This window comes from Trachurus japonicus, chromosome 18, assembly GCF_045865225.1.
Source record: "Trachurus japonicus isolate A0001 chromosome 18, Traja_1.0".
NCBI lineage: Eukaryota > Metazoa > Chordata > Actinopteri > Carangiformes > Carangidae > Trachurus > Trachurus japonicus.
In genome coordinates this window covers 18,074,233-18,181,168 of record NC_140924.1, presented here as the reverse complement: position 1 = coordinate 18,181,168, position 106,936 = coordinate 18,074,233, and the positions used below count along the sequence as shown (strand labels likewise).

Genomic DNA, 106,936 nt, shown 5'->3' with positions numbered 1-106,936 from the left:
TAAAAGTAAAATATTTACTTATGTGTCTTGGTAGAGAGAAGGATGGAAATCAGAAGTATTAAAGCTTGAAAAGGACCATTATTTTTAAAGAGAGCCCAGTTTTGGAGTGTTAAATTGAGCAGTTAAAGTAGTACATCATATCATATCAGTGTTGTAGCTTTTACTACCAAAGTCAGTACAAACATTTACACATAAACTAAAAGCACAGCCACACACACACACATCTCCTGAAATATAGCTTCTATACATAGATGGAGCATTATTGACTCAGTTATTGACCGTTCACCGAGGCCGCGGTGCAGAGGGTCGATTTCAGACTTTAACTGTGGCTTCAAGGTCGGACACTTTATCAACTGGGGCTCACAAACAAACAGCCCATAGCATGGCCTTTTTATTTTTACCCAGGAAACTTCTATGTAATCCATATTTCTCCATTGTTCTGAGAGGAAGTTTGTTGTCTCTGTTTCTTCCTGCTCTCGATGCACATTGTCCTCGATTGTTTTGCTGTTTTTGTCTGCCCTCCAACACACAGCAGAGCAGAATACTTTGTCCTTTGATAGTACAGGGAGGTAAAAGGTTGCTTTGGCCACCGTGCACAACAAAGTAAAAAACACACGCAAGGTTTTCAATCTCATTACTCTTGGTGGTTGTTGACGCCATCAAAAGAAACTAGTGGCAGTAGTCAAAGGATCAGAGGGAGTAGTGCAGTGATGAAGGATTTAAGAATGTGAAATGGTTGGTTTAAGCCTAAACTTACTGAAGCATAGCCTACTGTTCTGGGCCTAAATCTACTGAATTTTTCTGAGTAGCCATGGCAGTTGGTGTTCACAATGGTGGGTCAATGAAAAAACGACCAATTTGTTGGTTATTGTTTTATTTTGGTTGGAGGACTTGATTTGTTTTTGTTTTTTGACCAATTTGGGCCTTGCCCAGTTTAAAGGGACTACGAGGACCTTTGGAGAGCGAAGTGTTTTCATACATTTCCCATGAGCCTCCGCGCATGGTGAAATTCTCAAAGTCGGAGGTTCAAAGACGATCAGATACCGTCGTAGTTCCAACCAAACAATGCCCGATCCAGCTGAGTTATTCCCATGACCCGCCGGGCAGCATCCGGGAAACCGAAACTAGGAAATGCTGGGCGAGTCGACCACTAAATAATAATATCAAAATAACTTTAAAGACAAAACGATAGGCTATATTTATCGAAAAGACATCCGTGGGTTAATTAAGAAAATTACCACATTATAGGTTGTTTTGGTTGGAGGACCAACTTGGGCCTTGACCAGTAAATGAAGCCATCGGAGGCTGTTGAGTCTCAGCTATTCAAAGGGGTAACAACAAGCCAAAGTGGATGGGAAGCACTGGGGTCATGCCAATGAATGCCAATAGGTTAGGATAGTTATTTAAAAAACAAACTACTTTCAGCTCTGGACCAAATCTGGCCCCCCACCAACATAAGTCTCCCAGCTGTCAGATATCGGCCAATCTCGGGCCTAATAAGTTGAGCCATATCAATTTCATCTTGCCATCTGTATGTTGGAACCATCTTGTGGAATCGCTTACCCAGGACTCTTAAGTCTGTTAGAGAAAGGTTTAAAAAGGAACTGAAAAAAATCAGACACCAATCATAGTTAATTTACTGTAAACTCTTGGACTACTGTGGTTAGTGATAGGCCTATTGTTTGTAGGGACCACAATGGAAATAAGCCCTGTGGCTTTATTGTGTTATGCCGGCTTCTGTTTTAACTGTGCAGAAATGTATCATGTTTTATAAGTGTCAAATAAAATCAATCAGTCAATCTGACAGTTCGACATAGTTTTTCTCAATGAAATTAATTTGCTCCAGAAAATGTCCCCAGAGGACCAGAGGGCCCCTACATGGACCCAGTTTTTTTTTTTTTAGTGCACACACGTTATAGTCCGATTAAAACTCATTATTACCCTTTTTAAACCATTTTACCGTTTACTTCTGTTATTTATTTTTCTGTAATTTTCCGAACTGCCCATAAATCCACCCCAGTGCCCTCCCTGTCAAAGTAATGGAGTCTTTAGTGCCGCCCAAGGGGGCAGTTGTCGGTCAGAGAAGTGAAGCTCACTTCCGCGTTCAAAAAACTGCAATCCCCTCGAATTCCTCTGGGGGCTGGTGTCAGAAGGGAGCATTCCCCATAGACCCCCATGTTAAAATCGCCAACTTTACATCCTCAGTAAACATGTTAAAAGCCTGGTGTCAGAACGTTTTTTCGTCTCAATCGATAGTTTCTACCCCCGCACACACTCTGAGGGGGGTGAATTTTTTTTTAACTCTACCGTTTTACTGTTATTAGGTTAAAATTCTGGCCAATTAGGGCGCGGAAACGTTGAGTGACAGGTCCGAGCAGCTCCGTGGACAGCTGCTTCGAGGCCAGTGGGCGGGTTCTCGGCCGGCCAATCCAACATGGCGCTGTTCAGGCCGCCATATTTGAGTCACAAAAAACGACTCCCCAAAACCAATGGGTGACGTCACGGACGCTACGTCCATTCTTTTTACAGTCTATGGTGCCGCCCAGTGAGTCCTGGAGCTCGGAGGGACCATAGAGACTAGCTGCTGCTGCTGCTGCTGCTGCTGCCTGGCTGGCTGGCTCAGCTGCATACACACATAGCGGACAACCAAGCAGCAGGAGGAGGCTGAGATGCCACAGAGACGTCTTTTCCGTCGACAAAACATCGACTCTAACTGCATCCGCGTTTAAACGGCGACACACCATGATGTAAGTAAGAAAACGGGTTTGTTTTAATTACAAAGATTTTCCTCATTTTTCTTTTTCTAATCGACCGTTGAGCCGTTAACGTCGACAGTGAACCCGGCCGTTGGCTGGTCTGGACCGTCGGTTAACGTTAACCGGAATGAACTCAATGCCTTCAAACGCTTCTGTCAACAATATAAAAACATTAAATGGAAACATAAGATACACATTTAATCCATAAAGTGTCGGCTAAAGGAAGATGGTGTGTAATATTTCAGTAAATGGCACTGGTGGTGGTTCAGTTCCAGAAAATGTCCCGTGATGTAAAAGAAAACCAACGGGCATCCAGATCATAGTCGGGCCCCGGCTTTTGGTTTTCGGTTGCATTTAAAAAAAAAGGCTTTTATTTTATTGCACTCTGATATCTAATTAACACGTTCAGTTGTTGTGTGTGTGTGTTTTTTTCTTACACAGACAGACAGACAGGTAGCTGAGCTGGTGATGTCATCTTCGTTAGCTATGTGTCTGGCAATGAAGTGGGCTAGGAAATAGACGGAGCCCCCCACCCCACACACACACACACACACACACACACACACACACACACACACACACACACACACAGAGCTCCGTTATGTTGTAGTATGGCTTTGTTTTCAGTCAGTAGGTGCAGCTACTGCAGCTTCACAGGAGGAAGCTACTAATGCTACAGCATTTGGTAGTGGGCTAATGTGTGTTTTTTAATATGATGTAACTGGCTTTAGCCGTGAACACAGTGTATTAAAGCTTGATAATAAGAATGGATGAAAGCACAGAGACTGAAATGCTGCTGTTTTTGTCCTGTTAGATAAGTGACCATGAATGAATGTGAATATGAGCAGTGAGTTAGTTAAAAACCACCACACAGGCCACTAATATTTAAAGCTGCAGGCAGGCAGTCTAAGCTCCAGTCAGCTGCTATAGCTTATTCTTATTTGATTAATCATCTATTGCAGATTAATAACAACAAAAAAGTCGTTATTATTCATTTCATTTCAAAGAAGCAGGATGAAGAGAAGTAATAAAACCTGCTTCTTTCTTAAAACAAACAACAAAAACAACGCTTACATCAGATGAAATGTCATTATAATGAACTGGTTTACAGCCAACAATATGCAAATCAAAAACCCATTACTATTCTTTTTTTTATTACATGTTTTTATATAATTTCCATGTTTCTTTTTAGCTTACATCCTCTTAAACTTAAAAAACAATTGTACAGCTGCTTTCTTTGACAAATTTGCAGGTAAAAGTCCACTTTTTGCTCTGTGCTGAGCATGCACAGCTGATGTTTATTTGCTAGTTTAAAGATTATAACACAAGATAAAAAGGACAACAGGGATCTTTAAGATTTTTTAATGTGTTTATTTAATGATTTCTCATTCATCCTGCTTCACAGCAGTGTTAAAATGAATATATTTGCACTTTAGACTCTTGGTTGGACAGAACAAGTAATTTGAAGATGGCACTGTGGGTTTTGTTTTTTTCCATTTCCAAAAATAGAAAGTAATCATGGTAGTCAGACAGTCCCAGCCTCCTTATCAGTTTATTCCAGCTGCCCAGCACCAAGTCCTGAACAGGTACATGTTGTCTTGTTCTGTGCTGCGCCGTCTGATTAATAAAAAGCCAATCACTTCCCTGTTTTTTTTTTTCAGTGAAACGTTTCAAGCCGCTGAGCTGAATACCAAATTGCCTTCCACTATCAAGAGATAGCCAGTCTGCAGGATGCAGACCCAGGAGGAATGACAACGTCTCTTCCCCCTCACCGACATTTGGAGAAAATGCACCGGACCGTTGGATATGTTTTTGTGGTCCTGGTGTCCCTTATCACCTCTCGCACCGCCGGGGCCTTATCGGTGGACACGGATGGAAACCACACGCAAACCGGCGACAACGTGACAGACGGCGGATACGTCCCAGTTGTGTTCACGAAAGTGAGCCAGATAATTGCCCGGGAGGGGAGCTGCGCGCTGATTGATTGCAATGTCACCGGAGAGCCGGTCCCCAGAGTTCAGTGGTTCAACTCCCATGGCGACCGTCTGGACACGGAGTCGACTGGTGAGTCAGATTGAGTTGTTACTTTAAACCCTCGTCTCCTCTTTGTCACTCAATTATCATTGCATTAGCAGAAAAGGTGTCAGGAGGGTTGTACACTACGGAGAAGACGACAACTGGGTATTGAGGTTATTTCAGTTAGTCAGTAGTCATCGCTGTCACACTGTGTTACACGCTACAGGGTTTCTACACGGCAAACGCAACACTGCTCCTCTTCTAAGAATGATATCTGATCTCAGAGGAGCGTGTAAAAGTTTAACAACGTTAGTGGAGCTGACCCAACTTTTCCACTGTGTTGATGCACGTCTGATGACTGTGATTAACCAGGTTAAAAATACACCTGCTGATTCTGATTGTTGGCCCCCCCCCCCCAGCCAGCTCAGTGGGGATCAACGTGGTTCACAAACTGTAATTTAAAAGATCACCAGTCAGCTGGGAGACAGCTTTAATACATAGGTGGGTACACTGTATAAAAATAGCTTCCTCTCATGAGAGGGCATGACAAAATACACGTGTACACGCTCACTACATTTGTAAAAACACAGAATGTGTTTGGAGATATTGGCAAGGCGAGGCAGCTTTATTTATGTTGCCCATTTCATACCATAAAATGGGCTTTACATAAAAACAAAACATTTAACAGTAAGAATTGGAAACCTGGAAACCATGGACCCAATTTTTCACCAACAAGGGAGGAAATCACAGAATGGGGAGGGGGCAGCAAGACGATGACGACACGCCAAAGCGACTTTGTTGATAGCTTGTCGATCCAACATGGCAGCAGACGCTTTCCCTTTCGATGCAGCGTTAGAAAGTGTTTTAAGTAGTTTAGACCGTAAGTTTATTTTGAAAAAAGAGCAACGTTTTCCTGATCGGATTTCTGTCGCTCTACATACGTCATCGGGTATGATTGATACGATTAGCTACAAGCTACGTACAGACGCATTTGATAGACATTCATAGCGCCCAATAAACAGCTCTGGGCTTTCGTAAACCACGCCTCAAATACGAAAAAATGAACAGATGGTGGTCTGGTGCTAGCCAGGCTAAGGAAGAATTGGAAACGGGAAAAAAACAAAACATAAAAACATACCATTTAAGTAAAAATCAGAAACACTGGTAACACTTTATAACAAGTACACACTATTAAGCATTAAATACTGAATTCATCATTTATAACACATGAATACTGTACTCATTAGTATGTAGTTTATAAATATAGTTAAAAATGTTTTACTCATCATTGATAAGCACTAACTACTATTATTAATTTATTATAAAGTGTTACCAAAACATTAAACATACAATTAAAAGCAAGAAAAAGGAATAAAAGAAAATACAGAAAAAGATACACTAACTGTGATGTGAATGTGTCTGTTAATGGATGAAACATCCAGGCAGGTGAGGTTCAGAGAGCGCTGCTGTGACATGATTTGACAGTGGGAAACAAACCTCCGGTGGATCCTGATGCTTTGATGCGCACAAAGACAGTGGCGGTGCGTGGGCTCACATGGAAAACAACAGACACAGGTGGTTTAAAGCTCTTCACACGCACCACTGGTGAAGGGGTTCCCCTCCGTTAGAGAGGAGGCTGAAAGCAACCACAGCACAGGAAGTGTTGAAGTGACATCTGTCTCTTAAAATAAGAAATAAATAAAATAGATGTTAAAGCAGCAGCTGCACAGGCTCGGTATGATTATATCACAGTGTGAAGGCAGAGACCAGAGCTTATTAACTGGTGTCAGGTCAGGTCCTGAAATACCGTCTGCTGCTCCGGTGTGAGGAGCTCCCATCTGATCTCAAGGAAAACCAAGATCACCATCATCATCAGCAGCAGCAGCAGCAACGGCGTCCGACTGAGTGGACCCAAGGCCTCTGGGACGGTGGATAATGGTCGACCACGCTCATGGCAAACAAAAAAGGGAAGAGTGACGAGACGAGACAGGAAGTGAGGACGTCGTCGTGTTTCACTATGACAAACCACAGACGGTTGGTTTCTGAATGTTTTAATCAAAAATGAAACTCGACTTGTGGCCACACGGCGCAGGGACGGACGTCTTTGTGTTGCACGTTTTTTTGTTTTTCTTCTGGCAGCAGTGGTTGTTTCCTCGCCGTGATATAGCGAACGCTTCCCAGTAAAGACTCAGGAAGCAGGAAGTTGTTTTGTTTTGTTTTCCTGATAATTTCCATTCAGGCCGAGCCTCCATACGACGACTCCCCTCAGAAGGAATGCAGCAGAGGGAGGGAGGGAGGGATGGGGGATGGGGGGAGCAGCGATGCGTTGTTGTGCTGCGCTGCCTCTCCTGAGGCGACCTGTTGAAACCTGCCGCCAGACGGAGGAAAGGCAGCAGCGATGTCGTTGTTGTTGTAGATATTATTACGACCACAAACCCAGAGCGCCGTCTGCACCGTCACTGAGCTGCTCCCCCCCGGGTCACACAGGGATATAATTAGAGACTGAAAGACTTCCACCCACAGCAGAGTCTCTAACCCTCTGACCAGGCTGTAACATTAACTTTTTACCTCATCGGCCATTGGCTAGTGAGTTGACCTCAAAAATTTACCGGCCAAACATATTTTAAAAAAATGAAAAAATCTTGCCTTGTTTGACTAAAAGTGATTGCCTTGTGTTTTTAGTAAATCCAACTTTTTAAAACATTTAAAAAGCTGCACATCCTGGAGGGTTAAAATGGAGGCTGAAAACCACAGGACGTGTGTGTTCTGTCCTGAAACGTGTGTTTCTCTTCTATAAAACACATTCTACATCTCGGAGGCGACGTCTTTCCACATACGACCTTCCGTCTCCTTTCAGACGGGGCCGAGCTCCGTGGGAAACAGTTAAAGAGAGAGACAAAACCTGAGTTTTCATCGCCAGTCAGCTGTTGCTATGTGGCAGATTTAGGCGTGTTCACCCGCTGCTGGCAGTTTTTTTCAAAGGCAGTTTATATTTAGCGGGATGATGAGCAACAAACCCTGACAAGATGGACAGAACAAAACCCTGACGGTTCACATCAGGGTTTTGTTCATCCTGTTGCATCCCTGTAGGGGCTGGCTAGAGAAATAAACTCTGTGGCAAAGGAACTACAGTTCAAAATGTTCCATTGGCCACTGGCGGCTGTGTGTTTTTGTTTTACACGTCAAACTCTTTTTTTGGGTGTTAATTTTACACCCTGCCTCTGACCCGCTCTGTTTCGTAGTTTCTTTAGTTTCTTGCCCGTAGTATCGGGGCAGATCATCAGTGGCATCACATGATCTGGTGGTGGAGGTGAAATTAGAAACCTGCTCCTCACATGAAAAGGCGGATGGAGGCAGGACGCTGCTCTTCCTGACGGCTCCTTCACCTCCTCCAGCGTGGGAAGACGACCCTCGCTCCACAGAGGCCGGTCTGGTCTGGTCCAGTCCAGACTTCAGAAGACAGATTTAGAGACGCCCTCTCAGGGCTCCAGACTGCCCCTAACTGGGGGCAAGTACATTTTCCATCTACTTGGCTGCGCATGTGCAACCAGTAACTTTGACGGGTTTTTTTTTTGGTGAAACACGGAAGGGAAGAATCTGTTGCCCGTCATTACAGGTGGCAGGTCAATGTGCGTGAGGATCATGAATGAAAAGGAAATGTGAAGAATTTGCTTTGCAAGTCGATTTTTGCTTTGCAAGTCGATTTTTGGTGTTCACCCCTAAATTTTCTGCTTACGCTGCTCCTAAACATTTAAAGTTAGGGCGCCACTGTGCTCCTAGGAAACAATGTTGGTCCTGAGCCCTGAACTTCTGTGATATCCAGCTGCACTCACACACAACGCAGATAGTTGCAGCTAAATCACATGGACTGACCCTTTAAAACAGGTTTTTTTTAATGCTTGTTTATCTTTGCCCACTTCAGCATGTAAATATCTGGTTGTTGTTTAGAGTAGGGATTCAAACCTGCACCTGTTTCAACATGGAAACCACTGCACAGGTTGCTGCTGCTGCTGCTGCTGCTCAGTGTTGCTTTTACAGCCCCAGCAGCTGGTTTATCTAAAGATCAAACACACGTCGCTCATCACCAACAGGAACAGGCCTGATACTGAACTGTTTATTGATCTACTTATTGAATTTTACATAATAAAAAAACAATGGTTCTCCATACAATAGTAATCACAGATAGAAATCCAACAGTAATAGTTAAAAGCCAAAGAAAAGCAAACAAAAAAGATAAAGGTTGATACAGTAAAGGAAGAGAGAAATGTATAAATGAATAGATAAAATAAATAAATAATAACAATAGTAATACTAATAAAGATCAATGAAGAAGCACAAATTTCTTCTTCATTTCTGCTTAAAAATTGATTTATAAATATGAACCAAATGTGCCCTTGAGTTTCCAGCAGATGTGAGAGTGAGTTCCTGTCAGAGAGCAGCGAACATCAGCAGAGAGACGGTGGCTCAGATGCATTAAGAGGATTTAAACTCTGACTTTAGAGACTGAGTCACTTAGTGGGCGATGAATAATCACGTTGTTGAAAGCAGGTCGGAGGGAACGAGTCCTGGTTTCCTTCAGCACCAGGTTCATGTTCATAGATCTGTTGTAGCGACGGCTCGATGGTAGATTGTCTTGGTACGATTATTGTCAAGAGAAATAAATTACGGTATTAACAATTATTATACCGTACATTCATTAATTTCACAACACTATGAACGTGGAAAAATCGAATAAAGTCAAAATATAATTACATTAGTACTTATATACACCAAATATTTTAAGTATCTATTAATATAGGACCAGTTATTAATAATATTTGAAATATTTTAGTGGGTGTTTGTCATCTAAACCAAATATTTATGTTTATTTTAACCGTTTTTTGTTTTGTTTTTTATTACAAATGACACGTTAACATTTAAATTCAATGTTAGATTTGTTTTTCGTTCCGTTTGAGTTGCGCTGATCTGCCGACTCGGTTCTGACATGATCTTTTTTGGAAAGTGACGGTCCCAGCCTGGTCAGATGCGTACATGAACTGATGAAGCCTCTTGGATGAGAGGTGAAACGTCTTCCTAGACAAATAACTAAGTCCAGTTGCTTTCGATTTAAAGCTGGCCTGTGGAGTTTATACATATAAAACAATGTCCGTTACATTGCAGCCACTGCCAAACGACTTATTAGGATGATCATTGAACGCATCTCCACCACACAACAGTCCCTGGTTTACCCAGGAGCGCAATTGCCTCTGAGGAGCGACTTTCCCGCGCTGTCGCACAGGGAATTACGTTTGCATTACGCATGCAACGCAACACGTTCGGATTTGACGTAGAGTTTAGCGCTGGTAAACAGAAGAGAAGAAGAACATGTTATCTTATTTTTGTCTAGTCTGATATGCACAGCCGGTGGAAGCACTGACACTGCAGCCACCGGAGCGGAGGAGACCCGACGGCGGATTTTCTCTGTCTGACAGTGTGCGGGACTATTTTTCACCCAGCCCCCCCCCCAAAAATGTAGGCCTATGTATAAAAATATGAAAATAAATTGCGTGTAGGCCTAGATATCGTTTAGGGATTTTTTACTAAACGTTTACAGTTTCATTCCATGTAAACGTTTACACGTGTATAAGGTCACACCCCTAAATAAATGCCAAAGCTGGATGACCACAACTTTTTTTTCTCTTCCTACTTCGCCAGTCACCTGGTTGCCTGGTTACCTACACTTACCATTCGGAGAGGGAGGGAGGGAAGGGGGGGGTTACAACGTCATCGAACGGCGCAGGCTGACTGTTGCAGTAGCCTACTCGAAAAAAAACACGGCTGATGGCTCGTAATGAGCAAAACTCCACAGGGCAGCTTTAACCTCCTTTGAAAGACGGTATTGAAGAACGTTTAAGACTAATTGTGGCGTTTAATCCCGCCGTTAATTGTGCAAACAAGTAATCGTGACATCACTGATCTGTTGTTGTCGTTGTCGTTGTCTCCGTCTCAGCAGGGGGGAAGTGGTGGCTGCTGGACGGCGGCGTCCTCAACATCACCAGCATCGAGTTCGCCGACCGCGGGAAGTACACCTGCATGGCGTCCAACGTGCACGGCAGCTCCAACTGCACGGTGACGCTGCGGGTCGTCTTCACCAACGGCGACATGGGCGTGTACTACATGGTGGTGTGCCTGGTCACCTTCACCATCATCATGGCGCTCAACGTCACGCGCCTCTGCATGATGAGCAGCCACCTGAAGAAGACGGAGAAAGCCATCAACGAGTTCTTCCGCACCGAGGGCGCCGAGAAGCTGCAGAAGGCGTTCGAGATCGCCAAGCGCATCCCCATCATCACCTCGGCCAAGACGCTGGAGCTCGCCAAGGTCACGCAGTTCAAGACCATGGAGTTCGCCCGCTACATCGAGGAGCTGGCGCGCAGCATCCCGCTGCCGCCGCTCATCATGAACTGCCGCACCTTCATGGAGGAGATCCTGGAGGTGGTCGGCGTGGAGGAGATGAGGCACACGTTCCTCCGCCAGGCGCCCGACGGCCGCGGCGGCGTGGTGGTGGCGGGCCGGGTGGCGTCCATCGGGGCGCGAGACGTCTTCTCCATGCTGCAGGAGCGGGAGCGGGAGCGGGAGCACGGCCGCGAGCGGGAGCGCAGCGAGTCGCCCGCCGCCGACTCCGACAACTCCTCGGTGCAGGAGCAGCCGCAGCACATCGCCATCCAGGTGTCGGTGCACCCGCCGCTCGCCGCCGGGGATTACTGCGCCATCGAGGCTCCGCCGCAGCCGGACGCCGCCCCCTCCTCGCCGCCGCCCGCCACCCCTCCCCCGCCGCCGCTGGAGCCTCCGCAGCAGGAGGAGGAGCAGCCCGAGGCGGAGGCAGAGGGCGAGCCGGGCGCCGCAGAGGAAGCTGCTGTTGCTGTTGCTGTGGCGACGGCGGCGACGGTGGTGGCGGCGGCGGCGGCGGAGGAGGACGAACCCGCGGCAGATCAGACGGCGCCCTGCCAGGTGATTTACGAGAGCCATGTGTGACGAAACAAACGAACCCCCTGGGAGGAGCGATCGTTTTATCCTGCTATGCATTTTCACTTGAAGACGAGGAAAAAAAAAAAGAAGGTCCACAAACATTTTTAATTTCACATTTTTAAGAAACTAAATTTTAATTTTATTTATCGTCTCTGAACCGAACGATGAACGAGCTCCTCAGACTTTTCATCGGCCGTCGTTTCTGCTGAGAACGAAACCGTCGGGTTTTAGACACTTGAGCGTTTTTCTCACTCTGGTCTTTTCATGCTTGAATGTACATGAGAGGGGTAATCAATATTATGATGATAATTATTATTATTATTATTATTAATGTAATAAGCAATGATTTGTAAAGGGACACGACCTGTGTTGAGATTTTCATAGCTCAGACTTTTATTTAAAGTCTTGAGGGGTTGATTTTAGTTTTTTTTCTTTTTGGTTTTTAGTTTCTTACAGTGCTAATTTTTACGACTAACTCCAGAAATCTGCCTCAAGCTGCTCCTCATGTTGTTTCTTCCTCCTTAAAGGGATAGTTCAACTTTTTGGCAAATTGGCCCATTGCCATAATCCCTATAGTCATAGCAGTAGGTTTGTTACCTTTAATTGTTGGTGCAAGCTACTTTTAGAACGGCGGAGCAGAGCGGCGAGCTGCTCAGAGCTACGCTACGGAGGCTAATGGGATTTCTTGGTTTCCCTCATCAAACTCATGAAATACACAATCCAACAACTCCACAACGCTCTGGTGGACAAGTTGTGACCTGCACATTCACCACGCTATGAGATAATAACACAACGTTACCAGACGGAGTTGTTTTAGAGGTAAATGCAGAGACTGTTTGCTGAAAAACTGGCAACGTGCATCAGCGGTGAATTTACCTCTAAAACAACTCTGTCTCGTAACGTTCTGTTATTATCTCATAGCGTGATGAATGTGCAGGTCACAACTTGTCCATCAGAGCGTTTTGGAGTTGTTGGATTGTGTATTTGATGAGTTTGATGAGGGAAACCAAGAAATCCCATTAACCTCCGTAGCGTAGCTCTGAGCAGCTCACGGCTCTGCTCCGTCTTTCTAAAAACAGCTTGCACCGACAATTAAAGGTAACGAACCTACTGCTATGACTATAGGGATTATGGCAATGGACCAATTTGCCAAAAATGTTGAACTATCCCTTTAAACCACGACAGCTCAGCTTCCTTCATCATCTTGCTCGAGACAACGTCACGTCGTCACATCCGGCTGCTGTCGCCACGTTCGCTCCGCGTTAACAGATGCATGCTGGACTTAAAAACACACAACACGAGGTTGGTCCCAGTTCCATGATTGTAACACGGCCGACTGTATTTCTATAAACGATGACATGTAATCGCCAGGGAAACCTTGAGTGTAGCGTCTGTTCCCTGACACACACAGATTATGTTTCCTTTGAAATGTTTTTAAAAAGTATTATTATTATACTCTTTATCCATCGTGGTGTGATTTTTCTGTTTCCCGGCTTAGCTTCAGTAGTTTTTAGGAAAAAAGTCTCTCGTCTTCTCTCGCCTCGGTGGAGGAGGAGCTTCTTCTCCTCCTTCCTCCTTCCTCCTCCTCCTCCTCCTCCCTCATGATGTGCTGTTACAGTTTTCTAAAATAAAATAAAATAAAATTGGACGTCGTCTTGCTCCTGCAGAGGCTTTACTTTACTGTACGGTTGGTTGCATTTCTGCTGCATGTTGAGAGTTGGACGGTGACGGATGGAGACGTTTCGACGTCTTTCTCTCTGGGACTAAAAGAAAAAAAAAAAAAAAAAGGAACTCGTTTTCTCTTCTTTGCTTGGCTAACGGTCCGGTCTGTGGCGGCGATGGAGTTCAACTGGACTCTGTTCTTTTACTGGTGCTCTTGAGATGCCTCTTTTTGTAGTGGAATAAATGGAAGTGCTGTGTACAAAAAACAAAAAAATAAGAAAAAAGTTTCCAAAGTTTGGTCCCTTGTGTCTTTTTTTCTCCAATCATCACTTTTATCTGACTCCAAAAAGAAAAATTATCCATTCATCCATTTTCAAATTATGATTTTGAAAAAAAAAGTTATGATAATCAATTAATCTGATGAAATTCTTTGTTTATACAACTTTTTTTTTTTTTGCAGTGATCCCCCAAATACAGTTTAAAGGGATAGTTCAACATTTTGGCAAATCGGCCCATTGCCATAATCCCTATAGTTTTAGCATTAGGTTCGTTACCTTTAATTGTCGGTGCAAGCTATTTTTAGAACGGTGGAGCAGAGCCGCAAGCTGCTCAGAGTATTTGCCAAAATGTTGAACTATCCCTTTAAACACTTGTGACAGAAATGTGTGTTGGCGGCTGAAGAATTTAAATTTTAAAGTTGTACAATAAATACCTTTTCTTATTCAAGTGTAAACTCTTGGAAATGTTAAGAAAATGAATGAAAATAACCAGAAAAAGGGCAAAAAGCCTCTAATACCTTTTCACCAGCCCCCTGTCAGGGCTGCAACATTATAAATACTAATTTAAAAACAAAATGCAGGACTTTTTTTTGGTAATTTTTTTATCCGAAGTTGGACAGAAACCTGTGATTATTGGCCCCAAAGCTGAAAACACGACACGCAGGTTATAAAAAGAAGAAGGAGCGAGACGAGACGAACCGTGTGCAACTTGAATCTTTTTGTCTTTTTAATTTAAAACAAAATTTTAATCTTTACATATTTTGTTTTAAATGTACAATCAAACAATCATACATAAAATTCTTCATAATAATGCACAACTCTATCGACACTACCCATAAATTAAAAAAAAGAAACAAAAAAAAGAAAACAAAAAACCAAAAAAAAAAGAAAAAAAAAAGGAGAAAACATCGAGATCAGTATGAAACACAATGTTAGGCAACAACCACTGGTTTAACAAAGACGATGCTCTGCTCCCTGTCGACCCACAGCAACGGAAAGACGTACACAGGATGAATCCCACCTCCCTCACACACACACACACACACACTCTCACTCACTCTCAAACACACACACACACACACTCTTCTGCCGTCACTCTACAGGTTAAGGTGCTGCCGTCTGCTCATCGCTTCATTTCCCTTCATTGTTTTTAGTGGAAAAGGATCAAACATGCTCTGAGGACACAGTGGGGACGTCGTGGGAGGAAGCAGGTGTTTCTTCTCAGGTGTGAAAGGCCCAAAGACCTTTTTTTGTTTTGTTTTTTTATTTATTTATTTATTATGTTTTTATTTTGCCAGGCACTTGGCAGACAAAGCGAGATCATCGGACAAGCGAGACTGAGCGCACAACCTGCTGTAAGAAAAATCAAATAACATTGAAAAGAAAAAAAAAAAAAAAAAAAAGCAGAGGCAGCCAGATGTTTGTGTTTGATCTCACAGGAAATGAACCAGTTATTTATTTATTTATTTTTTGAGCTCGCTGGTTTGTTCTTGACCTTTGAACGAGCAGCTGATAAAACAAATCTCACTTATTCTGCAGAGCCAAACAGCCGCTGCCAATGATGTTTTTTAAAAAGTCCATGTGGTGAAAAAGCAAAAATCTAACACAAAGAAACATGTTAGTGGAGATTATTAGTTTATCAATTATATTTCATTAAACTAAAATTCACATAATGCTTATATGACCTTGTGATAGTTGTGAGAACTTACGGACAATCGTGTTTAACCTACATCTGTGTCACGTTCAGGTTCGTAGGTCAAATTATTATATTTTTTTTATGCTGAAACTGTTAAAGGATTCATTATTCAAGTATTTTTAAAGCAGCAAATGTTCCAGCTTCTAAAATTTAAAGTTGTTAGTTTTAGTTTGATTGAAATGTTAATATTTTTGGTTTAATATGTCACGTTGAGTTAGATTTAGATTTGATTAATAGGGGAAAAAAAGACGAAAAGTTGATTTAAAACTGTGTAAAAGTGTAAATTGAATTCCTGGTTTTGTTTGATTTCCTGTTTCTTAAAGTTAAATATCAACTTTTATTTAGATATCTGTTGAATTTCCACCTGTCGGTCACACTTTGATGTGAAGTCAACACAACTGTTACCAAATACTATTTAAACAAAGTGAGATGTGGACAACGAGCCGGAGAGACAAAACTTTTCTCTTTACATTATGAAATGTTTTTATTTTTTTATTTTAGTGTTTTTGTTGAAGTGAAAACCTTTGTTGTGTGAAGATTCAGGAGTTGAAAGAAAAATAAATCGGTGCTTTGAGAGAAGCTTTCACTTTGTAGTGAGGGATAAATTATATTCATGATTTATGTTTTTGAAAATACAAGATGTTATTTCGCAAAGAGCAAACAGAAGAAAAGAAAAGAAAAGAAAGAAAAGAAAAGTCGTCGCTCCGTCTTTCAACAGATTCTCCTAAAACAAGTGCAGATTTCCAGTTTTGTTTTTGCTTCAAGCCGTAAAAAGATCATCGATTATAGCGAGATTGATCGTTTAAAAGTCGTAACAAGAGTAATAGTTTGAGATGAAAAAGGAAACGTGTTGTTTTTTTTTCTTTCCTCCTCTTTTGTTTCTCCTCTCTCTCTCTCTCTCTCTTTACGTAAACACTCAGCCCGCCTTCACTTTGAATGGACAGGACGTTCACACACACACTCGCACACACACACACAGCTCAAGCTGGCTCAGAAATGATGGACACACACACACACACACACACACACACACACACACACTCGTGCTTGTTAAAGCCGTCTCATTTAGACCGAACGTCCTCTCAGTTCCCATGGTAACCTGGCTGGAATGTAGTGGAGACACACACACACACACACACACACACACACACACACTTTTAGTTCACAGGTAAACGATGCATCTTCTGGAGGACGGACAGCTGTGTGTGTGTGCGTGCGTGTAAGCGTGTGTGTGTGTACCTGTGTGTTTGCGTGCGTGTGTTTGTTTGTTTTTTCCCGCAGGTTTCAAGGTCCCTCATCGCATCCCATCATCAGCGGTTCATTCTGACCTTTGTGTGTGTGTGTGTGTGTGTGTGCAGAGACAGCATGCAGGTGCAGAAGTGTTGTTTTCTTGTGAGTGTGTGCGTGTAAAAAGTGCATTCCTTGTGTGTGTGTGTGTGTGTGTGTGTGTGTGTGTGTGTGTGTGTGTGTGTGTGTGTGTGTGTGTGTGTGTGTGTGTGTGTCTTCAGCCCGTCACCTCCTTGTGTCCTCAGCAGCCTGAATAGTGATAATAATAATAATAAGAATAACTACAACAACAACAACAGCAACAACAACAACATCAGAGTCTGGTCTGGGCCCGTCGTCGTCGTCGTGGTGGTCGTTATCGTCGTCGTCGTCATGGTTTCAGTCCATCGATCCGTCGGTGTGAGGTTCAGGGGCTACGAAGCTGGAAACTAAACAGAAAAACAACAGGATCCAACGGGGGGTCAGAGGTCAGAGGTCGTCAAGGAGCCGCACCTCCTCCTCCTCCACCTCCACCACCTCCTCTTCATCACTGTCTCCTCCTCCTCCTCCTCCTCCTCCTCCTCCTCCTCCTCCCCAGCCGTCCTGGAAGGAGCGGATCAGTTGAACATGATGGACTCGGGATCTAGGTCTGCCATTTGAGCCATGTGACGGAGGATGTCTTTTTTTGTGATAATACCAAGAAGCCGCCTGCAGGGGGAGACAAAGAGAGGAGGAGAGAGAGGGAGAGAGAGAAAGAGAAGAGGGAGGAGAAGAAAAGAGGGTTAGATGAGTGAGGAGACGCTGGTGTTTCTGTGGTGAGGGAGAGAAAACAACATCGTGTTTTTGTTGGCGATCGGAGAGGAGCACAAGATTTGAATTTGATCCATTTTAGGTTTAATAGGACGACGGAGTATTAGGGCCACAGGGAGAAAAACTTTTTTTTTTCACAGACGTCGAGAATAAAGTCATAATATTACAAGAATAAAGTCATAGTTTTACGAGAATAAAGTCATAATGAGAATAAAGTTATAATATTATGAGAAAAAGTCATAATCTTACAAGAAAAAAGTCATAATATAACGAGAATAAAGTCATATTAAGAGAATAAAGTCATAATATTATGAGGAAAAAAGTAATAATTGTACAAGAAAAGGTCGTAATTTTATGAGGAAAAAAAGTCATAATATCAAGAGAATAAAGTGGCAATTTTATGAGAAAAAAGCAGCCACCTGGTTCTCTCTGGGGAATAGATGCATTTATTGCATCAATTCAAAAGATTAAGTATCTCCTTGTTTGTGAAACCTTGAACCTTGAACCTGAAGTACAACAAAATGCTCCATGGTCTAATTTTAACAACTTAACTCCTCTAAAACAACAGGTTAAAATATTATGACTTTATTCTCATAAAACTATGACTTAATTCTCGTAATATTATGACTTTATTCTTGAAGTGTGAAAATGTTTTTCTCAATGTGGCCCTAATACTCGGGCGTCGTATAATAGTTATGAATTAGGGGGGAAAAAATAAAAATCAATGAGCCAACAAAAACATGAGTCCCTGGGGAAGCAAAAGTCAGCAGCAGGTGAGGAGGAAGAGGAGGAGAACTAAGAGATGGGAGCAGGTCCCAGGTTTGGTTTTATGTTTTCAGTCTGAGAGGAAGAACAAACTGGATCGTACTGCAGAGAGGAGAGGATGAGGAGAAGAGTTAAAGCCTCTGAGGAGGAGGAGGAGAAGAGGAAGAAGAAGAAGAAGAAGAAGAAGGGGAGGAGGATGAGGAGACATGTCCCCGTCTCTGTCTGACAACTAAGTTTTGTTTTTCAGCTCAGTTCATCACTGGTCATCTATCTATCTATCTATCTATCTATCTATCTATCTATCTATCTATCTATCTATCTATCTATCTATCTATCTATCTATCTATCTATCTATCTATCTATCTATCTATCTATCTATCTATCTATCTATCTATCTATCTATCTATCTATCTATCCATCTATCCATCCATCTATCTATCTATCTATCCATCTATCCATCTATCTATCTATCTATCTATCTATCTATCCATCTACCTAGTTTAATAGAAAATAATAATATAAATTGGGCTGTTAAAATGGTGTAAGTGTTTAGCACCAGACTGCAAATGAGTCGACTCTTTAACTTCAGCGTCTGTGGGAACTGATTTTGTTTATGGAAGCAGCTTCAAGCCGACGTCTGAACAAGTGAAGAAGCTTTTAATTAAATCCACGACGGCCTCTCGGCTGCTGTGTGTTAAATCCAGACCGTCTCAACAAACAAATTCATGCTAATGAGTCTAATTAAACCTGGTTTTACACCTTGAGCACTAAACTAACGACATTAAGACACCGTTGTGTTTTTGCAGCGTGACGCCAGCAGAGGGCGACGTCACGGGACAATCTGTGACTGAACTGTTTCCTCCTCATCATCCTCTCCTCTCCTACTTCCATTTTAACATTTTTACCTTTTTACCAAGTCATGACTCGCAACATGTTTGTAAATTTTCAGTCAGTCTTGTTTTGTTTTAAGCTGAACCAAGAGCTGCTAATTCTTAAAAAAGGTTTTGATTTCACAGCTGCTTCAACACGAGATCTGACTCTGCTGCTCTGGCACTGAGGTGTGATGACTGGAGGTCTGAGAGAGAAGCACCTGAAGACTGGAAAACAGCTGAAAATAAGTGAAGTGTGAGCAGAAGAAGGTTTTTTTCAAGAGAGCTACAGGAGAAGCAGAGCTGGGTCCAAAAGCTTTTTGTTTTGGTTTCAGAGACTTGAGCTGCTGATTGAAACATTTTGGACCGAGGTCTGAGAGGAGCTGTGGTGGCGGAGGGACTGGAGCTACAGCTACAGCTACAGCTACAGCTACAGCTACAGCTACAGCTACAGCTACAGCAGCAGGAGGAGGAGGAGGAGGAGGAGGAGGAGGAGGAGGAGGAGCATGAAACACTGGTGAGACGTCACACGATGGATCAGACACAAGTTTCCCAAGAGACGCTGTGACACTTGGGACGCCCGGTCCAGATCGCAGGGCGTCAGAGGAAGTGAAGACGGTGTTTCCTCTGAGTCAGCAGCGTCCACTACAGATTCACTCACTGGGAACTGACCAGGATGTTTTTTTTTTAAAGTTTTGATTGTTATCTAGTTATAAACTACAACAAATAAAGTGTTGCACACTCTCATACACCAATACAATAGTTTATAGTCTATTCTTGTAAATAACTGTGTATACACATAACTATACAGAATGTCTCTCTCTCTTTTTGCTTGTTTTTTATATATCGTTTTTATATTTCTATATTTGCATTTATTTTATTTTTTATGTTACAATGCTACTACAACTATCAAATAAACAGTCTTTTGTGTTAAAGAGTTGGACAATAAAGCTGAGTGAGGACGGTGCAGTGAAACTACTCCGGATCGACAGTGAACCTGCAGCAGGTCGTCCAGGCTGAAGCTGTAAAAGCTGAAGCTTTCCTACATTTCAATGACTCAGTAACGACGAATAGACGAATAACTAAAGTGTGTCCAAGCTAATTTCTGTCAGTAGAACATGATATAACATAGAAGAATACATAATAAATTATTGATCGTGTCATGGGTCGGCTGTACAGTGTGGGAATAAAGGTTGAGTATAATTCATACAAACTGTCAAATCAATACTATTTATCACTCTTGGACTTGGACACACTTTAAATACTAAATCCTTCCTGAGGGAGTGACAGTGTTGAGTTGGTTTCTGTGGGTCCTAACCCAGAGTTCACAGCGTTGTAACATTAAAACATCTCGTTATTATGGTTATCAAAGGTCAACGGGAAAAAAATAATAATGAGAAAGAAATATTTTGAAATTATTTTTGAAAATAAGCTCAGCAACAGCCATAAAAAACTAAAAATAACAAAATATAAAAACGGTGGAAATAAAACAGGCAGCAAAGGAGCAAAGCCTGACTGTCGCACCACAAGTATAAACTAAGATCGGTCCTATTATGATAAAGTACAGATCTGAATTCGTCAGATCTGATCCGATGTTGTTTGATTACAAACAGGAAGTGAGGAAGCTCTAAAACCAACAACTGTATGCACGTTTTAGAGCCGCCATTTTGATAAAAGGTGCCTGAAAAGAGTTGAATTATTGATGAAGCAGAGATTGACCTCGTGGTTTCCTCTTTGTTTTGTTATCTGTGATCTGACAGGACTCAGTGGCCTCAGAGGAAACACCGCGGTGGGGTTAGTAACTACGTCATCGACTGGGCTACGACCAGTCAACACAACAACGTCACGTCACGCCACCACAGCGCTCTACAACTACAACTACAACTACAACTACAACTACAGGATGAGGGGGATTATGGGAATGAATCGTATCACTACAGAGGATCTCCCTCCCCTTTAATGACAAATATATTCCACCCTTTAAAATAAAAAAACATGAAAAACAACAGTGATCCGCTTTCCCAAGGCGGCTAGCTACTCGCCAAGTGGTTGTTAAGGCGACGGGTCAGATGTCGTCAATCTGTGGAGACCCAGGTGCGAAACGATGCGGTTGAGAAGAGGGGAGGGGGGTTTAAAAAACAAAAAAACAAAAAACAAAAAGCAGTCGTTAATGAAGACAGAAACAAACTGGGGGCGGGTGAATGTTTTCAAAATGAAATGACCAACAGACAAGAGCAAAGCATCATGGGTACATGACGGGAAGACATGCTGAGGATGAGGAGCTACGGCTACGGCTACGTGTCTGGTGTTTACAATGTGAAATCTGATCTGAGAACAGCTAAACTCTAGAGATGCATGACGGTACGTTAACGTGTCATGAGCAGAGCGACAGCGCCACTGAGGGAGCGACGGAGCTCGTTTCAGACATGTGACTTGCATGTCTCAAGCATGGGCTTCTTCCACCTGAGTTTAATCTGTGGCGTCACACGATCTTCACACAACGTTTTTAAAAAGCTCTGGGTGTAAATCACTCTTTTTTAAAAGCTGTAAATATATATCACTTCAGATTGATCTTGATTTGCGTTTTGTTATTTACCAGGTGTCACTCTTGCACTCTTGCGTGTGTTTGAGTCTGTTTGTTTTGATTTAGGATTAAAATATGTAATAAAAAACTCTTTTTGAGGCTGTAAATAAACCATGAAAAATGTAAATTAGTGGGTGTGCGTAATTTGATTGTGAAAAATATCTAAAAAAAAAAAAATGTGACTGATTATCTACAGTATGAGCTGTGGTGCTTCCTGTGAACACGTGCCTGGTTTTGTTACATATAAAAGTTAATATATAACAACACTGATAGAAACAAAATGTATTTTTTTAACACAGCTATGATGGCCAGGCTTTTACTGAGTCACTATTTCTTTACTTCATTTCACAACCTCAACATTTCACATTAAAAGTCACAACAGATGTTAAAAAATTAAGACTGTTTTATAATCTATTTGCTCACAGTATTATTATATTAATACTTTTTTTCCTTCTTCTTTTTACTTTTTTCCGTGACAAAAATATACATTTTTTTAGTGTTTCTACAGTTTTTCCCCAAGTTAAGTTTTTTTTTTTTTTTTACAACTAAACTGTTTGGATTAAATCATTAGCTTTTTTATGCTTTACTTCTTTTCACCAAATTTGGCTTAAAAGTTCAGCTTCAAGGTTAATTTTAAACCTTTCGTTGGTTGAAACCTAAATGAGGAATTATTGCAGTGATCCTAAAAAGCATTAAAGACACTTATTTTAAATCTCTATGGGCTTATTTAAGCTGCTCTATCCTTCTTATTAATGTTATGGAAATCTCTGCCGGCATGTTTACATAACGACGCACATGTCTGAAAGGAGCTCTGCAGTGATGTGTGTGACAGTTCCCTTTGAGGTCCAACGTTACAGGACCCATTAAAAACAATAGAGGAGCTTTTTTTTCTACACGATGTCTCTTAATGTGCAGCAGCAGCAGCAGCAGCAGCAGCAGCAGCAGCAGCGGTGAAGATGGAGGTGGGTGAACGACTCTGTGCAGATGTTTTATCTACGATGAACGACTTCATTAGAGGTGAATCCATCCACACCAACCAAACCAAACCAACCAACCAACCAACCAACCCACGACCAACAGAGTGCAAACAGTCAGAAAGGAAGGGAACAGGGAGCTTTGTGTTTGTTTTACAGCCGGGAACTGTCAACAGCCTTTTCACACCAAGTTTCATGCATCCCTCCTAAGAGGCGGAGCCTAGAGAGACAGGTGTGAAAGAGTGGGAGGGGTTACATGTGTGGGGTGGGGCTTAGTCACCAGGGGCTCCGTGTGCTGCTTGAGCTCCTCCAGATGCTCTAATATATTCTTCTTTGTGATGATGCCCAACACAATCCTGAAACACACACCCGTTACTCGGTAAACTGCCCAAAAACAAAAACGACAAACAAACAAAGAAAAAAACAAAAAAACAACAACAAACAAGGAGAAACAGAGAGAGAACAAACAGCGGCAACACAAAACATACACAACAGGGTGTAAACTTAAAATATCAAACAGGTAACTCAGTGTTAACTAAAAAAATAGAGCTCAAGATTACACAATTCAATCAACACAAAACAACAAAACTAAAACATTAAAGCTTCTTAATAATATTAAAGAATCAAACGTCTAAACAAAATGAAGACGTTCTATATTTTTCTAGATATCAACAAATTAAATGAAAAGACCAAAATTAATCACCTCTTTAATCTCTGACCACAGATCCATACTGAGACGTATTCTTGTTTATCATAGAGCTCTGTTTAAATCAATCATCATTATAAACACCTGCACTGTGCATTTATTTTATTTCAAGATGATCCCATGTTTTTTGATCAATTTTCACTGAGGCACCAAATGTATATTAATTTAAAACAGTCCCCAACTAAGTCACTGTAGGAGAAAAATATGCGTTAGGGTCTGATAATAATCTGGTAATAACTTAGCCTGAAATAAAGAAAATAGATTCAAAGACTGAATTTCACTGACACTGTAGAGAAGCTTTGAAGTACAGTACAGAAGGGGAAACTAATGTAAATTATTCAAATGTCTTTTTTGTTTTGATTATAATCAGAAAAACATCAGCTTTTCTTTTAAGATATAATTCAAAACTAGATTTAAATAAAACCAAACCGCAGTAACAGCTGATCTGTAATATAAACTATCCTGTAATTCCTGAGTCTCACCAGCAGGTGGCTCTCTGAAAAACACAAGTCTGTTCAAAACAAGAAAGATAAAAAAAAGAAAAAGCTAAATACTGGACCGACCGCCTGACAGAGATCATCAAACTGATCACAAGATATCTGTCATGTATTTCCACTAATTGTATGTTAAATAATAAACAAAGCCTGACGCTGTTGTGAATTAAAACGGGGGAATCCCTCCAACGACTGCTCTTCTCCTGACGTGATACCTTTGTTATGTGGTTGCCGTTAGTTTCAGCAGCTCGGTCTCCTCTAGAGAGGAGACGTGTGTTATTATTGCTCAGGAGGAGGAAGAGGAGGAGGAGGAGGAGGAGGACAGTGGCAGCGCAGCGTATCGTTAGGCCAGGCCATGCACATCATCATCATCATCATCACACAGTAGATCCAGAGATCTGAGCCCATGCAACACCAGCGCAGTGTGTACATGTGTCTGTGCCATGTGTGTCGACGGCAACGACGCCACAAAACAAGAGAAAAAAAAAAAGACGAAGGAGGATTCACCCTCTTTTTTTTCTTTTTTTTCCTTCTCCTCTCTGGCTCGCCGTCTTTTTAATTCCCACGCTCCTGGTCTCCTACTTACCCGTTGTGAGTGACGAGGCACTGGCGCAGCCCGAGCTTCCTGAAGATGTCCACCACGATCTCCATGGGCGTGTGGTCGGTGACGGTGAAGGGGCTCATGTCCAGGATGGAGCGGAGCTTGAGGGGCCGCGGGCTGTCGGCCGGCAGCGTGGGCGCGTGCTGCGTGAAGTAAACCCTGGAGTTCAACATGATGCCCTCCTGCTTACGACGGGCGTTTTCTACAGGAGACGGGGACAAGGAGACAAATAAGACGCCGGTCAGGGATATATATCCAGAGTGGATTTATTTATTTATTTTTAATCATTAGTATTAGTTCATTTTATTTTATTCTCCTTCTCTCTAAATTTGTGTAATATAATTGTTACTGTTTTCTATTTATCATTATTTTATCTTATCATATATATTTTAAAATGTATAGGCATGTATTTATACTGTTTTCTTATATTCTTGATTTTAAGTGTTAAAGGGATAGTTCAACATCTTGGCAAATTGGCCCATTGCCATAATCCCTATAGTTTTAGGAGTAGGTTCGTTACCTTTAATTGTTGGTGCAAGCTATTTTTAGAACGGCGGAGCAGAGCTGCGAGCTGCTCAGAGCTACGCTACGGAGGCTAATGGGATTTCTTGGTTTCCCCCATCAAACTCATCAAATACACAATCCAACAACTTGTATTGGACTCGGAGTTGTTTTCGAATCAAATACAGAGACTGCTTGCCGAAAAAGCCCCCGACGGGAACGCGTATCAGCGGTTTTGCATGAATTTACCTCGAAAACAACTCTGTCTGGTAACGTTGTGTTATTATCTCATAGCGTGGTGAATGTGCAGGTCACAACTTGTCCTCAAGAGCGTTTTGGAGTTGTTGGATTGTGTATTTGATGAGTTTGATGAGGGAAACCAAGAAATCCCATGAGCCTCCGTAGCTCTGAGCAGCTTGCAGCTCTGCTCCGCCATTCTAAAAATAGCTTGCACCGACAATTAAAGGTAAGGAACCTACTGCTGTGACTATAGGGATTATGGCAATGGGCCAATTTGCCAAAATGTTGAACTATCCCTTTAAAGTAACGTGCCCGACACCGGTGATGTTGTTACCTATGGCGATAGTGATGTCCCTCCTCAGAGCGAAGCCCACCAGCCTCTGCGACTCCTTGGACACGATGACAGGGAAACCATTATAACTGGTCTCGTTGATGACGGCCTGCAGCTCCTCCACCGTCAGGTCGTCCTGCGTCAGCACCGCTAACGGGGGGTCGCTGCGCCGCGGCCGCATCACCTCCCTCGCCAACGTGGTGTGCGTGAACTCCTCCTTGGCGTCCAGGAAGGGGTAGCCGTTCAGACGGATGTGGGACTCGTAGATCCCCTCGCGGCCGAACGCGTCGCCCACCCACTTGCTGGTCATGACGGCGGCCATGAGGGGGACGATGTACTCCAGCCCGCCCGTCAGCTCGAAGACGATGACGACCAGGGAGACGGTCATACGGGTCACGCCGCCTGCACGGGGAGGAGGGTGAGACAGTGGTCATCAGTGACACGATTTAACAAACAAAGCCTTCAAATAAACTGGGGACGAACCAAGTCCTGAGTTTTATCGAATATCGAATCCACTGTTTAAGATTCGTCTGAACCGAACCGGATACCGAATACCGAATCCTACATCATCGGCCCATACAGTAAACACATTATAAATGCAGTTAATGTCTTTGGACATATCGAAGATCTGCTTTGTTTTTTGATTTTGCTTAGTCTTATTGTGTCTATGTTGTGTAGGTATCTGCCTTAAATTGGGACTACGGACGAAATTTAGCATTTGTGCTAAATCCGGTGCATTTATATTGATGTTTAATGCAGCAATGTTGATTAATGTGCATAGTCCCAATACAATAAATTAATATACTGATAATAATATAAGAAATATAATAATATAAGAAATGAAATGAAATAACAGCTGTTTGTTGGTTTAAAATTACCAAGATAGCGGTTCTGACTTCCGTTAGCCAGTCTATGGTGTTTTCCATTATATGTTAGCATCAAGCTAGCAGACTTTATATTTCGTATGTGGTAATGACAGTGATGCTGGCTGTGCTGAGAGGGATTTGAGCGTTGTCGTTCAGGGAGAGCAGAATATCGCTCATAAACCTTCATGTAATCGTTGCGGCAAGCGTAGGCTTTGGTTCGGTTGATGTTCTGAGGTTCGACAGAAACTGAACGCTTGGCCAAATTTTAAAATGAAACTGATCCTGGATTCGGTTCACCCATAAACTGACATCTTGATTCAATACGATCTGCTGACTCACCAAGACACGCCGCAGCCCCGACCATGGCGTACAGCCCCGGAGTGATGCAGTCGGCGCCGACCTCGCACCACTCTTTGAACAGGAACCAGTCGTGGTGGTAATAGGCCAGCTGCTCCACGGCGATGCCCACGATTCGCCCTGCGATCGCCCCGATGGCCATGCTGGGGATGAACAAGCCCGACGGCACCTGAGGAGGAGAAACAACAGGAAGTCGTTTTACGGTTTGATCAAGGACGTGATGTGAGAACCGACTGAACTGGGAACACCGTTGATTGTATACAAAGCAGAAGTATTTTGTTTTAGTTTCACAAGATGTCAGTCACAGAATTGGGATTCGTTAACAGTTGAGGAGAAAAGTTGTTCAAATGTTATTCAATTTAAGAGGGTATTCAAGAAAAGGTGGGGATTTATATAGAAACATGTTGTGATGGAAGGTATTGGTTGTGGATTTTATTTATTTAATTTTTTTTCTTTGTATATTGTTGGCTGTAAATTGTCATTTCATCTGAGGAGCAGGAGCATTATAAATTTTCTTCATCCTGGTCCTTTCTTAAAGGGATAGTTGGCCCATTGCAATAATCCCTATAGTTTTAGGAGTATGTTCGTTACCTTTAATTGTCGGTGCAAGATATTTTTAGAACGGCGGATATTATTCCATAGCATGGTGAATGTGCAGGTCACAACTTGTCCATGAGAGCGTTTTGGAGTTGTTGGATTGTGTATTTGATGAGTTTGATGAGGGAAACCAAGAAATCCCATGAGCCTCCGTAGCGTAGCTCTGAACAACTCGCGGCTCTGCTCCGCTGTTCTAAAAATAGCTTGCACCAACAATTAAAGGTAACGAACCTACTGCTATGACTATAGGGATTATGGCAATGGGCCAATTTGCCAAAACGTTGAACTATCCCTTTAAAACAAATGATAAAATGAAATGAAATGATAAAACATCCGCCCTGTTTGGAGGAAACGTCACCTTCAGTCCGAACGTGAATATGGTCATGATGATTTTGAAGATCAGCGCCAGGCAGAGCTGCCACATGGCGGCGTAGACGCCGGGCCCGGCCGGCCGGTTGGGGTTGTCGGTGAACGCCTTGCTGCCGTTCATCTGGCTGCGGTACTGGCAGAGCTGCGACGACTCGAGCGGCCCGCAGTCGGTGAACAGCTCCTTGATCAGCTCGCTGGTGTTCTGACGGGTGTACGGGTTCGGGAAGGCGACCACGGCCGTGATGGCGGCCACGAAGATCACCTCCAACACCGGGTACTTCCCTGGAGACGGAGGAAAACAAGGCTTTTACCAAGATGTTGTGGATCTAGTTGTCGTCTTACACATCACACATCCTGATCTGGAGTTTTTACCGAAGCGCGTTGACTTGCGCCGCCGACACCAGGCGATGTTGGCCCGGATGAAGAAGGCTCCCCAGAGACCGCCGAAGACCCCCAGCAGGATGAACGGGATGAGCTCGAACAGGTACCAGGGCGTGTGGTACTCAACGTAGAACAGCACCAGCCGGCTGTTTCCGAAGGGGTTGATGGAGCGCAGCACGAAGGCGGCCACGAGGGCGGCGAAGAAGGAGCGCCACAGCGTCTTGAGAGGGAAGTAGTAGCTCACCTGGAGGAGAGAGAGGAGAGGTTACAACGTCAGCGGTGGAAGAGTTAACACACTAAGGATGTCACAATTACTGGTTTTCACAATGAATCGTGATATTAAACACAATTAATTAATCGTAAAGCTTCCTAAACACGTCACTTTCCAAAATAGATTTTGTCTGAACGTGCAACTTTGTTTTCGTTCCGTTCGCGCTGCAGAACAGAGACGTGGCCGGGTGGTAAAACAGTTTGCCAGCCTGTAAGACATGCTAGAAAAAGCAGCAGCTGAAATATATCTAATACACATCACCACCTGCAGGAAACCCACCCGTCTTTGTGCACCAAACTAAATACTGGGTTACATTACGTTAATGTCAATTTACCCAATGTAACACTGACTTTAAATGTTAGCATGTCATTTGTGATTTTAAAAAAAAGATTAAGATAACCTAATGGCTTGAATATTTCAAACATTTCCCCTGGAGGATTAGTAATTGGTCCTTTATTAATAGATACTTCAAATATTTTGTGTATATAATTAGTAATAGTAACGTAATTATATCTTGACTAAATTTGATTTTACACATTCATAGTGTTGCGAAATTAATTAATGCATAATAATCTAAATATTTTGATTATTTCTCTGACAATAATCGTACCAAGAAAATCTATAATTGTGACGTCCCTACTATACACTAAGCAGAAGGTTGCGACTACTGCATCAAGACATTTCCTGTACCTCCTCCAAGCTGAAGAGAACTCCTCCTATCGGGGCTCCAAAAGCCACCGACACCCCAGCTGCCGACGCCGCTGAGAGAACCTGGGAGGACAAAACAAACGCACTTCAGCTGATGTGACGGCTTCTTAACTGTGCTCACAAACAACTACATTCACTCTGAAACACAAGATAAGATAAGATAATCCGTTATTTGTCCCACAGTGGGGAAATTTATGGGGTTGCAGCAGCAGACAACAGAAAAGAAATGTTTAGGACAGATAATAAATGGCAGAATAGCAGTAAAAAGAAAGCAGATATATAAAAAATATATAAATATCTTCTCATTTGAACCCTGTTTAGTGCTGCAGGGAGCACGGACTTAGCGATAACACACTCGTACGTAGTCAGACATCAGGAGTTCCCTCTCACCTCTCGTTTCTTGGCCTCGTTCTTGCTGTACTTGGGGAAGAGGTAGGAGAAGATGTTCCCACAGCAGCAGGCCACGTGGACCAGGGGGCCCTCCTTCCCCAGGCTGAGGCCGGACGCCACGGCCAGCACCAGAGTGATGGTTTTGATCATCAAGGTCCACTTGCCCAGGTAGCCCCGGATGATGAACCCACTCAGGATGGTCTTGATCTGCACAGTGAAAAGGAGCGGGTGAAGACACAGGAGATTAAAAGGAGAGAAAACGATGCTTTTACTCGACAAAAGAGCAGGATAACGACGTCCGACAAAGATTTCAGCCTGAGGTTGAGCCAGGATATCTTTTTTTTTCAATCCTTTTGAGTAAAATTTCCTCAGCTTTTGCTTCTGTTTCATCTCTGTCGGATTATTATTTTACTTTATTCCTTTTCCTGCCAACAGGTTCAAAGTCACCGCCGCCGACTACACACTTTCCCCAGCAGCACGGTCCTAGTTTTCTTGTTCCCACAGCAACAAAAAGGAAACGATTTTCAAAGCTCAAAACCGCTTTTTTCCAACAGTGCGGTCGAAACCTGTCCGATCTCTGCGCTGCCCCACTGAATTAACAATTTTAAGCCACTTCCAGGGGCATTAAAGGGGGAAAAGCTACGAGCGTGAATGACAAAAACAGAAAAAAGAGGAAGAAAAAGTGCAGATAACCAATAAGATCACTGTCAAAGCGAGTCGGGGGCAGCTGCAGAGATTTCATGCTCTGGTTCTGACACCCACAGCAAATCAATGCAAGAACCGAGGGATAAAACAGAAAATCAATCGTCCACAGAAATCCCACACACACACTCCCTCACTTTACTCACCCTGAAAGAGAAAGAGAAAGAGAAAGAGAGAGACGCTCAAGTACGAAAAGAGAAGCTGACTGACCTCATACAGTAAATTTAAATGATTGGTATCAAATCTTTTACATTTATAGGTTCAAAACTATCCTATAACTAATCCAATAGGTAGAAATGACTTCCTCATGTCTGATTTGACGGATTTTTCCACAAGAACTTCAATGCATCACCAAGAGGAGGTTTTTCAAAATGGACCGTGTGAGAAATGTGGCTGCTAGAAAGTTTCAACAGCACTTTTGTAGATTCAGATTCAGATTCAGATTCTTCATTTCTCATTCTACATGTTAAAAACACAGAGAATGAAAAGTGTTTCACAGGACCAGTAAAGGAAAGATAAAGATAAAAAGAAAAGAGAAGACAATAAATATCCTAAGAACCAATATTAGGAACTAAAAACCTATATAATAAATAAATAAATAAATAAATAAGCATCTGTTGTGCTCCTTTCTCCTCACCTCAGGGATCCCCGAGCCGCAGGCGTACGGAGCGAACACCTTCACCAGGCAGACGGCCAGGAAGGCGAAGGACAGAGCCCAGTAGATGTACATGAAGTAGTTCATGATGTACGAGCCCGGACCCTGCAGAGAGGAACCGTCAATGACTTGAAACTCACATGCACCAAATATCCTATTGTATATAAACTATATTGTGGCCTAATGGTGGAGATTTAAATTTGTTTCTCCTACATCTTCATTTTCTGTAACAAAGCTGCTCCTGCTACATTTATCACTGCATTCAGGTTATTAAAGTAGGGAAAAGTTTTGGGGGTTACTGTGTCATGAAGCATCAGCCTGTGTAGTTCATATCTTAATATGATTCATTATTTATTGACTCCTTGCACTTTATGTGTTTTTTAACTTTTTTAAATGTTCTTTTTGTTGTATATGCCTGTGTGATGACAATAAACTAAACTAAACTAAAACTTGTATAAGAAGGGAAAATACAAATAAAGGTCTGGTTCTCTCTGAAGTATGAACTTGTCTTTTGAAGCGACAGAGAGACGCTGCTGTGTTAGTCTACCTCGGCCTGCCCCAGTATTAGCTCAGCCCAGCTCTTCCACTGGGGACACTTGTCCCGCTCAGCAAAGGTGGTCTCATTGGACGTCCAGCAGCACTGCTCGTGGTTGAACCACATGGCGCTCAGACACACGCCCTCCTTCAGGTCGTTCATCCAATCAGCAGCAATGTCAATAAGGCCAGCCAAAGCACCTGGCAGGAGGAGGAAGAAGAGGAGGAGGAGGAAGGAAAAGAGGGGGCGAAGAGGTGAAGGCAGGTGAGAGGAAGAAAAAAAAAAGAGAAAAAGGTGTTTTGTGCCAGTTAGCTCGCTAGTTGCGCTACCAGATTCCTACAAGCTTGTTACCAGTAGCCACGGTTACATGTGCATTGTTTTACAATCTGATTATAATCATTCTGATTATATGGACGCAAAATAAACTGATCCGATTAAAACTCGCCTGTACATGCATCAAGTAATTAATCAGAATAAATTCACTGTGACATGTGCAGTGAAGTTTTGCCGGTCAAAATTGTTGAAAACTTCCGTAAACAAGCGCCCCTCTCCCCGTGTTCCTGTTGCCTCCTCTGATCAAATCCACACGATGTGATCCAGTGGATCTTTATCATGTGCTGCAAACGTTACTCTTGTTTCTAGTTTTCTCTTTAGTGAAGCTGCAGCTACAACAGTTTATATTCTCCTGAGAGCTATGGGAGGGGGTCGACCGCAGCAGGACCCTCTCATAACAGCAACGGTCCATTAAAAAATAACAAGAAAACCAACATGAGCCAGTGGATGAAGGTCAGACTACTTTGATCAGATAAACCGTTGACATGGATCATGATCCAAAAATCGACTGGAATAAACCACCCATTTTGATCAGAAAGAAATTTCTGAATGAGCCTGGGCAGATTATAATTTTTTCAATCGACGTGTTTACATGACACAGTTTTATTCGGATCAGCATTTATTACTATTTTATTCAGTTTAATTGTGTCCATGTAAACAAGGCTAGTGTCACGGACAGCGTCCGGGAAGCCGAAACTAGGAAATGCTGGCCGAGTCGACCACTAAATAATAATATTAAAATAACGATAAACACGAAACTATATATTTATCGAAAATGGATCCATTAACAAGTGGGTAACGTAGATTCATCCACATTATTGTGAGACTCTTTTATAACCAAAAGCAAACTCCTCGTTGTCCCTTTAATAATTTTCCTTTCATCTGAATCCTTCTCCTAAACCTTAGCACCTTCCTCACGGCCAAACAACAGGGAAACCGACAGCCACGCTCCATAAATATTTACCTGAATAAACAAATCACTACAGCGTTATTCTTTACAGGAAATCTCCACATCGGAGGGCAGCAACGTCTCAGGATACATAACATTACTACATGTTAAAAAAATCAGTGTGATGGTCTGAGCTACGATAAATCCTTCATTTCACATTTTAGGCCAGTGTGTTCCAGGTCAGTCGAGTCTTTATCGGCCGAGTTACAGACTCATTTAGGCAGAAAAATGTCGGTCCGTATGTCAGATCGTTTTATGATTTGGATAAAAGCAGAGGAACATTATGAACCCATTTCTCATTTGTTTTCCTTCAGAGAAGCTAAAAAAACGAGGCAAATTTACTTTGACTCGCTGCTTCTGACTGGGTGATACAAAGACTGGTTGGATTTCTTCCTCATGCTTGTCAGGAAAAAAGAAAAAATATATAAATAATGTGTGAGATTTGAAGGGTTACAGGTCTCGGCCGGGTCATGTTGTGTTTTTATGAGAAGTGGGTGAAAGAGAGCGAAAGACAGAAGAGACGAGCTGGAAGACGGAGCGTGGGCTGCCTGAGGCGAAGCATGTGAGAGTCACCAGCGGAGACGGAGACAACAGTTGTGTGTCTGTGTGTTTGTACAGCATGTGTGTGTCTGTCTGTGTGTGTGTGTGCGTGTGTGTGTGTGTGTGTGTGTGTGTGTGTGTGTTACCTGAGGCCAAGCCGGTTAACGTCACCACCAGCCACCCAGACCAGGCATCGTACAGGCTCTTTGTGAATTCCCATGCCGACTCCTTTTTCTTAGCATTTATCTGAAAACACACGAGGGGGGAAAAAATATTATAAGGTTGAGTTTCTTTTGCTGGCGATGATTCAAGTAAGTCAAAGGTTTGTAGCCGCGAAGTCCTTCAGAGATCTGCTCGTGTGGCACGGTTTCAACTGTTGCTTCAATAAAATGTTGATTACACTGTTTGCTTTGCTTTTGTATGGACGGCAGCTAAGAACGGGTTATAAAAACAATGTTTGTCCAGGTATTCAAACATTATTCAAATTCCCAGAGTTATCGTTTCCAGGAGCGCTCATTGCACTAAAACTCATTGAGTAAATGTTTGGATAGAGGTGTTGACCGAGACAGGTGAATCAGTGACGCGCAGGTGTGGTGCAGGAAGCCGGTAGTTTATTGTGTGTCACCTTTCATGTGTTTCATTCATGATCAAATTCCTACGCTGATTAACACACGACTACATTTTATTCTACGGATCGCTGCCAGTTCTTCATGTAATTATTTGAGCAGCATTGCACAACATGTGTTACAAGATACTGGATATACTCTACTGACAAATAAAAGGAAGTGCAGTGCAAGATGTGTGACGTTAAAGGGATAGTTCAAGATTTTGGCAAACTGGTCCATTGCCATAATCACTATAGTTTTAGGAGTAGGTGCGTTACCTTTATTTGTCGGTGCAAAGCTATTTTTAGAGCAGTGGAGCAGAGCCGCGAGCTGCTCAGAGCTACGCTACGGAGGCTAATGGAATTTCTTGGTTTCCCTCATCAAACTCATCAAATACACAATTTAACAACTCCAAAACGCTCTGGTGGACAAGTTGTGACCTGCACATTCACCAACGTTACCAGACAGAGTTGTTTTCGAGGTAAATGCAGAAACTGCTTGATCAAAAACTGCCCCCGACGGGAACGCACATCAGCGGTTTTGCATGAATTTACCCGACTGGAAACACTGACTGTTTATCTTTTCTGACAGTAAAATCATATGTATGCATAGATACAGTTTGTGAGTAATCCAGTACTCATTCATAAGTTAACAAGAGTACTTTAATATCGAAATGACTGAAATTCGTTCTTCATTTCTACCATTAAAAGACAAAAATCAATCTTTCTGTCGGTACTCTGAGCTTCTTCTATCAGCTGTGAAGCCACAGAGGCTGAAACTTGCTGATCTAACAGACTTGGTTCTTCTTTTGTTGGACCCAAACAAACTGTTGCTGCAGGAAACATGCGACATTTCACTTCCTGTGCTGTGGAGAACTTTTCGCTGACGCCAGTTGATGCGAGAGCTTAATGACCTGGAAATAAGCCAGGTCACATAAATACCTCTGATGTTTAGTCACGAGACAACTCTGACATGTTTCAAACAAAGTGTGTCTTGTGTCCCCTGTCTGATTGGACAGTAGCGGTGCCAAAAATAATGGTTTCAAAGATGCATTGAGATCCTTAATGGGACAATTCTGAATCGATGCAGTTTTGTCACATAATCGTTTTTCAAATTCAAATAATTCATTCAAGTGTGAAGACAGTGATTTATTTTATATTAAAGCACAATGCCAAGATTTATGTTTTGTTTTTGAGAAATGAACAACTGCACCTTTAAGTACGCTTTTCTTTTTCTTTGTGTGTTCAGACTCCAAGGAAGCTGCTGTATTGTGGAAATGCATTTAAATTATATTTTCTATTTTATTTCATGTAATAAAAAATGTTATCTTATGTATCTGACTATTTTTGTCAAATAATGAAACAGCCATATGTGGCAATGCACACCACTATTGGACAGGTGTGTGAAAGTATAAAACAGTCTATGACGGCCAATCAGAATGGGGCTCCTCACCTTCCTGTGTCTCTCGCGGTCCTTGCACTTCTCGCGGACCCAGTCGATGGTGTGGAAGTCGTCGTAGGTCCCCACACCCGGTATGGGCTCCTCTAGGAAGTCCAACAGGTGTGTGGTGCTGCTGGGAGCCCCGCCCCCGTTAGACATGGCGTAGTTAGACCCTGAGGAGGAGAAACACACAGAAAGCCTTAAATCAATATCGTAGAAAACGGTTAAGAGGGATATATACAAGAAGTTAAGTAGTAGAAGTCCAAAAAGGCTAAATATAAAGATGTGATGTCGTTGTTTTGGCCGTGCTGCTCTGCTCCGCTGTTACAAATGATCCTGAGAAACAAAAAGATCCATCTCTGCTCTGCCTCCTGCTGCTGGCTGCACATCGAGCTACATCGTCCCCATCAGAAACACTGCAGAGCCTCACCGCACATTCACCACGGAGATCTAACGAAAACCCCAACCCTTCAGAAACAACAACACAGCCGCGCTGACAGAAACCTGCGAGGCCTCTAGTCCGTCATCTCATCTGGAACGAAAAAAATAAAGCGCCACGGCAGAGGAGGTTTTATGTGAACTGCTGACACATCTGAATGAGCAAACTGTGCTGAAACACCTGGAGGAAATTCACATTTTGCTCTCCCTGCTGGTCTGAGACGCAGCTCGCTGTGTGTGGGAGGATGTCTCCATCTACGCAGATCATATTTTATATTGTGTATTTTGAAAACCCAGCAATCGTCCGCTTCTACTAGGGCTGGGTTTAAAATAGAGATTTTCGGATTCATATTGATCTTTATTAAAAAGATCCGATAGCACTGCAGTGTTGCACCAACCATGTTTCCATTCACTTGTCGATCGAATTATCTGAAGATCAATAAAAATATTAATGCGAATAATGCCGGTTCAAGTGTGTTTTCCATATAAGACCGTTAAATCGAATAAAAAGCCGTGCGCAATGTCACGTCATATGCTGATGCGATCATATTGGTGTATTAGATTGTTTTCTTGCAATTTACTTCTGGAGTGGGTCATGTTAAAGGGATATTTCAACATTTTGGCAAACTAGCCAATACTATAGTTTTAGCAGTAGGTTCGTTACCTTTAATTGTCAGTGCAATCTGTTTTTAGAACGGCGGAGCAGAGCCACGAGCTGCTCAGAGCTAAGCTACGGAGGCTCATGGATGTTGAACTATCCCTTTAAATAAATGTGCATCAATGTAACTGATTTTGAGTCAATTTAATGTAAACATTAATATTTTTTAATAAAACACCAGGTTAGAGAGTTCCATCTTTGTACAATTTGCAACAATAGTTTTGTGGAAATCTCTTCCATAACCAAGCAAATTGGTAATAAAACTGAAATCTCTCTAAATGAATCAATATCGAATCAGGACCTAGTGAATCGGAATCAAATCAATTCAGTAAATCAGTAGTGATACCCAGCCCTAGCTTAGATGCTCTCTGTGCACAAACCAGACCCGTTACATCTCGAAAACGAGGTAAATGACATTTTAATTCTATTTAAACCCTTTAGCAGAGGCCTTGATGTGGCTTTCTCTTGGAGCCACATCTTGGATGTCTGGCGGTCTCATTAGTGCTGGTCTAATTGTTTTGGCTAAGGACAACAGGATTGCTTATAGGCTCTGACACAACAATGTATACAGTCAGCTCTCAATGACTTCAACATGACTGGGATTAGTGACACCACTTATCAACAATTAAACATGAGAAAAGAAAAACCAAAACAGAGTCAACATTGTCCGATGCCTTTAAATAGATGGGGACAGTGACTTTGCCGATAACAAAGACGGGGCTTATCAACATCGTTCATTACGTCTGATGTGTTCTGGCTGGATGCACAGATTCAATATGGCTGAATCACATCTGCACACACACACACACGCACAGAGCGGGAAAAAGCAGCCTAGAGGTTTATTCTCTCTGAGTCTTATCTGGAAAAAACATCACAAGAGTTACATGGCTGTTTTGTGGTAGTCGGCTGATGTGGCTGCATGACAAGGAAATTACTTACATGCAGTGATACGCTGTACTTCTCAACAATAAAACGTTTAAGTATGATGGGCCATTTCATAAGCTTTAAAATGCACTGTCACATGTTTTATCTGGCACAGAGTGCATTTGATAGATTAGGGAGAACCCGTCGATGGAAATGTCGTGAAATTGTCCGAGAGGCCGAGGCTCAGCTTCCTACGCGTGATGACAAATATGTGCGACTTCTTCATCTGCAACACAAAAGCGGCACTGTGTGTGAGACGATGACAAAAGGGGAGACACAGAGCAACAGTTGTAGCTTCTGTTCAAGCGTTCAAGGGGGCAAAGTGGAAAATATTTGCTGCTCGCTTCAAATACTGACACAACTCAAGTACAGCTTGTTTGTCTCGTCTCTGTACTGTACATTCACCAATATCATAGTCATCTAAACGCAGGTGTTATGTGCGGGGCTTCCCCCCAAATAGTCCACCAAGTGCTAGTCGACCAAGAACTCATTAGTTGACCTAAATTTCATTGGTTGATTGGTCGCAGAAAAAAAACCCACAACAACAACAACATTTGGAGCCGTGTCTTGTCAAAATTAAGTCAAAATCTATATGACTGAACTGTTTATGAAAGGTTAGAAGGCTTTTAATTTGAAGGGCCAGTTACAGGAAGTCCTGACACTCACTCAGTCAGTTTTTTTGTTGTTGTTTTATTTACACGGCAGGTCCCGGCAATATTGCGATTGTTAGACAGTTAACTACTGTATTACTATCATGTCAGGCAAGAAATCTAAAATCTGGGATCATTTTGAGATATTATTACTGCTTTGTATTTCTCTGTAATGTAGCAAACTGTTAACAATATTACTTGCTATCTCAGCCATGGAATTCAAACTGTCTTGTTGTTCCCCAACGTATATCATTATCTGCGACGATTAGTCGACTAATGACGAGAACTGGTCGCCCAAGAAAAGGTTTGGTCGGGGGCAGGCCTAGTAATGTGTGTGTTTGTTAATGTTGATAACAGCAGTGCTAAATCAAGCAGCAAACACAAAGTATGTAAAGTGAAGACAATTATGAAGAACCAAAAGTGAGACTCCCATCTTTACATCAGAAATAAACATGTTTACGGCCTGGTAGTGGTACTATGACTGGCTGATTTCCACCTCCATTACAACTGTGCAGGGAATCCCTCCTCCTGGTGCTGCCAAGGCGGCGTTGGCAGAGCAGCCCACTGAGCTTCACATCTGCTCTTCAAAAATGTCACTGAGGCTACAACGTCCATCTTTATTGACACGCTATGGTAAAATTACAGTCAGGGACGACTTCTATGAATTCGAGTCCAAGTGAAAAAGCATCTCAGTTTATGTAATTTGGCTCATTTCGTCCCTATGCTGACAAATTAGCACAGAGCAAGAGAAATAACCGTTTTATGGAGTAAATTCAAAACAAGTAGCCTAGTGTTTTACCAACAGTTTTCTGATTGATTGGCACAGTAACGCTGGACATTGTCCAGGTTTTCGATGCCTGAATCAGAGATACTAGTTTCTTGATCCTCAAGTAACTCATTCTTTTTTCCTCAGACTTCGTAGCATTGAGGTTAGGCCATGTGTTGACAATCCATCCACATGTTTATTAGCCTCCTTGAATGTAGATCATTTTCTATATGTTGGGATCTGTGATGATCCAAAACAAAGGTGCCTCAGCATTGTTTACGACTATGCGCAGAAGTCCACCATACATTTTTCCTTCATGTTTTTTTTTTTTTTTTAATCTTCTGAGGATAACTACAGCAGGATACCATCAAACAATATCTCGTTTATGGCCATTAACCCTTTAAAGTAAACATTGACATCAAAAAATCCCAGACATGGTTCGACCTAAGGCTATAAAACAGATGGTAAGGTGGAATTGAGACATCTGAAAGTCCAGAAGGAGTGTAAATTAGAAGCTGCTTTGTATCAAACCATATACATCTCAATTTAGAATAAAGCCTTTACACGCTTGCAAAAATGTCCTCCTCTGTAACTGAGACATGAGCGGAGGATAAAAACCCGCTTCCCAAAGACGTCTCGCATTATGAATGTGGGCCATGACAGCGGCTTTGAAAGCTCGGCTTATTAGCTCATATCGCTGCCTTTGATGTTCGCTGCGACGTAAGAGAGGAGAAAATGAGACGAAAACCCTTTGGTGGGAATTTCTGTAAGAAGCAAGAGACAAGTCGGGTGCAGTTTTCATCTGACCAGCCGATACATGTCCTGCCCAGGTCGGAGGAAGGAAACTGAGAGTAAAAGCTACGACGATTTTGACTGTTGTTGTTGTGGAGTCAGCAGCAGTGAGGGACTGAGGCTTGGCAGCGAGACTGATACTATCTGTCTCCATTTTGATTTCAGTGATGGCTAAGGTCTGGATGTTTGGGACGCACAGGTTTGGGATGATGACGATGATGATGACTCAGTTGTTGACTCAATAACAATAGGGGTCTGATATGGAAGTCTAGGTTTTTGCAAAGCAGCTGAGGTACACTTATCTGGACCAATCAGAAAACAACTATAAAAACAATCATGAGTAGTAGTAGAGACTTTGTAACTCCATCTGATTTAAAAGAGCTTTGACCTTCACCAATTATTCCACATCCCAAACCAGGACTTGACTAAAAACCAGGATACATGTGAACATACTCATGGTTGCATAATTTCCTATTTTGCCAGAACTTTTATTCCATGTTGGACAATTATCTGTGGGCTGTTGGCTTTAGATTGTAATGTGAGAGGCTCCCATTTATTTTTAATGCTGACCAAGCTAGCCATTATACAAGCTGTCAGGGGCTAATGTGGTGCAAATACAGCATCCTGGGTGACTGTCAGTTTACTGCTGGGGGGAAATGTTACGTAGTTTTCTATAGTAACTTCTGTCACTGGTGATAATTAGATTGTTTTGATTCTGATATATGGGATAACTGAACTATTTCAACAGCATTGTTGAGTCCAAGTTTCCTTATTGGACTCAAGTCGGTGAGGGTTTTTCTCCTAGTAAGATTTCTTTCAGCGTTCAGAGCAGGATGTAAAAGTAAAACTTCTGTTCTGTCAGAGAAGCATTGCCATAATAAATCTTCCGTGAAGGGACTGGACACTGTGTTCCTGTCACCATACCTTGGGTTTCTGAGCACAGAGCCAGAATGTTTCCTGAACAAACACAGGGATATGAACTGAAGACACTGCATCTTATATTGATTTTTTTTTAATAGGCCTTAGGTTGTGATGATAATGACTTTGAACTGCATCTCGGAGTGTGTGTCCTGGTGTGCATGGGCCACAAACGTGCAATAAAGATTTCATTCATTCAGAAATTCCTGCATACATGTTGACGAGCAACTTTGCATCTACAACCGACAAGATGGAAATGTTTAAAACACTTATCTTAACCTGATTTTGGCCAGTCATTTGTAATAAATACATGAATTATCAAAAGAAATGTGGAAGAGAGTCAGAAAATAATAAATATACACCGATCCATTGATTTGAAATAAGACAAAACATGACATGACTTCAGACGAAAAGCAAGAAAACTACTAAACATGCAGTCGCAGCAGAAATGCTGACAGAAACACAAACACATTTACTGCAATATCCGCTCAGCAAAGACGAATCTTTGTGGTTTACTAAATGTTTTATAGTACATGCTGCCCCTGAAAAGAGGGAAGGGAGGAATTTCAGCATTTCCAAAGAAGAAACTGAGGATTTGACTGATGAGAAAGCAGACGGGCCTGTGTCAGTGATGCCGCACTGTTGAGGCCCGTCAGCCGAGGCAGGAGCACGGAGCCGAGCGAGGCTGATGCCATGGAAAACAGACACCGAAGGCGAGTGCATGCGAGCACGTCGCCAGTGTCGCACACCCCATGGTTCAGCAGGCATGCAGGCAGAAGAAGATACACAAACACATAGAAAAATAAGGCTTTTCTACTTGTGTGCGTTATCACAGTGACAGTGCTGTTCTTGTTCAGCCGACATCAGAGGCAAAAAGCCACGTCAGTGCGCACGCAGCCAGACAAGCTGTCAATAATACCACTTCTCTAAATGAACAACCAACAAAGCTGTGAAGCAACCGCCGCTCGCCAGTCGTGTGTTCAAAGCTTTCTGGCTGCGACAGGCTTGAAAAAAAAGAAACCCAGGTTTACACCGGCCCTCTAACGAGAAGGACCACTAGCTGCATTCCCCTGTCTTAGGCCTACTATACTACTGTTAAGTAAATCAGATCAGGGAGGTTTAGAGGCAGCTGGCTGGGACGCTGTGGGTCAGCGGGGTTGGAATAGGGTTAGTCTGCTCAGCCGTCATGTGATCGGCCTCATGGACTGACCCTCACAACCTGCTTGTGGCCTGGGAGAGGCCTGTTGTTGACCGACGCCAGGCTCATGATGAGCAGACTGGAGGAATCCCCCGCTAATGGATCAACAGAACACAGTCTGAACAGCCCGAGGACTCACAGGACCCCTTTACACAACTTTCCCCTGTGTGTTTACATACAGTTAGACAGGCTGGCTTTATGAGTTGAGACAAGGCCACGGCGTTTAAGGTGATTGACCTCAGAGAGATCGACCCATTACACCAAAAGATACAGAGGAAATAAAGCCATACATGACATGTAGGGACGTCTGCAGGCTGAAGCTGTGAACGTAGGCAGCAGAGGATGTGTCCTAAACTCACTAGGGGCCTTTTGTCTCTGCTCACTCACCGTTACAAAAAAAAACAAAACACCTAACAAGGCCTGGAGGAACCAAGAGTACACAATTGAACGGAAAACTCCCCGAAGAAGGGGCCGCACCGGAATAACAAACAAGCACTGACAATTTTGTTGTTGTTGTACAAGCAGCGGTAATTTGTGTGTGCGACATAGAGGCTGATGGATGTGATGAATCTGGCCAACAGGTGTCCTCTCACTGCAGGTAGGTTGCTTTGACAACAACACACACACACACAGCCTACCATCCCTGAGCATCCACAGCTTGTGTGTGCATGTGTGTATGTGTATGTGTGAGGATATTAAAATGGATGCCCATGATGATGGTCTCTTTAGTTGCTGCTGCTGCTGCTGCTTAAAGGCCCAAGCACGAGCCTCCACATACTCAGCCTTTATCTCTGCTTTATGTGCTCACAGTCACACACTCACATACACTGACATGCACACACACTGCTGGTTAATCATCAACAGAGGTGAATGGTGAAACTAGCTGCACTGTTAGCCGATGTCATTTATAGCTATGGCAGCTCTTAATCCATTATACTCCCGTGCCTCACACCGACCCCAGAGGAGGAAGCGTCCGGGCAACCTGCTCCTGTCTGCCCGCCATATGGTCACACGGACCCGCTGTGCGAGGAGGAGGAGGAGGAGGAGGAGGAGGAGGTGGAGGAGGGCGGCCTCTGTCATCATGAGGGGGAAAAGGGGAGAAAGAGAAAGAGAAAAGGAAGACGGGGATGTGGCGTACCTTTTTTAGGGATCTCCTGCAGGGGGATAGTGTCCCCTCCCCCGTCGTAGGGCAGATAGGGGTCGGCCGCCGCGTCCTCCTCCTCCATGTTGACACGGAGCTAACAGCTAAAGCTAAAACTAGGGCTTCACTACGCACTGCTCGCCGTGTGTGTGTCTGTCGCTGCTGCCATGTTTACCAGAGGAAGACAAGCGGGGCTGTGTGAGTGTGTGTGAGAGAGAGAGCGAGTGCGAGTGTGTGTGAGAAAGAGAAAGAGTGTGTGTATATGTGTTTGTGTGAGTGCACAGTCCGCTCTGCCTCCCCCCCTCCCTCCCGTTTTCTTTCTCGCTCCCTCTCCTCCACTGCAGCAGCTGACTGCTAGAGCTGCTGATGTCATCACACACACACACACACACACACCGGGAAAGGCGATCACACCAGGCCGGTCGGTCAGCCCTGCCTGCTCGGTTGCTAGGGGAGATCAGTGAGCCCTGCCTGTCTGCATGGGACAGACCAAGGCGCCGGGTCACAGGGTGTGTGCGCGCGCGTGTGTGTGTGTTTGGAAGGGAGGTGAGTTCTAGAATGGAATGTTCCATTGTGAGCCAGTACAGGGGAGTTGATTAGTTTGTTTTAATAATAACTTCAGTTTATATAGCGCCTTTCAAGACACCCAAGGTCGCTTTACAGTGAAAAATAAATTAATGAATTAAGTTAAATAAAAATAAATTGTTTATAAATGTTTTAAAAGGTTAGCATTAGCCTAGTAGAACAGGGAGAGGAGCTTAATGACAGGTGTGCTACGGCTACATTATGAAAGAGCTGGTCATTTGGCAACAGTTTCAAAGTAAATTTAAAACAATAGATAGATTTTTTTTTTTAAAAAAGAAAAATCTATTTCCAGGCTCTTAATTGTAAATGTTTCTTTTTTTTTTATCATGTGTGACATGAAATCGATTTATATTGAATTCTATTGGTTGGTTTAGACCAGGCATGGGCACACTAAGGACTGTTAATCCGGCCCATTAAAAGTTATAGCAAAGACCACAAACTTTGATGCACTGGCAAAAAGAGAGGACAACACTTCTCCCACTAAAATGTTTTTCTTTGACTTTTGGGTAATTTCTTTTGACTTTTACATGTCATGTATGTTAGTTCACACAAATCCTCTCCATCCATCTGGTACTGGCCCAGCCCAGCCATTAAAATTTAAAACTCATTGTGGCACCCCGAGCCAAAAAGTTTGCCCGCCCCTGGTTTAGACACTCATTACAGAGGAGATATTTACTGCCCTCTTGTAAATCAAGCAACTTGTGCCACCATTCATTTAATAAAAGAAATAATATATTTATATGTAGTATAATAATATAAATCAATTTAACAACGGTCAACTGAGGCGTTGTATTAGTTGCATTAGCATCAACATAAAAATATCTATCCCAGCATAAACAAACTTGACAAATGTTAGCGTTAGCGCTCTTTTACTGCAACAAAGTGCATTATTTGAGGAAAAAAAATTAAAAAAAATTTTTTTTTTAAAAAGTAATAGTTAATAATGAATAAATATTAGTGTTCAGTGTTGACGGGTGATTTTCCCACGACACAGAAGAATCAGATGATGCTTCTGGCAGGACACTGAGTCAGACCACATGCTAATAATCATTTTGACTATGTTGCCTTCAGCTATGGAAACTTCAAAACAAAATTAAGAAAAGCAATTATTAGTTCCATGTAACGCACCAAACCCCAGACACTGGATTGGCTCATGTTACTAATATTAGCCAGATGTGATCTATCCATATTAAATACAGTTTCTTTGTCGGTGTCCTTCTAAAATGACATTCAATAAGTCATTACTGATTCAGTTATTTTATTGCCATAGTAACCCATGGCCTGATTTTACCTTACAGCAACGCCTGAGCTCATTTGGATTAAAATAATCTCAATGCAATGAGGTGTAAAGGTTTTAGGAGGAGAAAGCAGTGTTGGTACATGAATAATTGGCACCAGAAGAAACTCTTAAAATTGAGGTAGTGGAAGTGGCATCAGAAAGGAAACATTCATATCTGAACATCTGTAGTTGCAGCCCTGAGAGATGAACGATGAAACTGCAAGCAGTATTTGTCCAATTCAACCCAACATCACTTCAAAATGAAATGAAAGAAAGCTTTGTGACTGCACAAAGGAGTAAATAAATAAATAAACAAATAAACACATGCTCATGAGAGTTATTAGCTTATTTTCCTTGTTGACTTTGGTTATTTTTGAATTACTTCCATTGCAGCTGCAGCAGTGTGCAAAGAGAAAAAAATGAACTGCAGCAAAAAAAAGAAAAGTGGTTACAATGTCGGAAACACAGCAGTTACTCAATCTTCCTCTCTGGTGTTGACTCTTCTGGGAGGATATGAAACCACAACATGTGAGATATCATCTGGACATCTCAGAAGCATTATGTGGCAGCTTGTGCAAGAAGACAGACTCCACCGGCTTCTTACAGAGAGACACCTCCTGGTTTCCATCGCTCTAACACAGTCACTGTGTTTCAAGGCAGACGCTGTTTTGTAAACTTGTGTGTTGATATTATTATATGAAACAATGAAACTAAGTTGTGTCCTCCTACATCCTTTGCAGTTCCCAGGCTTTAACACTGCCACCCTGACATATGTGCACATTGTAATTATGATCTAAACAGACTGTCATATCACTACATCTACATGGCCCCTTACCTTTTTTTTTTAACCAGGGCTCCTGTTGCTAGGCAGTCGCACAGGTGATGTCAGCCATAGTCTATTATCACCCTCCTCAACAAGTCCCGTCAGGACGTAAAAGAACAACAAAACCTCCAAATCCAAGACTGAAACAGTTTCTGTAATCCAGCAAGTCAAAAAGAGACCAGACTTAAATCCGTGTCAGTTCAAGAGCCAAAGTTTTCCCAAAGAAGAAAGTTTCGGCACAAAAAAAAGGAATCTCCATGGGGGCTCATAGTGATCCAGCCTCCTGCTCACACTGCAGACTTGGCTGAGAGACGAGGAGGAGGAGAAGGAGGAGGAGGAAGGCTTTACAAGCTTTTCCTGTGAACCCACCCCTCACCATTACGTAAAAATAGCGCGCACACACACAGGCAGTGCAACAACTTCAAGGCGGGCCGTTCATCTCAGAGATTTCCTGAAACACAAGCTCAGTCACACGGACAAACTGGTTCGCAGGAATGTAAAGCACACACGTTGTCTGGGTGTCACTCACAAATCAAGACCGGCGACTCATAACACAAACGTTCAAACAAACCTCCATGCACTCGCTCTGCATAATGTGTGTTTGTGTGTCTGTGTGTGCAGGAGCAGTGACAGTGTAAAGTGTTGGTGGTTAGAGTTACTCTGTACTTTCTCCTCCTGTGGTTAACTGGCCCACAGGTCCAGTTTCACAGTAAAAGAACAAGAGGAGACAGTGACATGTGAGCCGACCCCTCGGCCTCGTACATAAACACACATACAATAAACACAAGCTCGGTTAATACAGTGATTCAGCAAAAAAATTAATAACTCAAACACTGGAGGGAAAACACCAAATCATTAGCTACAGATTAATCCTCAAGACTCCAGAGTTTCCAGCTCCAACATGTAGAAATTCATCAGGCAACTTGAAGCAACTGGTGCTTCAAATGTGAGTATATATGTTTTATATATATATGGATATTTATGTTGTATGTAGTATACATAAATGTATATTGATAATATGGATATTTACTGTATGAAGTATTGATATGGATATTTATGTAGTATATATGTTTATGTATGTAGTATATATGTATATGATATGGATATTTATGTAGTATATATGTTTATGTATGTAGTATATATGTATATTGATATGGATATTTATGTAGTATATATAACCACGATAAGTTAGAAAGGGGTGGGAATTAAAAAAAAATAGTGCATACTTCTTTTTCGACCTTGTGTGTATATTGAGTTGATGATACTAAAATAAAAATAAAATTCATTCATTCATTCGATATTATCTTTTACATGTGCTGCTGTATGTTTATTCTAAGCCCTGTCAGCGACCCAAAAACACTTAACTGAATCAAATAAAAAGGCAGTTCATCTTAATTATCCAATTGAGACAGTCAGGAAATAACCTCTCGGCTCAGCCAACACTTAAAACAAGAGTTTATACAGGACAGGGTTGTTTTTTTTTAATCCCTTGTATAAACACACTGGTGGTTTGCCAACCTCAGTGCTTGTTCTGTGTTCAAAGAGAGACACCAAATCAAACACACGACGACACGGGAACGTTTCCATGTGGAAGCGCAGGCAGCAGTCAAACACAACAAGCCGACAACACGTCTGACACAACGCTGAGTGGACGTGAGCTGGAGAAAATGGAGGGAACGAGAGAGGGTTCAGCACATGGACTCAAAACAACAACAACAAGACAGAGAGAGAGGATGCAGCAGATCAGATGGTGAACGGAGACACCAGATCTACCAGTCAGGCTGCCACGAGCTGCTGAATGAATGAGAAACACGGCACTGGGATGGCAGGTATGACGCAGCCAAACGAGCATCACATCCAGCAGGAAGTGAGGTAATGGTGGTCTGACTTTACAAAACTCAGCATTAAAAAAACACACGCTGCTTTCAAAGTGCATCGTAAATCAGTGTTTTATTTAATAAGCTAAAACCACTCCAGTCTCGCTTGCACGCCACGCTCAGCTCCACCTTAAAACTCTAAAAGCTATATTTAGCCCAGAAGATGACGCACTGAGGCTCGGCCATGTGTGTCTGTATTGTTACTACCACTCATCCTTGATTGCTACCTGACAGGAAAATCCACACAAGACAGAGAGGAGGAGGTGCAAAGTGTAAAAAAAAAAAGAAAAGAAAAAGAAAACACAGCTCACACAGAAGATGTAGTGAAAACCAGGAAGGAGACAGGAAGCAAGAACATTAAAGAGGTGATAAGGTCAAGATGGTGGATAGAACAAACAGGAAGGAGGAGCAGGCAAAACTGTGAAACTTTGTAAAGTAACGATTGGCACAAGATGGAGACAAGACAAAGAACGACTGAGGAGGAAATAAACAAAACAGAGCTGCAAGAGCCTTTAAGATGGTTATAAAGCTACGTATTCACTTATATTTAAATGGAAAGTACAAAGAGAGACTCATAAAGACATCACTGATAATTATTAATAAATAAGCCTAGTTATAAGATCTATAAATAAAAAAGTAAGCAGCTCTATTGATGCCTGTATTCATTGTTACATTTTTTTAATAAATGTATCTGAATTCACAACTTTCAACAGCTCTACTCTTACTCATATTGGGATATTGATTTCAAGTTATTGATTTCCCGAGCCAATTTCATGTGTCAAACATCTGTCCATGTTTGTAATAAACATGGTAAGATCAATGTTGTGCACGTTACTTTTAAAAAGTGATTAGTTTAAGTTAATAGTTACCGTACTTTCCCCAAAAACTAACAGAGCTAGGAACTGAATTACTACATAATAAAAGTAACTAATTACCAGGAAAAGTAACTACTGTATTGCTTTGTATAGCGGCTGGCTATATAATGTACACTTGGTATATTATTTTGTGACGGGACTTCTTGAGTCAAGTTACGGCGAGTAACGGCGCATTTTATTGTCAGTAACGCTAACGCCATTAAAATGGGGGAAGCAAACTTTTTTGATTACTCGTTACTGAAAAAAGTAGCGCTGTTAGTTACGCCGTTATTCCCACCACTGGGTACGACACAGCAGAAAGCTCTGAAAAAGGTAGTAAGTTTGTTATTAAGTTGGGTTGTGATTGACAGAGCCAGCTCTATACACTGCATGAAGACAGTGAGATGTGGTCGAAACCTCTAAAAATGTTTTTTTTTGGATCAAAATATGTCACATATTTTCACGAGCAGGGACCAAATTAGCAACTGTGTGTCTCTGTTTGAACTTAAATATCAGTTAATAGTTTATAACCATCCGTGAGGCTCAGCGGGGGACACAACACAGGAGCGGGACGATCATGTTGAACGATGCTGGGTTGGTAGCAGGTCTGAGGTCTGTGTGAGTGACGACAGGGCGGCATGTGGAGCAGCTGATGGGTGTGGATGGATGGAGATGAGGACGAGGACGAGGAAGCAGGAACCAGAAGGTGATTGGTTTTTTGGGATTTTGAAGCAGCAGCAGCGGCAGCAACAGAAAGATCAAGGCGTGATGGGAGGCTCAGCCAGATTTCAAGCATCTGATTGGACAGTGAGGGCTGAAGCCAGGTGGGTGGGTGGGTGGGTCGTCAAGGTAGGTAGGTACTGTAGGTGTGGTAGGGATCCCCCGTTCTCCCTACCTGGGGAGGCAGCGTCTCCGTCCAGCAGGTTGTCGTCCTCAGTGGTGTGGAAGTCCATGATGACGCCGGCTCCATCCAGCAGCTCCTCGTCGCTGCTGGCGCTGGCGATGCTGTTGTAGCTGTTCCTGCAGTAGCCTCTGTGGTACAGCTGCTCCGACTCCATTTAGCAACACGCCGGTGCCCTGGATGATAAGTAAGGGAGGGAGGGAGGGAGGAGGAGGAGGAGGGGAGTGGTGGAGATACACACACCGTGTTGTGAGGAGGAGGCTGGATTATAAAGTCTACAGAGATGAGGAGGGAGGAGGGAGGTTAACGTGCAGAACGACTGACAGACAGACAGACAGACAGGAAACAGCAAAGACACATGGACACAGTGTGGCTGTGATGGATGAGGTCATCAATCAATCATCACACAGACAGATACACACCGGCAATAATCAACTTTATCAATAGTTAATCAATCAGAGCTACATCTCAACCAGCCGACAATTAATATAAACAACGATCAGTTTGTTGTTACAGTGAAAACGTGAAGAAACAAAATCCTTTCCACATAGTTTCCGACTTTTTATGTGCAAGTTGTTTTTTTGGTTTATACCAATAAATTTATAACAACAACACACACACACACACACAGATACTGCAGCGTCAACATTTCCCAGCTGTGGTTAACTTTGAAGAGCCACTATGGGCTGTTGAAGGAAAAGATGTATGATGTCAATGTCAATGTCAACTTTATTTATAGGCCTATAGCACATTTCATATGAGTCGACGAGCATAAACTCAATGTGCTTCAGGATAAAAGCAAGATGGCAACATGTAAAGCGCATACTAAAACAAAAAAGAAAAAGAAAAAATTAAATTAAAAGCTTGTGAGAATAGATATACTTTTATTTTACGTTTAAAGGAAGATATTGTTGGAGACAAACGGAGTTCAACAGGCAAAGAGTTTCACAGAGTCGGACCACAATAAAAACTAAAAGCACCCTGAGCTGATTTTGAACAGCGTGGTTTGATGTATGATGATGATGATGATTGTCCAAAGTGAACTCCAGAGCCCCAACCCTCTACACCAGCAGCAAAGATGATTGATTGATTGATTAATAACAGATATGAACAAACTACATCTGAACTTTGATTGCAGACGCTGGACGATCGATGAGTCCAGTCCTAAATGGTTATTTTTCCACACTGGCTCTGTAGCTTAGTCACATCTGACAAAAAGTCGATACCACAGCCTCCGTCCTTTCATTCTTACATCCTCAGCTCTATTTGTGCAGCTTTATTATTTACTAAAAAATAACATCCTGAGGGCTTTGGTACCAATTTCACATTAAGGAGAGATCGTGCAGAGTTGATATACTTCCAATAGATCATTATGTCTTTAAGCCACGTGTGCAATGTAATGTCTTTGCAGGCGAGAATTTAATTCGACACATACTGAGAGCGATGTTTACAATTATGAATTAATAATACCTGGGTTTAAATTGAGCTTCACTCATTTCTTTCTTTCAAGGAGACAGCAGGGAAATTAATCAGAAATTAAATGTACCAGTGAAAATGAATCACGGTTCTTGTGGTATTCATCGAACAAATGTTAGTTTTTTAATTCAAACCACATAAACCCCACTTGATGGAGGGTTCGTAAGAGCTGTAAAAGTTGCATTTTAGTTTGGACAAGGGGTTCCTCCTACTCCCTCCTACTTTTTTTTTTACATTCCCTTACATGTTGGAAATAAAGGCTTAAATTACATTTTAATCATTAAAACACAATCAAATATCAAGATGAAGCATCTTATTCAAATATTTCAGATGATTAAAATGTTTAATCAAGAGATATTTACTGGGCAGTGAGGACATGACGAACAAAAACCATTTCTCTTCACAGCGGTCGTGTATTTATAGACCGGGGGATTAAAGCGACACATGCACATCCTCTATGATGATGATGATGATGATGATGATGATGATGCTGGACCACAGATATAGCGAAGCAGCAGGCATCAGCACAGAGCTCATCACCCGCTCTCAAACTGCGCCACCATGTGGTAAAATAGTGTGTGTGACGGGTGTGTGAGACTCTGCTTTGACCTGAGGTGACCCCGACAGGCCGAGCACAACGACCACGGGAGGAACAACTACCGATAACCTGCAGATATTGTAGGTGGGGGTCTCGGCCTGGAGGTTGTGATGAGTCACACTGGTGTAATAAAGAAAAGAGAGAGAGGTTTTAATGTGCTGCCTGCGCCGCTGCAGACCGACTGATCTTCACTAATCCTTTACGGTCTGATAGGCGACTCCGTATTCATCTGAGCCTCTGTGTGTGTGTGTGTGTGTGTGTGTGTGTGTGTGTGTGTGTGTGTGTGAGAAACAAGGCCTCAGCTTTTAATGGACTCCTCCACATCAACCTGAGTGGATTCAATTCACCACGCCAGGTTCAGGGTTTTGTCTTTTCTCTGCGCTTTGCTGAGAGTTTAGAAGAAAAATATAATAACTCAATGCAATTGGTTGAGTTTTCTCTACTTCTAGAAGAAGGAGAGGGGGAGGAAGATGGAGAAGAGGAAGAAGAGGGAGAAGAAGATGACGGAGGAGGAGGAGAAAAAGAAGATGGAGAAGAAGGAAGGGAGGGAGAATGAGAGCAAGAAGGAGGAGGAGGAAAAGGGGAAGAACAAGAAGAAGGAGGAGAAGAACTAAGAGGAAAATGAAGAGGAAGCAGAAGATGGAGAAACAGGAGGAGAGATAAAGAAGGAGGTTGAGGAGGAGGAACAGGAAGAAGAAGATGAAGGACAACAACATCTTTGTTGTTTTCCTTCAGGAGGAAATGAAAAAAGAAGTAGAGGGAGGAGAAAAATAGAGGGGGGGCAAGGAGGAAGAGGAAGAGCAACAACAACAACAAGGAACTGGGAACAGAGAACGAGAAGAGGAAGAGGAGGGAGAAAGAGGAGGAGAAGAACAAGAAGAAGATGGAAGAGGAGAAGGAGAGCAACGGAGGAGGAGGAGGAGGAGGAAAAGAGGAGTAAAAGGGGAAGAACAGAGAAGAAGAAGATAATGAGGATGAAGGAGAAGAACAAGAGCAAGAAGGAGGATGAGGAAAAGAGGAGGAGTAACGGGAAGAGGAGGGACAACAACAATAAGAAGAAGAGAGAGGAGAAAAATTAGGAGGAGGGGGAAAGGAAGGACAACACAGGAGGGAGAATGGAGGAAGAGGAGAAAAAGAAAGGATGAGGGGGATGAGGAAAAGAAGAAGAGAAATGAATTAGAGAGTTTGTTTGTGAAGTGGCTCAGACTCACAACAAACCTACAAACCTATCGTACATCATCACCACCTCCAGTCTGAATCCTCTCATGTTTCAGCAGCACTGAGCAGAGTCAGAGAGACAGAGACTCATCCACATACATCAAATAAGTCCTGACACCGTGTTGTGACAGAGAAAGCTACAGACTGGACACGGACAAAAGCCCCGTTTGTGTGTGTGTGTGTGTGTGTGTGTGTGTGTGTGTGTGAACGCCGCTATCCTGATCCTGATCCTGCTGCTCCCGGGCACAACAAAAAGAGAAACTTTTTCTCCCGTGCCAACAATCACACACCGATGGAGACAGGACGACTTCCCCTTTCATTCCTCATATCAAATCAGCGTGGCCTGGACATTCAATTCGACTCATCCACACACACACACACACAGACACACACACACAGCCAAACGTGGAGGTGAGCTCATCTGACACCGCCCGGTCCACTCCTGCACGAGAGTGAAATCTGAGTGTTTATTTTGCATTCAAACAAAGATCGCTGTGTGTGAGATTTAAAAAAAGAAAAGAGGAGTGCTGATTCATGCAGCGGGACAAATTAGAGAGAGATGATTAAAAATGCATGTTGGAGGTGTGTAATTATCTTTTCAGACTGACAGATGTGGTATCGAATGAACGGCGGAGCTTGGTCTGCTTTAATTGGATCAGTCATCTCCTCCCGTTTCTTTTCTGCTGCTTGACATTCGATAGCTTATAATTATAACAGTTTCTGCAACGGAAATCAGAAAACAACAATCAGCCTGTTGATTATTCAGTTATAGTGTTTCCTCTCAGCCAATCAGATTCAGAAATTTCACTTTTTGCAGTTTTGGAGACGTGAACACGAGGAGGAGGAGGAGGAGGAGGAGGAGGAGTAGTCTGTCTGTGTGTGACGGGTGATAACGTCCCAGAAGCTGCTGATATTACACAACTAAGGGGCCTTATCTTCCTCCTGCTGGTCACTATGGAGGTGTTGCCCAGGCGACCGTTGCTGGGATGTGATTCAGCGTTTTGCACTCCCTCCCTCCTTGAGTTAACGGACCGGCTCGCCACCACCTCCTCCTCCTCCTCCTCCTCCTCCTCCTCCTCTGTAAGACCAATAAGTTGACACACATCCTTCAAAGGCGGCCAGCAGGCGGTCGATATATGGATCGCCCCCGTGTGTGTGTATGTGTGTGTGAGAGTGTGTGTGTGTGTAGCACAACATTTGACAGCGGCGCAGCACACAACAGGGAGGATGAGCGTTCACACACTGCGGTCACACGGTTAATGACACCCCAAACTGCGCCGAGCCGATCACAAGTATCAGCAGCACTGACACATTGATGAAGCTGTGAAGTCGTCCAGTGAGAGAGTAACACACACACACTCTGTTAACGGAGCAAAACAATCACTTTGTCTGTAGCTTTAGATCATTAAATACAACAATATGAGGCATACTTCTTAATATTATGATGTTTTAACTGAGCAACAGTAAAAAACTTCCAGTGATGTTCATTTGTAATAAGTCTCCAAACTAACTTGTGAAGCAGATGTTTTTATTGCTCTTATTGAAAAAGTCTTGAAAAAGTAGCAACTGTTTCACTATAAATCAACTTGTCAAATTAATGAGATCATGTTGAAAACCAAGTGTCACCACTGGTAGATGTATCTCTGTACATTTTATTCTAACCATTTTGGATCTTAATCTTAAACACAGCGTGGCCACAGTTTGACTAAAAGTTAGGTCTATGTCTAATTGTTGAAATTTGCATTTGCTGATCAGAGTCAGAAGAGAGCAAATGATTCATCATTTAAAGGTCCAGTGTGTAATAATTGACAAGGTTTAAAAAAAAAAAAAAAAAAATCTGAATACTACCCATGAATACACTGTATTTGTATAAGTGTATAATCGTTATAAAGTAAAATTTGTTTGGTTTTCGTAGTCATAATTATTAGCAAGGGTCTTGTCGCCATCTTACGCTGCCATGTTTGTACGGCAGCCCAAGCGGAAAATCCAGCCAGCCAGAGAGCACGTTTCGTGAGTTTTGCATTCATAAATAAACCAACGAAAAAGAAAGCGGAAGGAAAGAAGAGGGGGGAAACAGCAGACATATCGTAAAATGGTTGGTAAACACGTTTTTTTGTCCTCGGGGGCCACCGTTACTTTGCCAACGGGAGGGGTGAGCGCGAACAAGCGAGAGAATCTGAACGCTAGATATCACAGTTTTACCCCCGTTTTACACACTGGACCTTTAATCATGTAAAACATCAGGTTAATGACCGGTGAATGAGTGTTAGCTCCTATGAAGGAGTGGAGGAAAATGACATAAGTATAAATCAATAAATACAGAAATAATTATTATCTACTAATAAACGTGATTGATGCAGGAATTCATAAATTGAAAAACAGAATTTTTATTTATTCTATTTATGTGTACTTAATCTTTTGTCAGTGATTAGCTCATGTATGTGCATGGGTCTTACAGGTCTTTGTAGGCCATGTAACTAGCGAGTAGTGCTACGGTATCAGTCAGTCGGTCGGAGAGCTGCTGCCTTAACGAGACACAGTCATATAAAAAACTGGCCTTGACTGAAGACAGAGGAAGTTCTTTCTTTTCAAAATGAAGGCTGAAAAATGAATAATACATGTCCTCGGGCCTGTAGTGAAAATAAGACACACAGCCATTCAAGAAGCCCCTCAGTGTGTGTGTGTGCAGCATCAACGAGGCTTTGTCAGCCATCAATTTCAACACCAGTCTGGGAATATTAATCTAATTGGGACACAGCAGTTTGATTGAAATCTAAAGTATCTTAATCTAATTGTAATTGTCTGATACTGATCATTTAGACCAGGGGTGTCAAACATGCGGCCCGTGGCCCAAAACCGGCCCTGCAGACTGTCCAATCCGGCCCTCAGGATGAATTTACCATGTGTGAAAATTACATAGAAGACAGAAGAGGCATAATATTGTTAAAATTGCACATATTTTTATCAAGAAATTTCAGGTTGTTCTTAATATGTTTTATAAAAGGATAGTTCATTTAATGTAAACATCTTAATAATGCACTAAAACAAAGGAAAAATTAAAAGTTCTTTTTATTTATAGGTTACCATGCTATTATTTTACTGGTCCGGCCCACTTAGGATCGCTCTTTGTGGCTTAAAAAGTTTGACAACCGTGATTTATGGGGGAAAGGTCTCATTTTAGAAACTGAAATCTCTCTGTGTTGATGCAAAGACCAGGTGTTTTCAGCTGACACATATAAGGAGGCGATGACAGGACAGTAACATCTGTCATCTACAGCCAGATGAACACCTGGACCTGAACTGCAGGTGACATGCAGGTCGTGTCGTGTGTGACCCGAGGGGACGGAGATAAAACACCTGATGAGACGTCGAGATCGTCTGACTGTGAATGAAACTCTAAGGTCACGCTTCTTAACCGAATGGAGGCAAACAACTCCATCCAAACATAACACAATCAGGAGCGCTGATTACACCGACAGCCAGAGCAAATGTAATAAGCAGCGGCCGCGGTGCCTTTGGTTTGACCTGCTCTAACTCTGAAGGAAACAAGCAGCAAACTGGAGTTTATGATTAACATTAAGACAAAGGTTAGTGTTGAGGACAGCTTGTTTTTTTGCTACCGAGGCTGTGAGAAACAGAGGAGAAGATAAATATTAAAGTGGATCGTGTAAAGCTTAAATTTACGCTGAAGAGAAAAGGAACAACACGCAAACCAAAAAAACACAGAAGTCCAAGTCCCTTTAACTCAAAGTGCTAGTCTGCTAGTCCTGATGTAAAGACTAATCATTAATGGAAAAAGAAAAGTTGTTCTTCAAGCAAAAAGGACCAAGCTCGTGCTTATTGTTGCTTTGCCGAAGTATTTGCTGCTTTTCTCAATGTTATATTGTTATAAAGTGAAAATTCTGCACGTTTAAACTTCTGATTAAACCAAGCAAGCTTTTAAAAAGGTGAAGGACTTTGTGACTGGCAGTTTTGCAACATTTTACATAAAAAACAACGACGTTATTCATTTAAAAAAAGTCATCGAGCAGCTTCAGATAGAGAAACATCTACAAATGTGCAACCTGGGGCCCCATCTGTCCCCTGGTTTCATGCTGGTAAAATGAGCACATTTACTATTCAGATTTTTGTTAAAGCATTGTGAAAATAAATTATTCAGTTAATAAACTTAGAAGTAAAGGTCAATGGGAGATATAATGATGAAAAGGATTTGTTATTTTCAGATATTTAGACATGTGAGTTATGACGAGGCTCTTGCTGTATGTAGTGAGCTTTAACACAACTCCAATGTTAGAAAAACACCACAATAAAAGTAAATACAGTATCTATGACCCAACTTCAGAGGCAGTTGCTCCCTCTGCCAGTGAGTTGCAGCCCTGATAATCACATTAAATGGGGGGAAATCCACAGCTTTCAGAAGATAACCTACATGACTGAATTTCTGGCTGCACAATTACAGGCACATGACTTCGATTATCAATGCCAGTGATGGAAAAGCAACAACAACAAACAACCAACCACCATGATGCAGCCAGACAGACAGACAGACAGACAGACATGGCTCTCACTCAGTCACATCCCAGCAGCTGTAACGTTACATCTGCATTACATGGTGGAAACGACCGTGGAGGAGAAGAGGAGAAGAGAGGAGAGGAGAAGAGGAGGGAGGGGGGTGTTAGCGTGCAGCTGTCGGCTGCTGGAGCCTCACTTTCTCCCGAGCTGCATTACAGGGCCTGGGTCCACCAGAAAAAATAAGAATAAAATAATAAAACACCCCCCTTTAAATCAATGTATTCTTCAGACGTGCACGCGAGCCTCCACGCGACGGAGCTAACTACAAGCTAAGCTAACACCTGTTCACTGGATGTCACATCCTCCCGTTGACTTTAATCACATTTAACAACAACAAATACATTTTTTTAAAGGGTGGTCGGCCTCGGAGTGGTGGTGAAACACACACTGTCTCACACACACACTCTCTCTCGCAGTCACACACGCATTTTCTCCATCCTCCTCCTAGCTAGGTTAACCGACCTAACGGTTTCATGGAGGAAAATAAATAATTAAATAAACTGATGAAGACGTTGAAGGAGGAGGGGGGGGGAAACGTTTAGTTACCTTCCCGATGCCTCAAATCCAGCCCGGACACGACAATTCATCCTTTTCCTGAGCTGAAGGGAGGATTTAGTTTCCTACCACACGGTGTGGATGTGACAGTCTCCTCATCATGAAGCTGTTTTCTGTTTTCAGTCCCATTCCTGTGTCACTGGCGGTCACTTCCTGTTTCCCATCCCACCAACGGCAGCAGCGACGGCAACGTTCGAGGCAGCGGCAGCAACGTTCGAGGCAGCGGCAGCAGCGACGTTCGAGGCAGCAGCGGCAACGTTCGAGGCAGCGGCAGCAGCAACGTTCGAGGCAGCGGCAACGTTCGCGTTCTCCAGTAGAATCTGTGATGGTGAAGACACGAGGCAGTGAGGAGACCAGTTCATCAATAATAAACCAATCAATCAGTCATCACCTCACTGCAATGTAACAGCACAGTGGAGTCAGTAATCAGGTGTAAATGCTAAAACAAACAAGTGATCGATTTGTCAACAGTTTTGAGAATTGATAAATATTTTTTTATATATATTTAAGAAGCACATCAGGATTTGCTGTGTGTCTCTCTCTCTCTCTCTCTTGTATTGGTGTCTGTCAAATGAAACATTTTGGTGTTTTGATTGATGGTTGAGCACAAAGGGAAAATCTGATTCTGATCCTTCACCATTTTCTGATTATTAATTTAATTAAAAACAAAACAAAAATGCAAAAGTGACAGATCATCTTGAAGTGTGTGGACTGATGATTCCTTCCTTTGGGATTTATTTGTGCTTTTTCCAATTCTTATCTACCAAATGTGTGACAAGCAGCTCTGGAAAGAATACAGTTGAAACAAGACAGCACAACATACTTTGATAAAAAAGAAAATAGAACTTGACTTTGATTCAAGCACTGTTTTGGTCTTTTGTTGTTCAATGAGACAAACTCATTATATTTTAGGCAACAGTGTTTTAAATGTTGTTGTAACAGTTTGTGGAAAGCTATTTCAACATGACAGTGATAAAACTGTTTTCTGTTTTCATCTGAATGTGAAGTTTTCCCCCTGAAACTGAAGCCTTTTTTCACCAATGCTGCTCACATTAACATATCGGCTCTATATCAGTAGGCTACACAATTCAACATTTATACATTTCTGGGAGCTTATACAAAATATTTATTCACCATTTTACTAATTGACTGCAGTTTCTACACAGCAACAGGGAAACAAATTAATAGTTTATTTATATAGACAAAAAGAAGACAGACCAAGAGATAATTTTTAGATTCATGAGTTTATAATGTCACAAACCTTCAGCACACTGCTTCGATGTTTCTTATCAGTCTTTAGAAAAGTTTTACAAGCCTTTCCAGAATTACACAGTGAATCAAACCGTCTCTCTGTTGTTATTGGCCTGAAGTGCCATCTATTGATCAGTATGAGTATTGCTCTTTACAGGATCATTTGGGACGACTTGGGCTGTGGATCTGCACCTGTTTTCTTTTTCAATTTCCAAAATTATTCCTGACTTTCCCATACAGTTATTGATAAAGCGACTTAACATGTAGGCTAAGCATCTCTGATAATTATTCATTAAAAGCTGTTAAGTGTTTGTAGTGTGTCCTACTTTGTCTAAATCAATCACCAGACATTTGATACCCCTATTTGGCTCATCTCCTCTGCAGCCTGTTACTGACACAGACCACATCCTGTTTATTCTGCCGCCTGTGTTCACCGTCTTCTCAGTGACACAGATATTCAACATTTCCACTTCTGCTGTTGTCAGGTTTTCTCCAGACTGTGGTAGAAGTCCGTGTCTCTGCGGTGCCGTTGTACCGGCATGTTTCTCCTGGTGCTGCTGACCTTTCCCAGGTCGATCTCCACCAGCACCAGGCCTGGATCAGCCCCTCCGCAGTCTCCCAGCACCTCGCCCCAGGGATCCACCACCAGGGCGTGGCCGAACGACGCCCGCTTCTCGTGGTGCCGACCGACCTGCGCCGCCGCCACCACGTAGCACTGGGTCTCTATTGCCCGTGCACGGAGTAACACCTGGGAATAGAGACAGTTCAGATTTCCATTTCCAATTCTTATTTCCGTTTGATTAAATGTTTTGCTTTGTTTTTTAATTTCTGGCTCCCACCTCCCAGTGAGCGATTCCTGTTGCTACGGTGAAGGCTGAAGGATATGTCAGGATCTCAGCCCCATTTCTTTGCAGAGCCACTGATAACTCAGGGAATCTCAGGTCATAGCAGATGCCCAAACCAACCTGCAGCAACATCAGCAATAAATAGAGTCAAAACAACAACAAACCTACTGTTAAGAAGCCCAGTGTTTACTCAAAGCATGAAATTCCAAGATATCAAAAATTAAATGTGAAATATATAATTTATCATATCTTCAAGAAAGAAAACAGTTTAATTGGTTTGACTATGTAAAAATGATCTAATCTATCAAAACTGTTTGTTTTATATAAACATAAGTTTGTCTGGCCTTTATAGGAATACTGGAGCAGTTAACCAACCAGTTTGTTCTTAGATGATGTTATGATTCTGGTGAAAAAAACAACATTTTTATTCATCAACTGTTGTATCAACTTGTCTGGGACGTATAACAAAAAATAATTCATGTGCATGTACAGGTCTCTTGTAAAATCTTATAAAAACGACACCTTGCCAATGGGAGTCTGTACTGGAGACACCAGGGAGGGTCCAGGGAGGGTGAAGGCACTTTCTTTCAGGGATACGCCTTTTTCTGGCAGCTCCACGTCAAATAAATGGGTCTTTCTATAGACTGAAACAATGTCGCCTGGTGGTGTGAAAACAAAATGTCAGTGAGCATTGGATATGTAAATGGTGCATGAAAAGGAATCACTGAGTGGAAAACATGGACTGAGGAAACTGTAATATTCCTTTGAATTTGTTTGGCTCTTTTTCATTAGTGTGTTTCTATGTGTGCAATAGAGCGGGATGGAAAATGGAAAAAGGAAAATACCTTTATCATTAATTATGATGTGACTGTTGTAGATTCGTTTGTCTGCCTCCCATTCATGTCCTCGCTCATGAAATCCTCCGAGAGACAGCCACATCTGCAGCTTCCTGGAGGAAAGAAAGTCGGAGAAATCCTGAACAGATCACAACATGGGTGTATAGTTTCAATTATTATCACACATAAGGTTTATAAGAAGATTAACAGCCAACAAAACTTTTTTCCTCAAGCAAGTTTACAGAACCTGAGACAGACAAGAAATGTTTTATGGCAAAAGGACTGGTTTTAACAATGATTTAAATACCTAGAAGACAGACAATCTTTAACAGGTTAAATGGAATAAATACAAAATAAAAAATAAATTTCTGTTATGTTGTCTTGTCATATCCACAACACTGTGGGGTTGTTCATTTAAGTTTGTAAAATGTTATAAAAGAAAATAAATTGTATTTTTGGATACACTAGATGCTTGTGACTTGCATTTTATAAATAGATGTTATATATAAATGTGGAGGGTAAGAAAGTAAAAACAAAACTTATGTGGCTCAGCAAACTTCAGGAACATAAAATGATTCACATACACCTACATATTCTGTCACAAATGTTTCTATTGCACCCAGCACTTCTTGCTGTCATATCAACTTGTACAAGATCTCCAAATGTTCCTGGAGGTAGAACAGTTTGTCTACCTGGCAAGCTGAGTGTATCGTGAGATGGTGTCTCCTGTCAGACTCTCAGACAGTGACAGCGTCTCCTCTCGACTGGATCCGATGTAGTCAAAGCCCTCAGGCAGGAAAACCATGCCGGCCCCTCTCTCCTTGGCTTCTTCCACCAGCTTCTTACAGGCAGAGAAGTTGGCCTCCTTGTCCGGGGTGGCCGTCACCTGGCAGACTGCAGCCACCGACTGAGGTGCAGTGGACATTCTGCAGGGAGAGGAGATTATTATACAGATTTTGTTACTTTATCATTAATATTATTGCTAGCCTAAACTTATTTTATTATCCTAATTATCACATCTGTATTTTTTTTTAATTCTATTATATTGGAGCTGCTGTGACACAATACTTTCTTGCAAAGGATTGATAAAGTACTATTCTATTATTATCATTAAACAGCAGAGCGGCTGCAGAACAAGGAGACATGTCAGGTCAACCATGGTACTCGGGCAGCAACAGTCTGCACTAATCTTTCTGTTATATATTAACTCAACTGCACAAAATCATTAAAAACAACACAATAACATTGAGATTTGTAGGCTTTCTAAACTGTGTTGCCTTGCCTTATCAGAATAATAATAAACACACCTGTTCTGCAGCCTGATCCTGTGACTCCACCACGCTGATGATGATCTCAAAATGCACCTGACCGTGAACATTGATCTGAGGTAAGCAGCCTGTCACCTCCTCTGTTCAGTCCGTGTTAGTACCATATTAACGTTTGGGTCACTGTTCAGCTCAGTCCTCTGAAACAGGAAGAAAGAGGCTTCAATCTTCTTCTCTGCTGCTCTGTGGATTAGTCACTGGTATTTAGAGCACATTACTGCCACCTGCTGGGTCTTGTACCTTTCAAAAGTATATTGATGAATCATATGTGTTTCTGATGTATTTTAATGGTCAAAACATTCTACTGGTTCTAATGCTCTGATGTAGGTGTAATGTTTTGAAAGTCTACCTATATTTCACACTTTCACATCCCTTTGGCTGCACACTGCGTGCTTCATCATCTGAACATGAAGCCTTAGGAGTTAGTTTGAACAATCACGGGGCTGAAACACAAGTGAGTGATCAAGTAGCTGTTGGATTAAATAACCAAGACCTGCTCCAAGAAATATAAAGTTACTTGTTTAAAAATCTGAATATGAGTTGTTTCTGGTTGTTGCATTTTTCTTCTGTGTAGGTCAAATGCAAATTTTACTGTTGATTTGAAGGCTACAGTAATGACAGACAAGTTATCACACCATACACTAATACATCCCCCATCCTATTCATGCTTTGGAGATGTGTTCTTTTGGACAGCTGTGCCTTATTTTGTACATAACTGTTTCTATTTTAATTCATCTCTTGCCCCCAGAAGTCTGATTTAAAGATGTGCAGCCTATGGCTCCAATTTATGAAATAATCTCTTACATGCTTAGAAATTATGACTGGAAAACTGGTCAACCAATTTCCAGGTTTTCCAGGACGCGTGGGAACCCTGAACAACAACATCAACAAAAGGATAGTAATTAAAATAACACATTATTTGTCCTCCTACTCTATTCATCACCTCGTATTCACAGCTCTTTATTTGCACTCAGGCGGTGTCTTGGACCAGCGCTGCTCTTCACTTCCGGTCCGGGGTCCTCCGCAGCAACACCCTTCCAAGATGGCAGCCAACAGCAGCAGCACGGGCAGCAAGTCGAGCGGCAGCGGCGGAGGGAAACAGTCCGGCCCTTCGGCCGAGCAGGTACCCCCACACCTCCACCTCAGTCTGCTTCGGGCTCCGCGGTCTCTGCGGTCTGTGTCCAGCCCGGTCCGGTGAAGCTAAAGCCGCTACATGTGACCTAGCAACGCGGCGGAGCCAACGTTAGCTTCCTCATCGCCATCTCCCGGCGACCAAGTCTGCTTCATCACCACCACAGACTGACACCACAGGGATAAACTGGAGATATTTAACATTTGCTAATAGTTTATGAACAGATTGTGTTTCTGACGGACGGTTAAATGCAGTTCAGGTGTTTACCAGTGCGCCTGCCTTCAATAGGATGGTGTGGTGTGGTTAACGGGAGTGGGAGAGGCTATTTTTATCACTGGGGAGTGGAGACCCCCCCAATCTTACACCAGCAGTGAAGCAAGAAGCTACTAGATCATAATATCACGTTTAAGAAACACAACTTCATATATCAAAATATGATAAATTAGATCGCTTTTCTTTCTTTTAATATCTATTCACATCGTCATTTGTGCTTTTCTTTACTGTTTGATGCTTTTAAACATGTTTTTATATGTGTGCGTCTTTTGTCTTGTTATTCCTGGTATGTTTGCCTCATACACTATTTTATTGTCATTGTAAGATGTGTTTTAATTGAGTGATTGGTGATATTACACTTCCATGATGTAATATGATAAGGCTAAAAGCCCTGCAATAGAAAAAATATTTCTAATGTACACAGGGTAACTACTAATTTCATACAGTACTATTTATGTAATTTATCAGTGAATCTTTGGAAAGCGATAAAAGTCAAATCAAATGTTATACAGCTCAAGCTCATGTCATGCATTACATTTAGAGCTACAAAAGTGTTATAATTTTTAACTGAATAAATAATCACGCTCCAAAAACCCAAATCTAACCACTGATATTTATTGAAATCGCCAAAAAATGAAGGATATTATCATGACAGCTATTTTACACTTGTAGGATATTGCCAAGGTTCAAGGATCAACCAGGTGATCAATAACCAGATGAAATAGTCCTTAATAGATCTAAACTGTGTTTATTTTTCTGACTGTGTGTTTTCTTGTGACAGGTGGTGGCAACATTTCAGAGGATGAGGCAGGAGCAGCGCAGTATGGCCTCTAAATCAGCTGAGTTGGAGATGGAGATCAACGAGCACAGGTCGGTAACTGATGCTCCCACCTTTCTCTCTCCTTCTCTAGCAATCAAGACACTAAAGATTTTTTGATTTGCACTTTTCAAACCAGAAAACTAAGCAGCTTTACCATGTTTTAATGAAATCACTTGTCACTTTTTTTCTCCCTCATTCAGCCTAGTAATTGAAACGCTGAAGGATGTGGATCCTTCGAGGAAATGCTTTCGTCTAGTAGGAGGAGTGTTGGTGGAGAGGACGGTAAAAGAAGTTCTACCAGCTTTGGAAAACCATAAAGAACAGGTGATGGGAAGAAGAAATGAAAAAAAAACAAAATCAATGTACTCGTACATTTTTTAAGAGTTGTGTTCAGATGTTGTATTTGAAAAAGATCTTACTCTCCTACTTTCCGTCCCCACAGATCTCCAAAATAATCGAGTCCCTCAAAACACAGATGCAGACGAAAGGACGAGAACTCACAGAGTACAGGGAACGCTACAACATCCGGTTGGTGGGAGAGGGCGAAGGCGAGGCACAGGGCCAGTCGGCGGCGACCTCCAGGGACAGTGAAGGAGGCGGGTCCAAAAGCGGCGCTGGTGTTTTAGTGTCATAATTTATAAACCTATAGGGGCGACAACAGTAGGGCCTTATGATATCTGCTGCAGTACTGAAAACACAGTTGGAGTCACAAAATCTAAGTTCAAAATCAGAACCCTTCACAAGATAACTTTGAATTTGGACATCACAGAAATTTTCTTCCAAACGTAGTGCACCTGATATCGAAGTAATTTGCAACGGACACACAAATTCAAAGTGTACATAGTGCTCTGCTTACATATGGTCAGTGTGAATGCTAGTGTGTGTAAAAAAAAAAAAAAAAAATTCAAGTTGTCTTATTTTTGCCTTTTTTATATTGTGGCTTAAATTTAATGATAAAATACCGCCTTCTAGTATTACTCTCATTTATACATGAGTGCGCTAGTATTGTTTTTCTTTATGAAATTAGAGAAAATAGATTTCCTTGTGTCAAATATAAATATACTGGGGGCTGAATTGGAAGTTGAAGGTTAAAAAAGAGATTTAAAACACCTAGGACGTGCAAGAGTAACTAGATCACATTGCATTTTGAGTACACAAGCCTGCAGACACTTAAGATTTTGGACTAAGAAAAATGTGTATGAATAAGAGCTGATTTCATAGGCCCCTAAAGTAGGTTGAAAGTCACCGTCGCCAAGGCAGAACAGGTCCTAGAAGGCATTTTGCTGACATTGTGTTATGAGCATGGACAAGAGATTATACTGTAAAGATGTCACTATAGATCAAAATGAATCTGCCAGCTTTATTCACCTCGAATAGGCAAGGCACTGAACTCACCTTAATGAAAAGGTCCTGTCTTAAAAAAAAAAAACACAACCAAACTTGTTATATTGTTTTTGATCTGTAGCACATGTCTGCGTTTGTAATGGTTAAGTTAAATCGTTAACAATCTAAAATTGTGGAAATGCCTCCTAGGACTGATGGGTACTGTCACGCTGTTCAAGTAGCTGTTAGGGCAAAAATGTTTTTGTTAATGATCAATTAAAGAATGTCACAATTGTGCTTGTTGTGTGGTGTCTTTAATCCATGGTATAGCTATACCTAGTGTTCATGCCACTGAATCACCTCTGTAACACTTCAAGATGTTAAATATGTAACATGATCAAATACAGTACAAAATTGCAAGGCACACCATCAAACAGTTTTCCATTGTGCCCTGGCTACCTCTTCATTGAAGAGGCTCTGTTTACACCAATCGCCTGTGGTGGGAATGTAAATAATAGCTGAATTTTAAGAGTTGTTGATACAAGATGGCGACAACTTGCAGTGTGAACCTTTTCTTTTTTTAAGACCTGAAGAGACATTTTTATAGATGAACATCTTGAGAGTCAAATTTATATCAAAAGTCAGTTTAGAAACTAACAAAATTACACTGGTGAAAGGCAACATCACTGATCGTATATACGTATTCATATACTGTATACACTACCAGTCAAAAGTTTCAACACACCTTCTCATTCAATGGTTTTTCATTATTTTCATTACTTTCTACTTAGTAGATTCAAACTGAAGACATCAAAACTATGAAGAAACACATAAGGAATTAAGTAGTAAACAAAAAAGTGTTAAAACAAAGCAGAATATGTTTTAGATTTTTCAAAGTGGCCACCTTTTGCTTTAATGACAGCTTTTTGCACACTTTTGATATGTCCCCGGGAAGTTGGGTTGCAGCAGATCACACTAAACAATAAGCAAATTTCATAAATAATTCGACAAAGAAACAGAATCATTCATCAATAAGAATCACACTTCATGGAGTCTCAGTCTTAACTTGACCAGCTGAGCAGGGTATTAGCAGGGACTGTTAAAAACCAGGTGATGACTCCTGGTGATGCATGCAGGCATTGCTGTATTGGAAACCGCATGATGCTGCTCTCTGTCTGTACCGTAACCATGTTATAGGCTATAACTTCATAAAATAAAACAAAATTTAATCATTGCAAAACATGTATTTATTGATTCAAATGTGGTGATTTCTGTAATAAGATTGCCACAATGTTAGATTTCATCAATGAGACCAACATTTATCTCCTAAAAAAATGTAACCAGTCGGTGGTAAACCTCAACAAGCTAATTAACGACCGTTTCCTCCCCGGGCATGAGGACGTAGTTTGGCCGGTTAACGAGCACTGCAGGCGGGTTGCTGAAAGTCACTCCTCCGCTCCGCTGGTGCTCGCTGCAGCTGACAACGTCGGAGCAAACTTCTAAACAGCCGTCATTTGGATAAACTAACCGCACATTGGGGATCTAAACCCTTACTTTCTCGCATGGAAAATTATTAAAACTTAATAAATTAACGACCGTTTCCTCCTGCGGCACGACGACGTAGTCTGGCCGGCTAAACGAGCACTGCAGGCGGGTTGCTGAGGAGCCGCTCATCCGCTCCTCTGGTGCTCGCTGCAGCTCGCTGGAGCTTCACTTCACCCAACGTCGGAGCACACTTCTAAACAGCCGTCATTTGGATAAACTAACCGCACATTGGGGATCTAAACCCTTACTTTATCGCATGAAAAATTATTAAAACTTAAAGCAGAAGTAAGTGATATATTTGTGTTAATATAAGTCTTAAATAGTTATATCTTCCTGGACCGAAACACGGGTCTGTCAGTCACTCTGCTCTGCTCTGAGCCGAGGAGAAAACATTTATCGTATCCTACAGTTTTTATCCAATGAGGAGAGAGAACGGCATGCAGGGCTGTGTGTGCAGCCCAAGGGGGCAGTTGTCGGTCTGAGGAGTGAAGCTCACTTCCGCGTTCAAAAAACTGCAATCCCCTCGAATTCCTCTGGGGGCTGGTGTCAGAAGGGAGCATTCCCCATAGAGCCCCATGTTAAAATCGCCGACTTTACATCCTCAGTAAACATGTTAAAAGCCTGGTGTCAGAACGTTTTTTCGTCTCAATCGATAGTTTCTACCCCCGCACACACTCTGAGGGGGGTGAATTTTTTTTTAACTCTACCGTTTTACTGTTATTAGGTTAAAACTCTGACCAATTAGGGCGCGGAAACGTTGAGTGACAGGTCCGAGCAGCTCCGTGGACAGGCTGCTTCGAGGCCAGTGGGCGGGTTCTCGGCCGGCCAATCCAACATGGCGCTGTTCAGGCCGCCATATTTGAGTCACAAAAACGACTCCCCAAAACCAATGGGTGACGTCACGGACGCTATGTCCATTCTTTTTACAGTCTATGGTGCAGCCAAGGGACGCCGTGAATGTGGCGACGTAGGGACGAGGACTGTTATGGTGCGTTCAAGGAAACTCGTATTTTTCCGACCGTGAAGTCGTACCAGTTCGATCTGGTACGAGTTCACAGGTCGGAAGTTACGAGTGGCCGTTATAGTGATTTTCACCGGTAAAACAGGTCGGAAAAACACGAGTGGGTTGCCTGGAACGCTACAAAGTCGTAAGTTGTGACTTGAAGCTGTAATTTACGATTTCAAAAGCCTGCCTGGAACGCAGCATTAGCGAAAACGACCGGACCACTTACTTCTGCTTTAATAAAGTGACGAAATAACAGCGCTACAGTGGGAAATAAAATAATAAGTAATGGCGGCGCGGCGGAAGTCGGGGTGGTGGAAGAGAGGTGTGTTTTTTTTTTTTTTTTTCAAACTTTAGGGAAGAGAGGTGTGTTTATGAAAGCAGGCTCCTATGGTGATGTCACCACAGGAGCAGAGTCAAAATCTCGTAATTTTGCCGTGTGCAGCCTCATGAGCTACTCTGGTTTTTAAACAAAGAGCCCAAACGAAAAAACTCAGCCACTTTCAAACCCCAGATTTTCAGGCAAGTTTCCACTGAGGTCCAACACCAATATACATGTTTTAACAAGGAAAAATGCGATTTCTGGGTGATGACTCCTATTATTCAGAGATTTAATGGCCAGAGGCACAAAAGAGAATTTAGCCAGAGCCAGTCTATTCAATATTAGAAGTTCTCTGATTTAGCTCTGTTTTAAGTGACCAGTGGGGGGCGGTATTGTCACACAGATGGCAGTAGGTTAAACATGAAGGTAAGAGGGTGCCTATGGTCACCTGTGATATTTCTTGCCTTCGTTTTCATCTTGTGTTTGTAGATGCCTTCCATATGGGCGATATAATTTCTCTGACCCTCTTTTTCTGTGCCTCTGTGGTGTTGCCATGTGTTTCTTTGTTTGATAATACATGAATTAAAAATGTAATAACCCTATAATTACATTCAACTCAGGTCTGGTGGCTCATGAATGGCCTGAAATAGTTACCTCTATCTATAATCTATCAATATCTATCTACAATTACTGTTCAGTCAAGATCGATATCTGGATTTTATAAGAATAAATAAATATCATGTCAAAAATGATTGTATGGCTCAAAAATATTGTTGCCGACGAGGATGGGATTCGAACCCACGCGTGCAGAGCACAATGGATTAGCAGTCCATCGCCTTAACCACTCGGCCACCTCGTCACATATGCCCTGTCCATGATGATGTCATTATTGTTGATGACATAAATCATATTGACAAAACACATTTATTCTGTTTTATTTGCGATACCCGTACTCTCCAGTGAACATAGGAAGTAAGATAAGCCGTTTATTTACCGTAATAGCGTCAGTCGGGCTAACAGTTAGCCACCTAGCAGCACTTAAAGGGAAATACTCCCTTGCGCCTTTTGTCTCGACATTACGGTGATTACACATCGACATGCGCCGCGGTCGCAGCAGCAGCAGCAGCAGTAGCGGCGGCGCACAATGATAACAAATGTGTTTTGATGGAGATCACAGAGGCTTCGTCCTTTCTACTCTCGCCGTCGACAGGCACAGGAGCATCTAATCCAGCCGAATATGCCGTCAGGTATGCGCTGCATTTCCAGCCAGACGGGCTGTGGTGGTGTTAGCATCGTGGTGGTAGCGGTGTAGGTAACGTTAGCCGGGAGGGGGGACCGTAACCCTAAAGCCCCGAAGCAAACAGCTGCTCGCTCCCTGTGTGTGTTTTTATTTTTTGGACCTGCTTCGTGAACACTAATGCATCTCTCCAAGAAATGTTCCGCCTTCAAAGTGGTGCTGAGTGCTCTGCTGATCGTGGCGCTGCTGCAGCTCATCTACCTGTCCTTTTTATCCAAGTTTCACGGTAAGCAGCAGCGGTACCGGTACTCTGAGCTCTTCGGGAGCTCCAAGAAAAATGCTGCGCATGCAGAGAAAAACACGCGCAAGGAGCGACTGAGGTACTCCCTGTCCACTGGAGGCATCTTCGACAACAGCGGCCAGTACCGGGTCTACAAGAACTTGATCAAAAGTGATTACACCACAAACCTGAAACCTGGGTCCGACCCCAGCTCCAATGTCTTGGCTTTGGCGACGCACACCACCATCAACAACCTCCACCACCTGGACTCCCTGCTGGAGAGGTGGCAGAACCCGCTGTCTGTGGCCATATTCGCACATGGACAAGATGTCAAGTTTGCCACAGCTCTGGTCTACGCCCTCAGCTTCTTCTGCCCTCAGATCCAGTCCCTGGTGGACTTCCACCTGGTCTGCCTCTCGGGGGAGACGGCCAGTTTCCCAGAACAGGACCGGGAACATTTCACAGGGCTGGAGGACTGCGCCTCCGTCTTCTCCAGACTGGAGACCCACAGGGACAAGTACAAGAACTATGCCATCAGCGGGAACGTCTCCTACCCCAACAACCTTCTCCGCAACGTTGCCCGAGGCGGAACAGAGTCGTCCTACATCCTGGTCATCGACATGGACATGATGCCGAGCGCCGACCTGCACCAGCAGTTCTTGACGATGATGGCCGGCCGAAACCCAACGACCGAAGAGGTCTTCGTCCTGCCAGCTTTCGAGATCCGCCACGCCAGGAAGCTGCCGGCCAGCAAGACGGAGCTGGTCCAGCTCTACCAGGTGGGCGAGGTGCGGCCGTTCTACGAAGAGCTGTGTCCTCGCTGCCAGGCCCCGACCAACTACTCGCAGTGGGTCAACAGCCACGTCCGAGAGACCGGCCCCCTGGAGGTGGCCTACACGCTCACCTGGGTCGACCCCTGGGAGCCGTTCTACATCGGCCCTCGCGCCGTGCCGCTCTACGACGAGAACTTCAAGCAGTACGGCTTCAATCGCATCAGCCAGGTCAGTAGTTTGAGAAGGAAACGTTGTCGCACTGCTGAAGCTAAAATCGCATCATGACATAACAGCAAGCGAGCGAACCGGCGATGAAATCTTGATGATAAATCCTGATACGCAGCGTGACGATTTTATCGCGAGTATATTCTATTGGTTCAGAATCCAAACCAATCAAATTATCGAGGGACGTAAACAAACTTCTGACAGTAATTCCTGACATTTCCTGCTTACTGTTTTTGCCATTTTGGAGTTTTTTATTTTTATTTCAATGCAATTCTCTCCTATTCTCCTCTCTCTCTGCTAACTAGCTTGTCAACAGGAAGCAGCGTGTACTTTTCAACCAATAAGACGTGTTTAGGGGTGGTATCCACCTTTTTACGAACGTCAAAAACGTAAGCCGGTTTTGCTCTTCCGGTGGAATTTTATGTTTACGTTTCTATGGTTTCAGTAGTCGCGGTAAATGCATGGATTTTTTTTTTTTTCCAATGAAAATCTGTAAACCGCATGGATCATCACACCAGCTTTTAACAATGGATATCACACTAATTGACATCCGTGTTAAAAGCCAGTGTTAATATATCCATGTGTGTACCTTAACTATGACAACGACTGAAAACCATGAAAACGTAAACGTACAATTCCACCGGAAATGCAAAACCGGCTTCCGATTTTGACCATTGACGACGTTCGGAAACTTGTGGATATGGCTGCAAAATGTCGTCCAGATAGAGACAGAGCGAGCAAGTTTTTCAGGGTTTCAGGCAGGCTGATTGAAAAGTATGCATTTCTCTCTCGCTCGCATCGCTGTATGTCATGATGGGGTGTTCAAAGTTCAAAGTTATAGAAAGAAAATATGTCGCACATTTGTTTCCTCTTAAATGTTCTTTTCCGTCAGCTTTCTGAACTCAGAGAAAACCTCCTCTCCTCACCTCTCATCTGTCACCTTTCTTCTCACCTCCTCTTCTTCACCTTCTCCTTCTCCCGTCACCTCCCACTTCCCGCTGGCCTTCTCCCCCTCTCCTCCTGTCTCCCCTTCAGGCCTGTGAGCTCCACGTGGCTGGCTACAGGTTCTCGGTGCTGAGTTCGGCCTTCGTGGTGCACCGGGGCTTCAAGATCCAGGGGGAGTTCCACGCCAGGAAAGACGAGGAGAACAAACGCAACCGGGTTCTCTTTCGAAACTTCAAAGAGGGCCTGAAAACCAAATACCCGTCCTCCACGAGAAGATGCTGAGAAAAGAGAGATTATTACGCCTCTTCATCCTGCCTGCACCAGTCTCTAGTGAAATAACTCCTCTGTTAAAATGATGGATGTCCACTTTTTTTTTCTCTTCCTTTCACCAGATTTAGCTTCCAGACAGGCTCCCTGCCCAAAGCATCGTAGTTTTTCCTCTATGGTTTCTTGTGAAGATAGCACAGTAGGAGTAAAAAGCTAATACAACTCTTGGGCTTATTTCAAGTTCCTTCTGAAAACGAGCAGCAGGGAAACGTTCTCCTGAGATTTCTGAGAGCTTCTTGCTAGTTGGGACTGAAAGGAAAGAAGAAAAAAAGGCCAGCAACTCACGAGATTACCGTTTATTTTAAAATCAAAACCTGTTTAAAGTTTAGATGTCATTCGATCGATGTTAATTTTTAAATTATACAGCACACAGGTTCTATTTTAAAACATGTTAGAGCTTCTCCAGATATAAAAATAGATACAAAATACATGATTGCAAGCGACAGTCTTATGTACTCAAAGAAACACAAATCCTGTTTTCAGGGTATGTACATTAAGTTCAAGGTTTTGCACCTGGTGACAGATGATCAAAGACTGCCTTGGTCTTTGATGTTCAATGGAAATCAAATGTAGTCATCCCTTTATACATTCAAAAATAACGTCAAGCCAGCGTCAAACTTAACAGTCTGTCGTTATTAAAAGGAAGAAGAAAGGATGTTTCTGCCACAAAGATGAAACTATGTTACTACTGTATGCAGAAATCAAATAACAGGATTGCCTTTACATACAGTTTTGTTTGCCAATTTTGTGAGATTTGATAATAACGACAAGGCAATTCAGTCTGTTCATGAAAAGTCTTTGGTATCTGTACAATTATTTAGTCTAATGGGAAATTGTGTGCGAGGACGTTGGGGGAAATTTGTGCCAATCAGTGATGTGCTGCGGCCACCAGATGGCAACAGGCGCTCGAGCGTTGACCGCTCAGCTCAGCTGCTGTTTATACTTTAGCCTGAAGTGAGTGTTATAGAAACACTACAGAAGAACAGAGGGATTACACAACAGTGTTGTCCGGTGCTCGGAGGGATGTGAGTTCACTCCGCGCCACGGCCGTCAGCGCATTTCAGAAGTTTCCAGTTTCGCTGTCAGTGTTTGTTCTTGCCTCAAACTGTCCGAGGTGATTACTCACACATCACAAGGACACAAGCGAGCACTGGGGAAGGTTTAGATAGAAACACAACACTAGCGTTTTGCCAACACTGTGAAAAACTACTGTATCGTATGTTAACACTGAGGATCTGACACCAGTTGTCGATTTGATTATCTAAAGCCTAATATGAGTGAGAGTTTATCAGCTACATGTGGAAGTGGAGATACAAAGATGGTGCATTAAAGGACTGCTCTGGAAATACTTTGCTCAACACCACTAGTCAACAAATAGCAAATAATAGACCTTATGCTTTACTCTGTAACCCACTGGTACATACCAGCAGTATTAAACCGTGACTACCACTTATCTCGTGTCTCTTTAGTGACAACAGATATAAGCAGCATATACAAAATATGATGTTTGGTTCCTTTCAAGTGTTAAATCGTTATATATTTGTTGATATCGGAACGTTTTGAATATGTTTTCCTTCATTCATGTGTTGTGTTAATAATATATATTTATTGTGAAAATGTTTTCCTTTTTAACTGGAATTGGTTGAATCTTTTTTTTTTTTTTTTTTAAATGACCCCAGGCAGGAAAAACTGTAGCACAATATTGTGTGACTGCTCGAAATATCATGACACATGTAAGAGGTTTTTTTTTTTTAGAGCTACTAAGAAATCGTTTTATTTGGTATTTTTCTGGAGTGAGATCAATTTCAGCAAATTTACCTTGTGTGATGGTGTGAAGTGGTGCTTTATTTCTCATGTGTCTTTTCCTTACCTGAATGCAGTTTTCTTTTTTGTATTTATTTTTTCCTTTGTGTTCACGCGATATAATAATGCCTGATTTGTATTGTTCGGATTTATATTAAACCTCCTGGATGACTTTTATGTAACCCATAACTGAAGTTCACCATTATTTTATATCGATAGTAGTTAAATGGTGTCATTATATTATTAATACATAGTGACATCACACAAGATGACCAACAGTCTGCAGCCACACAGCCTGTGAAACACCTTCAGTCATCAGAAAACTCTTTGAGCACTTGGAAATGCCCAAATCCAATCAATTAACTTCACCTCAGGGATTTGTAATGACAAGTAATGTCAACAGTGTTTCCAGAAGTATCACTTAAATAAGACGTAAAGAAGCCGAGGGCAGGACAAGCCAAGGAAACACGTAAAACATGGTTTTTGTAAGAGGCCACGATAAGTCTTAATTTCTTTCATGTGGTCTGAAACTGTGTGTGACACCTGGTAGTCATTGATATATTTCAAATTGTAGGTCAATCGCTGTTAGAAAAGCTACAAGATATCAGTTGGAGTATCGCTCACTGAGCACTTGACACAGTTGACATTAACCTGTGGTGTAACATGGCTTAAGTTCAGGATTTAAAGGCATCCCTGCACCAATAGCATGTGATGGGTGATTACATGGCGAGTCAGGCTGGCATCCAATTAAAAGCTCCTATTTAGTAATTAAGACCTGTTTTAAAGTGGACTTTACAAGTTTTCCTGTTTGATGTAGAGTGAAATACATCTGCAATTGTAACCAAACATCTTCAACACCATTACTAATAACCTGGGGCGATGAGATGTTTCAGATGCACACAATGATTTGTTCTGACATCTGAGTTACAAAAGCCACTTTTTTAGAAAGTTGGCATGGAAAATTAAAAGCGTTCATTCAATATCTGTTTGTATAGCTTCAGTTTACCAAGTGTTGATCGGCGGTGAGCTGGCCATCTGTTAAGAGAAGTAGAGCACGTGTGACATTCGGCACTTGACAATTGTCCGAAGCACTGTGGCATTTCATGGCTAAGCCTGCATTACCGGGCTCAATAATGAGCCAGGCACGCGAGAGCTAGTAGCACGCAACTCCACGCTTTTGGCTTTAGTTTGGATTTCAATGGGGCACAACTGATCAACATCCACATTACCAAGTCTTGTCCTGAGTAAATATGGACACTATTTATTTCCGGGCAATTTGATGCATGCTGACTACGACTTGTAAAGGTGTCTTGAACAATATGCATCTTTGAAAAAGGCCAACCCCTAACAGTCCAAAAGGCTTCGTCTTGTATATCTTTTTTCATAAACTTACAACTAATTACATTATCATCTGACAAGAAAATTAATATAAGTTTTGTCTGCCCCTGGGGTTCATTTTCTTCTTCCCCTCTGCCCCTGTCCCGGGTGTTAATAATGTGGCAGAAGGTGCAGAAATGTTGGGGAGGGGGGTGGCTTGTGTGGATCAGGAAAGGCAGGTTTGGTGAGGTAAAGTGGGGTTTATCTCGACAGCTTTGGGGAGTGAAGGCTTATCTGGGTCAGAGAGCTTTACGACATAAGCAATTAGGGCTGCCCTCTCTTGTGTACGCTAGCAGGAGGGAGGCCTCCCGCCATCTAGATTAGCCGCCCTGCTAAGGCCAGGAGAGCTCCATGGCTTCTGGACGGTGGAGGGAACCAGCTGGAGGGCGAGATGAGCAGGCGGTGGGGGGTTTCCTCGAGAGGAGGGGGGGTGGGGGGTGGAAAGGGGTGAGGGCTATGAGAGCAAGGGGTCATCATTACAGGCGTTGTAGACATACAAGCCCTTCTGTATGGGTCAATGAATGGGTGAGAGATGAAGGAGTCGGTGACCCATGCTCATGGAAGGAATTTGCAAAAAAGAAACGTGGGTCCGAATGAATTGCTTGTTTGTCCACTGTAGCATGTTGAACAGCAGTTTGAAGAGAAAAGGTCTATAGAGGATGTTTATGCCACTCAGCTTAACATCAGTGATTTCTTCTAATGAGCCACTTGACTGGAAGGATTTACGAGTGATTAGACCGAATGCTTCGCTGAAGTGGTCGAGGAGATCTTTTACATTGATTCAGTAAATGATTTGTTAACTTTATAGTTACTTGGAGGAAATTTAAAATATGTTGTTTCAGAAAACTGACAGAAATAGATTACTCTGACGCTGCACATTTTTCACACTTGATCTGTATATCTTCAGTGTGGAGAATACTCGCATCAGCAGTTCTATTAAAAATGTCTGTCACCTGAAAAATAAAAAATAGGCCTGAATGGGCAGAAAAATTTTGACAAGTGCCAACTTGGGTTACAGATAATACGTCGTCTACATTTTCAGAGAATCCAAAACTTTGCTGATGAGGTAATGCATTGAGTTTGTTAGTCAAACTCAATGTTGTCCCAAACTTGACTGAGGTCTAGTATTAGGATATGCTGGCGCAAAAGGTATGGAAGATATAGAGCTGTAACCAATTGATTGTCTTGATTATTTGTTGATCAATCAATAAATCATCTTCTCAACAGATGAGAGTAAATGACACATTACGATACACTTCTTAGAGCCCAAGGTGATTGATTGCTTATTTTGTCCAACCAACGGTCTGATCCTCAAATATTTAAAGGTGAATCAAAGTTTTTGTCATTGAATTTTCACTCTCTGAGAAACTACCTAATCGTTTTCAACATTAAAGAAATTGCACGATAAAGACATCTTGTTTCAGTGAAGTCCCACTTGTTTATAACATGTCTGTCCAGTAACTCCTGGACAAGTATGCCGATATGCCCAACCCAAGAAGCCTAACCATTTGAAGGAAGATAAAGGCTGTTTGCTGATTTCAGTTCATGGATTTTCAGTCGTTTGTCAGAGAACGCTATTATAAAGGTATTATTTAGCCCTAACCACTGTAAACACTGACACAACAGTCTCTATAGGAGCTTTTAAAATTGTTTGTTTTACTGTGTTTTTTTTCTTCTTTTCTTTATTTGTTTTTATTGCCTATGTCTTGTTTCTATAGATGTTATATTATAGTTTTCCATCTGGTCCGGGAAAAACCTAATGTTACACAATCCCACCAGTGCTTGATGCAACCAAGCTTTAAAACTATTCTCCAAGAATGTCATAAAACAATAAATAATGCCTGTCAATATTTCAGCTATGCGGCCACTGCAAAAACTGACATCTTGCATCTTTAATAATGACTTTTGAGCACCAACTGATTATTATTAATCAAATAATAACTTCAGCATTTCAGTATTGCTGCTTTTAACATTATATCAAAACATACCAATGAAGTATTTATCTATCCATATCCGACCTAGACATATCACCCTCTTCTACCCACTTTGCTTTCTTTCTATATGATACCTCCACTTTTCACATTTGTGTTGTTTTCTGTTTTGTATGTTAATTACATGCAGGTGTGTCAGCCGGTAACAAGGACACAGTCTTTTTTGTCGACACAATCACAACAGATTGTAACCACACGCTGAGCATGTCTCTCTCTCCGAGATGCAGGCATCCGTTTCACTTAAACGAGTGAGGGCTTAGCTGCCATCAATGCCAGCTTTGGGAGAAGTTTACCTGTCTGCTTACTGAGAAAAAGCCTCTCAGGCAGAGGGCACGCATATCACTCTGCCTCTAAACCTGGTGTTCCTGGACGCCCAGGCTGCCTGCAGTTTAAATGTATCCTGCTGGAGGACAGAAGTAATGAGACATGACACTGCCCGGGGGAAAGAAAAGGAGGCCTAACAGATATAGGTAATCCTTCTCACCAAGCTAACGCCTCTTAGCCTCCCACCCCTGCTGTCACATGAACTCAGCGGGAAAAGCCGCAAAAGACATATCCAAAAATACACAGACAGAGAGGCGAGCGATCGTTGAAAGTCATTATGCTTACCCATTTCAAAAAATACATACTGTACTTGGACAGTACGCAGCACAAAGTGAAACTCGGAGACATATGTTAATATTTACTGTGGGCGCCATGGCCACAGGGAGTTAATTCTGCTTCGATCGATTCCCTAATACAAGGCTCATTTATCGCAATCATTCAGTAACAGATGATGGGCGCTATGATACAATTACCCCAGTGTTTACACCACACAAACTGGGTGTATGCCAACAATGTCACAAAGATTACCGGAGGGATTTCAGTGATGTTATAAAGCCACAAAACAAGCTAAAGATGGATTGTCTGTTTCTGTTTCTACGTGTGTCTATTAAAAGTTGAACTGAAGATTAAAGTTTGAGTGAACTGAGTGTTTTGGTATCGACAAACCCGGCCACACACTTGCTCTAGCTAATATACTTAATAAAGCAGTTGCAGTACAGGAGATTAAGTGGGATTTATATGACAGATTAAACTTTAGTTGAGCTGTCAGCCACTGTACCAAAGGATCTCACGACATGACTTTAAACAAAATCAATATAAGCCCATAGTGAGGGTGACTGTATTTGTTTTCACTGTTGTTTCACTGCCGTGATGTCAGAAACTTCAGCACTCAACGTGTGGTTGATAGTGAGTTAGATAGCACTGTGAAAATATGTGATGCTGAGTGTTTTTTGAGTTATAAAATTCATATTTTCCTACAGTTTGTTCAAAGTTAGACTTAAGAACACAATATCTGAGCTCATAAAGTTTTGTTATGCTGTATAATAAAGTGGGAATCATGCAGTTACTAGGTAGAGTGGGAGTCTTATTACCTGAAAGCAGACCAGATATACGGAATCTTATTTTACATTACAGTATCCTGTATGTTAGACAAACATAAAACCTATGACTAAAATAATTACAGCATCTTCTATACAGATAAAAAAAGACAAGAATAGGCCAAAGATATTGGTCACAAGTGTGAGATGTGTGAGACTGCTCTACTGGCCAATTAATTAAATCACTTCACAGCATTCACTAAGACAAATTACAACATTTTTGGTACGTACAAGGAAAGATTCAGGAGGTGCAGTCAAAAATATAAAGGTTGTGTTAAATGTTTTAGATAATGCAGAGAAAACGACGAAAATAAACAACTTAGTTATTTTCCAAGTGCAGTCAAGTGTCTGAATTTCAGCTGTTTGATCACAGTGTGTTGATGTTTTGGTCTGAATGAAAGATGATCTTCACATTAGTTAGCTCAGCTCAGGGCTGACACATGTTGACAGGTGTCACAATAAACAAGCGGTGCAGTCCATATGTCCATTCCCTCTGTTTTCAGGCACGAGCCTATAGAAAACATTACACAAATGACCGTCATGTGCCCACCCACCCACCCCCTCTCCTAGCAGAAAGGTCACCAACAGGACTCCTGACATGACCCGCAGCCTTTCAATAATCCCATATCTCGTCATTATGAAGCAGAACAACATATAAACAGCACGGCCTTTGGCGGTAATTACAGAAAATGAGTTGACTGCTGTCTCATCTTATATGTTTATCACTGCAGATATGCAATTAAAACTGCATTTATTGTACTTATTAATCTTCTGATTATCTTCGATCAAACTGATCAAGTAACTGTTTTATGTGTCTAAAAACTGTATATGTGTCTAAAAATTGTTAAAAATAAAATATATATATCATTGTAATTCTCAGATTTATTACAATAGTCCAGAACTACAAAGATATTCAGTTTACTGTCACATGCAATAAGAAAAGTATCAAATCATGACATTTCAGAATCTGGAACCACATAAAGTTATTATTATTCTGTCAATTGATTAATTGATCCAATTGATCTCTCTAAAGTGCTTCATTATGTTAAATTTAACATTGAATCAATGCGTACATATTGCATTTTGGTGCCTTCACCTTCACAGACAGCATATCAATTATAATTTCTCTATTTGCGCACAAATAAATGATGATGATGTATTATTGTTATTATTCTATATTTACTCAATTTACAATGTGACGACAGAGTGTGAGCTCGGGCACAGAGAAGGAAACGAAGCAAAGTGTGTTGTACTTGAACATGTTTGTGGTCATGAGGTTTGAACCCATGGATTTCCAGGTGAGGGCTTTGATTCCTATCGTAAATGAACCTTAACATTGACTAAGGAAACTGTTGTTTACACAATATGCTCCAGATCCCTGCACACATTGTTTGACACGGCTCAGACACCCCACTCGGCACTGTATGTCATTGTGACTGCGACGTACCCATGCATGTAGGGATATATACGCCTATCCTACAATGTCATGTTCCCGCCTTCCGCAACGATTACACATCTGAAAGACAAATGACCCCTCCGATGCGTCTTCCCGCCTGACAGCTGAGCAGCCTCTCTGTCCAGGCCCTGACACAGCCATCAGCAGACACCGAGGGCGAGGCTGGGCTGGGCTGGGCTGGGCTGGGCTGGGCCGGGCCGACCAGAGAGGATCAGGGGGAGGTAAGTCACCAAAGCAGGAATTAATGAGCATTATAGTATTAGGTAAGAATAAGTCCCACCTTAAATCCTTCAGGATTCCTAAACAACTCCAGTAACACCTGTTACATACGTTGATGGAGGGAAGAGGAGGGGTTTTTGTGACGAAGTGAGGCAGAGGTTTTGATATAAAAAAAAAAAACTATTATCTATCAATTTTTCAATATTTGTCTGAAATAAAGGCCTGGGAATTATCTTCTTTTTATCACAATGTGTATCATTCATTTGATTTTTTTACCATACATTTTGTAGTTACAGCTGCCAAGTGTATGTATACACTTCAGTAGGCAGCAATGTTGTTTAATCTCAGAAAGTCAGTTTAAATAAAAACTTCAATCTGCACCATCGCCAGAGTTTAATTAATGACTACAAGTGCTAGCAATTAAAGTATATTGTACACCGTGAATCTGCAGATGGAAAGCATAAAACTAAAAAATAATTAATATGGTCTGAGCAAATGTATTTTTCATACACTGGGCATATTGAGTGAAATGGTGGCTACAGAGCCCTATAGAAATCAATCAACAAATCTTATCGTCATCACTCTATATCCAGTACAATTAGCTTGAGGTTCACATTAAATTACAAAACTACTCTCTCTTTCAGTCATTTGTGCTTCACATCAAAAGTGACTACACTTTTATACACATCATCTGTTTTTTTTGTTTGTTCTGTTTTTAAAAGTCAAGAATCCGAAAACTGTTTCTGAACAAGCTCCTCTTCCACCTCGTCCTGTTACATCACTGTGTCACCCAGTCACTTCCCAGTATTCAAAGCTCTGTGACCACAATCAGCAAAACAAGAAAACAAATAATCCAATGCGAACAGTCAGTGATTTGCCGTGGCTATTTTTTTAAAGGCTTAAATTAGAGTTTGCCAGCTAACCGTGAGCTTGTGGTAAGCTGATCCCTCGAGCAGCAAACATGATACAGTCTAGGGGCGGTTCATTACACTGGAGGGAACAATGACCCAATCCACCGGAGAACGATACCTGGAAAGAACATCCTCCTTACACAAATAATCTCCAGACAGCTTTTCTCTTCACACCTCCGAGTGTAAAGAAGCTTGTTGCACTGACTTGCGTATTAATTCAAGTCGAGGGGGATTCCCCTCTTGACACGCTGTCGCTATAATGTCCAGAAACTGGGCAGAGTGACAAGGCACCACATGGGAATCTGTCTTCACTGACTTGTAAGAATCTCACTTTGGGTTTCTCATTGTTCTTCTAAGATCTTCAACAGAAATCAGATCTCTTAAAACAAGTTCTCTGTTAATTTAAGCATTTAAAGAAATCGGGAAATGTGGAGACATTTAATACTGAGTAGAAATATCAGTTAGTCTAAATGTAAAATGCATGAAGCATAAATTGCATGCTTATCATTTCTTCAATGAAGACAGAAAAGAGCTCATCAGAGGGTTCTTTGGAGTAAATCCAAATTTTTATAAATTCAAAAAGCTTATGTCATCTTGTAATTTAAAGATTTTGTTAAATGTGTTTAAATTCTTGAAGAAAATCTTAAGTATAGTGTTAAATGGGCCATCAATATGTTTATTCCACCTCCATGTTGCTATATTCTGCTCTGGTCTGGATCTGTGGTCCTTTTTCTTTCTTTTTTTTTTATCCCTTACACCCAGGGAGGGGTCAAAAGGAAATAAACGAAAATAAACACTTTTTGTTGCACAACTTGGGATTGAGATACACACTTTGCTGCTTATAATTTATAACTTATTATAGTCTATATTGAATTAACATAGGGAGACGAGGTGGGATTTAATACGCTTTGGCTTCTTCCCACTCCTTTTGAACATAAAACATGTTGTTGTTTCATTCATTCATATACACCATAATTGTTAGATTACCAATTATTAAGAAAATGAATGTTACTTGCAGCCCTTGATCTTATTGTAATAATATGTAATGAGGTATAACCCCCGCAAGCTTTTTTAATTACACAAAGACTAAGAAATTCTTTCTAAAGAAGAAAACTGTACCACAGCCAAAGGTGCTTATTAAATATATTCACCTTGGTGCAATGTGTCAATTATTTCCTTATCTTATTTTCTTTATATACCCTAAATCATTAATAGATCCATTCAAACTTGACTATAAATGCTGCAGCTTCCAAACTTGATGGTTTAATGAAATCCCCTGTCAGTATTTGCTGAAATCACCGTCCACATTTACTTTACTACTTTATATCACCTGTGTCTATTGAATCAAGAGATCTTCTTCCTCTTTCCTCTTTTCACCCTGCAGCGACGGACGAGGGGGTCGGTTTTTGTCGTTTGTTTGGGGAGTGCTATCAGCGTGGGCCGAGAGGTAAAGCTAACACACAGTATGCTGGGGGACGAGGGGAGGGGAGGACGCAGGGGGATAGACCTGTCTGAGAGGATACTGCTATTCAGTTGCAAATGAGGTTGTAATTAGCCCTTACACATTTGCCTGGAGGGAATTAGTGTGTGTGTGCATGTGTGCATGTGTCATTGTGTGTTTTTCAACCCATTTTCCTTAGAATAGGGGTTGACGGTGATAAGCAGATAATACTAATTACTTCTCCTCCCAATTGCTTGTTAATTGTGGTTGGTGTGGATTTATACAGCATGCTAATACTCCCCCATGCATGCCCCCCGCTTTGGCTGTTGCCAAAATCAACAGGTCATTTTTTAAGCAGGAGGCTTCTGTTTAAGCCTCTAATTAATTATGTCAAGTGGGGCTCCACCGTATATTGTGTGTGTGTGTGTATTAATAAAGTTGTTTAACATGTTCATCAGTTGTGATACACTAATTAATTGGTCGACTGATTAATTAGGCCGACACCAGGCACCACGCTCTCAAGACTAATAAACAAAAAATGTCTGCAGACGTTTGTTTTGTTTTTTTTCTTTTAAATGAACACTTTGTTTTTGTTTCACTTTAGACATAAAAATAACAGAGTGCAGAGTTTAAAACAGGTGATGCACTTTTTTGTAAATGTTAAATCAAGTTCAGAAATGTTGTATCTACTGTAGTTTGTTGTTATTTATACATTATTGTGTTTTATGAGAGGCAAAGAATGAAAACAAGAACATAATAGCAGCGTTATATGTCAGATCCCCTGCACCCTGCTTGTTTTACTTTTTGTTAGCTTCTTGGTTATATGGCTATTTTAAAAAGTAATTTAAAATGCTTGTAAAAAAGTCCACTGAGTAAGCTGTTAAGTTTTCCAAATCAACAAGTTGCGTAGAAGCACCTACTGTATGAGTGCCGCTGGGGTTTTGTCATTTGGTATTCATGGAGGAAGAACAGGCAGGGTTTAGCCTTTTGGCTCCACTGTGCTGAGTCGTATGGCCGATTCACCACCTGAATTAAGACACAGGGAAAGAGACTCATCTGCAAGAACGTCTGAGTTTCCAGTTCAAATATCTGAACATGATTGGTCTGTTGTTTTGAAATGTTGAAGCTTTTCAACATTATGATTTAATCAAATCTGTGTCTAAATTGCAATAGTGAACATTTTTGTATAAGTTTCAAAATAAACAGCTCCAAGAGGTTGTTAGATACAGATCTGGCCATCATTAAAGTAGCAGTGAAAGGTGGTGCAATGCGCTGACAGTAATATAGTCAAGGCCAACATGATTTAAGTGGGTTGATGTTACCACATTGTATCATTAACAGGTGGTAAATCATCAGGAGTGATTGTCTTAAGTCCTTACAATAGCATTATCTGATGATGTCAAGATCTTCTATTTCACAAAGATGTATAATCAACCCCCCAACACCCCCCGGACCCTCCATCCTTGTACAAGCAGCGCCACATACATCATCTGTTCATCCCATCACCATCTTATCATTTATCCCGTTGTAACGGCTTGGGAGTGCTTAAGCAGATTTTGGTTCAGTCTGCCTTCAAAGTGTTAAACAGATTGGACCAGAGGATTTCTTGTAATGAAGGTGAGTGTGTGTGTGTATGTGTGTGTGTATGTGTGTGTAGCGGTGGCGGTCAGTGGCGCAAAGTGTCTGAAACTTGGAGGGGTTAGATTAACTGTAAGCATGATCTTCACTGAGGTCATTTCTCCCCTTCTGTGCCAACATACACACATATAATCACACACATACACCCCCCCCCCTTTCCATTAGCCAAACAATCCCACCTGGTATTTTAATCTAGATTTAGGATCTAACACGTATCAAATGATTTGCCCACTGCTTATACAGTAATTCTATACGCTTTCCATACCCTAAAACTCCATACCCGATTCTGACAACTTCCCCCATGACTGGTGCTGAAAGGATTAGTTACATGGTCATTTGACTATAGGTTAAACACACTGGTTATTAACGACTTATAAAAGTTCAAATTCATTCAAACTTGCAGCACTGTCAATAAAATTCATTTTTAAACTAAATTAACATTTTTATTGCTCACGGCACTATTTTTAAAGGTTTGTTGTAGTTCTTTCTATATGTATTCATTTATTTTCTGTATTTGTTTAATACATAAACATTTAAAAGTTTGTATCAATATAAATGTTTTTTTTAATCCTTTTTCCACAAATGATAAAAACCCAGGTTAAAGGGATTAGTTAGCTGGATATTTGACGCAAAATTAACTACATTCAAGTAATCCATGAAACTATTAATTATTCACCATTAAAAAGGCTTGTTAGTGCTCAATCAATAAAAATGTAGTGTATAAACACTTTTTTCAATTAAACTTCCAGCCATTAGCTCACAAACACCTACTCACTCATAATTACATCGTTAAGACAAGTCTATCTGAAAGTGAATTAACATTTCTGTTTCTTACATAATGACACTGATTTGAAGAGTTTGTTGGAGATGTTACATATACATTATATTTTCATTTAATCAATGATCATTCGTTCATTTTCAACAAATCTGGTGGTGTGACAATTAGTATGTGTATATCTGTGTTTTGTGTTTATAGCTGGGGTTTTTTTTGTTGTTTTTTTTAACTTGAGGAACTGTTGGTGATTTGGGGATCCATATACATCTCTACCACACAGGACTGTAAAAGGACAGCTGTCTAGTCATCAAAATCCCTGCTATCCAAACACGAGTTGGGACTCCAGATGTTCCCTGAGGAGGCTTCAGAGTCTGGGACGCTCATATCTGTATTGTAGACAGATTTGTATGGGATATTAAACCGCTTCACCTTATTTTAAAACCAGATGATCCTTCACCTGACTGCAACCTTTCTGCAAAGCCTGAATATTCACTACAGGGGCTAATCCATGTCTGCCTCCATGCATGCACAGCTGCTTATATTTGACTTTAGGGAAGTGCTACATTTATTATCTTCAACTTTATTCAGGATTTGTTGCAAGTGACACTTTATTATTCCCCTTGGGGCTATTATAGCTACTGCATGTGCACAAATGAAATGTAACATGTTTGTATTATAGTTGACAGATGCTTACAGGGTCCTTAACCTGATTAATAAGAAAACTGCCCTAAGACTGATTAATGAGCTACTCAGATCAGAAGGATTGAACCGGGCAGCGGATCATTAACTCCGTGTCCTGCGTTGCACCGCCGCACATCGATGTCTAGAGGCTTTTTTTTTTATCTCTATCGTGTCTCGGGCTGACTACAGGGTCGCACTGGGTATGTAATGGCCCATAGGTGCAGCCACGTCTGTTTTAATTACATGGGTATTAGCTGGTCAGAGATCGCTGGAGCTTTGTGGCCCGACGTGTCCTCTCTGGGCCAAATGTCGAGACGAATCTAATACCGACTTTAACGACCACTGGCATTTAATGGTGCCATTCAAGCCCCCCCCCCCCAAAAAAAGTATTGATTTTAACAAGTTTTATTGATTAATGTCATTAATGTGAGGCCTGAAAGCTTAATGTCTGTGCATCTGCCTCAGTTGTTGTATAGGTTTTTGGGGTTCATTTCTGCACTGACCCGCCTTTCACACTTGCCCGGGGCTCGATCTCGATCTCGATCAGATCAGATCCGACCTATTAAATAACCTATCCTCTCTTGTTTGCTCACTGCAGATATCCTGGCAGTCAATGTATCCTCGGGCTAAGCCAAACAAGCTGATCAGCCAGTCACCTCTGTACACACAACCCCCCGCTAAGAGGCTAATGGCCGGGACGTATAATCCTTCTCAAAACAACTACAGAGATGCTAATTGTATCTTGCTATAAATACAGGTTGACTCCTTGTCCTCTTTCTTTATTCGTCTGCTCTCGCGCGTCGGCTACTCCTGAAACACTTGCCGAAATACCAGGAAAGACTCCGGTTGCGTAAGAGAGGCAGCAGATAGATGCTGCTGCAGGTGACAATAAACTTGTCTTCGTACCAAAAACAGCAGCGAGCAGAGCAGAGCAGAGCAGAGCAGCGCGGAGTTTGTTTATTTTTACGCACGGCTGGATACATCGCTCCATGCGCCCTGACAGCTTCTCCTAAACTTCCTCAGTGAGTGAGTTACTGAGACACAGCTGAGCAACATGTTCCCGCTGCCGATGTTCACGCCGGACCAGGTCGCCCGGGTGTGCGAGAACTTGGAGGAGACCGGGGACATCGAGCGCCTGGGCCGGTTCCTCTGGTCCCTCCCGGCCGCCGTCCCTGGCTCGGCCGGCGAGGCGCTGAACCGACACGAGTCCGTGATGCGGGCGAGAGCGCTGGTCGCTTTCCACGGGGGGAACTTCGAGGCTCTGTACCAGATCCTCCAGAGCCACCGGTTTACGCGCGAGTCGCACGCCAAGCTCCAAGACCTGTGGCTGGACGCGCACTACCGGGAGGCGGAGAGGCTGCGTGGGCGGCCGCTGGGGCCCGTGGAGAAGTACCGCATCCGCAAGAAGTTCCCCCTGCCCCGCACCATCTGGGACGGCGAGCAGAAGACGCACTGCTTCAAGGTAAATGACCCGATTTTATTTGAACTTGTATTTTACTCTATTGCACCCCGCACTTTCTTTCTTTCTCTTCTCTTGGATATGTTTGCCTTTGTTACTGTTTTATTGTATATTACCTACTATGGATGTTTTACATGTACATGGCAGCTGTCACAACTACCTTGCCCAAGACAAATTTCCCCCTGGTGGGACAAATAAAGTTTATTTGATTTGATTTGATAACGACCCATGGTGTGGGGGTTAGGATTTGACACACCTACACGTGTTCCTTCCCCTTACTTTGGGAAACACTGAACATGGACTTAAAAAAAAACAGAAAACAAACATTACAGATACGAAAACTATGTGAATTTAAAAAAGCAGCACCATCAGTTTCTCTTTTTTCACTCTGCTGTGTGAAGCCGCCTGGTCTTTGAGCTCTTAAGATGATCACGGTCAGAGCCGTGGTTATCCCTCTGCCTTCTGCTGTGAACCTACTAAACTACTTTAGGGCCTGGTGTCCTGATGTAAGATCAGACTACAAGTCTCCTGCAAGTCTGGACACTGTTCCTTCATGCTCTGACATAAACTGGTGAACAATGTCAGACAATTTGATTATGATTCATGGAGTTTAATCTGAATGTGAATGCATCCAGATAATCTTCTTGATTTTTGGTGTCATTCTCATCTTTTAATTCTTATCTTAAAGTTATTTCCCACATCAATTTTATCTCTTTATTTACATATTATGTTGTTTGCTGTAATATTAATTGTCCTTACAGGATTTATTATAGTCTCATCTCTTCTTTAACTAAAGTGTCCATGAGCACAGACACACAAATCTAAATCCAGGAGACATTCCTTCATGATATGATGCAGTCAATTACAGCAAGACCTACAAACCAGTTTCCTTTTTTACAAAACCATTCTTCCTGATGTCATGTCCTGGTGGGCAGAACACCTTGAGCATCGTCAGAAATGCATTTTTCAGTGCCATAAGGCCATTAGTGGTTGCAATGGAAGCAGACTGATTGCATTTTGTCACTTAAAATTAGGACGTCGCCACTTTTCAAAACCTACAAAAGGAGAAATAAGAATCAAAACAAGAGAGGAAACGAGCTGCTCAGTGGGGGAGCAAGTGAGCATGACCTTTGCCTCTTGGTTGAAGTGTGTTTATGTGTGTGTGTGTGTGTGTGTGTGTGTGTGATCTCCCTCTTGTGGCGGGGTGAAGTATTGTTCATAAGTGTACTACAGCTACTTGGTCTTGGTTAATTCCAAACCCCAGAAGGGACGGCCTCTGCAGCAGCCGATTAAGCCCCTTAACATGATCCAATTTAGTGGATATACATTTTTATGTACTAGGTTCTACTTACAGTGTAGATAGAGATCATCTGTTTATAAATCTAATCTAACAGGATTATACTGAGCATCATACCAGAGTGACAAGATTATTGTGGTTTAATAGGATGATATCAAAGCAACACTAACCACATTACTGTAGCCAGCTGCCAACATATGGTTTCCCCTCAAAGAGCAGCACATCCATTCACAGAAAGAAAGAGTTAATATAACATTATCTAAGAACTATAAGGGGGTCTAAATGTGCCAAAAAATGTCTCTGTCTTCTCCAGGAACGAACTCGTAGTCTGCTGAGGGAGTGGTACCTCCAGGATCCGTACCCCAACCCATCTAGGAAAAGGCACTTGGCCCAGGCCACCGGACTCACGCCCACACAGGTCGGCAACTGGTTCAAGAACCGCCGCCAAAGAGACCGCGCAGCATCCGCAAAGAACAGGTATGTCAGAAGTTAGATTATCACATTATGTTGATTATTATCAAGAGACGTGCTGTCAAAAGAATAGTTCACCCAAAATTCAAATTGCACTCATTATCTACTCACCCTCATGTCGACTAAGGGCTGGGAGAAGTTTCAGAGTTATCCGTGCCTTCTCTGAGTTACAGGGGGTCTCGGTGTAGCAGTGCATGTCAATATAACGGTTGCAAATGGATACCAACTGTCTTCGTAACAAAAAGACACACCAAAAAACATCCAAATACCTCCATGCTGCTCATATGTAATGTCCGTCTTGTATTGAAGCCCCGAAATGCGAAATTGTTCCGAAAAAAATTAAATAAGTCTATATTTCAAGATTGTTTGTAAGCTCCTCTCGCGAGATTTGCACGGACCAGGAAGAGGAGCTTCCGCTGCAAACAAGCTTGAAATATAGACTTATTTAATTTTTTTCTGAACAATTTCGCATTTCGGGGCTTCAATACAAGACGGACATTACATACGAGCAGCATGGAGGTATTTGGATGTTTTTTGGTGTGTCTTTTTGTTACGAAGACAGTTGGTATCCATTTGCAACTGTTATATTGACCTGCACTGCTACACCGAGACCCCCTGTAACTCAGAGAAGCCACGGAGGACTCTGAAACTTCTCACAGCTCTTAGTCGACATGAGGGTGAGTAGATAATGAGTGAAATTTGAATTTTGGGTGAACTATCCCTTTAACAAATGTACATTACAATGTGGGACCTCTCTCTCATCTCTCTCTTATCTCCCCCCTCTCCCCCTCCCTTCCAATCAGATTGCAGCAGGATCCCTCCATGCACGCCTCTGAAAGCTCCCCCGATGGATCCCTCCAGGAGCGCCACCGTCACCCCCACTTGCTGCCTAACTCCCCCCGCCACCTCGGCAGCCCGGAGGCCAGCGACTGCAGCACGGAGAACGAGCGCAGAGGGACGGGAGCCTCCACCCCGGAGATCTCCGTCAGCAGCGACAGCGAGTTTGAGTCCTGAGACGACGGTGAACTCTGCTCACGGACACACAGAGACGAGAGCGTTATGCGTCATCAGACTCAGAGACATTATGCTGACTAGACTGCTGAGTCTGACCTGTGGACACAGTGGAGCGGCTCTCGGCGGGAGGAGGGCGAGCACGAGGAGCCCGCACTTGATGTGGCTCTGAGTGGACAATGTAAGGGAACGATATGCAACAATATTATGCACTTAAAAGAGCACCATGGCACATGACCTTGACTGTTATATGAATTACTGTAGTTTACTGCTGACCATGACTCAGGATGGTAGATAGGTAAACATCCAGCGGGTACATCTACATTGAACAAGTGTTTCTCATGGTCTTTTTTTTTTTTTTTAGATAATGTGAATATTTACATTTTGATACTGGTTTCAGTCAATATTTTGGGATAGACAATTTTATAATAGTTTTTATGTAAGCTACATAATACATTTGTGATGGATATTACCCAGACACACTAAACATCCAATGCCTTGAGTAGGCTACTACAGTTATTATGTGTGTATGTCCACATGCACATTGATAACTTGTTGACTTTACCTAATCATGCAAGTGCACAGTCCAGTTTCATACAGTTAATTCACCTCGCACATGAAGAAAAAACTGCTCTACTATTAGGTCAGAATGTGTAATGTAAACATAGTGAATGAATTCAATATAGTTCACTGCCTTAAGGGGGAACAACGGGCATCACACTCAATGCAACAATGCATAACAACACAAGTTAGACAGACAGTCTTAACAATGCATATGTGCTGCTCAAAACATTTTTCTTACCTGCTGTGTTTTACCTGTTCACTTCTGTTTTTATATGTAGGCTTTTTTTTAATGCTCCTGAGCTGCTCTGATGATGAATTTCTGCAGGAGCTGAAACTGAGAAGATGAAAAAGAGAGAAAGTGAAGCACTAAATAGGTCTAAACTCAATGTGCCTATTACATTTGAGAACAGTGAGACCTGGACAGATATGATTGCGTCCTCATGTCGGGAGGGACACACTCAAAAGGTTTACTGTTTGCTGTCTTTCTTACAATGATCATTTCTCATATCACATGACTGCATTTCAATGAAAACATGTATTTTGTAAATGTTTTATGTAAATAAATTAACCTATTTTTATCCAAAGTTATGCTGGCTCAGTATATTTGTAAGCTCAGTTGGTATTATTGCGGTGTGCTTGGCAAAATCTAACTTAGTGGTTAGTCGACCCATGTGATGACTCCTTGGTGTAAATCCTCTTAGTACAGTACAGGACAACACTAAGGGAACACAATCTGTTTGGATTCAGATCAAAATAAAAGTCTAAAATCCTTGCAAATTCATAAATCAAGCCTTTTAACATAGTATATCTCCTACAAAGTTATTTTTTCCCCCAAATAAAATAGTACGCCATGAGTGCCGTTTACCCTAAGAACTGTAATATATTGTATTCTTACTGGCGCCACTATTTACACACACTGAAACTCTTATGTCACAATAACATTGGTCAGTGGTTGAAAAGATAAATGCATATATGGTGGTTTAATACTAAGGTGTCCCCCAGTCCTGTGAACCGTGGAGCTATGGCAACATCAATGGCAGCTCATTTCCAGTAAATTATGGCAAGACAGTATGTTTGATGGCACCGGGGGTGTCTAAAAATGGCAATTTGGGCCCGATTTCCATCTTACATCTGCCCCAAATTCAAATGTGCCACCTGAGGGGGCTCATTGGAGTCTCCAATGGACTCCACTGGGCCCCAACAACTTCTGAGCGCTCGCTGGTGGGGCTTTTGGCCAGTTACTCCAAAACTACTGGCCCTTGAACCAAACAATAATGTTACTAACTGCTGTGTTAACAAGCCAGTATGTTTGTAGTGAGAAAAAAATGTCTTAATAAGCTTCACTCACGTTCCCCTCCTCCTGATGTGCAGTGTGCAAACCTACCAGAGACAAAAGTCATAGATGTAATATATCTATGGACAAAAGTGGCATGATGTCATCACCTGACAGTTGTGATGTCAGACAACGTTAGCAACAACAAAACAACGTTAGCAACATTAGCTGTGTTTTAGGCTAATGGATGGAAAAGGCCAACATTTCTTCTGCCTTTAACTCTGTTTTTAATCCCCACAAAAAAATAATTTCCTCTCGAGTTTTTAAAGTCAAGCTTCATAAAGTTGTCACAGTCACCTGAACTTAGTTCGTAGTTCGCCTATCACTCGTTTTTATCAGCCGAGTCGACATGACGGTTTCTTTTGGCCATTTAGTTTTAAAACATTCACAACAAAACCACACGCTTACCCGTGGTTTGGGGACATTTCCAGCTGCAAAAAACAATCCTCTATCAGTTTTACCGACACAAAATGTAGGTCTTGTGAAAGGTGAAGATTATCTCTGATGGTTGACAAGTTGCAGGTAACTTTGAAAAAAACAAAACAAAAACAAAGATGGCGGCGATGACGTCTTCTTAATTTACGACAGAAACACCAACATGACGCCAGAGGAGCTTTAGCAGCGTTCAATTTTATTACAAAACATTAGCAACGTAAAATAGTAAAGATGCTAAATACACCCAGAGATAAGTTGTGTATTTGAACTAAAATGTTGTGTCCAGTTTAAAAATGTAGGACTGGCTGGCTAATGCGGTCTAGTGTCAAGCCATCCGCACCAACATTTTGAGTGCGCCCGTTTAGGAACTTACGGCGACTGGCTGCCAGAGGTGTATAAAGTAGCCTACTTGAAAAAAGTAACTAAGTAAAAGTAGAAATACCATAACAAAAAACGACTTTAGTAAAAGTAAAAGTCACGCATAAGAAAATTACTTGAGTAAAAGTCTTAAAGTAGCTCACATTAAATGTACTTAAAGAGCATATTGCAGGTTAGACCCCCCTTTAAACCAATGCTTCGAAAAATAATACTGTAGGTTGAAACAAAGTTTGTGTAGCAAAATACTATATTGGTAAATACACTATTAGGCTTTTGGAGCCGTATTTTTGTGAGAAAAAGATCGTACATTCTTTCCGCATCGTTTTCGAAAAAAACGCTTGACCGGAAGTTTTACGGTAGGCGGAGGCGAGAGAATCCGGATCGATTGTATATTTTGAACAATAGAAAACATCAGGATTCTTTGGTGCTGGTTCTGACCCGAGGGAAATTTAAATGTTTGTCAACTAATTAAAATATGACACACCACAACCGTTTAAACAAACGAGTCCATTGTGCACATTAGAGAGCATAGAGAGACTTATTGGGAGTAAAATTAATGGCTCCAGAGGAGAGAGAAAATTGGAGCTTTGGTGTCAGGACAGTGGAGAGTTGGTCAGTGACCGGTTGCTTAGCTAGGCTAATAGCCTATTTAGGCTTTTACGGAGTATAAATCGTTACAGCGCTCACATCACAATCATTGTCCAGAAGAGATTAGTACGTACAATTAAATGTATCATAATGATATTACAAAAACTAGTCCACAACGTTTACTATTATCTGCAATTACAGGTCGGAGTAACTACTTACCAATGACAGAGGAGAGAGAAAGAGTTGTGTTACGTCATGTTCTCATACTCCGTTAATATCCGTGCACACTACGGGGCACTTTTACGCTGCGCTCACCGTCACGTGAAGAGCGAAGAAGGGCTTATCATGTATAAACAACTGTCCTAAATACTCCTATTACTTATTGACTTCATGCTACTGCAGACAGGAGCTTGTTTGAGCACTCGTTCTCCAGGCCAGCAGTCTGGGAGTATTTTGGAGGCAGACATTGTTTTATTACTCTGCACTGATCTAAGGAGCATGACTTTCTAGCAGCCTGGCTACCGAATAGTTTATTACTTGGTTCTTGTTTATGATTATGAATGTTTATACGTGTATAGAGTGTTGTAAAGGTGCAGTATATTTAAAGTTATTCCTAATATTTTGTTCACTCTGTAATCATAGGCCAGGTGCAAAATATTATTGACTAGTGTCCCTAATATTTTTCACCTGGCCTATGATTACAGAGTGAACACGAACACACACACACACACACACACACACACACAACACACACACACACACACACACACACACACACACACACACACACACACACTCACACACACACAACACACACACACACACACTCACACACACACACACACACACACACACTCTCACACACACACACTTAAGACTCTTTTATTGACATTTAGTACACAAGTGTAACACAAACAACATTTTTGCAACAGCATAAATATCTTTAAAATACCTATTAGTGCAAGAGAAAAATAAAATAAAGGAATACCATTACACTGCATACAGCAAACAGATTGTCCACTGGGCCAAGCCCATATATCGGGTTTTCTTTCTTTAACACAATGGGGTACCAACAGTCATATCTGCATTTGAACGGTTTAAACCTGCATGCAGCAGCAGCAGCAGCAGCCTAAGACTGCTAACAAACATGTCCTTCATAAATTATGTTCTATGAATTAAAGTTAACACAATTAAGCACATCCTGAACAACACATGTTTAAGTGTTAACTTACCAAAACACTGCAACTATTATGGCAGATGTGCCAAATGTTATTAATAATACAAAAAGAAAAATATACAAACACCATCTGACCATTAAAAAATATATAGAGAATGTTATGAATATGAAAAGCCCTGTGCAGGTATCAACGTCCCTGTATTAAAATCATGAATGCTGTGCAGTGAAGATGCCAACAGCTTCCCTCTTCCTCCTTGTTGATCTTCTGGATGGATGTGTGAAAGGGGGAGCAGCAGAGGGAGCAGCAGTCAGAGGAGGACCGGAACAGTGTTGCACTCTCGTAGAGTCTGTGATGACCTGGAGTTATTCCACTCTCAGAGAACCCATGAGGAGCCAAAAATGCTGACAGACTGAGAGACATATGTGAAAGGCAGAAAAATTACAGTACATTAATAACACAAGACATACAAACTAAAATACAAGTTAATGATACTTATCCATCAAAATCACAATAAGACTCTTACCTGATTTATTTTTGCACAAGTTCCCTCTGCGTCTCAATGTTTCCTTCAGTTTCCCCACACAAGGCGGCCAGTTAGTAAAACAGAGATCCAGCTAGTTTGGCACACTGTCAGCAGCCCTGAAAAAAGAAATTACCTATTAATTTGCACTCAAGACACATATTGGGCTGTGCCTGGAAGCTAGATAATAGGTTGAAATGGTTGGTTTACTATACCCTATTCCAACCTGCATTCCCTATACAACAGCTCTGTCACAGAATGTATTAAAACTGAGGTCTGATAAATAAAATGTATTAATTTATAATTAGATAGGTGTCTGGAGTAGTACCGCCTGTATGCAACAGTATACATACGTTAGCATATATAATTAATTCTTCCATATGTGTGATGTTATACTACCTGCTTCACGATGAAAAGGTCTGAGGCTGGCACTGTGAGCTGCAGTGGGGCGACTGAGGAGCCAGGGAAAGCTGTTGCTGCACCTTCCAAATCCTTCAAAATATAGCACATTAAACGCATTAGGGATTTTTTAACTATGCAAACAGGTACAGCTGGGCTGTAAACTAAACTTTAACACTTATTATATTGGCAAACCGAGTGCCTTTTCATAAGATAGATTGAGGGCAAGGCAAGGCAAGGGCAATTTTATATTGAGCAAAAAACGTTGCTAAACCGCTAGCTAGCATCAGTTAGCATTGCTCGCTTAGTAGCAAGCTAACGTTAGCTGCGCAGCTCTAACAACAACCTACCAATAGTCACGTTTGCTTCTCATGAATTAAAATCACTACGTTCAGTAAAACGGGTAGTTAGCAAATAAAGCAAGACTTACGAGTGGCTGTTGACGTTTATGTCCAGCTGAGTCTCTGCTGATCCGTGTGTCTCTGCCGGGGGCGGCTGCTGCTGCTGCTGCTGCTGCTGCTGCTGACAGACAGCGGTCCGGACGAGGCTGTCGGCACCGAAAGCACCGCATGGGGGGGCAGATCGCTGGAGTGATAATCCTCTGGTAAAGTGAGCAACAGACTCGCGTTTTCCGTAGCCGATGCAGAGGTGAAGCCCCGTCTCTTCAGCTGTACAACACGCAGGCAGGCGGAAGATAGCACCGGTTTTTTCTGTTAGGAAACCGGTGGACTCGGTGTGGTGACAGGCTGGAGCTTGCGAAACCACCACAAACTCAATAATTTACCATGTCCATGATAAATCAACGCAATCCAAACCTGCTGTAAACACACTGACTCACGATAACACGACCACTCTGACAGACAGCCATTTGCTCCCACACTAATCTATGTCAGCGGCTAGCATACGACTCCCTCACGTGATGTAATATGACGCGATGTTGAAAAAAAGACAGTTTTTAGGCACTGTGCTCTCAAAACCGTCACTTTTTCGGTTAAATTTGTGCCTTTGTGTCTTGAAAAACATTTTAAATCCTCACTCAACTTTTCACGTGGTATTTTTCACACAAGATTACATATTTATTTTGTAAACAAGTAGAACCTGCAATATGCTCTTTAAGTATCAAAAGTATTTTGTGAAAAAATATACTCAAGTATCAAAAGTGCAAGTACAAGTACAAAGTATTTAGCATAAAAAGAAGCAAAACAACCACTTGTTTTGCTTGTGTGTTGTTTTATTTCACTTTCAGGTGAATAGATGTGGAATGATAAAACCAAAAAACACCTGAGAAAACATGTAGAGTGAGTGAATCAAGTGTCTTATGTCTGCCTGAGAACATAAAGCAAGCGTCTGTCTGTGTACGTATATGATTATTAGTGGCCCGGGCGTATATGCTCAATCACCTTGCAGCCCGGCGTTTATAAGAACCAGGCAGGTATTTGCAACAGGCACCATGCAGTGGCAGTGGTGCGCGGTAAAAACGAAATTTATCAATTGGCGCATGAGAGTGATCGATCCTGTTACGCATAGAGGATCTTTGGAGCCGTCTGCGACCACAGCTCTCCGCAGCAGCAGCAGCAGCAGCAGCGGGTCGTAGTGACAGAGACTGTGTGAATCCTGCACTATCGCAGATTCAAATACTAGCCTAGTAATCACCCGGGCATTTCATTGAACAGGCTTTTAGTGAATGGGGATCGCGGAGCTAGCTCCGACGGCATTTAGAGCACAATCGCATATTTGCACGCAGGCGATTATTTGGTCATATAAAGCCAACAGGTAATTATATTTCATTCTAACTTGTAACGAGTAACGAGGTGGCAAACGTAAAATGTAACGGAGTAAAAGTATATTTTTTTTAACTTTTTAAATGTAGTGAAGTAAAAGTAAAGTCCCTGATATTAAAAAAAAGAACTCCAGTAAAGTACAAATCCTCAAAAAAACTACTTAAGTAGTGTAACGAAGTACATCTACTTCGTTACTATACACCTCTGCTGGCTGCAAGGTAAACTTTTCATTATTTTAGCCTATATATTTTTTAAATAGTCTATGTAGGCTAAATCATGTAAATCAGCAACCTTTTACAACTGCTGCTACGAAAATGACAGTGTTACTTATTTAAAAAATTGAAGGAATTCATAAATATAGATATAGCCTAGGCAAATAACGGGTCCATGCCTATGTTCCCACAGCCCTATGTTCCCACAGCCTTATGTTCCCATAGTTCTAAGATTTTTCTCAAAATTAGGCCCTATGTTCCCACTGGACTCTCTCTACCTATCTGGACTCGATATCTGGCCTGTCTAGCCTCTACCAGGTCTTTTTACTAATCTTAACCAACTCCTTTCTTTATTGCCTAAACCTAACCAATGGTGGGACCAAAGGGCTGTGGGAACATAGGGCCTAATTTTCAGTGACAACAAAAGTTAGAAATGTGGGAACATAAGGCTGTGGGAACATAGGAATGACCCTCAAATAACAACAGGGGGCATAGGCGATATAGCTAAGGGTAGGGTGTGACACATAGGACAACACCAATCTGGAGTGGACATAGATATGCATGGGCTATATGAATAAGAATAACCTGTAGGCACTGAAAAAACGTTTGCTGGTAGCCTTTGTCTACTCTTTGGTAACAGAATACAAATCTTTCTTTAAAGCTGCAAAAGTTTAATTTATTAAACATTATCATTTCCAGATCATAATTATACACCCAGAGAAAGTAGTGAACATACAGTTAACAGAGAATGATGTACACAAAGTAGGGACATGAAAGATGACCACTTGACCAAATGTCAGCTTATTTGTGAATGTCTCTTTCCTGTTTCATTACAGAGTAATGTTGGTCTTCTCTTCCTCTTCCACAGAAACCACAGATAATGGGCGTCCTCAATTTCAGCAGGCTAATCCCGCCCACTCCTGAAGGGTTACCAAAAAGACTTCTGCTTACCTGTCAGTTGTTGTCAGAGCTAAATTCATGTGTAGAAATCCTGAATTTGTTACTTTTTAGTTGGACCCCTGTCCTGATAGGGGGGAATATATATCTATATAAGTTGTTTATAGATATTGTGTGAGGATGGACAGCGAGGGAAGGAAAGTGGTGGTCTGTGACAATGGGACAGGGGTAAGTAAATCCTACATGTCAGTATCGTAAGGAGAGGATATCCTGAAAGAATATTACAAATATAAATTATGCATTACCTTTATTCTATTCTAGTATATTATGTTTTATTATATAATTATAATTTATATGTTGGCTGTATTGCACCGTCTGTGAAAACCACACATTCTTTGACAGTTTTCTATGCAAACCTACATCAGTGTTAGATTTGCGTGTTTTATTTTAAGACAATTGTTCCAAGTATGCTTCATTTAGAGGCAAACACATGCTTTTTAAAAAGAGTTCAGGGTGTGAATCTGTGTGCATACTAGAGCCTGATTCCACATCTACATCTGTCTGGACTTGTCAACCTACCTCTTACATGCACTCACAGCCATAAATGGTTGTAATGCTTTGAACTGAGCAACAATTGGTGGAAAAGCAGGAAGAGAGATTTGAAAAGCGAAAACACCATGAGCTTTTCTTTAATACTGTTACTGTGGCATTTAAATGTTGATATGTGAAAGCAGTATGAGGTACTTGAAGGCTACCTACAGTCAGCAACTGGTTGCAGCCTCTCTTTTTTGCCTTTGCGGGAATGCATTTCATCCCTGCAGGCTAAGGAATGTGTCCATGGTCACAAAGACAAGTTGAGACAGTACTGTATTAGGTCTAGTCATGACAGGGAGAGAAACAGTCTGTAGTGAGTTGCATGCCAATAAAAGGCCAGGTAACACTGCAAATTATTTACCAAAATCACGCTAAATGAATTATTATACAAGCTTGTGAAGATGTTATGAAATTGCAGTTGCATTATCTGATAAATAAGAGACAATCTGGTAAAAGCGTTATAATAATAATTCACTCTAACTCAGTTTCCTGGATGCAGAATAAGCCTAAAGCTGGATTAAACCAAATGGAACTGATTAATGGATGGAAATTATTCTGTACAAAACACTTAATGCAGGACGAGTGCAATTAATGTGCAGCATAATTCAGGGCTATACAAACAAAGCTTCAGTTTCAGTTAACATTTGAAAATGAGAACTTTATTCACACGTCCATACACATACACACACAAAAAAATACTTTTTTGTTTCTTTCTCACATCCCTAACCAGTTTGTCAAGTGTGGCTTTGCTGGATCCAACTTCCCCGACCACATCTTCCCGGCCTTGGTGGGTCGACCAATCATCAGATCGAGCACCAAAGTCGGCAACATTGAGATAAAGGTGAGGTTAGTTTCAAATGAATACGTGGCCTACTGATTGTAAATTAAAAGTAAAGTAGTTATATGGCACTGGTTATGAAATTATACCCAGTCATCATCCTTTTTTTATGTGTTATGTTTACGGGATTAGGCTTTATGTTGTAGCATCACTCAAACGAATATGAATCCACAAACTTGTACCAAAAGTACAGTCCACCTCTGGAAAGGCTGAACCCGTCCCGATCTCTTTACCCAGGACCTGATGGTCGGGGACGAGGCCAGCGAGTGCCGCTCCCTGCTGGAGGTGTCCTACCCCATGGAGAACGGCATGGTGCGCTGCTGGGACGACATGCTCCATCTGTGGGACTACACCTTCGGACCCGACCGCCTCGATCTGGACCCATCAGAATGCAAGGTACAAAAACAGAAAGGTTCAAAGAAGACATACGTTTAAACCTTTCAAAAGAAAAGCTTTCACACAGCTCTATATCATCTTTACTTTTCCAAGATCCTGCTGACTGAGCCGCCCATGAACCCTCACAAGAACCGGGAAAAGATTGTGGAGGTCATGTTTGAGAAGTACCAGTTTCACGGCATCTACGTGGCCATTCAGGCCGTGCTCACTCTGTATGCTCAGGGTAAGGTCTTAGTAACAGCTAAACAATTTGTTCCTGTTGCTTCTTGTTGATTAATGATGGATTCATTGATCATTAAAAGGTTTCATTTGGGTGTACAGGTTTGCTCACCGGTGTGGTCGTCGACTCCGGGGACGGTGTCACCCACATCTGTCCAGTGTACGAGGGCTTTTCGTTACCTCACCTCACACGCAGACTGGACATCGCTGGACGTGACATCACACGCTACCTCATTAAGGTGAATCAGATAGGGCCTTTATGTTGCACATGAAGAAAACACGAATGGTACAATTTGATGTTGCACGTGTCAGTAAACAAAAACACTTTTTTTAATGCCTGATTTAACAAAATCACCCTTTATCTTCCCACCGTCAGCTCCTGCTGCTCCGTGGTTACGCCTTCAACCACTCGGCCGACTTTGAGACCGTGCGTATGTTGAAGGAGAAGCTCTGCTATGTGGGATACAACATCGAACAAGAGCAGCGCCTGGCCATAGAGACCACCTACCTGGTGGAGTCGTTCACTGTACGTTACAAAAGCATTTCGTGGATAGACTGGCATTAGTCCAACCAAAGGAATAATTTGACATTATGGAAAATGCTCTCTCTCTCGCTCTCTTATTTGATTTGGTGCTAACAACAAACAACAGTTTGGGAATTCATGTGTGGAGGTTGATGTTTATACTAAGCTAAGCCAAGCTAAGCTAACTTTCTGGTTTTTACAGATCAGTAGCTCAACCTGGAGGCCTGTGCTATACACATTAAGCTTGCAGCTAATACAAACATTACACCTGGCATAAAGTCTGTAACAGAGAAGCAGCTGGTCTAGTAGGTCTACACAAACTAAATGTAATAGTTTTATGTGGAGGTGAATGTTTCTGCTAAGCTAAGCTAACTTTCTGGCTCTGACAGGCAAATACCATGCTGATATTCTCTGCTTGGCATTAAGACAAGGGGCAGAGGAAATCAGATACCCTGTGTTGTGTAGCTATTAAAAACTAAAATGCAACAGAAATATGTGGATATTATGTGGCGGTATAGCTACATATTTGTACTACACTAAGCTAATTGGCTGGTTTTAGCCTTACACCAGTGGTTCCCAACCTTTTTTAGCTTGTGACCCCATTTTGACGTCACAAATCTGACCCCAAGGTTGAAAAACACTGCCTTACACCATTGAGGTTCGGGTCAGTAACAGTCTCCTCTCTCCGGTGCAGCTCCCTGACGGCCGACAGGTGAACGTAGGTGGGGAGAGGTTCGGGGCCCCCGAGGCGCTGTTCCAGCCTCACCTCATCAACGTGGAGGGAGCGGGAGTGGCCGAGCTGCTGTTCAACACCATCCAGGCTGCAGACATCGACCTCAGGTTCGAGCCTCCCCCCACTGTTTGCAAAGAATCTGCACAACTAAAATGTTTTTAAAGATAATCAGATATAAAACATGTTATTATCTTTTGTGCCCTCTGTGTCTGTGTGCAGGGCGGACTTCTATAAGCACATCGTTCTGTCCGGAGGGAGCACCATGTATCCCGGCCTGCCATCCAGACTGGAGAGAGAGATCAAGCAGCTCTACCTGGAGAGAGTGCTGGACGGAGACACACAGAAACTATCAGTAAGTGTTTCTGTTCTGTTGGACAACAGGCTGTTGATATTTAATGTAACACCAGGATGTTAAATAATTAATATAACACCAGGATGTTAAATAAGATGTTATACAAGTGTTGATTTTCTATAACACCTTTGCATAAATATAACACCATAATCTGTAGCCTAAGCTGTGATATTAATAACATAATACATTTTCCATTTACTTAATAAATGTTACATACCATTCTAAATGTTTCTTTCTTAAAAGTTTTTGTATTAATTGCTGCATTTGATTTTATATTTGAAAACCAGAAAATGTTTACATTTATTGTTTCTAATCATCATTGTATATCGAAATCTGTGCAGTAATCATAAAAGCAGAGCATTAAACACATGCAATGTTCTTTATTGTGTTTTTTTAAAAGACCTTTCCCCCTCTTTTCTTGTCACCCGTGTAGAAGTTTAAGATTCGCATCGAGGACCCTCCCAGACGTAAACATATGGTGTTCCTGGGAGGCGCCGTGCTGGCCAACATCATGAAGGACAAGGACTCCTTTTGGCTGAGCAGAGCGGAGTACGAAGAGAAAGGCCTGGCGGTGCTGCAGAAACTGGGAGGTGGAGTCAGATGAAAAATAAAGATAAACAAAATATTTCAGCTTTTTAAAATTAATTCCTCAGCCTCCCAGAGCCACATGTGCTGCATACTTTGATTCATTATAAAACTGAAAGAAAAATGTGAGGTTTTACAATTTTATATCTTTGTGTGGTTTGGTTCATAGAAATCTGAAAATTACAATTAATTGTTAATTGCTAATTAACTAATATTAAAAACGGTGAAGTTGAATCAAGAGCCAGTTTTATCACAGCACAATCATACAAATATATCCCATAAAGTCTTGCTCAGGAAAATGTAGGTCTCAGGACTTTACTCATGTTTGAGTAATTGGTGTCTCTTCTATGGATGATTGTTGCAGGGAGTTGTGACTGAGCAGAGACAAGGACACTGGCAATGACTCAGCAGTTTGACACACATGACACTTTAATAATTGGGTCTTGATTCAACCTCGTACCAGACTAACAAGACTCAGATGTGACAACAAAAAAAGTGAGTCCAATCTCACAGTGCTTTGGACTGACACAAACAAACACTGGAACTAAAGGAAATTACGTTAAAATACAAACTGGAGAGTTTTTTCTCTGTTATTGATATTTTCTGGTTTCTACTCTCAAGATGTAATGTGAAAAATAAACCAATAAAAAGAATGCTAATTCAAATTCAGCTTGATTTTTTCTATATTTTGCCATTTGTTTTTAATATTTTATTAGACAAATTATATTCTCAAATGCTTTACCATCCCTTAAATACATTTTTAATTTATGTGGCATAAGAGGAGGGAGTGAACTGTTGCCGTTAGTGTTTGCTTCCCTCTGCTGGTTGACTTTGTTTAAGACCTCAGAAGTCCACACTGCAGAACAACACAGCATGTAACAACACTGTGAACAGATATTGCAACTTTTTTTTCGTTGTTTTTTTATTGCGATACTGAATTACCTGACAAAAATACAGAAACATGTTTTTTTTTATTTTCAAAACACTGAAAAGAAATAGTGAGCTCTCACAATGAACACATGCTTCACGCACACATACACTACATTCGCAGAAACCTTCACGGCAAATGAAAAAAAAAAGAGAAAAGAAAAGAAAAAAGCATGCAATAATGCTCAAAACACATCATAGTTCCCCAAAAATGAACCTCAACCGCAGCCGATTAAAACTCCAGATATGTTGAAAATCCATACTTAGGTTTGATATCTACCCAACAAATTGAACAATTAAAAGTTAGTTTTAAATACACAATATGATAATTGATAATGACACTGAGTTGAACAGTCAGTTTGGTAGTGATGACTTGCAGCAGGAGCCACCAGGAGCTGGTGACGATTTACATTTACATTCGACCAGTCACCGCGAGGTCCTGGTTTTTATTGGTCGGACTGGACTGTCCTCCCCTCTCCTCTTGGTCCGGGTGGTTATTAAATAGTACGGCCAAGAAAAAAAAACAAAAAAACCCAGTATAACTCAAAAGCAGTGGTTTGAAATATGAAGTGAAAGTAGTTGTGAGAGGATCAAACTCCGAACCGGGAAAAAAAACGGAAAAAGATTTGAATACATTCGCAAGTCATTCAGTAAAACGGTTGCAGGTCGTCTCAGATAGATGTGATGTTCTTTTTTTCTTTTGATTATTATTATTATTGGTCTCCCATGGTTTAAAAACAGAGAGCTGCTGCTTTTCTATCACTTCCCTCCTACTCGCCTATTACTCCACCTGCCAAAAACACTTAATAGAATACGCAAGGACGGAGGAGAGTCTGCGCCTTTTCTCAAAAAAAGAAGTAAAAATACAAATTGTCTCTGTGGGTGATTCTAAAAATAAATGGCTGATTTAAAGCTTCCTTTTGAGCCTGTAAACCTGATTTCTTTCAAAGTAAAACACCAGTTGCATCATAAAAAAGGGCCTCTCTCTTTTTTTTTTCTGTTTTTCTCACTTTGGTATTGAGGTTTGGTCTTGGCGATAAAACACATCTCAGTTTTAAAGGTCAAACTCTTATTGGCGGGGGGGGCAACACACAGGTTTGAATCCCCCTAAAAACCCTTTTTTGACAACGTGGTTCCATTCGAAGATCTGCAGACTTTTACACATAAAAGGTGAAGTAATAAAAAACATCCAAGTGTCTGTTAGTTTGCCCAGGACTATACCAGGAAAGGGTTACATCACCACGGTGGACAATTTGCCTTCTCGTGTGCGTACAGGAAGTGGTTTTGTTTCCAGGCAACAGTAGTCTCACAGAATTTGTCTTTGGATTGAGCCTCCTCACGTTTGGATGATGTAATCCCTTCATGGTATACACAGTTACAACTCTGGGCTCATGTTTCACATAACAACCAAATCCATTTATTACACATTTTTTTTTGTTCCATGTCACAAATAGTACAACTCCTTTACACTAGCAGCCACACTGAGTGGTACATAGTACAACTTTTGGCAACAGTCCCTATCGTCGGTGCTGCTCTGCTCTGCATGTTGGTCCATTGGAGGAAGAGTCGACCGTTTGCGGTCCGCTCCCGGTCTGGAGAAGGGCTGTAGTTTATCACAACAAGTCCTGACCCACGACGAGACACGACACACCGCCGGAGAGAAAGAGACAGAACCAGAGAGAGAGAGAAAGAGAGAAAGACCGACCGACCGACCATCTCCTCACTCCTCCTCCTCCTCCTCCCTCCTCTTCCTCCTCTCCCTCCCTCCTTCCTCCATCCCTCCCACTCACTCCTCACACACCGACTCGCTCAGGTCCACGGCGCCACCTCTGGTGAGCCGCCGCATCTTGCTGAAGTCGTGGTCGGTCCTCAGGTAGGAGAGCGAGGGGCCGCCCTCGCTGTGGCTGGCCAGGTCCTGGGGCTGCGCCTGGGCCGGCAGCGCCCGCATCTCGCCGCCGCTGCGCCAGTACAGGGTGTATTGCTGCGGGTCGGACACTCCGAAGGTGGAGGCGCAGAGCTGAGCCAGGGCCTGGCTGCTCTCCCCGGCTCTCCACTGCAACGTCCGCACGGCGCTCCGCTCCCCGTCCTGGAACAGTATCCGTACGCACCTCTGGAAGGAGAGAGAAAAAAAAGATGGAAAGGAGGAAAAATAATAGTGACTATATGCTGTATTCATGCAAAACAGAGGTCAAGAGGCTTATGGAGTGAGGGCAAAAGAGGGGGAGGAGAAAAAGAGAGGGGGAGCCAGAGGAGGAGTGAGAGCTGTGCGAGCAAACAGGTTGATAACACACTACAACAAATGAGTCAAAATCATGTTGGTAAAAAGAAAATAACCTCCAAAACAAAGCTTCTGCTTCCCACACACACGACCAGCAGGTCCAAGAGCCTCACATGGAAAAAAAAACAACAAGAATCGCCCTGCTGCTCTTTTCTCTGCCACATGCAACAGCTCCATTGACAAAACTCCACCAGAATTAATCCATTAGAGCACGTCCACGTCCAAAACTCATAAAATCCTATAATAATAATAATAATAATCCATCACAGCTCTACATCGGCGTCGTGCTGAAGTTTTTTCCCTCTTGTACTTCAATCCAAACAGAAACTTTCACACATTTTCAACAGAGAGAAAAGGGAGAAAAGAGAAAAAGGAACGAGTGTCTCAACAATTACCACTCTTAAAACACTTAGCGGCAATTGTGATGTACCTAGGCTATTATATAATGTCAGATACAACCACCTACAGACGCCCTCACAACTCTCTTTAAAACACACACACACACACACACACACTGAAAACATAGTGAACACAGTCCTTTTACCAAACATCCAATCTTGAGAAACCAGTGAGAATCCAACACACACAAACACACACACAGCTCCCATCCTACTCTACCTGCACTCACACAAACACACACTCAGAGAAGTAGCCAAATATACTCAAGCAAAAAGAAAAACACACACACACACACACACGCTCTCCCTCACACACCAGCAATTATCATCAACAGGTCGTCCAGCGTCCAAACTTACAGAGTCACTGAGCTCCTCGCCGTCCGTGTGCATATTGTGTTTGCCTGCTTCGATGGGTAGATGCGGCTCAATAAATTTCATGTTATCTGACCGCCCACTTCTTCATAGCACTTGGCTCACTGATCCCCGCCTGTGTCAGTGGAAAATCTGGCTGCTGGGTGAGTTAGATCGGCTATTTGAAGCCAGGAGAGGCACCACGTGACCAGACAGAAACGTTGTGGATGACAATGCCTTTCTTCCATGGCATCTGGTGGACTGTTTTTACCAATCTGGGGCCAGGGCAGGGAGGAGAGTGATAATAGGAGAGTGTAGGTAAAAGTCAGAGTGTGTGTGTGTGTATGTGTCTGCATTAGTGCATGCCCCCTTGGTAAGCCGGCAGAGGATTACCTCTAAAAATGTCATAAAACTAATCCCCACAAATGAATTTGAAATGTGTTTGGCACGCGAAAGGAGGGAAACCCTGAAAGTGTGTGTGGTCCCACTTGTTGTTGTGATGCACGGCCGAAAATCAACTTCACCTTTTGTTTGACCGCTGGAAAATTGGAAATGTGGTCTTGAGC

At 42.0% G+C, this 106,936-nt stretch overlaps 8 protein-coding genes, 1 long non-coding RNA gene and 1 other non-coding gene across 23 annotated transcripts in view; 5 read left to right on the top strand and 5 right to left on the bottom strand.

The window, feature by feature from the left end:
* Positions 1 to 2,544: 2,544 nt before the first annotated feature.
* Positions 2,545 to 12,399, top strand: mfap3l (microfibril associated protein 3 like). 5 transcript variants are annotated; one of them, XM_085759542.1, is made up of 3 exons: positions 2,545 to 2,747; positions 4,418 to 4,820; positions 10,762 to 12,397. In XM_085759542.1, the coding sequence occupies exons 2-3, from the start codon at positions 4,505 to 4,507 to the stop codon at positions 11,784 to 11,786; spliced, it is 1,341 nt and encodes a 446-aa protein (XP_085615668.1). In that variant the 5' UTR covers positions 2,545 to 2,747; positions 4,418 to 4,504; the 3' UTR covers positions 11,787 to 12,397. The 5 variants fall into 5 exon arrangements, with proteins under 5 accessions (XP_085615668.1, XP_085615670.1, XP_085615669.1 ...); XM_085759544.1 differs by having other exon boundaries at positions 10,765 to 12,384; XM_085759543.1 differs by having other exon boundaries at positions 2,648 to 2,751; positions 10,762 to 12,398.
* A 4,643-nt stretch (positions 12,400 to 17,042) lies between these two features.
* clcn3 (Cl-/H+ antiporter 3) lies at positions 17,043 to 57,687 on the bottom strand. 10 transcript variants are annotated; one of them, XM_085759171.1, is made up of 16 exons: positions 57,470 to 57,687; positions 49,054 to 49,235; positions 35,268 to 35,428; positions 33,357 to 33,456; positions 31,401 to 31,588; positions 30,836 to 30,958; positions 29,497 to 29,703; positions 29,089 to 29,169; positions 28,119 to 28,371; positions 27,736 to 28,028; positions 26,763 to 26,949; positions 25,561 to 25,959; positions 24,471 to 24,687; positions 22,941 to 23,040; positions 21,169 to 21,206; positions 17,252 to 17,390 (listed from the first exon to the last, which is right to left on the bottom strand). In XM_085759171.1, exons 2-15 carry the CDS (start codon positions 49,214 to 49,216, stop codon positions 21,192 to 21,194), a joined length of 2,487 nt encoding a protein of 828 aa, XP_085615297.1. In that variant the 5' UTR covers positions 49,217 to 49,235; positions 57,470 to 57,687; the 3' UTR covers positions 17,252 to 17,390; positions 21,169 to 21,191. The 10 variants fall into 10 exon arrangements, with proteins under 10 accessions (XP_085615294.1, XP_085615296.1, XP_085615295.1 ...); XM_085759173.1 differs by having other exon boundaries at positions 22,965 to 23,040; XM_085759168.1 differs by lacking the exon at positions 21,169 to 21,206 and having other exon boundaries at positions 17,043 to 17,390; positions 22,965 to 23,040.
* Positions 57,688 to 58,703: 1,016 nt separating this feature from the next.
* Positions 58,704 to 61,919, bottom strand: nit1 (nitrilase 1). Its single transcript, XM_085759698.1, has 6 exons — positions 61,718 to 61,919; positions 61,103 to 61,336; positions 60,420 to 60,523; positions 60,097 to 60,233; positions 59,569 to 59,694; positions 58,704 to 59,477 (listed from the first exon to the last, which is right to left on the bottom strand). Exons 1-6 carry the CDS (start codon positions 61,786 to 61,788, stop codon positions 59,211 to 59,213), a joined length of 939 nt encoding a protein of 312 aa, XP_085615824.1. The 5' UTR covers positions 61,789 to 61,919; the 3' UTR covers positions 58,704 to 59,210.
* Positions 61,920 to 62,766: 847 nt separating this feature from the next.
* Positions 62,767 to 65,580, top strand: pfdn2 (prefoldin subunit 2). The gene is made up of 4 exons (XM_085759164.1): positions 62,767 to 62,858; positions 63,922 to 64,010; positions 64,161 to 64,284; positions 64,403 to 65,580. The coding sequence occupies exons 1-4, from the start codon at positions 62,778 to 62,780 to the stop codon at positions 64,592 to 64,594; spliced, it is 486 nt and encodes a 161-aa protein (XP_085615290.1). The 5' UTR covers positions 62,767 to 62,777; the 3' UTR covers positions 64,595 to 65,580.
* Positions 65,581 to 68,930: 3,350 nt separating this feature from the next.
* Positions 68,931 to 69,012, bottom strand: trnas-gcu (transfer RNA serine (anticodon GCU)). The gene has a single exon. It is a non-coding gene; the product is annotated as a tRNA-Ser (tRNA).
* Positions 69,013 to 69,165: 153 nt separating this feature from the next.
* Positions 69,166 to 73,378, top strand: b4gat1 (beta-1,4-glucuronyltransferase 1). Its single transcript, XM_085759550.1, has 2 exons — positions 69,166 to 70,671; positions 71,704 to 73,378. The coding sequence occupies exons 1-2, from the start codon at positions 69,571 to 69,573 to the stop codon at positions 71,893 to 71,895; spliced, it is 1,293 nt and encodes a 430-aa protein (XP_085615676.1). The 5' UTR covers positions 69,166 to 69,570; the 3' UTR covers positions 71,896 to 73,378.
* Positions 73,379 to 86,606: 13,228 nt separating this feature from the next.
* Positions 86,607 to 91,043, top strand: six7 (SIX homeobox 7). Its single transcript, XM_085759644.1, has 3 exons — positions 86,607 to 87,115; positions 88,723 to 88,886; positions 89,684 to 91,043. The coding sequence occupies exons 1-3, from the start codon at positions 86,708 to 86,710 to the stop codon at positions 89,892 to 89,894; spliced, it is 783 nt and encodes a 260-aa protein (XP_085615770.1). The 5' UTR covers positions 86,607 to 86,707; the 3' UTR covers positions 89,895 to 91,043.
* LOC146969074 (uncharacterized) lies at positions 90,692 to 92,307 on the bottom strand. Its single transcript, XR_015034249.1, has 3 exons — positions 92,197 to 92,307; positions 91,804 to 91,835; positions 90,692 to 90,783 (listed from the first exon to the last, which is right to left on the bottom strand). It is a non-coding gene; the product is annotated as an uncharacterized LOC146969074 (long non-coding RNA).
* A 5,845-nt stretch (positions 92,308 to 98,152) lies between these two features.
* On the top strand, positions 98,153 to 102,910 carry LOC146969073 (actin-related protein 2). The gene is made up of 9 exons (XM_085760540.1): positions 98,153 to 98,404; positions 99,501 to 99,611; positions 99,846 to 100,004; positions 100,098 to 100,227; positions 100,326 to 100,462; positions 100,600 to 100,749; positions 101,441 to 101,586; positions 101,699 to 101,831; positions 102,265 to 102,910. The coding sequence occupies exons 1-9, from the start codon at positions 98,357 to 98,359 to the stop codon at positions 102,433 to 102,435; spliced, it is 1,185 nt and encodes a 394-aa protein (XP_085616666.1). The 5' UTR covers positions 98,153 to 98,356; the 3' UTR covers positions 102,436 to 102,910.
* Positions 102,911 to 104,063: 1,153 nt separating this feature from the next.
* Positions 104,064 to 106,936, bottom strand: part of rin1b (Ras and Rab interactor 1b) — a 15,614-nt gene continuing 12,741 nt past the window's right edge. The window contains exon 11 of the mRNA XM_085759526.1: positions 104,064 to 105,453. Coding sequence (XP_085615652.1) covers positions 105,130 to 105,453 — 324 coding nt within the window. The 3' untranslated portion in view covers positions 104,064 to 105,129. The remainder of the gene's footprint in view (positions 105,454 to 106,936) is intronic.

Excerpts from the sequence above, each read along its gene's own strand:
- mfap3l (XM_085759546.1), top strand. The coding sequence starts at position 4,505 with ATGACAACGTCTCTTCCCCCTCACCGACATTTGGAGAAAATGCACCGG. Across the intron at positions 4,821-10,761 it reads TCTGGACACGGAGTCGACTG|CAGGGGGGAAGTGGTGGCTG; the intron begins GTGAGTCAGATT and ends TCTCCGTCTCAG.
- clcn3 (XM_085759168.1), bottom strand. The coding sequence starts at position 49,216 with ATGGAGTCGGAGCAGCTGTACCACAGAGGCTACTGCAGGAACAGCTAC. Across the intron at positions 33,457-35,267 it reads ACCGCGAGAGACACAGGAAG|ATAAATGCTAAGAAAAAGGA; the intron begins GTGAGGAGCCCC and ends GTGTGTTTTCAG. Across the intron at positions 31,589-33,356 it reads GTTAACCGGCTTGGCCTCAG|GTGCTTTGGCTGGCCTTATT; the intron begins GTAACACACACA and ends TCCTCCTGCCAG.
- nit1 (XM_085759698.1), bottom strand. The coding sequence starts at position 61,788 with ATGTTCACGGTCAGGTGCATTTTGAGATCATCATCAGCGTGGTGGAGT. Across the intron at positions 60,524-61,102 it reads CGATACACTCAGCTTGCCAG|GAAGCTGCAGATGTGGCTGT; the intron begins GTAGACAAACTG and ends TCTTTCCTCCAG. Across the intron at positions 59,478-59,568 it reads CAGGAATCGCTCACTGGGAG|GTGTTACTCCGTGCACGGGC; the intron begins GTGGGAGCCAGA and ends CTCTATTCCCAG.
- pfdn2 (XM_085759164.1), top strand. The coding sequence starts at position 62,778 with ATGGCAGCCAACAGCAGCAGCACGGGCAGCAAGTCGAGCGGCAGCGGC. Across the intron at positions 62,859-63,921 it reads CCGGCCCTTCGGCCGAGCAG|GTGGTGGCAACATTTCAGAG; the intron begins GTACCCCCACAC and ends TTCTTGTGACAG. Across the intron at positions 64,011-64,160 it reads ATGGAGATCAACGAGCACAG|CCTAGTAATTGAAACGCTGA; the intron begins GTCGGTAACTGA and ends TCCCTCATTCAG.
- b4gat1 (XM_085759550.1), top strand. The coding sequence starts at position 69,571 with ATGCATCTCTCCAAGAAATGTTCCGCCTTCAAAGTGGTGCTGAGTGCT. Across the intron at positions 70,672-71,703 it reads GCTTCAATCGCATCAGCCAG|GCCTGTGAGCTCCACGTGGC; the intron begins GTCAGTAGTTTG and ends TCTCCCCTTCAG.
- six7 (XM_085759644.1), top strand. The coding sequence starts at position 86,708 with ATGTTCCCGCTGCCGATGTTCACGCCGGACCAGGTCGCCCGGGTGTGC. Across the intron at positions 87,116-88,722 it reads AGAAGACGCACTGCTTCAAG|GAACGAACTCGTAGTCTGCT; the intron begins GTAAATGACCCG and ends TGTCTTCTCCAG. Across the intron at positions 88,887-89,683 it reads GCAGCATCCGCAAAGAACAG|ATTGCAGCAGGATCCCTCCA; the intron begins GTATGTCAGAAG and ends CCTTCCAATCAG.
- LOC146969073 (XM_085760540.1), top strand. The coding sequence starts at position 98,357 with ATGGACAGCGAGGGAAGGAAAGTGGTGGTCTGTGACAATGGGACAGGG. Across the intron at positions 100,005-100,097 it reads TGGACCCATCAGAATGCAAG|ATCCTGCTGACTGAGCCGCC; the intron begins GTACAAAAACAG and ends TACTTTTCCAAG. Across the intron at positions 100,228-100,325 it reads GCTCACTCTGTATGCTCAGG|GTTTGCTCACCGGTGTGGTC; the intron begins GTAAGGTCTTAG and ends TTGGGTGTACAG.